The 144,179-nt window shown below is 27.4% G+C and overlaps 5 protein-coding genes across 7 annotated transcripts in view; 1 reads left to right on the top strand and 4 right to left on the bottom strand.

The window, feature by feature from the left end:
• LOC107447982 (uncharacterized) overlaps positions 1-54,484 on the bottom strand; it is a 64,406-nt gene extending 9,922 nt beyond the window's left edge. Inside the window, exons 1-8 of the mRNA XM_016063041.3 lie at positions 54,299-54,484; positions 12,242-12,283; positions 11,072-11,117; positions 8,465-8,558; positions 7,677-7,846; positions 5,258-5,406; positions 2,772-3,243; positions 1,079-1,361 (exon numbers count right to left, since the gene is read on the bottom strand). Coding sequence (XP_015918527.1) covers positions 1,079-1,361; positions 2,772-3,243; positions 5,258-5,406; positions 7,677-7,846; positions 8,465-8,558; positions 11,072-11,110 — 1,207 coding nt within the window. The 5' untranslated portion in view covers positions 11,111-11,117; positions 12,242-12,283; positions 54,299-54,484. The remainder of the gene's footprint in view (positions 1-1,078; positions 1,362-2,771; positions 3,244-5,257; positions 5,407-7,676; positions 7,847-8,464; positions 8,559-11,071; positions 11,118-12,241; positions 12,284-54,298) is intronic.
• A 22,223-nt stretch (positions 54,485-76,707) lies between these two features.
• On the bottom strand, positions 76,708-77,612 carry LOC107447957 (exosome component 1 Csl4). Its single transcript, XM_016063008.4, has one exon. The coding sequence runs from the start codon at positions 77,433-77,435 to the stop codon at positions 76,809-76,811; it is 627 nt and encodes a 208-aa protein (XP_015918494.1). The 5' UTR covers positions 77,436-77,612; the 3' UTR covers positions 76,708-76,808.
• A 120-nt stretch (positions 77,613-77,732) lies between these two features.
• LOC107447954 (DNA polymerase theta) lies at positions 77,733-120,504 on the top strand. Of its 2 annotated transcripts, XM_043041353.2 has the most exons (26): positions 77,733-77,814; positions 78,317-78,526; positions 78,797-78,848; positions 81,066-81,123; positions 81,895-82,172; positions 83,675-83,831; positions 86,905-87,001; positions 87,085-87,446; positions 88,594-88,749; positions 88,924-89,136; positions 91,579-91,718; positions 91,797-91,986; positions 94,196-94,347; positions 96,665-96,989; positions 99,024-99,267; positions 100,485-102,826; positions 103,944-104,063; positions 105,191-105,463; positions 107,475-107,624; positions 109,000-109,181; positions 110,431-110,640; positions 111,577-111,844; positions 113,837-114,021; positions 116,040-116,151; positions 116,229-116,492; positions 118,754-120,504. In XM_043041353.2, exons 1-26 carry the CDS (start codon positions 77,807-77,809, stop codon positions 118,969-118,971), a joined length of 6,966 nt encoding a protein of 2,321 aa, XP_042897287.1. In that variant the 5' UTR covers positions 77,733-77,806; the 3' UTR covers positions 118,972-120,504. The 2 variants fall into 2 exon arrangements, with proteins under 2 accessions (XP_042897287.1, XP_015918492.1); XM_016063006.4 differs by lacking the exons at positions 77,733-77,814; positions 78,317-78,526; positions 78,797-78,848; ... (1 more) ...; positions 81,895-82,172; positions 83,675-83,831 and having other exon boundaries at positions 86,905-86,994.
• On the bottom strand, positions 119,685-133,916 carry LOC107447958 (phytanoyl-CoA dioxygenase domain-containing protein 1). The gene is made up of 12 exons (XM_071182237.1): positions 131,687-133,916; positions 130,641-130,729; positions 127,838-127,981; positions 127,682-127,757; positions 127,519-127,569; positions 126,375-126,430; positions 125,653-125,715; positions 123,796-123,817; positions 122,908-123,033; positions 121,931-122,047; positions 120,216-120,339; positions 119,685-119,958 (listed from the first exon to the last, which is right to left on the bottom strand). The coding sequence occupies exons 2-12, from the start codon at positions 130,677-130,679 to the stop codon at positions 119,910-119,912; spliced, it is 867 nt and encodes a 288-aa protein (XP_071038338.1). The 5' UTR covers positions 130,680-130,729; positions 131,687-133,916; the 3' UTR covers positions 119,685-119,909.
• An 8,663-nt stretch (positions 133,917-142,579) lies between these two features.
• Positions 142,580-144,179, bottom strand: part of LOC107447955 (cyclin-dependent kinase 10) — a 19,718-nt gene continuing 18,118 nt past the window's right edge. For both annotated transcript variants that reach the window (XM_043041387.2, XM_016063007.3), the window contains exon 14: positions 142,580-142,783. In XM_043041387.2, the coding sequence (XP_042897321.1) occupies positions 142,731-142,783 (53 nt within the window). In that variant the 3' untranslated portion in view covers positions 142,580-142,730. The remainder of the gene's footprint in view (positions 142,784-144,179) is intronic.

Here is a 144,179-nt window from a genome sequence, read left to right as displayed (position 1 = left end):
TTTGGGGTTAAGGAGTCCGAGGGGGGAAAAAGGCTATCATCTTGAACTTTTCTTCTTTATATGCATTTTTCTTCTTCGAATAACCTTTTTCTTAACTTATTAGATATTCATGCGATGAATGCCTATCTCAATGTTTCAAAAATTTAACATCAAATATTCTAACTATTGAGTTACGAAATCGTATGTCTCGTAACTTTTCTTCGTCAGATTCGAATTCCACGCAAATATGGTAAGGGCGGGGTAATATTGTGCTATAGCCCCTCCCCTGTTTTGTTCAAATAATAATTTATAGATGTATTCGAACCATATTTCTCAGATTGAGTCTATCCCCATAATAATGAGGAGAAAGGTTAAAAGGTTTAACCCTATAATGTCAATTTCACAATTTGCGTTATAACTCTAGAACTTTTAAACCTATAATAAAACGTATTATTACATTCATTCAAAGCTACACTCATTCAAGTATGTAATTTTACATGACAAAATAGAAAATGTTAGCGAAAACGGTTGAATAGTTCCTGAAAAATCAGATTTTAAAGAAGTTTCATATTTAAAATTCGATTTCTCGTGAACTATTAAACCGATTTCGCTCACATTTTCTATTTTTCCTCTTAAAAAATTACAATCTTTAAAATTATGTAAAAAATTTTATATCTTACAGTTCACATTTTTTTCGACTATTATTCCAGAAAATAATATAAATTTACTGAAATAATTTTATTTGGCATAGAATTATCTTTGGATAAACGAATTTTATAATTGTGTACAAAAACTTTTCGATTCGCTTAAAAAGTTCCCAAGATTTGGCGAAATACGCAAAAAGTAACTTTAACATTAAGGGATCCAAACTTTTGATCACTCACCTGACTGCACATATTTCCCCGATTCCGGGGAAGTCCTAAAAGTACATTTTTAAGTTTTTTTTTAGTCATTTTTTTTCGTATCTTGCATCAGACTTAATTTACAGAACCGTTTAAATAACATCGTTTAAAGTTCGGCATAATAAGGCCGATCTCGACATTTATGACCACACATTTAATTTAATTCGATCTATGTGTTGACAATTTTTGTCACATACCCGTCGTTTCACTTTCAGTTCTCTCTAAAGATGTTTTGATTTCAGGGATGTCAGATAATCGGCGTTTGACAATGAAGAAGGAATCATCGTCGAAGTGATTTTCTGGTTCCAGCATCGTTGTGATGGTCTGATCTTCCATCTCTGGCTTTTTGACTGAGGTACTTTGTGTGGAAGCATCAGACTTTGACTGGTACTGGTGAATAGTCGCCTCGGTTTTCCACCGCTTTGTTCCATTCCTTCTCAGAATAGCTTTAGGGATGGACAAAATTGATCTTGGAAAACCCTGCAATGAATGGAAGATCTTAGTTTAGGAAGATGTTGCATAGTAAGTGGCATTCTGAAAATATATTTTCTTAAAAATCGTTGTTAAGAGGTCGCAATACAGCGGGAGAAACCTTTCATCGCAAATTCTCTCTCACCTCCATACCTAATTTAAAGTATAGAAAAAGTGAGTTTAGAGGTAAGCCTAGAGTAAGCCATGAAGCTTCAAACATTGAAAATAAATTTCCGAAATATCAAAATGCAAGCAAATTATTAGAAGAGAATTTCGCCATTGCGTGATTCTGAATTATCCTCTCATAATTTGTTTTCATTTATTTGATATTTTCAAAATTTCTTTTCAGTATTTGAAATTTCATGAGTTGCGCTAGGTTTGAACTGAAATCACTTTTTCTATACTTTACATTAGTTATGGGGGTAAAAGAGAATTTGAGATGAAAAGTTTCTTCCCTAGTATGGCGTCCTCCTGAGGTAAAAACTGAGGTAAAACAGAGTAATAGTAGAGGAAGAAAAATTATTTAAAATTTTCCTTTTTTGTACATAATTATTACGCACACTTTTTTTAATATCATACAGGGGTTAGACAAAATTATGGAAACGCTTCTATACTAACACATTATTTCATGTTTATGAAGAAATACTTAGAGAAATATTTTAAAACTTTAGAAGTGTTCGAAAGTCATTCGATTTCTCATACATATTGATAAAGTTTAAAATGTTTAGAGGTTTGAGGGACTCAAACCTCTAAAGCAAGTAGTACTATGTTACGGCTTCAGTTTTTTTGGATTATTTATTTAAGAATTAAATAAATAATTGCCAAATAAATACTATGTTTCCGAACCCTTTTCCAGGAGTTAGTAAATAAAGGGACAGTGTACCTCCAAAACAAAATGAAGCACACCGTTAAAATTCATCAATCATGATGTTTCAGATGTAAATTGAGAATTTTAACTTCGTGGTTATATTTTTTGTTAACTTTAAACACTTTCTAACAGTTTCATAACTGCGCTGTAAAGAACGGATACTCAAATTTCGCGAAACTTTCTTCGTTTCTGACGAAATTGTTTGCACCCCGAGTGAACATGTCATCAAAGTGACGAAATAACTATAGTCACTTTTTCGAGAAAACGAATTTCATCAAAAGTAAAGAAATATTTCGTCATTATAGTTTCGACATGCAGTCTTCTTTCTAGTTAGCAATTTCTCACTATGTAGTACGATGCGGTTCCGAGTTGAGGAAATATTATCGTCATATATTTTGAGAGTTTAAGTTTCATCACAAGTCATGGGATTTCTAGACGGAATGACTCTAAAAAATTGGCGAAACACAGCTCGAGGATTGTTAAATCGTCAAAAGTGAGAGTTTTATTTCCGAGAGTGTGTGACAGGATATTAGAACAAAAATTGCATTTACCTTTCGAGTCAAGAGGTATTTTGAAGCATCGGTCTGATCTTCGCTAGAGGACGAAGATACTGATGTCTCAGAGATTTCTCCACTGGAGGTCTCAGCTGTCGATGTACTGGCGGGATAATCTTCATACTGATGCTCAGGAGAGGACAAAGCTGAAGTTCTACCAACGGGAGCCGAGTAGGGCACTGCTCTAGGGATTCGAACCGTGTGTCCAAGAACGGATGATAAGAGGGATGAGGGTGGGTAAAGGTTAGAACTGCTCAGCCTGGTGATTTGTGAGGGTGGTGCGGATGATACTGCGGTGGTGCTTTTGCGGATGATGCGGATGTTCCTCCGTTTCAGGCAGAAGTATGCGATGCCGATGCCCAAGATCAGGAGGGAGAGAAAAAGGAGGAGGCATATGATGATGAGGATTTCGACCTCGGAAAGTCTAGCCGTGCCTACTCGAGTCGGAGTAGTTGTTGGGAGAATGCTTCTGTTGATGAAAAAATATTGATTTTTTGATTCGAGTTAAATTTTATCGATTCTTTAAATTACAATTAATTAGTATGTGGCAAATACTTTCAATAAATGGATAAATAATTTTGTATCACTTCTCGTAAGAAGTTAGTTGTGGTTGACACGCTTCGAGCTCGATTAAGAATTTATGAGAGATATGTAAATGGTCAAAATGCAGCAAAAATCAAAAAGGTCAAAATGCAGTTTCTCCTGATTTGTCACGTTCGATCATTTACAAGTACATCCTCATGAAGAGTACGAAATATATCAATTTATTAGTAACATATTGATTTCATCTTAACAGAAGAATTTAAAATACAATGCATAAGGTTTAGAAAACAATAGATTATTTCAACAAATTAAGTTACTTACGGTCATTATATAACTTTTTCTGATGTCATGCACGCAAAAAGAATTTAAATTGTTTTGAAGTTTGTTATAATAACAGTCTACATGTTTTATAAAGACAGACGACCTTTTGAAAAAGAAAACTTGTCAGACGTAAATTGAGAATTGAGGCGAAAAAAAGTGATTTGAAATAAAAACGTTAAGTTGCATAAACGTAAAGTATTTATAACAGTAATATGTTATAGATAGTGGAAGCGTTTGGTAAATTTAAATTTAAGTCAAATGTTTATGACACCTTTTAAACGTTTAATAATGTATTATAATTCGGATGCTTGTAAAATTACTTAAAACTGATGTTAGAAATTAAACAATAAGAATATAAAAATACAAACGCCATTTTTTTGCCAACTTATAACCCAGGGGTTTCCAACTGGCGGCCCGGGGGACGCATCCGGCCCGCGAAGGCTTTTTTTTGTGGCCCGTGAACAAAATTATATTAGTTGTCATTTTTTGGCGGTTAATTTTCGTAAAAATATATGGTAAAAACTCCACTTTTCTGGTTAATAAAAACCTAATTTCTTCGTTTCTGTGAAATTTATCATATCAACGGTGCAAAAAAATTTATTTCTCTGGTTTTGCATCAAAGAAAATATTTATTCAAATACAAAAATAATCGTGTATGTTGCTCTTTTTTATTTTATTTTTTTGTATTTTGTGAATATAATTTAGTATGTGCGTATCAGAAATTTTCTCGAAGAAATTTTCCGATTTAACTTTTTGACGAAAATATTTACACACACATTTTTAAATTTTTAATTTAAAATGTAAGCATCTATTCTCTGGTAGTTGCAGCAGACAAACCTCAATTTTCTCATTGAATATTTTGTGTGCTACTATGCAAATTTTATTACCAACCTTTCTAAAGTTTTATATCTTAACAATTAGATATCTGTTGCACATTAATTGTTTAATACATAGGTGCACATTAAAGTTATTGTAGCATAGCCGAAATTTTATTTATTAATATTTTTAAAAATATTATTAATAACAATTAAATATTTTTTAAAAATCTACTTCTTATTTTAATTTGAAATTCAATACTTTCGTTTTGTACAACTTGGTAAAAATCTGATCTATTTAATGTTCCTTCAAACATAAAAGAGTCCTTCATGAAATTAAGATAAAGTTGCGGCCCACCATTTGATTTGTGTTTTTAATTGCGGCCCCAGGCCTCATGTAAGTTGGAAACCCCTGTTATAACCTAAAAAAGTAATTTATGAAAACATCATTAACCTCTGTGTCTTCAGATATTAACTCTTACTTATAAATAATGATTCCGGAAAGAAACAAACAGTAGGCTCAGATTATAAATATGGTTTAAAAGTTTGGCAAAGAACCATTCTGGAAAGGGATTTTTAATTTTTTTTAACAATTCCTTTGACTAATTTTTGCATTTCATACGAAATACCATAAATTAGATGATCGATTATTTACATCTACATGGATCTGGTATAAATCTGTACTATTATAAGAGTTTTTCTGCACCAATGTCATTTCTTTTGTCATCATCAAAACAGTTAAATAAAAACTTGGTCTGGATATAGATCTTTGTTCATTTGTACTGAAAATACTATTTTACTTACGTGGGTGGGTCGATGACTTGTATACCACCGGGGGATGGAGTGAGCGGTGGCGGGTATCTACACACAACTGTCTTCGTCTCATCCTCCTCTAATTCTAAAGCAGGGTGGAATCGAATGGTGATATTATTTACAAACATTCTAGGAGATTCCTGAAGGAGAAAAAAAAACATGATACATCTGATAATAATAATTTGCTTAACTCTTTCTGATAGAACTAAAAAGTTTAGCAGCACCATTATAACAAGGATTAAAGAAGCCTTGTTACTCATAAAAGCTGTTATAACTCTTTTGTGAGATCATGGAACAAGAATCCCTTTCAAGGTTGATAAGATTTTGGATACAATGATAAAATATGTGCTGTATAAAACATTGCTTTCGAATTTCCAAAGCTAGAGTTTATTGAAATTTCCTTTTAGCAATATTAATGAGAAATAAACTATTTTGAGAAATTAAATTAATAAAATTATTATTAAATAGGAATCTATGTCTTAACGAGATATTTAATTAAAAAGTATTGAATTAAAAATAACTGGTTTATCCTCTCTATCTTCAACAATCCGAAAAATGATAAGTCTTACGAGGACAGTGCTTAACAGTTAAGAAAAAGACAGTACTGTAATAGGTGAAAAGTAAAAATGAAAAAAAATTGCTAATCAAACTTAGGAAACAAGATTACGACTTTGAAATATGTTTAAAAAATGGTTCTTTATGTTGAATTTATTCAAAACTGTTCAGATGTTTAAGTGTGAAGGTTTATTTGTATAATATTTCAATTTGTTCAATATATTCAATTCATTATTTTTAATACAAATATTGTTTGAATTCACACACATAACTATATAATTTATTAATATAATCTTGAAAATATAAATCTTAATGAATTATGAGATTCTAGGTGATACTAAGTAATTTTATAAAGTTAAATAAGAATAAAGTGTAGATACATATTTATTTTTTACATGTAATAAGTGCATAGTGATTACATTTGGAGTTTTAAGTATCAGATTTATGATTTTTGGAAAATTTAATACACCTGCCCTAAACCCTAAACCAATTTAGGAGCTCCAAAATCTTAACCTAGACCACTTTCATACAGTAAACATAGTAAAGTTAATATAAATATTTATTAAAAAATATTCATTTAATTAAGAATTATTTAAACAAGAATAAACTATTTGACACTGAAAATTGCTTAATTTTATGAATTGTGGTTAAAATAAGATTACAAATTGTTTATTTCAGACTTTTTAATTTATAATATATTATTTATTTTTAAGAAGAGAGAAAAAAATAATTAATAATATATAATAAACTAGAGAAATAAAACGGGTTAACTAAATAACGGATTTTATTTTTTTAGTTGCATGAACAAAAAAAAATTAGATAACGCACAGAAAAAAAGGAGGCGAAATTACTCCAGTGTATGGTAATGCTATTTCTGGAAGAAAAAAAACATAATTCTGGTTAATATAACCAAAATATACGGTATTTAAACCATTAATTTAGTAATTTTTCCGTTCATATGGTAACGGTTTGTCGGAAATTTATAATTCTCACACTTACAGCTCTTAATACCACACACTTATACAGAGCTGAAAAGTAAATTTAAACGAAAAAAGTGTTTTCATGACATGCTCTAAGGTATCATGATAAAATTACCAAATTTCACCACAATTACCAAATTTTATTACAAATTATAAAATTATATTTTTGTTAATTTTACCAAAAATCATTACAAAGCGTTAAGATAAAAATTACCGAGCTTTTTGGTGTTCCCATAGTGTTCATATATTGTAGTACTTTAGAAAATTTTACCATATTCTAAAGTAGTTTTGACCCTACACTTCCTTCGTGCGCTGTATTGGCATAAAATATGGAGTTTCAGATAAGAGACTTATTTCGGCAATTCATTTTGTTTTATAAGTATATCTATATTGTATTCGTCGAAAAGTTGCTTCTGTATTTTTGCATGTTAATTCATTAACAATGTCGACCAGTACAACAAAGACTGAAAAATCATCAAATGAACAAACATATTTGGGTACATACTGATTTTGTAGCATTTTTGCAATGCTTTCAACTTAATTTATTAAAAAAATTTTATTGTATTTTTTAACTATCAATTTGCAATATTTCGGCAGTAAAGAGTGTTTTCCTGCCTAGTTGGATTGCTTTGCAGACTCTATTTATTACACACCGAACAGTTATTGTGGAACAAAAGAATAAAGCATGTAAAACAATTATTATGAAACAGGGAGAAGGGGTAACTATATTAAAATTTTAAGTTAAGGACATTTTCCCCTTAAATTTGTGATTATGACATTTGGTATTTCTTTTAATGAACCATAATTTAAATGAAGTAATTTTAAATTTAAAAAGAAGAATTTATATTTCTTATTGGTAAACTATGTGTTCTTACCTGCCACGTGCCACAACCCTTCAGAGGAATTCTCAATTCATAATAATTTCCTCCAGTACCATGAATCCTGCATGGTGAATTTCGAGATCTGTGAGCATACATGAGTCCCCTAAAAGGTTGCGTGAAATTGACTTTCACAACCATGTCACCACTTTCGCATGAAAGAAAAGCTGAAGAAAATAGAAGGATATAAGTAACATTATTAACCAATCGGTGAAAATATGTTCTTAATATAAAAATGTTAACTTTTATGGTTCCTGCATCAGCAGCATATGAACTTTGCAAACTAACACTTTGTCTTTGTAATGAAACATACATGTAAAGGTACGATAAAGTAAAAGCATGAAATGCGTTTTCATTAAATAATTTTAGCTTCATTAATGAACAGCCATTACAGTTATAGATTAAAGCCAAATGACGCTCAGCTCTATATATTTGTAATTTTGCAAGTAAGTCCATAAAACACAAGTGAACTCCAAAGTAAACTACCAGAAAAAGTAAACACATAAAATCCGTTTTCATAAGATAGTTTTATCATCGTCAATGAACATCCAAGTCAATTATAGATTACAGCCAAATGTAATTTGTAATTCTGCACATAACTCCATAAGACAAGTGAACTCTAAAGTAAAGTATAAGAAATAGTTAAAGCAAAAAATCCGTTTTCATAAGGTAGTTTTAGCATCGGCAATTGAACAGCCTATCTATAAATAGATTCGGAGCCAATAACTTTCAATTCTACATCTTTGTAATTCTATAAAAAGAGTAATTTTATGTTTGATGCGCACCTCTTGATCTAGCTGTAACGATGACACTTTGTGAGTCTTCATTCTCTCCTTGCTTGAGGACACTTCCCTCTCGAGTCTGAGCTGAAACCATGTGCTACGATAAAACAATATTGGTCATATTAATAAATATACTTATTTCAATTTATTAACACTAAATTGCCCAAGGAAGTCATTTTAACTGCTCTTTAATTTCAATTAGAAAAACAATGATGTATATAATGACACAATTTCTTAGAATTTTGTGACTTTTTGTACAACATATAATTTCTTTATTGTTAATATTTATTAATAACTTGTTATGTAACAGTAAATAATGTTAAAAATTAATTTTAAACAAATTTCTTTACACATTAGTTATTTTTTCACATTCCAGTTATTTTGACTGCTTTTGGGCAATATAGGTATATACTAAGTTTCAGTCTTTCTAGTGTTAAAAAATATACTCGGTATAACACAATAATCACAAGTCTTGCAGACACATTTAAAACGAAATAACCAGTTATTTGATTAAAATCGTTCAAACCCTTTGACGCAGATTGACACCGATGTCCCTTTTATGTATATTTTTTCTGAATTATTTTTTTCTATCCGAATTACAAGTAAAAAAAAATTAGCATTGTTTAATTATTAAAATGAAGTCTAATACAAATAAACAAAAACCTGTTAGATTACCGGAATTATATTTGTACTGAAATATAAAATCCAAAAAAAGTAGTTTGAATTTTTTTCCCCCTTTCTCATTAAAAAAAATTTATCACCAATTCATTTTGTAAATTAAGGTAACTTCAATGAGAAATAACTGTTTCTTTTAGATCTAAATAACATCAAATTTTAAAAATGATTGTTTAGAAGTGAGTTGTTTTTGGAAGATTTTACCTTTCATGCTTAAAAAGATACCGGTGTTTCATACTGTATTTTATAACCATAAATTATTAAAATGCTAAATATAATATTTTTCATTTATTTTGACCTAAGTTAATACAAAATAATAAAAAGTATGTTTAATAAAAATTCTGCGTCAGAAGACAAAAAAAAAAAATGCAGTCGGACTTCTATTTAACGAACTTCCATTTTGCGAATTTCTCTATTTTGCGATTTTTTTTCGAGAAACCAAGAACATTTTGGAAATTTCTTCGTAAAGTAACTTCCAAATAGCGAAGGGAATTTTCTATTTAACGAATTTTTCTTTGAGATCCATTTTCACTATTTCCCAAAATATTTCATAACATTTCTAACTTGTTAATGCATTTTATGGGGGAAATGACCTTGAATTAATTTTTTCAGTCACTTACCTTTTAGAGAAAGCAATAAAATCCCTTTCCCTTTTTGTTTGCATTTCAAACGTAAAAAACTAGAGGAACTTTCAAAACTAGAGGATTTTATCAGTAGCTATTAAAATTAAAAACGCATGCGATAATTTAAGTTTAAAATTACTTTTATAATAAATGCAGTTGTAATTTTATACATAAATTTAGCTTTTTTTTAGGTGAAAATATATGTAGCATGATAGTGTAACACTGGATGATGCTTTCCTATATTCTTATTTTCCATGCAGTTTTCTTTTATGGTTAAGAATTTATAAAATAAATAGCAGTTTACAAGGTAAAGGTGTATCAATTGCTATTTTAATGATGTCTAGTGTTTATGAAATTAAAACTTGCTTTGTGTTATTTAAGTGTTTCAAAAGGTGATTTTCTATTTAACAAATTTTCCACATAAGGAACCTATAAGCGGGATTTAACGACTTCGTTAAATAGAGGTCCGACTGTAATTCGAAAATACAACTGTTATGTAAGAAATTTTTGGCATAATATAATAATCAAATTTCTTGTAACTAAACTTTAAACATATGTTTGATTAAAATATTTGATTAAAATCGATTAAATAAATTTGATTAAATAAAAAAAATATTTGATTTTAATCGTTCTTAAAGAAGAAATTTCGGAAATAAGACCTAATATTTAACAAGTAATAATGATCAATATATAAAATCTAATAAATTTTAATTTCAGTCTAGCTATAGAGACGTCCGATATCAAAGATGCATAAGTACGTTACACTAATAATTTAATTCCATGCAAATTAGTTTAGTAATTTATAAATTATGAATATTTATATCAATTTACTACTAAGGTTAAAAAAAACAATTCTAAGCATAATATAATAATCACAAATCTCGTAACGAAACTTTAAACATGTGTACCATATATTTGATTAAAATCGTTCTGAAATAAAAAATTTTAAAATAAGAATTAATATGTTATAATAATCAATACGTTAAAATCTAATAAGTTTTAATACCAATTTGGCTATAGATGCCAATATGGTCCGATATCAAAGATGCAGAAGTACATTGCTCTAATAATTTAATAAGATACGAATTAGTTTATAAAATTATGAATAATTTTATCAATTTACAGCTAAAGGAGCCATTTTTAACATACTGTCATAATACTGTGGATGCATTTCAATTACTTCAGTACATCCATTTTTTGTCAAAACGAATCAAGCACATAAAATGTTTCGTAATTTTTTAAAAATTATTAATAACGTAGTCGGATAGATCAACTACATATATTGAAAAATCATGATTAGAAATATACTCACCACTAAAGCAGTTACTAGTGCCATGAGTTTCAGAAGCATGGTACACCTAAAAATAAGAATTTCAGTAATAAATCTACACAGAATATAAAGTCAACGACTGTAATATAAATAATTTTTATTGTGGATCGTTACTGAATCCTTTGTGGTTTTAGAACAATGGTTTCAGAAATATTCTTAAAAGAGAAACTAAATTCATTTTTATTAGTGGCATACTGGGAAAGCATTATGAAATTTTTGAAATATAAATTTACATAATTAAATAGTACGTGTATTTCAGAACACTGTCGTAAAAGTACAGGTTAAAATTACAAATAAGAAAGATGGCTTGGATAAATTTAAGTGGTATTTTCTAAAAGCATTCTCCATGCTTACAGGTACGGTAATTTTGCATCTTAAATAGTAATCCAGTTTCCACTGGGAGTAAGATTTTTTTTACTGTGTTAATGTTTTTTTTTTCTTTCTTTTTTTTAGTTAAAGTCATTTCATAAAAAAAACTATGAGCTCGCTGAAGCAATTCGAACATGGGTGTTTTATTAACGTAATGTTTCTCATTTTACCAGACTCGATTGCTTAATATCAAATATTTTCAATGTTAGTTGAGTTTATATTAAAAGTGAAATCTTTTAGTGTATTCATTGGTTTTTATTAATTTAATGATAAATTCAGTTTTTTCGTAATTGTCTGAAAGGACATTTAATAATAAAAAAAAGCTATGAATGCAGTGAAACGAATGCTATATGTTTAGTTTCAAAAGGCAGTGTTTTTTATTTTGAGCAATTACCTAACGATTAATTCACGAACGATTACCTAACGATTAACTCATGCATGATTACCTAATATTTACCAGTATATTTAATATTAATTCATTTTACCTTGGAAGTAAGATTTTTTTTATTGTATTCATGTCTTTTTTAAAAATTAATTTAAAAGTAAATTCTAAGGTCCTAAAAAGTCATTTAATCATAGAAACTATGAACGTAATAGAATGATTTCTATTTTTGAAGCAGGACACTATCGCATATGCGGTTAACGTTTTATTCAAATTAGTTAAAAAGTGAAAAAGTAACCGTGCTTGTAATAGCTATGAATTTAGAAAAGAATTTAGTGGCTATTCGTATGTAAGTCCCTACTCAAGTAACTTTGTATAAAAGCCAAAATATTATTCATTACCTTCATGTATTCCGCATGATTCCTCTCTTGGTTTCATTTAATCTGAAATATAAGACAAATAAATTATTAAATTCACAAGAAGATATTACATTATAATTCAATAAACTTTTATAATAAAACAGGAAATTAATTTACCGAACTAGGTGGTATAGAGATAAAATTGAATTGCTGAAAATTTTTTATAGTTCACAAAAATGCTTATGCATGCTCACTTACAAGGGAAACTAGGGAAATGTGACTCGCCAATTTTAAAATAAACTAGTGGGATGTATGCCTTATGAGGAATAATTTTAGGGGGTAACATTCGTTTCGGCCCATAGAAGGTCCTGTGAGAGATAAAAAATAATTCACTATATAGAAAAATCGGTATTTTATTACTTCAATGCAGACTATTAGTTATTGTAATTATCTCATACTCCAATTAATTTTGTGGTACTTACTTTTACGTACTATATAATGCATAGTTATACTCAAAATTGATTTTGAAAATTTTGTATATCTGCAGTTTTTCAGAAAAACCTGTTAGGTTAATTTAAAAAAAAAAAATTTGACATCAAATTTTTTTTAACTTTTTTTTTCAAAAATTTTCCAAATTTATTGGAGTATGTAATTGCAAATCAATCAATTAATTAATAATTAATTAATTAATTTGTTAATTAATTAGCCAATTAATTACAAATTATCTGGAGTATGAGACAATTACAATAACTAATAGTCTGCATTGAAGATATAAAATATCGATTTCTCTATATATTGAATTATTTTTTATCTCTCACAGGACCTTCTATGGGCCGAAACGAATGTTGCCCCCTAAAATTATTCCTCATAAGGCATACATCCCACTAGTTTATTTTAAAATTGGCGAGTCACACTTCCCTAGTTTCCCTTGTTAGTTTTTCGTATTTTTCACTTATTATAGTATTATAAGTCATGAAGTCTAATACTTATCATGATGGAATTTTTTCTAAGAATCGCTTTTAACACTGTATATTTTTAGAATCATTTCCGAGAATGCATCAGAATAGCAGGCTTGTACACTGAGAAAAAAAAGTATGGTCAAAACTACCAGAATATGGTAAAATTTACCTTGTATCTGGCTTTTTGGAAATACCAAAAAACTCGGTGATTTTTACCGAAGAGCTTTGGTAATAATCTTGATTAAATTAGCAACACAAAATGGTTTTATAATATGTTATAAAATTTGATAAATGTGGTAATCTTATCATGATATCTTAAAGCATGATATACAAACAATTTATTCAATTAAATTTAATTTTCAATTTAATATTTTTACTAAATGTGCGGCGATAACTATAATTTTTAAAACTAGAATTTCCGGTAAACCGTTACCATCTGATAGGAAAAATTACGAAATGAATGGTTCAAATATCATGTATTTTGGTTCTCTTAATCAGAATTAATGGAGTTTGTGTTTTCCGGAAATCCAATACTGTAATTTTACCAGAATTTTTTCCTCCGTGCAGGTTTAACTTTTCCTACCTCTTAGATACTATCGCTATTGTATGAATTCTAAATATTATAACGAATCGAAAATAATAGTATTTGTATTTAGATTTCATGCTACACATAAATTGACATAGGTTATTTAAATTCTACCAATAAATGGTTTGCCAGAGTTTAAAATAGTACACCTTTGTTTTCGTTTTTAAATATTCATGGAGAGCTTTAAAGTCATAGTGACTTCATTTTATAGAAAAATAGATTTAGAAATTTATGTTACTGTTAATTATTAAAAAAACCTGTTTACCATATTTTTTTAATTGTATAGAAATAAGAATATAACAGGGGAAGCTAAGAATAGATAGCCATTACAAGCAAAATACTAATAATGAAAAAGTAATAAAAAAAACAAAATAAATAAATAATAAAATATTACTTATACTTAGGCTGTATTGAAAATAGCTGATTTAGGGTCGATAATCAATTAATAATAGAACTGTATATAACCTAGCCAATTTGCAGTTATATGAAGTCATTTTTAAAAAAATATTTATTCTAGATTATCTGCACATTCTAATTACGCGATTTTTTTCGAATTCAAGGGGTCCATGGTACAATAATATTAGTTAGAGTATACATTTTAAAGAAGAGCAATTATTTTTAAATCTGCTTTAGAAATTGTTTTAAAACAGTTGGAGTCATGTTCCAAAGAATCTAAATAACATTTTATATTCTTCTTAGTTTAAACAATGAATTTCCTCTTTGAATGTAACTGGGAGGAAAGTATGACTCAACGATAATATCAGTTTTAACTTTTTTCTCAAAGCATGATTCAGATGGCAAAACTAAAACCGTTAAACAAAACAAGCATTTCTTTATAAATAGTAAAATAAGGCATTTTTAAAATAATAAAATAAATCATTTCGAATATTTATATCCCCCACATTCAGCGACTAAAATTTATGTCGTAGTGCATCACACTTTTACTTTGAGAAAATAATTTTTGTTTTTGTAATAGTAGCTGTCCTGCGTATGATTAAGGACCTGGAATTTTTATCGGATTCATAAATTCAGACGAATTTTTCAAAAGATTCACGTTTATTTGTGGTGGTATACTATAACGTAGGAAATTTTGCGGTTGTAAAACATTGTCAAAGGAGTCTATACGCTGAGAGACGTAAATCAGACATGAAGATTTTCACAATAGCGTGAATAATTCAGGCAAGAATGGTAAACCTATTGTGAAGTAGCAATATTGACCTTGGCGAGGCAGGAAATTGCGGAGATGTTACGAAAAATATATTATAAACAGTAAAATATACCTTTCGGAAATATTTCCCTCCTAAGTAGAAAGACAGATTTATTGATTTGAATTGGAAAGAAAAAAAATTTTTTTTGGAGAAAGAGCGGCAGATTTTCAAACGAATAGGTGCTTTAAAATGTAAAAACAACCTTATAAATTTTATTTTTGACGTACTTTAGAACCAATTTTTTGTATTAGTGTTATGAAATTAAAAGGAGTATTAAATACGATGAATACAAGTTTAAATCAGGGTCATCACTATTTCTATAAAACAATTTATAGCCTAAAAAATATTTTAGTCTCACAGTACTTTGATTTAAAATTGAATATTAGATAACGATTATGAAAATTAATATCTCTAAGAACATTAATGTAGATGAATATTATGAACATCTTTATTTCTAGAATCGTTTTGATATAATCGTTTGCTATTTGTATCTTGTATTAGTCTTACTGATTTAAAAGGGATATCCAAAATACAATTTACACAAAATTGGTCACTACTTCTGTGAAATACTAAATTTATGAGATTAACTGTTAATCGTAACCCAGGAAGTGTTTTAATCACTTCTGCCAAATGTTAGAAAACGATTATGGAAAAGGTTTATTTCTCAAATCGTTTGCAAAAAATATTGTATTTCCTTTTATCCAATTAAATATAATTTAAATAAAAATGCATTTATGAAGGCACGTGTTGGTTAATAAACTATTTTATATAGCAGTAGTTTATAAGTTGTGCAAAAAATTTAAAATATTTTTAACAATGATTTCTTTACTCATTACTAATATCTCTTCTTTTTCATTATCTGTGTTTTGTGACTTGGCTTTGAAAGTACCTGTTACATTCTCTAGGAAACTGCTAGCTTAAATTTTAATGATAAGACAAAGTAATCATGAGTAAGGAGTAAAAATTTATCCCAATTTTACCGAACTGAAATCAGTTATATTTTTATATTTATAAATTAGATTTAGAAATATATTATTATATTTTTAAAAAATGAAACAAACATAATATAAGGAAAAGTTAATACTCCATTTCGTAAGAGCTTAAGACAAAAATATTTTGAAATGTTTTGAAAAGTTGAGTTCAGAAAGTAGTTACTCGTTTCAGATTTTTCTTCTTTTTAAATTACTGATTTCCACAAACAATATTTAGATTTTAATTTTCAAACTATTTATCATTTACTTTGTACTAAAAACTTAGTTTGCCACCTTAATCAACTCACTAAGGGCAAATGAACCTAGAACTTTTTTAGTGAGCAATAAAGAAAAATTGTTAATAAATTAAGTTATTATGAGGCTTTTCTTTACGAATACAAAAAACAAATTTTTGAATAATAAATAATTTTAAATTAATAAAAAGTGTCGTAACAGATGTTTATTTTATACCAAATAAAAAAAAATAACTAAAAATATCAGAATTTATTAAAAATAATGATTAACATTAAAGGAGAGGACTAGCTTACATTCAAAAATCTATATAAATCATTCATGGAGCATTTACGGTGAAATCTTCATCAATGAAATTGTCACTTAAAAATTGAAGAGAAAATAAAAAATATTGCATTATAAATTGAAATACTCTGTACTAAACTATAGAAAAATATATTAATGAATTGTTATTATTTTTTGTGAATATGTATTAACAATAAATTTGTATAAAAAATTTATTTTTAATGATATTTAATTATTATCATTAATTTTTAATTATAATTTATTATTATCATTAAAAATAGTCTTAAGTGAGTCAAAATATTTAAATTAAAATGGGTTTTCTCAAACCACACGGAACTATTCTGAAAACATGAATTCATTTTAAATAGAGTTCTCTTTAAAAGGCAATTATTTAACAGCATTTAAGAATTAATAAATTAATATAGAAGTATTAATACTGAATAATCGTTCCTTCATAACGAATTGTGTGACATTATCCCACAAACTTTAAATATATAGTATGACTTTACTTGTATCAAAAAATTTTAAAAAATATTTCAATATAAGATGTACTTACCAGAAAATAGAAGGTATACGAGTAAGAACTTCTACTGGAATATTTATATTAAAAAACTATCGAAAAACTTTAAATTAAAAGGTTGCTTTTCGATTGGGTTGCACTTACTTTTATTCTGTTAAAAAATGAAACACATTAACTTATCTTAATTCTAAATAAAACAACTTTTGACTTTTTATCAAAGTATCGAAGATATTACATATACTTAATCTACACACATATCTACAAGACTCGATTCTATTTTCTACGCCACCTGAATATAGCGCATGGATAAGTTTCATGGGATTGTTCTTACCGGAATAAACGGAATATTTGATGAACATTGTAGTCCAAAAATGAACTCGACTCTGCTGTAGTTAATTGCGTTGTTGAAATACTTAAATTAAAACAAAGTTATTTTAACGACAAGAAACTATTCTGAAAACAGGCATTTCTTTTCAATAGAGAGTTGAAAGTACGAATTAGTGCAGCAACACAGTTCTTGTCTCAAATAATTAAACAACCTTGGGTTTGATAACAACTATCGTTTGCTATTATCATTTAAAATAAAATGATTTTCGCTCAAAATAATATCATTCGCTATTTAAGTCTCAATTCGAAAGATAATACAAAAAACTTAAAGTCTTTAATACTTTCTTTCCTTATAAGAACGTAATGGAGATTTCCTTTGTAAAGTACAAAGAGCTTCAGCCTAAGTAAATATTTAACAAAACACCCCAACTGACGCAACTAACGTAACGTACCGTTGCATTTCTAAACCAAAAGCGGGTCATAGTGTCAAATATGTCATTGTTTCTGGCCTTCTGCCGTCATTACTAATGAAATGATCACCCGCACGTGATGAAAGAAAACATTGTTATACGGCAAACAGAGTTAAATGTTGGAGCTGAAAGAATACCTGGAAAAAAAAATCCTCGTCATTCTCCCTTTACCGGTAAAATAATGCTGAAGATTTCGTGCAGCGTCACTTCGCCAGAGTTTATCTTCAGAAGAAGAAAAAAATTCCCCAGCAATCAAACATGGGAACCTAGTTCTTGATTGAAGATTTTGTCATCAATGATTTTGTTTTGTTTTATTTGCATAGTCATTTCGATTAATCACGGCATGAAAGTGCTGTTTCATTTGATTGGCGTAAATAATGTTTCTATACATTTTATGCTTACTTGCGATTGTTAAATCAACTATTAAACCTAGTTTAAATGGTTATAGCACAGCAGAGCCCTAAAAATTGGGCTAGGAGCTTGCCATGGTTGGATGATGATGATTATAGTACAAACAGGAAAAATGTAAACGAGGCCTTAGCTTTTGATATGATTGTAGAGTGATTGTAGATATTTCCCGCCTTTAAAATATCAACGAAACACAAATATACCTGCTTTGAAAAATTTAAAGTGTAAATTTATCGTTTCCTGGGGATTTCAGTAATAGTTCATTACACAGCCCTCCAAATAAAAAAGAGATTAGAAACCCATAGCCAACCAATCCTTTGCATTGCAATCTTAAAAAAAGGGATAAACATTTAATGCCGTACGTCATCGCTACTGAGTAAAACTTAAAGTATTTTGGCTAATCTTTGATGCGAATAAATAAAAATAAATTTTTAAGTATTTTAAAAATAAATTAACAATATACGCATATTGTTTTAAATAGATTTTAGTTCAAATGTGGAATTCATGGTAAAATAAACCCTAATTTTGTTTTAAGAAAAATATTTTACTTCTAGATGTTTTAATTCGCTAGTAGCGACCTTAAATTTATAAAAATTCCGATACATTAATTACACTTTATATTTATGCTTTTTTGCTATACTTATTACTCTATATTTATAAGTATTCCCTATACTTATAAGTATTCTTTACACATATGAGTATTATCTATACTTATAAGTATTCTCAACACTTATAAGTATATTCTGTACTTATAAGTATTCTCTACACTTATAAGTTTACTCTGCATTTTTTTCCTTTAAAGGAGTGTATAGCACAGTAAGAGAAATTTACTCATCTTATGAACTAATTAGAAACATTATAAATTAAAGTTACTTTTAATATACTTTTTATAATTATCATTTAAAGTCTCTTTAAAGGAAAACAATAACATAAAATCCGTTTTTAATATTTTTACATAACTTAAAGACGTGCAAATTCGTGGGCAGTATTTTTCAAAAAGAATTTCGTCAGAGCTCATATAAATGAGAAAAGAACATTTTTAATTGAAACATATATATTAGAATTAATCGTTGAAAACATAGAACTAAATACATTTTTTCTAATATTTCCATTTTCATTCAAGAAATATTGCTTTAGTTGAAAGAATAACAATGTTGGTGTAATTAGAGATAATGATATATCGGTACAACAAAACAAATAAATAAATTAAGCGAAAATGCTAAAAATAGAACCATAGAACATAATTTAAACTCATAAATCATCCTTGAAATAATAAAAAAGATCATCACTGGTAAATTGTCTGTAAATTTACTTACCCATTTATACTGCCAAACGTGTATGTACCAGTAACGTTAACCTATATGGAAAATTAGCTATAAAGTAATCAATTTACAAACTGAAACAACGTTACTTTGCAATATCTTCCATAATTCGATCACTTTTTGGTTTGAAGTTGGATTTTTTTTTTATTTCTAACTATTATGGCAACACAACTTTTCTGTTTACTGAATTTTTCATTGCGGTTTCTTGCATTTATTTGTTGTTGTCAGATGGTTTTGAATTTGATGGTAAATATTTTATACGAAATATAAACAGTCTGATGCTAAGCCTGACTTTCCCCCATGGAAGAAAAGAACTGAAAATACTATTTATAATAAAACTTTTCAACTTTTATTTATTTATTTTTCGTTTCGTTCTAAAAGTGTTTCACTTTTATTTATCACCAATGACGAATAAATCGTCCAAAATCGGATCATCAGCAAACTAGGTTGTGAAATGATTAAGCTCATCTGATTATGTCTTCAATTTCGTCTAAAATGACAGAACAAAAGATTGTAACACCAATTCAATTCTAAGGGCATCGGGTCAAGATAATTGTTAAACAATAGCGTCTATTCTTGGTCTTGTTATGACTTCTTTTATTTGATATCACTTAATCTTTCAGATCAACTGCTTTTACGTGTTATGAGAAATAGACCATAGAAAAAAATATATGTTCTTGGATTTCTTATTTTACTTATAGTTATAATGGTCAAAACTAAATTGGATTCCCGAGTTAATCGTTATATATTACGCTGATAGAAAGTATTAGGCAATACTTACTGCTCTTAAAACAACTACAGTGTTCTGTCCACCCACGGTTTCTTTTTAAGCTGGTTGAACAGTAATATCGTTTAAATTTGCTGAAACTTTGATATGGGGCTAATTTGAACCTTGTTTGCGTATTTCTCAAACTTTATAACAAGATACTATGGCTCAACTGAGATGAAAACGTGGCTCAATTTAACACCTTTTTTTAAAAAAAGTTGCGGCAAATTTGCTATGTTTTGTAGTTAACTATACCGATATTATGGTTCAGCATGAAACTGATTTTTCTGAGATGGTGAAAGACTTATGACCAAGAGTATCCGTCAATGCAATTTATGTCACTGACTGCCTCTCCTAATGCCACTTTTTAAAATTCATTTGTATTTCAGATTATGAATTTGATCTACACTAGATATTAATTCTGCAAAACCTACGAAATTTCCCTCATTTTAAATTAAAGTAATATTTACTAAGTTAAACGTTAAAATAGTATATAGGAGGAAATATGTCCTATGGATGGCAAAAAAAATATCGAATGAAGGTAGCAAATGTTATGATATTGATGAAGATAACCAATTTTTGGAACATGACTTATAAGTCAAACAATGAAAAATGCAAAATTCAGTTCCCTGTCAAATTCCAAAAAAAGTAATATAAACCGACTCAAATTTGTTTTAAATCATCGGAAATAAAAAAAATAATAAAAATTTCAGGAAATCATCAAAATAGTGTATATACAGGGTGTCCCAAAACGACCGCATAAACTCTGCACAACTAGATTCCTCGTTGGGAGTGCATAAAAACTGCCCAAATAAGCGTTCCTGTACGATCCATAGTTTACGAGAAAAATACGAGAAACGAAGTATGACGTCACTATCGGTGCAGGAAAAAAAAACACTTTATTGAATTTATCAACAACAGTATTTGCATATCTTTCCAGACGATAATGTTTAAAATGTGAAAATCTTACATTTGCTTTAAATTGTGCATAGTATACTGCTGTTGATATGTTCAATCTTGGCCAAAGAATACCTAAGATGTGTTCTTTGTTCGCCAAGTGTTCAATAAAGTGTTTTTTCTTGCACCGGCTGTGACGTCATACTTTGTTTTTCGTATTTTTTTCGAAAACTATGGATAGTAGAGGAACGCTTCTTTGGGTAGTTCTTATGTACTCCCAGCGAAGAATCTAGCCGTGCAGAGTTTATGCGGTCGTTCTGGGACACCCTGTATACAATCCGCATATTTATCAATAGGCCGAATAGGCTTCTTTATTCTTCGCCACTGAGTATCCTGTTACGAAATTTAGGTAGTGCAATAATATGCTTAAACTTATCATCATATTAAAGTTAGGGTTCAAGCAAAAATAAATGAGAACTTATTAATATTTAGTTACAATCTACAAGAACAGCAGATCTGCATTTTATTGTTAAATATTTTTTGATATTTGTCAAATCGAAAGAATTTCTTTAATCGAAAAGCGAATTCTTATAATTTGAAAAACTCGCCGTAATAGCAACATTTGCTAGTTTAGCATATTTCAAAGCTAAATATGCAATGACATATAAGGACAGAAATTAATTCACAAGCAACATGCTCTTAAAATGAAAAATATCAATTAAAATTTTTAAAAAAAGGTTGGAATTGATCCCATAAATGAATTGGCCACATAAAAAAATGAATTGATCCCATATTAGTTGTGAAATATATTTATTTAATGCTACATAATTCAAGCAGAACTTTTCTTCTAAGAGGTTTAAAAAATCAAAAAAAAAAAAAAATTAAACTATGGTTTCTATTGTTCCAAAATAATATTCTGAAAAAAAAACATTGTTTAATACTAATACTTTGACCTATTTAATTTCTTTGTAATTCAGAATACAATTAACTCTCACCGATAAATAATGAATATTCTTAAGGTTAATTACTTTTTCCGGCGTTCAATACGGAGCTTGTAGAGCTTATAATTTCTGCGTTAGAAATATTATTTGCAACTGACAAATGGATAAGTATCAAATTAACATTGATAATGAATAGATAAAGCGATAACAAAAATGATAAGAAATTTTGGAAACAGAAGAATGGTTTTTCATTGCATTTAACATTTATATTGATAACGAATAATTAACATTTAACCTTAATCAAACCTTTATATTCATAATGAAGATCCGATTTAATTCGAAGTATTTAAGAAAAAACACAGAATAGCAATTTTTTGCGTTTTAAAAGATATAAGCTTTTTGTTAATTAGCAAGCTTTTGTAATCTTTTATAAAATATTATTCTATTTGGCAACCGGCGTTGAACAGCTGACCCAATTTGGAGTTTACGACTACTATTATTCCACTCCGTGGTCTTGTAATTTTAAACCCAATCCAGAAAACAAGGGAACGCCTGGATCAAGTAGTGGAGGAAATTGGCCCTAGTGGAGGCCTTTTTTATGGAACTAACCCGCATCTGTGTTACACGGAGAAGAAAACCACGAAAACTACCCAGGATTAGCCTGACGGAAAGGGGACTCTAACTCATGATCCGTCTACCACTGAAGATATTTTTCGTCAGCACTGTGGTTTGTGTGAGCTGGATGCGAAATTCATATCGATCAGCCATTGCGGGGATTCGAACCCGGGTCACCTCATTGGGAGGAGAACGCTTTATCACCTGAGCCATCACGGCTCTTATAAAAGTATTAGTAAAGATTGCGTTAATCAGATAAGTCTGATCTATTAAATAAAATTTACAAAAAATATGCATAAAAAGGGTGGCAGTATTTTTTTGACTGACTTGGAAGACCGGAAATCTACGATACTTGAGTAAAACTTTATTCAAATATTCAAACTCACATTCAGTTATTAGAGTCAATAATTTAATTGATGTAAAGTACCAATTATAAAATTTATAAATAAAATTGTGGTAAATTTTGCAATGCAAAATGACGTAAAAATTATAGATCTTGCAATTCAAATTTTTTCTTCTGCCAATATTAAATAAAATAATAAATATATATTAGAAGTTGTAGTTTGCATGGAATTATTTTTGAATAACTGTGTTCAATTCGCTTAAAAAGTTATTGAGATATGGCGAAATACGCAAAAAATAAAATTATCATTAAGGGATTCAAACGTTGAACAGCTCTCCTGATCAAACTATGGGGACTCTATTTCTATAGATTGCGGCTATCACCTATATTTTGGGGTCAGAAATCCGAATCCGTTGGAGAAAAAAAAGCATGTTTATTAAAAGAAAGTACGTTTTTGTGTTAGATTTCGTAACTTAAAATATCGTCTGCACTAATTAATTAGCAAATTTAAGGTCACACTTTTAAATTATTAAGAATAAGTCTAAGAACATGAAGATTCAATTATTAGATCAAAAGTTATTCGGGGTTGTCTATTTTTTGTTTTGTTCACTGTACTTTAAAAAGAATATCGTATATTTTACCGTTGACTGCACTGACCAAAAAAGGTATGGTCAAAACTGCTGGTCAAATTAAACGTTTCTGGCTCTATGGGAACACCAAAAAACCAGGTAATTTTTACCAAAGCGCTTTGTCAAATTTTAATCTTGTTTACCTCTATTTTATTCAGCAAGCATAAACACTTGTTAACTTTGTTTCTCGTCGGTTATTAGTTTTTTTTCCTATTCAAACTGTAGGTTAACATCTACCAACATTTAAAAGTATAAAAAAAATATGCATTTGTAAGTGTACAAACACCTGAACAAGGCTGAACTAAATCAGTAGCTTAACCGTTACTTAAAAATGGAAGCGTAGAGGTAGTGGGTTTGAATCTCATAATAACAATGGGTGCATCTTTTTTATATTTATGTTCATCTTTGACTTGGTTAACTGTTCTTCACCTTGACAAGAACTTGTAATAAATCATATTTTGTAATGAGAACACACTCTTACATTTGTATGAGTAACAGTAAAAAATTTCTTTGGAATAGTAAGATTTTTTTTAAATTAATAAAACAGCTGCCATAGTATGATATATCTAAGTTTAAGTCAGTTTATTTAAATATTTGAAGCAATTTTTTGTCCCTTTAGCACTTGTTATAGTTGAGAAATTATATTAGAATAGAAAAAAAATTAACAGTTATTTAACTCCTGTCAGCCACTTAAATAAACTGCCATTTTAAATAAACAGTAGAAGTATAAACAGATTATTACCCTTCTTTTTGTTAAGAGGCAAAAACATCAAAATGTTAAAATTACCAAATAAATCGTAAAATGATTAAAAGTTCTGAAGATTATTTTGGTAATTTTAGAGTGGTACTTTAGAACATAGAATGAAAACGATTTATTTGGTTACATTTACTTTTGAAATTTGTATTTGTTGTTAAATGTATTGTAATAAGAACTATTTCCGGTAAACAGTAACAACAGTGAACGGTAAAATTATCCTATGAATAGTTTAAATACCGCATACTTTGGTTTAATTTTTAGTATTGGGTTCTTTTTCTCCAGAAATGTCTTTACAATCCAAGCGTGGTAATTTTGCCAGAATTTTTTTCTCTTTGTATGAAAATTAGCAGCAGGTTAAACCAAAAAAAATTTAATTGAATCATAATTCCGCAGAAGTTAAATCATAGTATTGTGTATTAAAGTTTAAAATCGTTCAATTTGCACAATATTATGCTTCTACTTCAACTGTGCTCTGCATGAACGTTACAGCTAATATGAACGATATTAGAGTTCAATGCGTTTCATGCTTACCGTTTATGTGTAAATCAGTTGCATAGTTAGTTATACAATCATTTTTATTTCCTTTTCCTATTTATTGAAAGGTCATATCCTTATCATCTTACCCTCTGATTTTTTACTACTTTTAAATGCAAATAATGAGCAGCATCTTGCTAACTGCAAAAAATTTAATTTATTTGATAAATATGGATTTATAAGTAATTAAGTTGAAAGAATATAATGCAAATCGCGTAATGTACTTTAAGAAAAGGTCTAAAATTAAAATATTAATCTGATGAATCTATGAACTTGCAAACACAATATTATATTTGAATAAAATTTCGCTCGAAAAAAATCTATAGGAATTAAGAAAAATATTCGTGGGAGTTAAATCATTTTTACAAATTGAGATTATAATGTTAACATTTTGATATGACAATGCAACAAAAATCAAATTATTTTTGAACAAAAAATATGAGTTTAAGGATACCGAATTCGATCTTACAGAAAAATGAGAAAAAATAGTGATAATGTGTTAAGATAATCTTTAATCTATAAACTGCTTGCAGATAATTGTCAGTTATTTTTATTTTGGCATATTTTCCTCTAACTTCATCAATGAATTTAAAGGAGTCTTTTCTTCTTTTTTTTTAATAATTTTTTCCCTTCATTTGAAATAATCGCAAAAAACATCAATAAATCCTCACTTCGAATATTTTTTGATAAGAATCGTCCTCAAGATGAGCATTATCGCATCAGCAACTCTTCTTCTATTTCTAAGGATAATCTTAAATATTGAAATGAAATCTGATTGGAATTGCCTAAACAATAAGCAAAAAAATTTCCCTTCATGAAAAAACGTCTATCGTAAGACGGAAAAACAACGTAAAAATTAAGCATGGAGGAAAAAATAGGGACCCAATTCCACTCCCATATAGACGCACCTTGCTTATTGTGGCTTCCTAGAATAAAACTACAAAGAAATTGTCGCCAAAATTCTTTTTTTACCGGTAGACCAGATGCTGAAGATAGCGACGACGAAATTCTTATTATAGTGGTGTTATTACTGACCCCAAAAGTTTCACTACAGGAATCAACGAACCTTGAGATCACGGACAGCTCGACGCAGAACACAAATGAAAAGGAAGAGAAAATAATAATGCGGCTTGTTATGAATTGTGTGTGCACTGTGAATATACCTGCTGCCAAGGCCACCGAGTGGACGATACAGAACAACTATCTCTTCTTAATTTGGCGCTTCTTTCTTTGCCCCGTTGACTTTGGATTATTCTCTATTTTTGGAATGGATGGGTCAGAGAGAAACTTGTGAGGTTAACTTAGTAACCGAAGTTGCATGAAAGTTAACTACGAGATGTAAAAAGATAACAGGCATAATTCTTCAACCGAATTCATCCTGTGTAGTAGAACCGGGTAGCGTTATTGTTAAAAGCATAGTTACTCAACGAGATGAAAAAATACTTACTCTCATTTTGTCTATAGCCCGACACGGTTTCATTGGAAATGGGAAAGTTATTAAAACCAGGTGTCGCGAAGTTTTATTTATTCTTAATTTTATTTATTTATTTATTTATTTTTACATTAAAAGTTGACCTTACACCAGAAAGACGTAGGAGAGAAATTAATGTCTAGATTTATTTATTTATTTTGCAAAATTTACGAACTTTAATAGATTACAATTATTTATTGTTTTTATTTGTCTTTGTGTAATAATTTTTAGTGTGTAAACAAAAATAAGAAAAGTCATAGTATCTACAAAGATATGACGATTTTTTAGAAATTTAATATTTGAAAAGGAATAATTTTACCCTCTTCGTCTTTTTGATGTTATTTCTGTTTCATCTCTTTGATGACTTGAACTAGATCACTAAATTGCTAATAAACATTCGAAATGGTTGAAATAAACTGTATTTTAGTTTCGTGTCCTGCACTTAATTTAAGTAGGGCGAAATTTCGTAGAAGCGAATCGTTTGCAAATCCACTAAAAAAAATTATTGTCTAAGACTTCCAGTTTGATGATGTGTTTTACAACAAAAAATAAATATATATATATATATTTATTGTTTTCTGTTAAAATATAATTCAAAATAAACTTTCATCGATTTAGTTGAAATTTTATTAAAAAAAATTATCATTACTATCATAAACTTAAAAAAAAAATTATTGTAAAATTCTTTGAATATTTTTAGCCATGGATTTGTTTGAATTGGATTGGCACGCAGAAAAAATATAAATTTAATTAACAATGATTTTTTTTAAAATACTTGTTAATAATTTCTCTAAAATCATTTAAATTGTATAGTTAAAAATCAACCTTATTAATTACGAGCTTTAAATCTTCCAGTATAATATTATTACCTTGACCCTCTAAAAAAATTGAGAGAATTAAAAAAAAAATAGCGAAAATATTGAAAATAATAAAGATTAATGAAAAGAGAAGAAGAAAAATATAATATTTTTAAAAAAAATATATTTAAAAAAATAATTTTTTAGAAAAAATTAAAGAGCCGAAAAATAAAATAATGAAAAGATACAATCTCTTCACCAGCCCACACGATTATAACCGCAAAAAGGAGTGCTTATTAATTTTGCTAATTTTCTTCGTTTTTCTCTTCTTTTTTTTTATCCTTTTTGGCACAGGAAAATATATCGATACAATAGTGTGAGGAGGACCGAAAAAATTGAAACGAAAATGGTACCCGGTGCTACTCATACTATTGTATTGATATGTTTTGCTATGTCTATATTAATACAATATTAGAAAGACCTATTTTTTCGGTTATAAACGCATGAGCTGATGACGAGATTATATCTTTTACTAATTTTCTTTTATTTTTCAATTTTTTTTTTTTTAATTTCAAAATTTTTTTAATCTTGTGAATATTTTTGAAAAAAAAATTTTAATAATTTTTTCTTCTCCTTTGTGTAATCTTTATATCATTTTCCTTCTTTTCTCTATATTTTTAACTTATATTTATACATATAATATATATATATATAAATTTTTAGCATATTAAGAATTGAGTATATTAAGTTCAAGCCGCATTACTGCTCATTTCGAGACAAAAAGTATATAAATCGTAATATCTCCTTTTAAATGAGTACAGTAGTAATCTGCTGAGAAAAGTTTTTTATTATAAGGTTTAAATTTAAAATAGTAAAATAACTATCGTAGTTAATGCAATTCTATTTGTCACCGTGCAATGAAAATCTATTTGCTTCTTTACTATTCAATACTTCGCACAATTCTTTTAAAATCTATCATCTAATAATGTTGCCAACATATATTTTGTCCTACTTATTTAACTGAAGAAACATCTTTTAACAAAAATATTATTAACAATATATGTATTTTATTGTGAAAAACTTATTTTCTAGGTACATGTAGAATCCTAATTAAAATTCAGTTGTTTCTCAAGTATATGTTAGTATTTTGCGGATTTTAAAAAACAACAACAACGCATTTACTTATCAAGTGTTGCCAAATTGGACAGAGAAATACTCACTATATTGGTGCTACGTAAGACAAAAATATACATCATTAAAAGTAGTACTAAGTTTTTTGTAGATTTTCGCAATTCATTTGAGAGATAAACAATTTTTTTAATTCTTTGAAACAGTGAACGACTCCCACGAAATGCTTTGTCATTATTTTTCAATTATTTTTTTTCAGTGAATGAACAACATTATTCGGATTATTTCATAATAATGCGTAGATGGATGAAAAAACAATCATTTCTCTATTCAAAAAAATCAAATAAAATATATCCAAAAGGATTTTTTTTTACCATTTTAATTGAGAAGTTACGTAACAATCTTGTTGAGAATGATAATCTACGAAAAACGAATGTGATTTGATTGCAGAAATGATCATTAAAATCAAACAAAATACTCTATTCTGGTGAAATTTTTAATAAATTATGCATTTACGAATGGTATTCAAGTAAATAATTTACAAGAGTTATATTATATTACATTACATTACATTACATTACATTATATTATATTATATTATATTATATTATATTATATACTACTTATTTATTTTTGCTATTTAGAACACTTAGGAAGTTTTAAGACTTTGAGTGAAGCTTCGATTTCACCTGATCTCGTTTAATATATTTATATCACAAGTCATTCGCAAAACTATTTATCCGAACTATATATACGCAATTTTCTTTTTACCTATTAAGCAAGTAATATCAAAAGTTTGTTGTCTAACCCAAAACATGCTCAAAATAAAATAAATACGCCGAAATTTTACAGCTTATAATTTAGTACTTAGTCTCAGAACTGCCTAGAAAAATTTCCCTCAAGAAACTTAAGGTTGCAAAGAAATAAAAATCTTCGAAATGAAATTTCGGTTTAAAAAGAAAAGTTCCGCTAACTGAGATACCGAAATCTGTCCATTACTTTACGGATTTGTTGTTTGAAAACTATTATAATTTTTTCATAGGAATAGTTTTCATATTAACTATAAATTTCATTGAATCAAGCGTTACATTTAAACTAATCTAACTGAAAATTTTATGATGAAATTTTAACCACTGGACATTCAGAATACTTTACGTTAAATTATTTTTTACATGGAGATTTATATACTAGTACAAATTTGCGGTTAATTACCCACAACACTGGCATAAAGGTATAAAATGACATCAGCAGTAGACACATGGTTAACAGTTCCATTTACAGGTGGAAGTTTTCTTTTTTATTACTTTAAATGAAACCTACAGGGATCATTATTCAACTAAAATTGATATCAATTGTTTTTAAACCTAACTTTGTAGGTTAAAGTTTCCTTGTTCCCCATCACCCAGTTATAAATTTATATTTGTCTGCTTTTTATAGTTTTTCTCCTAAGTTTACTTTGTTAATTATAATGGAAGTTTTATTTTTAAAATTAATTGTATCATAATTTATCAAAATGGCTATAAAAACTAATTAGAGGTTCAATGATAAATGAAGTGATAACACCTCCTTTTAAATTTATCATTTCTTTTAAAAAGGGTAATACTTTGACAAACAATTAAAAATAGATTATTACCTCATCAACGAAACGAAACAAAAACCAGTTTGTTTCGGTGTCTTACCCGTACACCGTTATGCAGGTTACCGTTATCGTATTATGTGGCAAATTATGGAAGGTTGCATGGTTTCTACATCTTATGAAACCTATAAAGATCACTAGCATTATGGCATAAAATAACATTATTAGTAGATGCATGGTAACAGTTCCATTTCTATCAAGCAAATCGTGAAATGTTCGCAAGTTTTTACTTTAAATAAAACCTATAAGGATCACTATTTAACTAATAAAGATTAAAAAAATATATTTCAATTGCTTTTAGACCTAGCTTTGTGGATTAAAACTTCTTTGTTCTCCATCACCTAATTATAAACTTTAAGTGTCAGTCATTTATAATTACAAACGATCTCTTAACGTTTGCTTTGTTAATAATAATGTAAGTTTTATTTTTAAAACTAATTGCTTTACAATTAATCAAAATAGCTATAAAGACTAATTAGAGTTTCGATATCAAATGGAGTGTTTACATCTCACCTTCTTTTAAAAGAGTAAATACTTTGACAAACAATTAAAAATAGATTATTACCTCATCAACGAAACGAAACAAAAACCAGTTTGTTTCTGTGGCTTACCTGAGAAATCTTTACCGTTATCGTATTATGTGGTGCAAATCACGCAACTCATTAACGAAAGAAGAATCACCGCACGAAGTTGATTTATGTCTAAAACTGATTAATTGTTTTCTTCAATGAAGCGGTTTTTAACACCTCTAATTCTCTTTAAAGATTCTCTTCTCTCTCTGATTCTCTTTCTCTTCTCTTCTTTAAAGAAGAGCTGCAAGGTTACGAGTGATTGGCTTTTGGAAAAGGTTTTCTTTTAATTTTCTTACCTCGAGTTAATTAATGGGTTTGATATCAACATTCGTTTTATAAATAATAAATAAATTAACTGAGTATTTTTGAAAATAAAATCTAAAACAGTAAATTAGTTCTGTTTGTAAAATGTTATTCTTCAATTAAGAGAATGAGAGAGAATTTTTACCTCGATTGAATTTTAGTGTTTAATTTATATATTTACTTTATAAAGGATTAATAAACTATCACAATGATTTTTAAAAAAATATTATTGTTGGAAGTAGCAAGTTTTACTGCTATCAAGTGTTTTTTTAATATCTAATGTTTTATCAAATTGTTTTTCTTTCTTTCAAAAAAAATATATATATATATTTAAAATTTGAAGTGCTGAGATTTCTTGCATCGAATTAGCTCGTGTGTTACTAGCTAAACATTAACATTAAATTCATTAATAAATAGCAGCAAATAAATTAAACTGATTTAATATTAAACCTACAAACAGTGAATAAATTACTAACTTAGAAAAATATGTTATACTTAAAAAATAACAAGTATTTTTAATTTTTCAAATGTGAAATTATTTTTTAATGATGTGATTTTGAACAGGAAGGTTATATGATTAGCAAACTTGCTTGTGTTGTAAACAAATGCGTTTTTTTAACGTTTACGTTACAATTAAGTGAATAGCCCATTTTATTCGAACAAATTAGCAATTTACTCATTGAGTCTCACAATAGACCTATTATTTTGAGTATTAGCCATAATTGAACTTTTTTTTGTTAAATATGTGTAGTAATTTAAAAAACACATGTCATGACCGAAATTTAGGAAATAATAGGTCAAACAATAAGCCAGGAGTTAGAATTTTTCAAAATTAATTAAAATGACCACTTTATAACAACATTATAAACTAGTTCATGGTACCGTAGAATACGTTTAGGAAGAAAAATAATGATTAATTTATTTGCACATTAAGGCTGATTTATTTTATAACTGCACGAAAGAGCTATTTAAGAACAGTGTGCACTTAAAGTATTCTTTTTAGTGGGAATAATTTCTTTGTTCTTCTTTCCATTGTTTAAGGAACTTTTTTAGTGCTAAAGAATAAATAATGTTTAATTTAGGAACCTCGTTAATATGTTACTGTGTTTCCGCACGTAATAATTAAATACCAGTTTATTCATTTCAGGAATTTATGGAGAGAAAAAATATTATGAGCAACTAAAATAAGAGTTCCTTTAAATTGAAAAATGTTTATGATATTTTTTAAAAAATCTTTATATAAAGTTTTTAAGCTTAAGCAGTAATTACTAAATTTTTTTCTGATTCAATTCATTCTGTATTTGTCAGATTAGCTATTAACTGTGGATAACCGACTTGTGTCAATTTTGGGAATTTAGGTTGTTATCGTAACATTTAAATTTGAGCATTTTCAAAACTTGCAAACGTCAAAATTTATCATTCATTTATACTTTATTAAAAAGTAGCTGTAATATCCGTACTTGTTATAGGGTTGAGAAAAAGTAAATAATTAATCATTTAGCATCAATCAACACTGAACTATAATACAGAAAACTGAAAAGTAAATTGTTACGATGGATTTAATTGTATCGTATCTTAATTTATATTTTAATTTAACTTATTTAATCTAATATTTATTTTAATTACACTGCTTGTTTAATTGCCTGTTTCTTTACTTTAAAGTAGAAAGTTTAGATAAAATGTATTTCCGGTCCTGCCCTGTTTTTGGTGTGTTTAGCCATTTTAACATCGTGTCAAAACAGTGAGAAAAGTCCCAACTAAGGGATTGAGAATAACCAGGGATTTGTTTAGAAGAAATTTGGGTCACCCTTCACAAAATATTTTAACTTAAAAACGGACCCTTCACAAAATAATTCATCTTTTAATCGGACCCTTCACAAATTTGTTTATCTTCATTATTGTTTTGTTAATCGAATAAACCCTTCCCAGAAAGGGGGGGGGGAGAAAGGCAAATGTAAACGAACTAAGTTTTGTCTTCGGCAGACGCTTCTTCCTTTATTCGTCCGAAATGAATATTCTGCTACAGCAGTATAGGCTAAATACCAAATATTTGAGTGTTGCATCTCTAATTTAGTAGCAGCAATTGTTGTTCATTTTTTAAAATTTAATTTTTTTTAATTGTAATTTTACATTGTTGAGCATAATCTTGTATGTCTTTACAATTGAAAAACTCATTAAAAAAGTTTTTTGCAATAGCAGGACCCTATTTGCACAAATTCACAAAAGCCGGACCCTGGCAGAAAGAATGTGACATAACGTTTATTTTATATTCTCAAATTACGAGTAATTTTTTTACAATTTTACAAAAACGGACCTTTCACAAAATGTCTGGACCGACCCCTGATAACATTCGACCAGCGGATGGATGATTGAGATCACCTTTATAATTCAGGATTGTTAAACGATATTTTAGTTTTGATTGGATCTTTAATCTTAATCTGATTGATGTTTAGATTTTAATTTTTAAGGAGATGGGTTTTCGAAGGACCGTAAAAAAAGGGTGTGGAGGAGAAGTTGGAGAGATGAAAGATAGTTAAATTGGTGAAACGTGAAAGTACAAAAGGTGCTAGATGCGGTGGGGAGTGTGTTTAACAAAAATTCAAAAAGAGATTTGTGGGTAAATGGAGTTAGAGAAGTTTAATAAACATGAAAGTAAATAAAGAGAATTCGATAAGGATGACCTTCAAATATAAAGTAATTAAACATTTTCCTGTTCAATTTCGTTACATGTTTTCTTTTTAAAAATTACAATTCCACTGATTGTCGATGTAACTTGACGTTAAGACCTTGACTTTCCTATTGATTCTTTTAAGATTCAAAATAAAGGATTGTTAGTTTATAAATTTGATAAGTCTAATCCTGTGCACGGTCTTTTCTTTTAACAACTATTCACGGCTTTTGCGCAACAATATACCGATATAGTTAAAAATAATAAAATAGTTCTATTTTTCATTTTTTTATTGCCTTTAATAGTGACTTCACGTAATAAGATTAAACAAACAAGTTTTTAGAAATACAACTTTACAAAATAAAGTTAAAATATAGACTCAAAATCATTCAGCACCGAAAATGATGCTATTGATGGCAGCCAACTGTTTATAGCCTTTAATGGTAACTTTACATTCTATGATTAAGCAAAACGCGTTTTTCGTTGTTCAATTCATCAGCGAATCACTCGGTACCGAAAATGATGTTATTGATGAATTGTTTAAATTTACCGCTATCAAGCAATTTTTTCCGAAGAATTTTTAATCAGTACAAAACTTAATTTTCTTATTTTCAATTACCTTTGATTTTACAATTTTTGGGTGCATAAAAACACGTTCAATAGCGTTTAAAAACAATACGCTACTTTCACATGTCATCCAATTTCCTTTATAATTATTTAACTGAATGAATAGAAAATGATTAATTAATAAAGAAAGCCCAACTAACTTCCAATGAAGTCATTTCTGTCTAAACAGGGTTGTACGTTAACAAACATAACTGATAATATCTTTCAAATAACAGAAAATACAGAATTATTTGAAATTAATGCTGAACAGCACGTAATGGTAAATTCGCGAGAAAGATTCGTATTTTAAACATTCTTTCCAAACGTAACAAACAATTATTAGTATTGGGGCTAAAATATACCAGTATACCCGTTTTCCTAATATCTAATCATTGTGCGAAACTGTTCGGAGAAAAGGGATACTATCAAAGACACACATTCACAAATTCCTTTTGTTTCTTTTTTGTTTTTTTAGCTTTATTTGTGTGATATACTCAACAGAAATATAAAAAGAAAAATGCTTGGTAGTCCATGTGTTGAATGATTAGTAGAAATCAATAATGATTTAAATTAAGTTAGCTAAGGTTAGGAAAATATATTATCGAATAAATTTATAAAAATGTACTTGGCATTCATTTTCTTTTGAAAACGTTTAAGACAGAGACTGGTCAATTGTACGGGTTTCATACTAACTCCATATGTTGTTGTTATTAATCCTCGAAATGGCATAAAAAAATCTCGTCTAATGTAAAAGCTAGATATATATTAAAATATGTATAGACGGTGTAGGAAGAGTTCTTCATTTGGTCCTAAAATCATCTGATAAGGTTTTTATAACTCTTTGTGTGAAAAGTGATAATACATATATTTTAAACAATGTTTAAACTAAATGTACATTTCCTTTCCTTAGCTTTAAAAAAATCACAGCTTCTACATTACTAATATACTTTAAAATTAGTCATGTATTCTTATAGTTCTGTATTATTCGTACGTTTTGTAGATAAATGCCCATAGATTAAATAAATTTGAACGGAAATCTTTACCATATGCATGGTTCAAACATCGTAAATTTTTGTTTTATTAACCAAAATTATGTTGTTGTTATTTTTTTTTAACAGAAATGTTTTTATCATAGAGTTCGAACGTGCTTCTAAACTAAATATCATCCTTCAACAATCAACTTGTTCTGTCAACAAGTGCGGTAAAAAAAAACATGATTTTCAACCTAGACAGACAATTGGTCTGTAAAAATTAATTTAATAGCCACTAGGTAAAAATTAAATATTAATCGTAAATAGAACTAGTGAAATTAATAGTAAATGGAACACTTTTGTAGAAAATGAACATTTAAAGAATTTTATTTTACATATATGCATGAATAAAGCTGGAACACACTTTTAAATTAAATAATCATCATAAGCAACAATCAACATGAAAATTGCTGTTAAAAACCACGATTTTCAGCAGATGATACATTAATTGATTCTCTTCACATGTGATAAAGTGATCACGATATTTGCCAGCCATTACTCAAATTACTCTATGATAAAAGCCCCCTTAATGAATATTTAAGGAGTAAAAGAGTGGCAACAACAAAATGAAGTCAAAACGTGACATAACCCGTCACTTTCGATACATGAACAAATGCATACTCAAAAAAATATCCACTGATGCAGTTATTGTATTGTAATACCTTCTCTACTGATTTACATTGCCGGCAGAAAAATCTACGATTGAAGTTAAGACAGTTATTCTTTTATTTTGAAAAAGCGTGTACCTGAGGCTAGACCAAAAGACGGACTACAAATGACCTTGTGGCCAAGGTCTGGAACTACACGCGTTTCATTCTGTTCTATGGAATAATTGGAGGTTATAAGTGATACCTAAGTTTCGCTAGAACTAATTTCTTGTATGGTAATACCTCAAGTATAAAGATAGAAATTCTCATATAATCATACTCCATTGGACAACACAAACAAATGCGTAATTTATTTATTTTTGGAAACTTCTTCATATTTTTACGTTATCAATCACATCAGTTATGAAAACACAAATCTGAAATAGAGAGATCTTATTTATGTGTATGCTTTGATGACATTTATTGTACAGTCTCTAGAGAAAATATTAGACGCACTATAAGATTCTACGTATAATCTTACAATACAGGTGATACTATACAGCTTTATAGTTCTTACGCTGCCGAAACCGGTTTGCACTTGTTTACGTTCGTGTATCAGTGGGTTAACATTGTAATGCAATAGGTTAAAAATAAATACAAATAGGAAGTATATAAAAAAATCTCTTCAATTAAAACCCATTACATGTATGTTTAAATATGTATGTTATGTTATGCATTGCCTATAAATTCGTGCAAAAAATGTAATTATTAAAAAAATACAGTGCGTCTAATAATTTGGGCTAACTTATTATAATATACTAATATAAGTACCTGATATAATAAATATTGTATATTTTTATAATATATCGTCCAATTTTCCCAATCGTCCAATTTATATTATATATTGTCTAACTTAGCATGTGTGTATCAGAAATTTTCTCGGAGAAATTATCCGATTTAACTTTTTAAAACCACTCATTTTGGACGAAAATATTTACATACACATTTGTAAATTTTAAATTTAAAATGTAAATATCTATTCTCTGGTGGTTGCAGCAGATAAACCTCAATTTTGTCACTGAAAATTTTGTGTGCTACTATGTAAGTTTTTATACCAACCTTTTTAAAGTTTTATTTCTTAACAGTTAGATATCTGTTGCACATTAATTGTTTAATACATAGGTGCACATTAAAGTTATTGTAGTCCGAATTTTTTAACATGCAATTAAATATTTTTAAAAATCTACTTCTTTTTTTAATTTGTAATTCAATACTTTTGTTTTGTGCAACTTGGTAAAAATATGACAGTAATATTTAATTTTCCTTCAAACACAAAAGAGTCCTACATAAAATTTTGATAAAGTTGCGGCCCGCCATTTGATTTGTGTTTTTAATTGTGGCCCCCGGCCTCATGTAAGTTGGAAACTTCTGGTCTAATTTAACCAATTGATACACGAAAGTAAACAAGCGCAAACCGATTTCAGTCGATGTTAAAACAATAAAGCAGTATAGTATCACCTGATAATTAAGATTTTACGTAGAATCTTATAGTGCGTCTATTAATTTGTGTCTATTATTATTTTAAAATAAGCCTATTCTGAAAAAAATTATGAGATTTCTAGAATTAAGTCCGGGGTAAAAAATTTCTAACAGTAAAATTCTGAATCCTTATGATGTTTTTATTATCATTATGGTTTAATCAATGAGAAAATTTAAATAAGGAAAAATTAATCATTTGTTTTAATTAGAACAAGAAATACAACTTAGTTTATTTTTTTCCTCCGTAATTAACATCAAGAACTCCTGAGAATTTTTTCCTTGATCATTTGTTTATCTCAAAAACCAGTGAATGTAACTGCATGAAATTTAAAATGTATTTTTTTAAGTACATTGCACTTTAGTTAGCTTTCAGAAAAATGAGAAAAAAAGCATGTTTCACGTTTTGATACATAAATTTAAAATAATAATAATAATTAAGAAAGACATACAGCTGAAATTCTTTAAATAATTTTTAAAACAAATTACAAATCTCTCTGAGAACGTATTCACGTACGAATATTTTATTGAGAAAAAAAAATTTAAATTGTTCATTTTGTACAAAATATTTTTCGATTTATCAAAAATAAAGAAAAATCCGTTTTAAATATTTTTATAATATTATTCTAAGCATTTTATAAATAATTTGTGAGCATTTTATGTTTATTAAATGATACGACTTTGAAAAAATATCAAAACGATGCATTTATTTCAAAAGAAGTAAAATAAATAAAATAAAATGTCTCGCAGACTTTTTCTATTGAATTGAGCGCAACACTCTTCCAAAAGTATACAGTAAATTTTATTTATAAATTTAATACAATTTATAATTTGAAGTTAAATTTTGTTTTCAAAAATTAATAAGCGCTTTCAACAGAGAAACGTAAATTCTGATTATAATAATCTCCATAATAATAATAAAAAAATATAGACTTTATATTTTCACGCATCATTATCTAATGCTAGGCCAGGGAGTATTTATTTACAAGAGAATCAAAATTAGTGGCAAGCATTATAACTTCTTCCTTGGAAAGATATAACTCAAACACTAAAATAAATAAATACAAACGTAAAAACATTATTATTTATCTGAAAATGCTCATTAAAAAATTTCTTAACGTAAATTATAAAACGTTGACATGAAAACTGCATTAATAGGCGAGATGATTTGTTCATTAAAATCCAATAAATTTATTAAATTCAAAATATAATTAATATACTGAATAATAAGTAATTCAAAACATTTTATTTTTTTAAAACCAGTTCTACTGATGTAGAAAATTTAGAAAAACAATGTGTAGCTTGAAACAAAGGAACAAATTCCGCAAAATCTACATATTGAATATCACATTTTACCTCATCAACCATAGTTTGCTCACCACATTTTTTTTTCATAAAGGCATTTTTTGACTACTGAACAGAAAATAAAATCAACCATAAAATGATTGAAGCATTCATAATTTTTCAGATTCTGACTCATGAAAAAGAATTGATTAGAAATAATTTTAAAACTTAAATATGAAATGCAAATAAGTATTAAAGATCATTAATATATAGATGTGTTAAATATGAATATAAACCTCTTCGCTAGAAAATGTTTTTCTCAAATTTGAGCAAAAATGTGTCAAAATGGCTCCGAAACAAATAATAATCGAATTTCAAAACCCCGAGTATTAAAAATTGAAAAAATGCATACTCATTTTTGAGCTAAATCTATGGGGATGTGGAGTCAGTGGTGATGTGGAGATATAAATGCTTTAAAGATGTTCGTTGGCTGCTGGCAGGATTCGAGCCAAGGACCTCTGGGTTCGTAGTAGAATGCTCTAACCAAGATAGTTGTACGGCACAATCCAGGCCAGGGCGAGTTAGGAATCTTTATGCTAATTTTTATACTAATGGCATACTAATTTTCAATTTCGATAGTACAGAGGGGTGCAATTTGAAAATTTAGTACTAATAGCTTAATAAGGAGATAAGCAATTTTAATTTCATTTTTTGATAATTTTTCCAAACATAAAAACTTTTAAGCGAATAAAATATATAAAGCTTTTTGACCCTCCCTGGAATGAGTTTGCCCAACTATTGGCGGGTAGGGCATCCTACTACCAAACCGGAAACCGTTGGTTCGAAACCTGCCAGCAGCCAACGAACATCTCTCTCATACATTTCTCCCTCCTCATCGATTTTAAGACTATGTAAAAATATGCTGCTTCAATCTTGAACTCATGGGATCTTCAAATTCGACTATCATATTGTTTCGAAGTTATTTTGATACATTTTTGTTTGTAAAAACCATATTTTACAACGTGTACAACTATTCTAAAGTGTGTTATTATTTCTTTCGTGTCATTAATATTGTTATTACATATTTAAAAAAAAAGGTTAGCTGCCGATTGTAGTTTAATGAATTTAAAATAAAGTAAAAGAAAAATTCTGATTGGTTTTTCAGCATTTTTTATTGCAATTTCGAGCAACTATTAAATTTTTTATAAATTCCTTTATTTATTTATATTTAATGTAATAATGAAACAATAAAGTTTGCAATAAAGGTTTTAATGAGGCCGAAAATAGGGAGCAAATAATTAAAAAGTTACTTGCAAGATGTTTACAAAAAATAAATCAGTATTTATTTTCAAAAATAATTTTTCAAATTTAGAAGAAAGATGAATTATATAAGTATTTTAATTTTCCTTTTATGCTTGTGAAAGTAAGATAAAAATTAGTAAAATATTTTCACAATCTTTTTTAATCAGTTGGCTTATTTAAGCTGTTTTGTCTCCAAATTATTATTGCATAAAATATTTATAATAAATTAAATTAGATTTCAAATATTTTTATAACTTACGATTTCTGAGAATAACTTGTTATGCAGAAATATTATTATTTCATTCAACTACAAAACTATTCACGAACGCAACGACCTATAGGGGGCATTGTTATTTGAGGCGAATGACTGCTAGCAGAACAACACGATCATCAGTAGCACTGGAGATTTCTTTAGTGTAGCCTGGTAACGTTCTTTCTTTTTGTGGCTTATTAAATTAAAAAAAGGAAAAATGTTTGACATTTTTTCTTATGCAAGTGAAAACAATATGGAATATCTTTAAATGTAAAATTACAATCTGATCCTAGAAAATTAAAAATATTTTTGAGACACAGCTAACACTTTTTAGACTTAGACTAAGGGTATTTACTATGATTGTCTCTTTTATATCCTAATCTTTGAAAACAATAACCAACAGGAATTGTTCTTTGGAGCATTTAGTTGGGAGCGTGCGCATAAAAATAAGCAAATCTATCTTTGATTGGTGGCATTAGATTTCTTTTCAATTTGACGTCCTTTAATTTTCGTGGAGTTACGTAACCTGCAAGAAGCGCAATTTTAACTCGGACAAGAATAATTTATTTTAAACTATATTTTCATAAGCTTATAGCCTTTTATTAGAAAATAATTATATAAGAAGGACCGTAGTACTCAAGGAAAATTTATTTTGTACAATGTACGCAATTGTGAAAGTTCTGTAAGATAATGCTGTAGTTGTTACCGTAAAAATCTAAATTTAACAAAATCTCAAATGTTCCTGGCAAATGTTAACATTCATATCTCAACCATTTACATTTGTTGGTGCAAGGGAAAATTAATGATCTTTAACAAAAATATTTTATTTAACATTCACCGTTAATGCATGCTGAATGTCTGTATTTGCGAATAAATGTTTTATTCAACATCCACCATTAAAGCGTGAAGAATATCAACAATCGCTGGTGCTGGTGCAAATGAGAACTGATGGCGTTTAACAAAAATATTTTTGTTAACATTCACCATTGTGAAGGCTGATAGTTGCTGATGTAATTGCAACAAAATGAAGTTTAACAAATATTTTCAAACATTTACCAAAGCGACACTGCGAATGTTGACATTCATTCCAGTTTTTTACAGTAATATAAGCTCATACATAGTGTATTTGACTGAATCATAGATGCAGACAGTTATAAAAATTGAATGTTTCACATTACATAAGATAAAAATTTGCATTTTAATTAGGGATTAAAAACTAATGAAAGTAATACCGTGCTTTCCTTTAGTTTCATTATTATCTGTTTTTATTTCAGACTTTCCGATAGTCATAAAACAATCCTTAAAGCTAAATCAGCTTCATCTATAAAAAGCATAATCCTCCCACAAACACGAATTTCGAGGCACAGAAAGAAAAAAAATAGCGATCAAATTCGAACAAGCGAAGGGCAGATCTCGAAGCCGATCCACAAAATATTAAACGGTTTGGGAACTGGGTCGTTCCATTTTCATTCTAGATCCTTAAATAGTTGCTAGCGTGCAGGTAATTGCAATCGAATCCAAAAAGTTTTACAGGATTGCTAACGCACCATAGGTTAACATCCCAGATACGCAAGATTTATATTCCTTTTTCCCATTGTTAGATTTGTTTTGTATCAGCGCGTGATCGGATAACGCTTTCGGTGTAACGATTCTCCAATACAAAGTAATCCGAGAATCATTTGATACGCATCTGGGAGAAGATTATCCCAATATACTTAATTTCACACTTTAACGTTCAATTAATTGAATACATGTTTTTCCCCCTGAAATTGAAACCGTGAGATATGACTGAAGATGAATGAGATTAATGTATATAAAATGAAGAGTTCTCTTTTTCTTTTTTTTTAACCTTTCTTTAAGAAAGATATTAACGGTCGCCATTTAACTCGAAGCTCAGAGGATTTTTCTTAATTTATTCACAGTTGTCCCTCTACACAGATTAAAAACATTGGCACACATTGCTCTATAATATCGTGAAAATAGCCGATTGGTATCACTCTTAATTTTAGTGATTTTAATTTCAAGTTGAATTGAAACATGATTTGAATTAACACCTAGAAAGACTTGCAGAGAATTTAAACCCTATTACGATTCAGAGTAACTACATTTAATATGATGCAACCTTGAATCAGCATTTTAATAGCAAATTCAGCTGATCCGTACTATTAATTGGAGTGTATACCTGCAATGTACTAACATCAAGTTATAACATTGTTTAAATATATAATGCTAGCATTAAAAAAATTATACTGATTCTGGAAAGAATAATTTTGAGCTACACTTCTAGAACAAATAGTAATGTCACCACTTAAAATGCATTTGTTTATTTAAAAAAGATCTATGGTGCAAACGGTATTTTTACCATACACAATTCAAACCATACTCACTTTTTACACGATAATGTATTTAAACTGGTCGGTCAAGGGGTTAAATGCTCCAACAGGAAATTTTCATTCATGTCTTCACATGTCGTACAATATGAAATGCTACATCTGTGCAGAAATTATAACATTATTTGCGTATAATATCCTTCCTTATTAAAGAAATTTTTTCATGTAGAGGTACATAACCTGCAACCTGTTGGAGCTTTTGAACACAATGAAAAAAAATTTTTGAAAAATAAAAATCAAAAAAATTCAAACTAGCGAAAATTTTGAATCGCACATTTGAGTCATCTAATTTTGATGCTCTCAATTTGCCAAGATTCGATTATAAACCTATGATATTTCTTGATCGCTTTTTCCGCGGAAATTGCTTTGGAATTCCGCGTGATTTTTAAAGATCCCAATATTTTTAGTATGATATTACGATACGCGGATTTCGAATTTGAGTAATCACTTTTTGACTCGCTTTATTTTTGTCAATTTCATCATAAGTCCAATCATTTTTTGGCAGTTATTACTAATAATTTCCATGTAGCTTTTAAAAAATTGATACATTTAATTTGATATTATGACTCATGAGCTATAAATAGTGCATTCAATTTAACACCTTTTGACGGGATTTATTTGCCCCGATTTTGTCGTAAATCTAAATGATTTTTTTTCCTCTTCTTTTTTTAAAGGCAGTCATTGCTACTCTTTTCCATCTGATTTTGAAATTTCAGTATTTTTATCAAGAGTTTATTATTACAATACGAGAGTTTCAATATATATATAAGAGAGCTCAATTTTTGGTAAAAAGCGGGAAAATTTTTTAAAAAGTATCTGTTTTTTTTCATAATTAAAATATATTACCAATTTTACTGATTAAAAATTTAGTCCTTATAACACTAATGTTTTTAATAAAAAATTATTATATTTGCCGTCAATGTGTCTAAATATGCATGCAGCCCTTCGTTATTCAACCTGCAGTGCAAGTGACCTGCACTCAAAAAGGTTGTGCAACACTATAGTTACATATTATTGTATAGTAAGCGATCGGTCTAACTTATCTTCTATTATATGTATTTTCCCTATTTTATAATACGTTAACATGCATTTCATTTTATAAATTGTAGGTTTTTAACGTTTTGTAAATTGTTCAAATTTTATGAGCGAATTTCGTTGTATTTCTCTTAGAATAGAACAATACAAGTTTTCCTATTACACAACCGCAAAGAATTAAGAACAGGTATAACATAAAAAGACTCGACTATACTTAGTCTTAAACTAATTGAGTTAATAAAAATTTAAAATTTTCCTTATTTCATATTTAATTTTATATTTAAAATTTATCAGCTGTTTTCAGAACTTAAAAGCTTTTTCATTGATGTGTTATTCAAAGGATTGGGGCCCAAATTACCAATATTTTTTTTTAAATAAAAAATGCCTTAAACACGCCAGAGTCTTTTAATACTTGAAAACAAATTTTATTTTATTTCTTTTAGAACATAGGAATATACTATTATCTATACATTACAAAAGGGGACATAGAGAACATAAAATAATGGAATTCGCCTCCTTTAATAGCCATATGGAATACCGAAATATTTCCTGATTTCAGTTTTCATTACATGGGTTTTTTTTCCTCATTGTTGTGTGTTTATTCGAAGCATCAGATTTCTAGTTACCATTATTTTATATCGTTTTTTCTGTTAATTTTTTTGGACAGTTTCTTTGAAACACTGGCTGTTTTGATAGCATATTAAGAACAAAACATTTCTTAAAACGACTGACGTGAAATAACGGAATAAATGGCAAAATAATAACTCGGTGCAAACAAAAGCAAAATAAAAAAAAAGATATTATTACCAGGAACTGCCGAGATAATTTTATTATGATGTATATAACACACAGCTTTTCAGATACGCTAGACTTGTCATTAGACGTAGAAATAGACTAGATGTAAAAGAGAAGAAATTAATAAAGACATATGCATGTTGGCCCGATCAATTCATTTATGTTCTACCGAGCAACAACAACCATAATTGGACACGTTCTAATAGACACGCGAAGTTGCTCATTTATGAATACAAATGGCTGAAATCTTAAATTATATGGCTACTCTCATATAAAGGAAGCCAACTAAAAAAGAATCCATCATAGTGATATAAAAATAGACAATAAATTGAAAACATTCAGAGGGGAAAAAACACTGTTAACAAGTTTTTAAGATAGGCCAATAAGGCATATAACTGTAAAAATTAGACAGTTTTTTTAAGCTCTAATTTTCCACGGGAACAACCACTGCATATCCTTGAAGCTTTGTCCCATTCCATGTTTTACTAGTTAGTTTTCAAAAACGGGAAAGTAATATCCGGCACAGGTTGATCACATCCGCTTCCTCTCTTTGTTCGCAATAAAATGTCGCCGTACCACAGTCCCTTATAACTTAATTCCTCGTCAAGGTAACTAATTTCAATTGCATTCTTTTCATTAATATGTCGTTCACAGTCTCGTTTTTATGCGAATAGAGCATAGATGTAATGCAGACAAACAATACTTTTCTTATTGTATAAGCAAGCATTGACTTTGACTGTGTCTACTTCTATGATATAGTTTTGATTACCGTTTAGTTTACGACAAATTGTGTTTGGACGGTATTATTGCTTTTTCGGTATGTTTAGCCTTGGGGTCTTTTATAGCTTAGTTACGATATATACATACAATGTAATTTTTAAAAAAAATGTATGGATACGTTTCATATGCTAATGCACCTTATCTGCAGTTTAATTGCTCGGATCCGAAAATTTCTCACTCATTTATGAAATTAATTTACTGATGTGTACGAAAATCTATTTTAATATCTATATATTTATTACTTTTGTTTATATTATTTTTAAGACATAAACGCCCTTTTAGCATCTTAACTATAAATTACAAAACTCAAAATTTAAAGGTACGTTTAAATAGTTATCGAGAATAAAAAGGAAAAAAGTGGTGGGTTTTGTATTCAATTAGTGTTGTCCGAATTTTGGACTTAACTATTTAAATTATGTAGAAAAAATTGTTTAGACTTTACAATATAAAAACTATTTTAATAATATCTCTCCAGGAAAAAAAACTCGTTGCTGCTGTATTTGGGTATTCATCTTAACGTTACATTTTATTTTACTCCTTTAAAACTATAAAACTTAGAAACTTGAAATTGGAGTGTAGAAATATTAACTGAAAGTACAGTGAAATAAAAAAAAGTTAACATTTGATCGTTAGTTCAAGAATTATTGATTGTTGAACTTGACGTAAAAAATACCATATATGTCGCTCTACAGGCTTCAGAATTTTAACTACAGAATTGAAATTTGGTATGCTGAACGGACCATATTTGTTTGTAACCCTAATCCTAATACATAGTCTTTTTCGAACTTCTAATTTATTCGAGAGTTGCTGCAATTTTAAGTGCTTTTTTTGAGAACTTTTCTTACTTTTTTTGGCTTTCTGCACAAAATCTATAAGACTTAGAACCTTGAAATTACAAAGGTGTGTAGAAAATTGTGTAAGGAACTCGAAGGAATAAAAAATTTTACAATCTGATATTGGTTCGAAAGTTATCAACTGTTAAACTTTTATAAAAACATACCATGTTTGGTTGATCTGTAGCACTCTGAAATGTATTTACGAAGTGTAAAAATTTAACGTAAAGACATTTTTAATTTACGAATTAAATACTGCTTTTTTTTTCTTTTTTTTTTTTTTTTGAAATTCTAATTTGTTCAGAAGTTATTGCAATTTTAAATATTTTTTGCAATTTGTTTTTTTTTTTAAATCATTTATAAATCAATTTATTAATTAATCAATTATTATTTTGGTTTCAGAAGTACGCAGAAGAAAAAGAATTATTCGTCAAAAAATTTTTTTTAATTTAAATTAGTGTTTGACCCTTCTAAGATATAAGAAAGAAAATAAAAATACACCGTGATATTCAAAATTTCACTCATTTTTATACTACACATTTAAAAAAAAAAAAAAGAATTTTAATGAAAATAACTCGCAACATTATGCTTGACAATTCATTTTGTTTCTTTAACAAACATTTATTAAACTATTTTTGAAGTCAGATTAAAGTAGAGTTTAGTACTTTTAAAGTAATTTCATTTCAAGAGCTAATGTTCCCTTATTTACAGGATTAAAATATTAAAAATTCTACGTTTTTTATTTGGATAAATGTTTATTTTAATAGCTTTCGTTAAATTTAAAAAAATGAATGGCGTATTCCGTTTGAAATTATATTTCCTCGAGTTTCATTAAAGAAATATATTTACTTATGTGTTATTTTGTTTTTTATTGTCATTTATATTCCTTTTGGAATATTTTTCTGTAAATGTCTATTTCGCAAAAAAGTCATTATTAGCAATAATCCAATGGACCATTTGTTCATTTCTTTCAACATTGTTTTGGTATTCTAACGAAAATCAGCTGTTTTGCAGTAAATTTGTAGAAATGAAAATGAGGCAAGGAATGGGAAATTGATTATCCTATTCAATACAAATGTTACAAATAGAAATATTTGTATTGAGATACATATTCTTTCAAGCAATACTTAGAGCTGTAACTTTCTACGCTTTTTGGGAAAATTTCTTTTAGTGGTAACTAAGTATATGTTTTAACGTATGATTCTTTGTTTTGTTAGTTGATTTAAAGTTATTTTCCACACCAATGCTTACAAACGATTCATAAGTTTATATGAAACTCCACTTTGTTCCAGCTCTCTCGTTCATGAGGGTTTTATTAGGAAAAATTACTTAAATTTACGTTTTAAGTTACGGTTTACGTTACGTTACTTACGTTTTGAAAGCTTTCGTTTTTAAATATATATTACTCAATAGATTATTTTGAAAAAAGCGTACGCTGTTAGAATTTTTAGTCTAAAATTACGGTAAAATAACTGGCAGCAGTCTAGTCCATGCAATTAACAGTAAAGTTTACGTTAAAGAACATTTTTACTATTACGATTTTCGAACTATGAGTGACTATGAGTACAAAACTGCACAGTTTTATAACTCTTTACTACTAGCAAAACCATTAAAAAGAAATTCAACTGGTCATTGGAGATGGGCTTTTCGTTAAGTAATAGCAAAGAAGTTAGGTTGTGGTTGAGTTGTGTTTTATCAAATGAACTGAGGAATGTGGTTTAATTAGTTTGTCTGGTTGTTCCACCTATCGTAAGAGATGGGAAATACTGAACTTTTTTGTGTTAGCCAGCTTTATGGTGCCCTCATCTATGTGTGAATGAGAATATTGTATTCTAATAGTCCAGGGTCAAGCGAATGTAGCGAATGTAGGACACTGGGAACTCTTCATGTGTTGAAGGAAATGGAAAAAATACTGTGGTTTCAAAGCTGAGACTCTAAGCCCCATTCTGTTGATCACGTGATTGACAGATTAGCCCTCTCGGTTATCGAATGTAACCACATGCAAGGAAAAAAGTTGCTTTATTAGGTGGGCCTAGTTGGTGCGATAAAATTAAGGTTGTCTATGAATACAAAACTATTAAGTATTAGGTGAAAGCAGTTAATAAACGGTTTTTCTCACAGTTAACAGTTTGAATATCATCTTACATGTGATTATTCGACTGTTTTGTTTAAATATGGCAAAATAAGAATCAAATAAATTGTTATTCAACCATTTTTTTCAGAGGAATTTCTAACAGTGAAGTAGTTGGTAACCCCGAATACATTTACAATCTGTGGTACCTTCAGTATGAATTTCGCCTTGGAAAAAAGCAAAGATAATTAAATGGCAACGGGTTCAGTGAGTAGGCCAACATGATTAGAAAATAGTCGGAAGTAATTCCGGGCAATATAGGGGTTTTGAAATCACGATAATATTTCCTGATACATCACGATGTTTTCCCAATTTAACTATTTTACATTGATCAATATTTTCATAATTCAAATGAAATTCATTAGCCTTCACGGTGATATCGAATGTCGCTTTTAATGATTCGCGTTGCCGATAAAACTCTTGACAATATCGTATTTGGTATTGATCATTGCCGATAATCATTGCCATATTGTCATTCCCAATAATTGCGGTATGTTTAGTATGTGTTGTAAGAGATGGCATTTATGATTCATCGTTGGAATTCTTTTTAAAATATCCTATAATTTAAGCAGCCAGCTCTGGTCAGAAATTAAAAAATAAAATAAGGTAAACATGAGGTAACAATGAGAAGTATAAATTATTTTTCAATTTATGACAAGTGGTGCAAATTTGAGATTCGAATTTAAGTTTCTTTCATCGTTTTTTAAAGTTTTTTCCTATTTTGAGAAGAATGATTTCACGCATACACGTAATATTTAAAGAATAAATAAGTGTATTGATCAATGTTTGTGTGAATTTACTGAGAATGAAAAGCTTTCCATTTCGTTTGGAAATTGTAAACTCTGTATAAATAACAACAAAAACAAAAATCACCTCTATCGGACTTCCTAGTTAGTCGACACCCACTTTATACGCATCAGTTCACAAATTCACTCTCTGTTTAAGTCCTCGGTAAAGAGGTTATTGAAAAACTACAATTCAACAGAAATTTTACACTACACTTTTAATTTCCATGTGCACAAAAAAAATTTAATAAGATTTTTGACAGTGTAATATCATTTTTATGAAAAATTTGAACACAATTATTTTAAAAATGGAATTTAAATAAAAACTATGTTATTCAATTAGATTAAAAAGAACAAAATAATTTAATTTTTGTCAAATCTAAACGAAACAAAGTAAGGTGCATCATTTTCGAAAGATTTCAGGTGGTGATCAAAGTTCATTACGAAAGCATTTCTCGGTATAACAAAAATTAAATTATTTTCTTTGTTAATCTGTTGGGAAAATGCAATTTTTAATATTTTTATTTTATTTTATTCATTTATTTATTTTTTAGATTCGAATCTGTTATATATATTTTTTTTTCTGACAGAGAGTAATTGAGAATTCGAATGACGCTAAATTTTGCTTGCACCATTTAGGAAAAATGATTACCTTAAATTGGCATTCAGCATATAGTTTCATTTAAAATTTGAGTTGTATCAATTAAATAAATATATTCTTTATCAATTATGTATCAATTAATTTAATATATATTTGAAATTTCCACCTTTTACCGTCAAGTTAAAGAGTTCGAGCTCGATGACTAGTCGTTCTCTGGACACTAGAAGCAGAATTTACAGTCATTTTAGCACCGCAGAAAATGTATTGTCAATTGAAATTGATGATGCATTCTCAACGACTCACTAGAGTGCTAAAATTTCAACTGGAGCTTATTGTTGAATGACAATACTAGCTTCAATCATTCTCTGATTACGATATGCAGTGATATCTAATGGAAATCGAAATTCGATTCAGTTTTGGATTAGCTAGAATACGCAAATGCAGCAGAAGCTCTTAAAGTTAAAATAGTTTCCTGAACTGACAAGTAAAATTTATTGCTAATAGAGTTTGTGGTCAGTTCTAATTTTGACCACTTTTCGACTAGTAATAGTGCTGAAATTCCAACTAGAGCTTGAGGCCAGATAAAAATAGAAGTTACAATTGATTCCTACATGCAAAAATCATCACCTATTTGTCGTCATCCGAAACTTAAATTGTTTTTAATCGCACAAAAAATCTAACAGGCTCTAAACTAAAAAAAGGAAAGTAATAAAATAAAGTAAATATTTTAAAAATATATTTCTAACCTTAAAGCTTGATACGGTTTGAAGGATAATTCATAAATGTTTTTGATATAAAATTATTCACGAAAAAAATTTTTAAGAAATAGCAAGATTTTCTTACGATGCCAAAAGGAATACTAATTACAATTATCGTAGATGGTAACTTTTGATATATTTCTCAAATTTTCAGAATTAGATTATGAAAATGTAGCATTTATACTTCAATTTGTAATTAGTTTAAAATAAAAGAGTGCACTTTGAAATTAGTTTCGTATATTTTTAACACGAAAGAGAGTACTTAGCATTAAACATTTTTGCAAATTTAAATATATAATTAAAAAGTGTGGTAAAAAAGTATAGTTAAAACTATCAGAATAAGGTGAAATTTACCGAATTTATAACTTTACGGAAAAACCAAGAAGCTCGGCAACTTTCGCCGAAGGACTTTGGGGGATGATTTTGGTAAAATTGACAATAATATATTGTTTTATAATATGTGATAAAATTTGGAAAATGTGGTAAACTTGGTAATTTTACTATGATTCCTTTGAGCATGGTAAACAAAACTATTTATTCTGTTAAATTTACGTTTTATTTTTCTGCTAAACGAGTACCATATGAATGGAAAAAATTACCAAATAAATCGTTTAAATACCGTATATTTTAATTTTATTAACCAGAATAAACGTTTTTGTTACAAAAAATACCACTGCCATATACTGTTATTTTTCTCGACGTGTAATTTGTACACTTGAGTCCCTTAAAGCTGCAATTTGTGACTTGAAAAATATATTTGTTAAAATGTTTTTCATAAAGTTATTTTGCTTAAATCTTTCCATCTAAAGTGTAGGAGATTTAAGTTATGTAATTAAGTAAGTTATTAAAGAGTTAATAACTCTTTCAAAAACTGAATACAATAGCTTAAATAACTGATAAATGAATCGCAATTATAAATATCTTGGTTTGAGGATCTCTTTATGGTATTCGTTATGATTTGAAACGTTTAACTTGGATTTATACTTGAATCTTCTTTGCGTCATCATATATATAAAAATAAAAATTTCGCGAGGCATTATACGTACAATAAAGGATAAAAACGGAACCACCGCGAATAACTTTTGATCTCATGATCGGATTTCACGCTGGTGCAATCTAAAGTGTTCGAACGAGTATATTATAAAGTTCGAGTATGCTCAGTAAGTGGTACTCGGTTATTTAAAATTATAAAATAACTAACAAAAATGTATTATATTGAAATAAATAAGCACATTTCTTCATAGATTCTGGGGCATACAAGCAAAATGAAATAGAATAGTCGAAGAATATAGAATATAGAAGAATAAGAAATATAGTCTAAAAGTTTTATCATTTTATTTTTGAAACCAATTATAAATGAATATAAAAAAACTATATATATAGCTAGCTTAACATGCATATATATATATANATATATATATATGAATAACGCAATAAACGCAAGTTAATAAAATGATAGTTCTGACAGAAAAGAATAACATTTTCTACAATGACGGATTAATAATTAATTTATAAAAATTTCGAAATTTAATAAAAATTTAAAAAAGACACGAAAGATTATTTATAAAAATTCAATTGTTAAATTTAATAATCAAAAGTACAAGGATGAGCAACGTTGTGATCTTCCTAAAAAAAATTATGTTTTGTTAATGACTTTATAGATTATAAAAAAAAATACGTGTATTCAGTTTTGCAATATTCTGTCTGCTTTGCAATGTTCTTCACAATTCTACATGTTTGACTAGAAGAATTTTACAACGCTTGTTACGGACAATAAAATTATAATTCAAAATTTCGTGATTTCTTTTCCTTAAAATTATGTACTTTTTTCAAAAAAAATTTTTTGCATAGCATAAAAATTAGCAAATATTTAGATAACACAGTAGTTTTTCCCTTTATCTTTTAATTATTTAAAAAAGTCAGTTATATCTTAAAATTAATTTTTTCTATTACGTACTTTTAAAAAAAAAGTGCGTCGTAATTAATTAATAAATTAAATAAAAGCATGATAAAATTTGTTAATGAAAAAAAAGTTAATTATTCAGATTAAAGGTTTAAAAAACAGTACATTTGCAATTTTTTAATAATAAAAATAATTATAATAATATGAATTTACTTATTATATTAATATTCTACATGTTTTGTAGTGAATTTAAAATAATTAATTAAATTCGAATAAATTAAACGGGCGTATGAAAGATAATTCAAGATTTCGCTCTGGAGACGTGAAAGCACCAAATTCCTTAATCCCTCTTACCTATTATTTAACAAAAATTATCATCATTTTTGTCATTGGTGTAATTTATGTTACAAGTGGCATGTTTCCATTAAATACTACTTCAAAAATAGTAGCATGTTAACAGAATTCCCCCAAAAAAACAAGAGTTTATCAGTTAAATATGACAAAAACTGTCAAAAAACAATCCATAATATCTCATGTGCAGCGGAAACTACATTTAAATGAAAATCGGATGGAGTTATGGAATCCGCGAGTATAAAACAATTTTTGAATTAAAAACTAAAGGTTGTTGTACTCTTTATTCTAGACACATAAAATTATTTTTGGAACTATTTCTAAGTAAGTGAGTAAATCATTTCAAGAATTTGAAATGATAAAAATATTTTTTTCACTTCTTTGAAAAATTTTTTAAACTTATATGGTACACAATCTTCCATTGTACGTAAGAAAAGAGCGCATTTATCATGCATTTTAAAACATTAAATACATTTGCATTAAGTAATACTTCTAACATTCGTTACATAATATCTAAAAAGTAACTCTCCATAAATTATATATAGAGAGAATCATTCAATCACTTTTGTTAATTAAAATAAATACATGTAAAAAAAATTTTTGCAAATTTTTCGAACAAAATATGAAAAATCTATAGACTAAAGTAGAAGAGAATGCTAGGAGACATTTCGACACGCACACAAATTTTTTGGTTAAAACATTAAATTCAGTTGAAAGGAAAAAAATTCATTTGTTCTCTAGAATCATTAAATGTAGGTGATTTTCAAATTTTAATTTTTTTTAAAAAAATGACGATTCGTTGACTGACTTTTTGACTTTTTTTTTAATACTGAAGCTTACCAAATTCATTTTGTTATCATATTTCACCACTAAAATTTTTATTTTTCTAATTAAGGTACAAAAAAAGTTTTTTTTAAACGAAAAAACTTTAAGAACTAAAAGTGAAGGAATTAATGCTTAAAATCTTTTCAAATCTTTTAAAAAATGTTACGCGTTTCAAAACTGTTATACCTTAAAGCTTGCGAAATGTATTTCAAATATAGGCAGTTTGGTTTTTTAAAAAAATCGCTGATATCACAAACCTGTTTTAAATGTTTGCTACATGTTTCATTATCTATCAAATTTTTTACAGAAAATTTTCTTACATTATATTAAAATAATTCAGGACTTTTTTGTACATTTTCTTTTTATTCCAAAACATTAATTTTCCAAAATTATTTCTATAACTGTATAACTAGATCCAGAATTTAATGTAGTCCCAAGTAAGAATAACATTTATTTCGAGCAATAACAAAAAAATGATAGTTCATTAATTTTACAAAATTAATTTGATAACGTACATTCAAAATTGAAAAAAAAAGCATTAAATAAAATCCGTTATAAATATTTATTAATAGTTTTAATTATGTTCCAACTATTAATGGTATGAATTTAATTATATGAGTTCCCTAGAGATAACAGAAGAATTAATAAAAAAACATATTCTTTAATCATACAAACTATAGTTAAATTAAATTTGATGGACAATGGCTAAATGATGTTAAAATTATTATACCAGTGGACATTTAACCATAAAAAGGCAAACATTGTTATAGGAATTTTATAATTTTTTTTTATCGCATGCTAATTATTATAGTCACTTTGGATAATTCTGATGAAAATCTAGAGTTCGAAGATTTACTCTGATTTCATAGGTTTAACGATATTGTTCTACATACAACATCGTTTTAATATAATTGATTAATTTATAATAATATTACAAAACTTTCTTACCATTTTTTGCTGAAAATTTACTAGAGACAAATCCATTGAGGCGAAAATCCCATGCTTCGTTTCAAGAAAAGTATTATGAGAGTGTTATTCCATCTTTCAATACGCCACTGAACAAGAAACACTGAAAAATCACGAGTTTACTTTGGACTTAAAAACATTCACTGAATTCGATGGACCATCAGCTGCTCTTTTCACTCCGTTGACTCCGTTGGTTTAGTTGGCGTTTTTTTTCTCTGCCAAGAGATGCGAAATCATCGCCAATGGGTGATTTTTTTTTCTTTTCCGAAAGATGCTAAAAGGAACATGCAACTTGGAGGAAAAGAGCTTTCTTCATCTTAGCTTTCTTCAAACAAAAAGTTAGCATTAAAATGAATTGTTATAAGTTGAAATTCAGCAATTTATTTTTACTGTTCTAAAGAAATATTGGTAGAGTATGATTATTTAAAATTTTAATTGTTGTCGTAAAAATGAAGTTTATTTTAATTTTAAAACAGAAGCGATAAATTTATATGAATGAATGAATAACAAAACCGAATATATACCAAATGAATATATATATACAAAAACTAAATATATAAAGAGAAGGTCTTTAATTCTTTTTTTACTACAAACATTTAAAATTAAAATTTTAAAGATGATCCAAAAAACTTCTCCTTTTACTAAAACGTAGTTTGTTCAAATCATTGTTTTCATTTTTTCCTCTCAATTATTATTTTTGAATAATATATGTTCACAATTCTATTTTCGAATAAATAATGTGCATCAGTATCTAGATAACAAATTATATAGCAATAATTTGTAGTTTTTCACAAATATTGAAACAATTTTATATATAAAAAAAATATTTACTTTTTCATAACATATTTTCACTTCAAAGAAAATCTGAATGCATAGTTTTCTTAAATATATTTTAAAAATAGGGCACGCTAAATAGCAGCTCGAATGGGGTTAAAGCTCACTTTTTGTAGTAAAATAGAATTGCAAATAAAATTTGGAACTATTAAAACAAAATCTATTGGAATGTGTAGTTGTTTTTAAGAATTTGTTATTGAGAATATATTTGTATTTAAAATTAAAGGAACTTGGGAAAAAATGTAGATGATCTGCATGTAAAATTTTTTTATAATATATCTAATTTATGAGATTCGTTTTATTTTTAGTACAAATTTTGACAATTGTTTTCGTACAATCTGTGTCCGCAGAGCCGTGGTGTCTTAGAGTCATGGTGGCTTTGTTGTGTCGTGGTAGCTCAGGGGATAGAACGTTCACTTCAAAATGAGGTGGTCCAGGTTCAAATCTCAGTGGTGGCAAGTTGATACGAATTATGCTCCTGACTCACAATGTTCTGATGTAAGATAAGCTCAGTGGTAGACGGATCATGGGTTAGAACCTCCTTTCCATTGGGCTAACAGTGGGAGGTTTTCGTGGTATTCCACTCCGTAAAATGCAAAAGCGGGTTAGTTCTTTTAAAAGTCCTCCATGAAGGCTAGTTTGTCCCAATACTTAATCCAGTAGTTCTCTTGTCTTCCGGGTTAGGTTAAAAATCAAAAAACCACGGAATTGAACATTGATAATCGTAAACTCAGAATTGGGACGGCTGTCCAATTCCGGTGACAAAATAAAATAAAATATGATCTAAGTGAAAAATTTACCCATTTCAAATATCTAGAATAAAACTCAACTCGTTAACATTTTCAAATATTTTTGCTGAATTTTTATTCATTGAAATGTCTTCTATTGAACCAATCTAGTAAGCATTCGAATTTTGAAAAAAAAAAATATTTTTTTAATGTTTAGTAAAATGGTTAATGATGATAATTATATTATTACAAACCAATAAAATATGTTAATAAAAAATTAAAAATTAAAATCAATATGCAACATCTCTCGAAGGATAAATTTAAATTCATCTATTTTTCTTTTCAACCAAATTACTCCAGACATAGAATAGGTAGAGCTAGAAAATGTTTTCAAAATAAAATTACTTTTCCTTTGTTCCTTTTTAATGTATGATATAATTTGATCAAAAAGAATAAACACACCAAACGATAAATAAAATTATGATCAGTTAAAGTTCTCGTTTTGAATGTCCTTGGCTGGTCATAGAGGATATTTTGAACGGAAACTAATAATAATGAATTACGTGTCAAACGACCTCAAAATACACTAACCCTTTCTGATTTTGAAAAACAATTCTTGAAGCAAATACATTCATGCAACATGTGGTTACCTGTCTACATTTCAGGATGCTCGCCCGTTACCTGGTTGCTATCGCAACAATTGCATCACTGGACGCTCTTTTACACCTGCTCATCCTTGCAGCCCTATTTCCGTTCCTTGCGTATACCAAAAGCAAGGTTACCAGGTTGACGCAATATCATTCTTTGAAATGAAGTATTTTATGCCAAATTAGAATTACTTGTGGACATGTTACTTCAATGGAACAATATCAAAAAGGATATTTTATGGCATTGATAAATCATACATAAAAAACTGAAATCCATGTTCATTTATTTTTTTATTTTTTTAAAGAAGGAATTGCAATTTGTGGAAAATCTTCTAAAAAATAATTCTTCGAGCTTTTGGAAAATGTTCGATTCAGGGAAAATAAACTGCAATTAGGTAAAGAAACCGTTTCTCCTGAATATCAATAATTTCGAAACACTCAGTTTTTACAGTATTAATAACGAAACCAAATAATTGGGATTAATCAATCCGTATAAATTAATTCATAAACACGAGATTCGTATTGGTAATAAGATTTGTTTGATACTTTGAGTTTTAAATCGTTTTCTAAACTTCTGCATTCTAATTTTGGATAAATAACAACAGCTCTGGAACAGAAATTAGTAATCTTTTTTGTAGATCGCTAGTTATAAAGGAATTACTATTAAAAAAAAATATTGTTTCGAAATTCTGTATCCACTATCCGCTTAAAAAGAAATTTTAAATCAAACAATCCAAACTTCTTCTTAAAAAAATTCTCAAAAAATTGTATTTTAGCGGCAATTTATAGAAGGAGAATTAAAATAACGTATATAAATTCAACGAATATTGGACTAAATAGGTTCTCTCCTGGTCCCATAGCTGGACTGCCGAGCCAGACCTTTTCTCTTTAAATTTAATAAATGTAAATATCATACTAACTAAGAATCTTTGCGCAAAGACTTTCCTCATATGCATATTATATTCATTGTAAAATTATTTTATTGTCCTACCATAATACCGGGTATTTGAGGAGGTTAAATAAAATAAACTCTTCCTGCAACCTTAAGTGTGAAGTAATAAATGAGAACTATATTTCCTTTTACGTTGAAGCATTAGTATCGTTTTAATTTGAACACTCAGAAATAAAGCTCGCATTTTTGACAATTCATCAACCGTTTTTCGTTATTTTTATAGTCGATCGTTTCGGCACGAAATTACATTTTTGACGAAATGCAAAATCTTAAATATCTGACGAAATTACTTTTTTTCTCGTGTGTCATTTCATTGCCTTCTGAAAGTTCTCCAGCACTTTTAATCAGAATACAAAACGAATCTCTCGATTTTTATCTGAATATGAAACGACTCTTTCCATTTTACCAGATGATAGAGGGGTCAGTGCTCTCACGTAGAAGTTTCCCGGATCCGATTCCTGGCAATGACTAATCACTCATTTACTTACACTTCTTTTATTTTATGCAATATTTTCTAATCAATTGGATCAAACTATACGTAGATTAAGTCTAATGCTTTTGACGAAATTCGTATTCTCAAAAAACAAGTAAAACTAGTTATTTCCTCAATTTGAACATCAAATGCGAAATCCTAAATGTTTAACTAAATTACTTTTTTCCTTAATTGTACTTTTTATTTTATTTTATGTTATATTTCCTAATCAATTGGGTTAAACTATGAGTAGATTAAGTCTAATGCTTACGATAAATTAAAGATAGTAATTTCCTCGATTTGGAAATTTTTTTTTCTCTTTTTGTCCGAGCATTTCTTAGGAAGGTATTTCGTCAAAAACTAAGAAATTTTTGTGAATTTTGAGTATCTAATTCTTTAGGGTAAAAGGACTATTCACTTGAAATTTCAGTAAAAGTAGTGACTACCAATTTTGATCAAATATATTCCCTTTGTTTTCAAGTAATGGATCGCAAAACTTCTATACTTTGATAGCTTAGTAATTTAAACAAACGTGTTTAATAAATTGAGCTTTCCTGCGGTGGTCCTTTAAGAACTAAAGTACAGCTGAAAGTTATTAACTATTTTCACTATCTCCTCATAATAAGCCCTGATGCGTAGAAGTTCCAAAACAACGTTAACCCAAAGTTTATAATTATGATAAGCAAAAAAAAAAAAAAAAGGAATATCAAAAATCTTTATCTACTTCTTTAAGGTCGAAATTTGTTTAAACTTTAAAAAAATTAAAACCGTCTGTCATGTTTAAATGAAAACTCACCATTAAAGGATAATTCAGGGTAGTAATAAAGACTACTACATTGAAATGCATTTTTTTACGGTTTAAAAAGTAAAAAAATGGTGCCATTTTCGTAGCCAGAAAAATTTAAACTAGAATACAGAAAATGCCAAATTTGGATCTGTTTACTTTTAAATATTCGTTCTAAGCAAAATAATAAAATTTTTGTAATCCTCATTATTGTTTTGCCCATTAAGGGATAAACACAGCAACACTACTTCTTCTAAAAATAAAACTATAAAAATTTAAAAACGTGCCTCATATTTGTTCTTTGACTCTGATAGTCTTCATTTGCATATTAGGTAAACCATGCTTTAATAGCTTAAAATGTTCTCTTAAATTATTTTTTAGTTTCATGACTACTCAAGACTAAAAATTCTTTTAAAGTAGGATTATTCAAAGCATTTTTCCTTTAATTTTTATTTTTTATATTTTAAGTGTGTTTGTAATTGATATAAATTGCATGTTATATTTCGTACACAATGAACATAAAACCTATATTATTATTTAAAAAATGAGCAATATTTTTCATCGTGCCTCAGGATAACCCAAATACATATTTTGATAGTTTAATTACTAGCCCTAATTGACCCTATGAATAAACAGAAAATATGCACAGAAATATTTTTAATTTATTTAATTATATTTCATTTGTTTAGTTATACTTAATTTATTTAATTATATTTGATTTATTTAATTATATTTAATCTACTTAAATATATTTAATTTATTTGACTTATCTGAAAAATACCAACTAAACAACTTAAAGGATAATATTTTTAATAGGATACAAATCTGTAGATGTACACAATTATACTTAAAGAACTAAAATAATTGTTTAAATTATTTGAAAATATTTTTATTTGATAAGAAAAACAATTGAAAATTCTCTTCAGGTTTATTCAAAGACTTTTATTCACTAGAATTCACTAGACTGTTTATTCATTAGAATTTGTGACTTTTTTTCACATTTAATTTTTAAAGAAATTTAATGTTCAATAAATAATTAATTTAAAAAAACTCAAACATCTGTTTTTGTTTAATTTCAAGAAACACTAAGTAACTGTTCAATATATTTCATATTCATATTTCATATTCATATTTCATATTCATATTTCATATTCATATTTCATATTTCATATTTCAAAGAAATTGCTAATCAAATTATAATATCAGCTTAAGATTTTCAGGAAATGTATGCATTTTCTTACTTTTTTTCCAAATTTTAAAGTCATATTTTTTATTGTTACATTACATGGTTTTTTCATGCAGTATATGACGAAATCACATAATTTTTTGTGCAATCTCTACAGATTAGCATTTAAGTATACACAACTTAACTAATTTATTCCTATCATATTCATACGAATTTTTAAGAGCTACATAAAATCTTGGCAACTATGTCAATGTCTTGCGAAATATTTTAGGAAACTTTTTAGAAGAACTCATAATAAATATGAAAGCAAAAAACTTATTGATCTGACAAACCTTAGGAATCACAAATATTTTAAACTAGAAAATTTGTTTTTTTAAATTTTTCTATTGTTTCTACGTTATAAAATCCGAAGAAAAATGATAATTTCTTTATAAATAATTTTATTATTGAATAAGAAATACATTTTAAAGTTCTTCTTATATCCATTGTTGTATAAACACTTAAATGGAATCAGTTGATTGTGTCGAAACTATATCTCTTCAGAGACAACAAATAGAAGGCTAAAATGCTCATAAGAGACAATGTGACATCAACATATCTATCAATATTAGTTTCATTTTTTAGAATTTATATTTTGGCTTTGTTAAAGGCTCATCAATCATATTCGTTCACAGAGAATTGGTTATAGTCTCGTAAAAAAAAATTCCCTTTTACAAGTATTTTAAAATGTGAGAATTAAAAAATATTTTAGCTTGTAAGGAACAGAACGTTTTTTTTAAAATATTTTTTGTTTAATTTTAATAACATTTTGGGTAATATTAAAGAATTTTTTTTAATAAAATCACAACGATAATCCATGGAAATGTCACTTAGGGTTTTCAAAGAGCTTTTTCCTATAGTATTAAAGTTTGATTGAGAAGGCTCTTGGTAAACAAAAATGACAACGCCATTTTAAGTTCATATCTTTATTAATTATTTCTTCTCTCATATATTTAGAAAGTTCTAAACTAGTACTGTTACAAAAATACTTTGTTTATTGGTGAATGCCCTTGATAATTCAAAATGATAAATTAAAACAGTTGATTTTAAGCATTTAATAATATTTCCAATTGAGAAACATTTTGTCACAATATTTTCAGCAAGTAAAATATTCAGCAAGTTTAAAATATGAAAAAACTATCAAGTTTTTAATGCAGGATAATATTATATTTAAGAGTCACTATTTTCTATTAATCTAGTGAAATATTAGGTTAACTTGTACAATAAGTGATTTAGCGCAATTACGCTGCCACATCACCCAAGTCAAAATTCTTGATGGACCCATCAAAAAATTTTGATGGTTCATGTTGATTTCAGTGTGACTCATGATGGTCCAACATTATTTGATGGTTACCATCATCCAATATTTTCCATTACGTGTTCATGGTTTTTGATAAGCCAGCAAACTTTCATCATTTCATGATGGAAAATGATACTTTAATACTATGATGGTTAACCATCAAGAGAAATTTGACTGTCATGAACCAACAAGTCATGATGATCCGTGAAGGTTCATGATGATTCCAATTTTACATTTCCATGATGGTTTAATAGGAATTCTTGTTGATTCTCAGCAAAATACCATCAAAACAAGCTACTATTCTTATGTTAGACCATCATAAATCCGTCCGAATTCCTACATTAAGATGATGGTTACTTATGTTGGTTACTATCTAGATTATGTTGGTCCATCAATGGAAAACCATAAAAATTTTTAACTTGGACATCTAACTGAACCTTTATTTCAGTGCATTACATAATTAACTTCTTTTTCTTCCTTTTTCAAGTCAAAACAAAGCAGTAACTGTACAACAGTAACAGTAAACTGCAACTGTACCTATTATATATCAACAAGGAGGAAGAATAATTCTAAAGTGGTAGGATGCGTCGGTTTTGTCATAACTCCATATAAATTTCCCTTGAGTATCAGGTATATAGAAGTTGAATAACGAAGAAAAGAAAAATCTCTAGCTTCAGTGATCACACTTTTCAGATAAGCGTGAACTTGAAAGTAAAGAAATCTCACCTTGATCGTTGGTTTCAAATATCCGATACCATTAATTATTTTCATCACGCAGAAAATAACGAACTAAATTAGTTCGGCCATGCATCGATCATTTAAGTTCAGCCGTTATCTATCTTAATTAAGAATTTTAATGTCAAAAGTGATGTACAAACACTACTTGTTCTTAAAATCTTTTCTTTAGAATAATTACTTAAAGTAACGAAGAGGGAAATGAAGTTTGTATTTCAAAAAAATATATAGAATGTAGATTTGAATAAGAAATTTTCTAGAATAATTAATTTTTTTCCTTCCAGTGCAAAGCCTTGAATTATTTGTTTAATAGGAGAGACATTAATAAAACACGAAATTATTTTGTATTAAAATACATTATTCTTTTAATGTAATGTTTTAATTTTAACTCAAATCAAATCTAAAAGTTTTAGTTTTGGAAAATGACCAAGAAAATAACATATCAATTTAAAGACATTTTGTATACAAGTCTTATTTTATCACGATTTTTTTTTCACTTTTTAATTACAAAAATTTCAAATATATCATAATTATTCAAAATTAAAATGCTTTTCTTAAATAGGGAAATTTTATATTTTGAGTTTCCTCGTACATCCTAATGAATGTTTCTTAGCTCTGGCAAAACAATGAGTAAATGTTTTCGTTTGTGCAAAACAATTGTCTTTGTAAAACTGTAATTCATTTTACATTCAATTTTCATTCGGAGGAGTTTTTAACAAATCATATTTTTTGTGCCAAATGCGCATTGTTAAGGGAGAGATGGTATACCTGTAACTTTTGAATGGTATACGAGTAACGTTATTGATTGCTATGAATTATTTTATTTACTTCAATTCAGACACGATAAAGCTAGTTTGCGACTTCAAATTTAAACGACTATTTCTTCTAGTATTTTCAATAGTAAAATCAACAGCAAATATAAAGAGTCACAACGTATTGATGAAATAAATCTTTTTATATTTAGTTTTAATCTTAAAATTAGTCTAATCTTAAATCTTTAAAATTTATATAATTTAATTGTTTTGAATATGTTGGCATACTTTATAAAAGGACTTGAAGAAATTGTTCAGCAGTACTAACGACTTACCTATACTCGTATTTTCAATAGTACTAACAGCAAATATCACAACGTATTGATAATATAAATCTTATTATATTTAGTTTTAATTCTAATGAAAATTCATACGATTTATTTGTTTTGAATATGTTGGTATACTCTACAATAGTATTTGGTGGAAATCGTTCAGCAGGGCTGAATTTTATTACAAATAATCGTAAAATTAATTCTAGATCAAATTGGGAGCCAATGATATAGATCAGATTTATAGTTAAGGAATATTGATCTAATTAATTTATAGAGAATAATATTTAAATTGAAATAGGAATGTAAATTGAATTAAATTAAAAGAAGAAAAAAAGACTTCCAACCTGCATATTTATTTTATTCTATTTCAATTTAAGTATCATTCTCTATATTTAATAAATATACTTGAAGAAAAATTTTGGGCATATGCTGCTTTAGTTTTTTCCCACAAATGACTTAGGTTTTGTTTTAGCTGCATCTTGAAACTGATTTTTTCGATTTTTATTTAAGAATAATAATTTACAGTAGAATATAGGAGAAACTTCGAATTTATAGTAGAATCTTCTAATTTATTGCAGAGTAACATCTAAAATTGACCTGATAATTAGCAAAAAATAATATCTTATAACTTTAGCAATTTAAATGAAATAAATTTGTGTTTTTTATATTTTAAGCCTGGTGAAAAATCGGGAAGACTTGCAAGTATTGTGAATAAGTCACAATTGCTTAATTTCTGAGGGTTGCAGTTTAACAATTTTGATAAATGTTAAGTGTTTCTTGTTAATTTTTAATGTTTTCCATTTTTTAAAACCGTTTTTTGATCATTATTATGTTTCTTGGCTATAGACTGGATCGTTCAGATTTTTTTCGAGGCGTTAATATACTTTATTTAGCATTGTGCAAGCTATTTTAAAATGTGTTGCACCCTGGTAGTTATCACTTGTGAGCTCTAGAAGTCTTCTAACACTTTCTGTGTAAGTTTTTCAATTAATGTTGAAAAAATAATATTTGGAAAAACTTTTTTTTTTATCCCGCATGAAAATGTTTATAAACCAGTATTAAAATTATCAAAAATACTTGAAAAGTTAGGTAAAGTTAAGGAACTAGGCCATAAAATTTAGAATTTTTATTTTATTTAATTTTCTCAAAATGTAATGTTAAATAAAAATAAATGTCATCGTGATGCACTTAAGGCACATCTTCACGAATATTTTATAAAATTATGTATGCATCTTAATTTTTCAAAACTTTTCTCATCTCTCCTTTTATGCAAGGACGGAAGAGCCATTTTTTTTCTTGCTATTTTGTTTGATACATAAAACTAATATTTTATTATTTACCATCAAATAATTATTTTTTAGGAATGCCAAAATATCTCAAGATATTACTTAGAGATTTGTACTATTGCAAAAGTCGGTTTCTAAAGAACTATTCGATCGATTTCGCTCACAATTTTGAATTTTGCCATAGAAAATTAGCACTTTTTAAAATGAGGCAATAAATTGTATACCTTACAATTCAAATTTTTTGGACTATTATGAAATAAAATTTAAAAAAAAGTAAATAATTACTAAAAGTTATATTTTGCATGGAATTATCTTTGAATAAACGAATTTCAAAACTGAAAGCAATTTTTTTTAATTTTCTTAAAAAGTTCTCGAAAACACGCAAAACTAAAAATACGTAAAATACGCAAAATAGCAAAATTAACATTAATGGAGTCAAACTCTGGACTGCTCTCCTGTCCGAACTATTGCGACCATACTTACCAGATAGTGGCTTACCCTCTATATTTTGGGGGTTAGAAATCCGAATTCGTCAAAAAAAGGGTATATTTATTAAGAGAAAGTACGTTTTTGTGTCTGATTTCGGATTTAAAATATCGTCTGCACTAATTAGCTATCATGTTTAATTAATATATTTAGCAATTATTAATTAGCACAGTTCATTAGTCAGCCTATCAACCCATTTAGATTGAGTCCTAGAACGTGTAGATGTGATGATTAGATCAAAAGCTATTCAGGTTTCGTATTTTGCACACTGTGCAAGTACAAATAAAATTGTAAGAAAGTATAATGCTAGAGTAAAAACGACCTTCCCAAGTATATCATTCCTAAAAAAAATAGGCGTAGCTTTTGTCTTAAGCTGCATAAAATAAAAATTAAGCTCTTTTTTTTTTAATTTCCATTGATTTATTTGAGTAAACATTCCTTTAACTTGATGAGGCGACACCGACTTGAAAATTCGATTTTAAAATTGGTTTAAGGAATTTATCATAATATTAAAAACACTTTTAAACGCAAAAAGTCAGATAATTCAACCTTGACTTTGGCCTTGAATTCGTAACAGAAAGTGAAACCGATCTCACAGTGAAGAGAAACACAATACTGAAATGTTCAATATAGAGAAAAAAGAAAAGTGGTAGTTATTTTTACGGACCTCATAAATTGATCTGCCATCTAGCGAGCAGGATACGAACAAACGTGATGTTTTTGTTTTCCTATTTGAGTGATGTATCGTGTTTTACAGCATTTGTAAGGACAAAGCCGAAATTGTTTCTTTTTTAGGAATGCAGTAAATATGTGCACGCAAGGATAACCTAAAAAAATCTCTTTTATGTTTGTTTTCATGTTACATGGAATTTATAAAATACGATAAGATTTTGAGAAAACAAACCATTTATTTTTATTTGTTTCTGTTCATAAGTAATAATGGCTTTAAAAGCTAAACTGTCCTAAGTTTAAAAGGAATTAATTGAAATAATCTTTACTTAAAGATATTTATTATCGATCGTTTATAGATTGAGGAAATCACAATAAATTTTTATATTGTTTTTAGGTTTAACTAATTAGTCTTTAGGGGTCTTTTTGGACTCCTACCACTGGTCAGCAAAAATAAATCGCAAACATCTTTTCCACGGTAACGCTAGAGAGTCGCAATAGCTCCTCGTTATTCGTCTTAACTTTAGAAACTTAATTTTATGATTAACTTAATTTTATGATTAAATTCAAATTAAATATGCAACTTTGCGCAACACAAAATTTACGTTCTCATTCCTTTTATAAAATTTTGCATAGTATATTTCTCTATGTGACCAAAACTCTTGATCTCTAAAACTTTTCACAAAAAAAAAAAATTCCAACTCTTCCTTTCCTTGAATTCAATTCCAAATTCGAAATTTTTTCAAATATAATTTTTCAATACTTTTTTTGAACTTAAAAAAAAAATAAAAATAAAGAAATTTTTATGCCTAACGTAAGCATTGTTCATACATTTTCTCTCCATTTGTTATCAAAAATAAGCAAATCACTAACTCTCTCCTCCCCGTTACGTGTTTACGCAACATTTAACCCTTTTGAAGGCCGTGGTAAGTATACTTACCACCACGTTTTACCACTTTTAATATAGGTTTCCATTTTTCAATAACTTCAGCTTTCTTGAAGTGAGTTTGAATAAAATTGGTAACCATTTGTCACTCTTAAAAAACGTATAAAAGTTATAAAATACATAATTCCTTTTGAAGTTTCTAGCACTTAAGGAATTTATTTTATAAATAAAGAAAAATAAAAGTCAGTAAGTTCCTAATAGGTCATGTTAAATATATTTACCACCAAGAAAATGGCATTTTTATAAACTAAATGAGTTTTTTTTTTATATCAATTACTGTTCTTAAAGCAATTTCAATTCCAAAAATACTTTAATTTACCTTTACTAGAAATAAAGGGCCCATTAAAGGGTTAAACGACTCCTTATTAAAAACTTTGGGGAAGAAAAACTACCATTTATATAAAGAAATTTTAAAGCCAGTCATTTTTATTTCTTTATTTAGTGTACAGAATCAAACTTTAGTGAAAGGTTTGGAATCACTTAAGGAATAAAACTTGTATTTCTGACAAACACATGCGGACTCAGATTCGAATCCCAGATATAGCTGTCTGGTTTACTGTTTCTGACAGATTTGAATATAAAATACTTCCTGTAACACCGGGCATAAAATTTATGTTGTAGCAGTGATCAAGTGTAACAAAGTTTTATATCCGTAATTTCAATTACAATCTCAATCAGCTACTCTGTAATTTTATTCTGGAGATAATATTTAAAAAAAAGAAATGCTAGATTGTTCTGTTATTTTTCTACACGTTTTAAATCGCTTACATTTACACACTAAAAATCATGATTACTCAAACATTTTTAATAAAAATTTACCCACAAAAACTTGAGATAACAAAGCAAAAAAATTTATCCTTATACTGAGTAAAATAGCTATCTATTTGTAACGATAACAAACGAAATAATTAATAATATGTTAAGTGCATAGAACAAAAAAATTTTTTTTTTAATGATCGGGTTTTAGCCTACTAACTTATAATCGTCTTAAATTACGAAATCAGATACAGCATATCTTCTCAGAATTAACATACTCTTTTCTATTGGTTTCGGACTTATGATCATCAAAATAAGGGTTCTGGATATTCACAATCTTGTAAATAGACTCCCAATAACTTAATCAGGGAAGCCGACAAAAGTTTGATTATGATTTGAACCCCATAATTTTACTTTCTTTTGAATTCGGCCACGTCTCTATTACTATTTAAATTAATTAAAAAAAAGATTTGCACATAAATTAAGAAATATGTTAATTAATAAGATAATACGGAGTAAAAAGTTACGATTCAGTATATAAATAATTGAAAAATTCTTGAATTGTATGATACTAAACAAATTTTATAACTTTGTATTCTAAAATCCAAAATTAGATACAAATCGATCAAACGATTTCTCAGTAACAAAACAGTGAATAGGTCGTATTATTTTGTTTTCATCACTCGAAATTATTCGACCAATTCTCATTTATAAATATTATAATTCGTAAATAATTTAAAAAGTTGTATTTTTCGATAATTATTAAATAAAATAATTTTTTGAAAAAAAATTATTACTATTTTATTTACTTATTTTTTTTATTTTTTTTGCGTAAAATTACATGTGAATAAACTAACGTTATAATGTCGCTAGATTTTCTTTTTTAAATTTATTTAAATAGTCGAAGAGATATGACGAAATAAGAAAATTAGGTTCGAATCTCGGTCATAGCTGGTCGATACGTATTCCGCACCCGGCTAGCACCGACCACAGTGTTGACGTCAAATAACCTCAGTAGTAGACGGAGCATGACTTAGAGCCCCCTTGCCGCCAGGCTAACCGTGGGAGGTTTTCCTCTCCATATAACGCAAATGCGGATTAGTTCCATCAAAAAGTCAAAGGCAAATTTATCCCAATACTTGATCCAGGAGGTCCCTTGTCTTCTGGATTAGGTTCAAAATTACAAAGCTATGGAGTTGAACATTGGTAGTCGTAAACTCAAAAAATTGGGTCGGCTGTTCAACGCCGGTTATAATATAAAATAAAATAAGAAAATTAAAATTAAGGAGTTCATGATTTCGACCGCTTTCAAGAATAAACTATTGAACTGATGATTGATTTTTCAAATCGCAGCTACCCTCCTATACTTCTCGAAACAAAAATACATATCTAATTTAAGGGTGTCAGCACGAGGGTTCGTAGAAGACACATCATAATATCATACAACGAATATCATGATATTTTCAGTCATTGAGATAAAGTTTTCTATTAAAAAACAAATCTAGATAAATAGTTTAAAAGGTTATATGTATATAACACTATTTTATTTAAATATTACATAATGGATTGTACCTCTTACCTATAATTTAATTAAGCTACCTTCCAATCTAAACACCAAAAAAATAATAGATAAATAAATAAAAAAATTGATAGAAAATAAGCTTGAAATGAAAAACATTACATCTCAAATTACTCAATTATTTACTAATCTTCTTTTGAAATTGACTTTCTTTTTCAATTATTTACTAATCTTCTTTTGAAATTTGATTTCTTCTTCAATTATTTACTAATCTTCTTTTGAAATTGACTTTCTTTTTCAATTATTTACTAATCTTCTTTTGTAGTAAAAAGAATATTTTCAAGCATTAGATTAATTCAATCCGAACTGAACTATGAAAAAGTAGAAAAACTGTCTTTTATGCTTGAATATTATAATGAAATGAAATGAGAATTTGTCTCATTTTGAATTTTTGGTTAAAAAAAAAGTCATAACACTTGAGATTAAACCTATTTTTTTTTGTGACTACAAAAAAAACATATTCAATAAAATATTTGAGAATCGAAATTCTGTTAAATGCAAAATTTATATATCGAATGTACTGGGCACAAAATAAAAAACAAGACAACCCAGAATAACTTTTGATCTAAGGATCAGATTTTGCACATTCTTAGACACAATGTTAATGGTTCGAGGGGGTTAATGTTAATGGTTATCAAATATGGTAATTAATTAGTGCAGACGATATTTTAAGTTGCGACATAAAACACAAAAATGTACTTTCTCTGAATAAACATACCTTTTTTTCCCCACAGATTTGGATTTCTGACCCCCAAAATATAGGGGGAAGCAGCACTCTGGAAAAGATTATCCCCATAGTTTAGTCAGAAGAGCGATTCAAAATTTGGACCCCTTAATATTAATTTTACTTTTTGCGTATTTCGCTATATCTTGATAACATTTTATGCAAATTTTAAAAAAAATTGCACACAGTTATAAAATTCGTTTATCCAAAGATAATTCCTTTCAAAAAATAAATTTTAGTAAATATTTATTATTTTTCATTATCCTATTAAATAATAGTCGAAAAATTTTGAATTGTAAGGTATACAATTTTTTACATCATTTCAAAGTATGTCATTTTTGGCAAAATGCAAGTTTGAGCGAAATCGGTTGAATATAGTTACTGAAAAATCGAATTCTAATTGTCTGACTTTTTTAAAATTCAATTTCTCTGGGACTATTCAACCAATTTTGAAACAAATTTTGTATTTTGCCGTATAAAATTATTTTCCTTTAAACGATGCAAAAAATTATGCATTTAGCAATTCAAAATTTGTTCGACCGTTGTTAAAGAAAATAATAAAAAACATATTAAATATTTACTAAGAGTTATTTTTTGCAAGGAATTATCTTTGGATAAACGAATTTTATAACTGTGTGCAAAATTTAAAGATATGTTTATTCAGAGAAAGTATGTTTTTGTGTCTGATTTTGTAACTTAAACTATCGTCTGCACTAATAAATTAGCATATTTGAGGTCACCCCCTTGAGCCGTTAAGATCGAGTCCGAGAACATGAAGATCCGATCATTAGATCAAAAGTTATTCAGGGCGGTCCTTTTCTTTTGGTACACTGTACATAAAAATGGAGTTCGTATAGTCTAGCGTTTATATTGTGCCTGAAAATATTTATCAATTGATGCTAACTTTTTTTATCCATTATGTTGAATGATATCAAAATATCCAACATTCTTAATCTTTCCGAAAACATACAAAATTTATGATCCCTGTAAATGGTGCAAAATATTCAACTTTACATTTAATATCTTCAATCAGCGCTTCAAGCTTAAAAACTTGGTTTGTAGCAACAAAAAAAATTTTTTTTTTAAACATTATTATTTTACTCTTTTTATTGATTGTAATAATGGATGAGGTTGCCTTTTTTGCAAACTAAATTTATAGGAACTTTTAATCAGTTAACCCTTTCAAATTTAAGGTCTCATTAGATGTTTTAAGAAAACTGTTGAGCTAAATAGATCCCATTTTAAAATCAGATTTGCACATTATAAGTCTTTTGAATTTCCCTCCTTCTATTTCTTTGTAAAGATTTATGTTTCGTTTCATGAGGAAAATAACCGAAATAAAGCTAAGAAAAAGTGAATGTCACAATATAAGAATTATTTATACCCTTTTACATTGTTCTGAATCATAATTTGTACGAGGGTGGTTCAGATATTAATAAGACAACTTTAATAACTAAATATTACAAATATTACTTACAAAAAATATAAATTTTTTTATTTTTTTTACATAATTTTGTATGAACTTCTACCCACTTTTTCCAACGTTTTGGAAGGTTTTTAATTTGGTGCCATAGAAAGAAGTAGGCTGCGTAGTGAACCAATTGTGCTTCTTCATGGGATGAAAATCTCTCGCCACCCAAGGCTTTTTTAATGGGTCCAAACAAATGGTAATCTGAAAGTGCCATGTCCGAGCTACACGGAGGATGTTCAACTGTTTCCCATTGTAATGCCTGTAACTTTTGTTGTGTTACTGCAACTTTATTATATGTCACATTGTTCTATTGCAAAAGAACGTCTCTTTTTTATGCCTCTTGAACCGATAGGCTGCTTTGACTTTCTCTAAAGGTTCACAAAATTAATCTGCATTAATTATTCGTAGTTCAATGAAAGAAATCAACATACACAACACTTTGTGAGTCCCAAAAAACACTTGTAAGGGAATTTTGATTTAGTTGTTACTCTCTCATAAAATGGTTCCTTAATTAGGTTTCTACTGATTAGATTTTGACAAAATTTACTTAGAATTTTTCAATAAAAAGTTTGAATTAAATTAGTGTTTTTTTTGTCACAATAAAAATAATTTACAAATTTAAAAAAAATTACAGCTCTTAGTTTTGTTACAGATTCCTTACAGGTTACTTACTTGCTCTTAGTTTTGTTACGGGTCAAAAATTGTGGCCTATAGGTTATGGAAAAAATATATAGTGTCAATTGAAAAAATTAGTGGCAGTGCAGTGTTAGGCAATGAAACTTGTTGTCCTTGCAAAAGTGATTCAAATCAGAGAGAAGTAGGATTTCCACTCCATAAGAGATTTAAAAAAAATAAGTAAAATTTTTAATTCTTATACTCAAACTTTTTACCAGTTCTTTAAAGACAATTTTGCATGCAGAAATTGAAATCCTTCATAAGCTTCCAAATAGCTTTAACAAGAAGAGTAGTTTTGTAAAGGGACAGTCAGACATAAAATCAACATAGAGGAACTATTTGTTTCATTAACAAAAACTTTTAAAAACACACTAGACAAATTTCTAGTACTTTTTTTTTAATATTAATTTTAACGTTTGTAAAATAGAAAGCCGTAGCAAAATATAAGATAAGAAAATATTACAATTTAATTTTATAAAATGAATTTCATCTGATACCAATATAAATACATACTAATTCGGAGACTTTGATTGAAAAGGAAAATAAATACTAATAGTAGTATAAATTTGTTGATTGATTTATAGTAAAAATGTCAGTTGTAGATATTTTGAAAATTTAGTTGCTCTCACAAGGAACCGGTAACTGAAAGATATTACTAGTCATTACATTTTCACTCTTCCGCTTATATGTGTATCAATCACAAGATTTTTTAAAAACAAAGTTAATAAAGTAAATTAAACAAAAATTTACAGCATAGAGAGTGTGTAATGTCACAATTATGATGAAATATGCTACATTGTGACAAAACCAAAACATGAAACATAAACAGCATAATATCCCTTACTGATGGTCAGGGGATAATATTTTGGCGGTCTGAATAAAATTTTAGAAGTTTCGGATCAATGTACCACTGCTAATTTCAAGCCTTGAATGTTATTAAGAAAGAAGAATTACCTGATTAATATCTTTTCAGATTGTAGAGAAACACAGGAATACTATTTCACATCCTAATTGGAGCATTTAATTCAAGGATTTAATTTTGACTAGGCATCTCTCATTTGGGAGGACAGTTTCTCTTTTCTGTTAAAGTTCTTTCAAAAAAAGAAAAATATAAACAAAGATTCTTTAAAACTTTGGAAACATTGGTTTTCTTACGTAACATTGAGATTTTTTTCAACTAAAGTAGGATACGGTAAAACTGAATTATTATTATTTTATTTAATTTATGCTGTTTCTAAATTATAATAACAATTGCAATGATTTCATGAAATATGTATAATTGGAGGAAAAGGAATGTGAGTGACCTATGCTAGTTATATTTTTCATGAGAAAATGAAAATTCTTTTATTCAATTATAATTTGAACCTCCAAAGATAGATAGTATTACTTTAAATGTCAGTGATATGCTCTGATTTTAAACATGAAAACTCTGATCACATTATAATACTTGCAAAATGAATCAAAACAGAATAAAAAATCTATTAACACATTGCCAGACACTTTAAATTTGACAACCATGCTCAGAAACTAGGACAGGGCGATATAAGAAATTTTATATTGTGATGCATCATCAGTTTTGCATCGCGATATAGTATTTTTGAAATTCATTTGCTTATAAGGCGCAGAAAGTCGGATTTCTATCAAAACTTCATACTCAGATTGATTTAAATCAATTTATGAATTTGATGTATATGTTTTGCTTAAGAAAGATATTAATGTTATACTTTCTAAAAATGATCGCGCAAATAACGAAAGATTTCTTAGTTTAAAAATAAATAATAAAAAAATGAATAAAATTGAAATTTACCAATGTATTTACCTAACAATATAGAAAGAAAATTTAAAAAATAAGTTCGTTGAAAATTATTTGTATGCTTAAAACAAAGTGCTAAATAGATTAAACAAAAAAAAAATACTTTTAAAACAACACTATTTTTTATCATTATTATTTCACATAAATAATAAAGTTAAATTGAATAATTACCAAATTCTGAACGAAAAAACAAAGTAAGGTTTAATTTCTTAAAAATAAAAACAAAAGAATTATGATATTCAATAATATATTCAACTGACAATATTGACAGAAAATTAAAAAACATGATTACTCTTTAATAAAACGAAGTGCTAAATGATTTTAAAAAAAGAAGTCGCAATCGCAAACATTCTTAATTTTTTTGAATAAACAAAGTTAGAGGAAAAATAAGTTTTGTTATAGTTTCATTTATAAAAATGAAAACAACTAAAGATTTATAAATTTAAAATCAGTAATAAAAACCCATTAAATTATTATTTTATCCGAAAAGTTATTAAAAAATTAAAATAAAGTTAAAAATAGCCTTTTTAATTTAATTCTTTATGGGCACCTTAAATTAGATTTCCGTTTGTAATAAATTCAATAATGTAAAATAATACTTAAACATATAATATCAAAATTAATTTTCACATTTAAAAATAAAAAAGAAAGTTTTGTTTCAAAAAAGAATTTACCTAATTAATTAAGAAACACTTCTTTATATATTCTTTTCAATAATAGATTACGTTCAGAACAAGGTAACGAAGTCAGTTCCACTTAAAATAATCTACAAGAAACGATATCAAGTCGCGACAAAGAAAAGAAAAAAAAACTAAGGGGTGCGGAAACGAACATGCGAGATCACGATATATGTTCTCAAAATTGATTCTACCGCTCATCAATCAAGGCCGTTTCAATATAACGATACGAACATCGTCTTCCCCAGCGCGAGTTGGCATCCGAACGTAAGAGATCCTTGCGTGTCTTGTATCGCTATATCGTACGTCTTCTTTACTCGAAGGCTTAAATCAGATTTCTGATGCATCGCCTGGAACGAAAGTCGCTGTATCGGCCTCTTAACGCCTGCAATGATCGGTTTAACGCCTGCCGATACAGGCGTTAAACCGATGTATCGATTTATAGCCCAGTCCTATCAGAAACATATTTTTTTATCCTTGAATTTTTTAGTACAGCAATATGAAATTGAGCATCAACCTTATGTTTTGAAATTGAAAATTATCATGTTTTGTTAGTTTTTTCATGAAAACTCTCGATGGTTGGAAACGTCATTTGATCACCCCATTTTTTCCCCCTCTGCACAAACAAACCAATAGATATCTGAAACTCTACATTTTTTTTTTTTAATGTATTACTGAAAAACTAACAAATAAATGCACTGGAACATTTGATACTAAGGATGTTCTTTTCTTTATTAATTAAAATATGCAAGACCAAGATGTCTAAATCTTTTGTGACCTTCATTCCACAATCGATTATCTTCAAGAATTTTTCAGATAATTTTTTTAAGATATAATTTCTCCTACCAATCTGATGGTGAGAAATTGGAATTAGTTTTTAAAAGGAAGTGATAATCAATGGATACACTATAAGAAATTTTTTCCTTGAGATGGTAACACTATAATGATGGCTATAGCATAAAGTGACCACATTTTCATTGAGACAAAGCGGGACAAATGGGATGAAATGAGAATTACAATTTAGTTATATATATTTTATTGTATGCATTCATATACTTGTACAAAAATGTATTTATTATTAATTATTGGTAACTATTAAAATATTTGCAAAAAATAATAATTTGAACATCATGATTTTTAATCAAATTAAATTATTTAAAAAAAATTATGATTTTCTTTCACGGTCATATTTTTGATCTGAGTGAATACTTAGCAATAGATTCGGATCATTTATTAAAATGCCGTGAAATATTTCCCATGAATTGGTCAAAGGGCATTATTCAAAAATCTTTTGTGCCTCTTTGCCGCTAGATGTTTAGTAATATCGTTTTTTCCACCATGTGAGACCAAAAATTCAGCATTGCATTTATCACACCGTACCATACAGTCTATTTTGGTTTTCTTAATAAATGGAAATTCTCGGCTTAGCTCTTCATTAAACTTGCATTCTCTTTTTTTACTCATCTTTTATTCTGTGGGTCAATACTAGAAACAAATAAAAAATTTACTACAAAGGCTAAAAGAGAGTATTAAATTTTACCTTATTGACCGTTACGTTGTGGCGACTATTGCTCTACCACTATCTTCGTCAATCAAATAATGAGTCAAACCGAACGTCAAATTGAAAACAACAAACTGCCCTGTCTAACGGCAGTCCGCACTTATCTCAATTAAGCTGAGACGTAAGGACAGTGATCGAACACCATCGAGTAAATCTAACTCGGTACATTGCCTAATTTAGTTTACTCTGCATGCATTTTATGTTTTTTTAAATGTATTTTCAGGGGTCTGTCCAGGCCGAATTTACTACCGTTTAGCGGTACCTTCACAAATTCAATTATAGGTAAAACGGTAGTTTCACAAATTCAACTTTAGGAAAAACGGTAGTTTCACAAAATACTTTTTCTTAAAATTTTATTTTTGTATCCCTTAAGAAACGATAAATCTATATTTTAACCATGTTTTTCTATTGATTTTTTAATTTTTCACAAATTATGTCTAAATTTTCACAAAATAGGTACCTTTTACAAAAACCTAGACAAACCCCTGATTTTTTAATTCTTTATATTCACCATAATACTTTATAAATAGGTAATATATTTTTACAGTACATTTAAAATAAGAAATGCAGATATTTTCTAAAAAGTGGGACATTTTAAAAAATCGGTGGGTTGCGGGACAATCCACCAAAAAGCGGGACTGTCCCGCCAAAATCGGGACGTGTGGTCACTTTACTATAGCAGTGATTTGCTTACTTATTACCAAAAATTCTACAGCTATAGATTTTCAAGAATTTTTTAGATAATTTTTAAGATATAATTTCTCCTACGAATCTCATGTTGAGAAATAGGAATTAGGTTTTAAAAAGAAGTGATAATTAATTTAACGGATACACTAAGAGAGATTTTTTGATTGCGATGATACACTATAATGATGGCTATAGCAGTGATTTGCCAACTTATTACCAAAAATTCTACAGCTATAGCCGTCATTTGCAGCAAATCATGTTAAACTTTCAAGAATGAAAAACAATAAATACAATATAGTATTTTTTTTTCTTTTTGAATTTATTTGTAAACTCTAGTAACAAAGTATAAGAGAACTTGTCATTATATTAATGAGCAAAATACTTTTATACACATTCAAATATTACACATCCATTCCCTGCTGAAATTTAGCAAAGTTCTTTTGCGTGAAATTTTGAGGAACTATTTTAGCTACTTTTCTGGATTCTTTTGCAAAAGTTTTTGTACACATCATTTCAGTCCAAGAAGTTGGAATCATTTCTGCACCTGCTTCACTTAAAGCTAACGAGACACCTAACTCATCTTCAGCAGTTGTTAGATTGTAAGAATGCATAGCTCCTAAGGAACTCACTTTGGCTAGAATAATGTCTCCTGGTCTATAACATTTGTACATTTCAACTTTATCACGTTCCTTCATTCTAACCTCTTCTTTACGCAAGATACCACGAAACGGTTCAGGTAAAACAGTATCCTCAATACAATGAATAGAACATTTGGCATACCTTCTTCGAATGTTTGTCACTTTGGCGGTGATTATATCACCGACTCCTGGAACGATGCTTCTTTCAAAACCTTTATTTACCTCGACGATAATTTCTTTATCGTCATTTTTGAAATCAAGAAATCCAGTTAAACTAGAATAAATGCTATCACCTCGAAGGTAGGTACCACCTCCTACGGTGTAGTTTTCGGTAGAAGGACATAAATATTGACCTGGAACTACGAGTGAGCCAGAACTTAAAGTAGGCATGATTACAAGTTTAGAAGGAAAAAAAATGCTTTTCCAGATTTTGATGATTTCTGAATATAATCAATCAGAAGAAATATAATAGTTCATACAAATTATGATTAACTCATGGCATAATTCAGCATTCAAAATATACTTAAGTGTTGTGTTAGGAGTCGATAATAAACAAATTTCTTTTGCAAACTAAATATAGTTGCTTGAAGCTCTATGCGATATATGTATTTGCCATAAAATATTAACTTTATTGCGTCAATAAAACTGGCAACAAAATAAATTGATTTGTTTACGTTTTTGGCAGTCAGGCAGGGCACCGCGAAAATTTGATATCATTTAAACATAAGAATGGTAATTTCATATTATAATTCAAAGCTGGCATGGTTAAGTATAAAGCAAAGTTTGCTTTACATACCTCTCACACAAATTTCACCATAATTTTTAATGTTATGTTTTCAGATAAACAAATTCGCTCTTTCCATTTCCAAATAATTAGAAAAATAATAAAGCAAAGTCTCTACCTAAACTACTGAATCTATTAGGGATCAATAAATTCTGACAATAATTGCTATTTAAAAGTTTTTTTTGTACTCATTTTAATTATAAAATCAAAAATTTATGATTAAGTTGATGAAAAATTTATTGTATATAGTCAATAACTTTCTTTACTTTTTTATGACTATTTATTTATTTTTGCAATGAAATGGTTATTAAGATTTTTCAAAATCATTTTATTTGAAAATAGAGCATATATTATTTCACATACAAACTTTCCGTTGTGGTTTCTTAAATATTTTTTTTTTATGGGGAATTGTAAACAATGTTACTTGAATAACGTATATAAATATATTTATACTTTCGATTTTTTGACTTAATTTCTATTTATTTAGATCCATTATGAAGAAACTAACTCAAGAGTGGAAAATAAAAAAGCGAGTAATAAAGAATAAAAGTTTTAAAGAGCAGATTGACTTGTCATTAACAAACTCTGAGAGCATAATACTTGTTGCACAAAAGAGACCATCTCTAATGAAATCTGTATCGGATAAACCGATCATGTCTTCTTCCGACGAAGAAACCTTCATTCGTCGTTCTCAAAGGTAAAATTATCCAAATCAGAATTAAGACTAAACTGGATATTTAACCTTAAACATGTATTATTATTTTATCAATATTTAGTTTAGTTATTTTTTTTATCAGTATTTGCAAACAGTAAATGTGTAATATGAATTTTTAAAACCAAAAGCACAAGAGTATTTGTTATAAAAATTTGATTCTTTATTCAAATGATCAAAATTTATCATCTAATACTGTACTAACCAGTTTCTTCCAAATATACCTAATAAATATACTTTTGATTTTATTTTCAGACTTAAACAAAAATATGACAGCCGAAAACAGAAAATTTCAACGGTTGATCGAGTATGTTGTTGATTCCTTATTGTATTGATATTTTTTTAATAAAAAAAAAGTTTGATAAATAAGTAAATTCTTTCCTTCTGTATTGGCACTTATTTGCTTCGACTATCATTGTCAAAACACCAAAGAATTTTTGGTTTCTGTGCTTGCAAATTTTTTTAAAATAAATATGTTGTGGTTTGTCCTTGGGTAGCTACCTCTCCTGTGATTATTATTTTTAAGTTTCTTACATGCCTCTGCCCTGTTGTCACAAATATCTGGTGCAGGTATCAATATGAAACTTTTTTCATTTCATTTGCTGTAATATCTTTATTTCAGCTACATCTTAGAATATTTCTGTATAATTTCTTTCTTTCTATTTAAGTTACTTATTTTATTTATTTTTTTGTATGTTTTTGTTTTAAAAAATGCTTGAAGTTTCTCTTTCCTTTTACACTTTTTATAATAAAAACAAAATATAAGTAAATACTTCAACTAGTTTTTTGTTCACCAGTTTTCAAGTTATTCTTTTTTTGTGAAATTTCTTTAGTAATATTAAAGCCATCGGAGTTTCTCTTTAATATTTTCTCAAATATATTCTCAAACTGTTTAGATACTATAGCTATTAAATTAGTTATATTTGTTTTAGAACTACAATAAACCCCTATTTATACCTCCTGCAGGAGATCATTATGAATCAACATATGAGATGACATATGACTAGAAATTATGCAAATTAATAGAAATTCATCCTAAATATAATAAGACTGATAGTGTAGTAGGATATTTAATATTATTGATACAGAAAACAATATCAGTAAATGTAAATAAAATTGAAAATAAAAAGTTTGTTACAAATGTAAAAAAAATCATATCTTTATTTCTTGACAACATAAATGTTTACTATTCTTTCGTGAAGATGGATGGTAGACATTATAGTAAAATATATCTATATTTCTTGAGGTGGATTCTTTTTCAGAACCTTACTTAGAATTTTTTGAATCCAAGATAATGTACTTAAAAACTATTTAAAAAAAAACATTATTTAACTAATATATATATNATATATATATATATATATATATATACGTGTGTGTGTATTAGTGAACTTTTTTAACATTGCATAGATTAAGAATTAACTGGAGTGAAAAAGAATGTAAAAATAAAGAGCAAATAAGCGGTATTTTGTTGTATTAAAAAAGCTTGTTTCTTATTTATAAATTCTAATTAAAGTGATCAGAATTTTTTTTTACTATGAAACTCTTAATAACGATACAGTGTTTTCATCGCAGAAAAAAAATGGGTGAGAATTTCTCAACCTTTCTCAAACACAGGGTGAGATATCTAAAAATTAAAAAAAAAAAAAAAAAAACAAAGAGACTTGAAAAAAAAATCATTTCTTTAATTATAATACATTTTTAACATCTTCTAATTTTTAAGGATTGAATATTTTTGCTGCATCATCATATGCAAAATGTTCTACATCTACTTTTTCATCAGCTATTCTCATTAGGTTACTCAAATGAGCATCNCTACCCACATTTGTTTCATTTTCATTTGTCCGTTTCGGAGTAGAAGATATTGCCTTTACAAGGTATTTGTCCATCTTACATTAATGCGCAAAAGGTTTAAACTTCTTACACGGAGAAACTTTACCTACGGTAAACACAAAACTGCAGAGAAATGCGTTCTGAAAGAGGTTCCGAGGGATGGTGTTCTTAAAGGTTCTGAACAATACTGGTAAATAGCGAAGCTAGATAATGGGGCAGATGTTGAAAATAATAAAAGATCCAGGAAGAAAAGTGAAACGGATTTCATTCTAAATGGCGCAATGAGAAATTTTTTTCAAAATGCAAGAAATTAGCGAATTTTGAAATTGGTTTATAGAATGCGCGAATTTCTCGCGGTAATAATTTTTTAATATGAGAAAAGAAAAAAATATGCGAGATTCTCGCGCTGTAGTGAAAACACTGCGATAGTATGTGAAACTGAGAAGTATTAAATGTTAGCTCAGTCGAATGTCTCAAAGTCTTTATTCGTTAAAGAGCTTCTTTTTTTTTCTTTTACTAATTAGACAATAAAAGGGATGGACTTTTTAATGCAGTATTGTCATAAAATGAACTAACATTTTCGAATGAATTTAATAGAGTTGTGAAGATTTACTATGTGTGTATAAAATGATTTGTTGTAATATTTTCATGAGTTTTGCAATATATTTTAATATCAGAAAACTCTCACCAGGTCGAATCGTTTACAAAAGATTCTGTGCAAGAAGATGCAAATATGTCTACATTGGATGGTATGTTATAATTTTGAAGCTGCAACAATTTTTATAGAACAGTATTAAATTTTTAAAAATTTTTACTATTTAGATTGTTGTTATTGAATAATAAATTTTTGTAAAAATATTAATTTCTAAATTTTTATAATTTAGCAACAAACGTGTATTGTTTTACTGTTTCTTATGGTTATATTTCGTAAGAAACTGATTTTGGGAAAAATATTCGTGTGGTAATAATTGAGAAAATCAATTATATTAAGAGCAAAATTTTTTTTATATTAACCGTTAGTATAAATTGATTTTGAGATGCAAAACATATTGCTTCTTTTCCTGAACAAACACAAGTCAATTTTTGCTGTCAAATATTTTAAATGTGTCAAAAAATTTATTTTTGGAGAAAAAAATCCATGCATTCTTTTTTTTATTTCATTAGAGGTTTTTGATATTTAATTTTTTTAACAAACATTTGAATAAGATTTTTAAAATAAATAAAAAACATAATTCCCTCTATCTAAAAATCAAATTACCATGTGAAATCATTCACTAAAAAATAATAGTATTTTTAAATTAAGTTTAAATTGTACTACAGGTTTGCATAAATTATTCAAATAATGTCTAAAATAATTAAGTTTCTGTGTATTTAAACATTAATCTATTTTTTCCATTTCTTTTAAAAAATGTTATTAAAAATTGTGCCCTAATTGACCTTATAGAAAAAACAAAAAATTTATGCAATATATCTTATTTCATGTCACCAGGCATATAGTTACGAAATATTTTTCAATTTAGAAAATTACTGCAATCTGTCGAAATGGAGACTGCCAATTACTATTGTGGAGGCTTATAAACAGAAGAATATTGAAACAATGTTTCAATGGCAGTATGAGTGTTTATCTATGAAAGGAGTATTAAATGGCAAAAATCTAGTGTTTTCTGCTCCTACCAGTGCTGGGAAAACATTAGTTGCTGAAATTTTGATGCTTAAAAACGTTACAGAAACTAAAAAGAAAGCTATAATGATTCTGCCTTTTGTTTCTGTTGTAAGAGAAAAAGTTCATTATTTCCAGGTAAATTTATTATTATTTTTTTAATTATTCATTTGATTTTAACAATATGTTATAAGTTATAAAAATGTGTCTTCTTTTCTGTCTGCCTTCAAAACTATTCAAAATTTAAAGAATAATTTTTTTTTGAAAAATATATATTTTGCTACAGTCTGTTTAGTAAACCAGTTAATTTTTTGTCATAAAGTTTGAAAGTAGATCCAAAGTTCATCAAAAGATGGCACTTTGAATTGAAATTGGAAAGAAAAAAAACTATAAAATTACATGTTTAAGATAACTATCATATTTAGTAACAATGAAGTGCAGCCAAAAACAAAACTTACAGATGCTCATGTAAGTATTTCATTTGGAACTGTCTGAATAAACTATTAAAACTATGTTTTTTTAAATGTGTGGCAAAAACATAGTTTTAATGGCTTTTTCAATTGGTCTTGAATGGAAATGTGTGTCTTATTTTTTAAATTTAATGAGAAAAATTAACTTGTTTCCTAAAAAGAATGCTGTAACCATATGTTTCTATTACCTTCCATTTGTTTAATTGATTTTTCAGATTGTTCGCCATTTTCGAGACACTGGTGTGTGTATATATATATATATATATTGGTTAAGCTATACAACAAGTTTGCCGGGCTATTCTTCAGAGACTTGAAAAATTAACTCAGCAGTTGGAAAATCTTGGATATATATTTTTTTTAAAATTTAAAATTAAAGCTCTGAACTCTGAAAATCAGTAAGTTTAACGTGACCATTGTCAGCTTAGTGCTTCATTAATTACGATTCATTTATTTTTATAATGTAGTTTTTGCTATTCTGCTTTTTTATCCTTGTGCTAATGTAATTTTTTTTATTTTAGTCACATGAGATAAATAATAAGCAAATATTTATTTTTGCGTGGGACTGTAGTTTTGTCCTTGGCATGGCCTATATACACATATTACTGTGGACTGAAATCTTCTTAAAATACTCTTGAAAAGTCGAGAAATTTTATTAGTTTATTTAATTAGCAATCATGGTTCATGAAAAAAAATGAACCATGAACCTTACAAAGACACCTAAAAATATTGTGAAAGCCTTAATTATTGAAAATGTATTATATACATAGAAATAGTTAAGTACATTGGACACCTTATTTTTTCTCTTAATTGCTCAAATGATTTTCTATTTCATTGTAAATACATATTCATATACATTTAGATTATTTACTCCATTCAAATAATGCTTTATCTGCCTGATGTATTTTTGTAGAATTAAATTTTTTGTTTATTTTCTTTGAAGAAGTTTATGCCATATAGCCGTTTCAGCATTAAAATTTTAAGTTTTATATTTCCACCATGTAAAAGTACTTTTGTTTTTTTAAATATGTCATACTTGAAAACTGTTTCTTTAGTATAAAATTGTGTCTAAAGAAAATCTACGATTGATTTTAAGTGAATCATTCATGTACTGCTTTTTAGATATTTATTTTTCATTTATTTGATTATTATTTATTTAATTAATATCTTTAGGATATGTTTCAAAATGCTGGCATTGTTGTTGACGGTTATATGGGTGCTCACAATCCTCCCGGTGGTTTTAAATCAGTGGATATTGCAATTTGTACCATTGAAAAAGCTAACAATCTTGTTAACAGACTTATGGAAGAAAAGCGTTTGAATGAACTCGGTATTGTATTCTTCGATTATAATATTTTATGTATTGGCAGATTTATATGTTTGTATCTGTAATTATAATGTTAAATTGTCCAGAACAGTATTAAATATGTTTTAAGTATGAAATTTTTTTCAATATTGTTATTGTATATTGTTATTAATATGTTATTTGAAATGCATTATAAGCATGCAAATACGAATTATAAGCAAGAAGGCATTATAAGCTTGCATATTATTTGTACACTTGAAAGGTACTTGAAATTTTTGCAATTAAGTTTTTCAAACTCTCAAAATATTTTGAATTGATGAATGAATAGGGTTTCATCTTTTATTTATTGTTTTTATTTTTCCTGTTTTATTGTAACAGTAGAAAAAATCAAGCTATTTTACAAGATTAATTTAACACTTTCACAATGGGGATTGTGAATGTATGCTTATTGTTGAGGTGGTCAGTCTCTTTAACACCTACCTAAGGCCAAAGTTTTTTTTTTTTTTTTTTTAAGTCTAAATCTATGAAATTATCAAAATATGAAGAGATTCTTGATTAATGTGGGTAAACAACATATGCTGTATACGTATTTTTGATTTTCATACTGTATTTACTCAATTTTTTTCTTGTATAAATATATTTTTACGCCTAAGGCCAGAGTTTTACAGGCAACTTAATAGGTTTTGATCACCTAAATCGGTTGCTTAAAATTCTTTTTTTGTTTGAAAACAGGGATCGACATACAGCCCTTTATTATAATCCTTGCACTTGAAATAACTCATTTACAGTTTTGGAGGATTTTTGTGGGAATGTGAACAAACGAGGCATCATTATCTAACTTTTTTTTAAATCTACAAAATCTAACTATCAATTGAAAACTGGACTTCAAATGTTCTCATAAAGCTCATGATACGAAAAAATTTCTTTCCTCTTATATTTATAAAGTTAAAAACTGCAGTGTTTTGTTACCTGATGAAAAACTTCATTTGCTTCAAAAACATTCAAATTGGAAATAACAATCAAAGCATGTTTCAAGTGCTGAAAATAAAAAAGATGTTCATTTTCAAGACTTGATAGGTGGCATGAATGAAAAAAAAAGTGATTTGAAATGTGAAACATAAAGTTGCCAATGGGAAATGGAAAATAAAAGTGGGAAACAAAACTAGAAATCCAAACGTCATCAATGAAGAAAAAAGAGAAAAAACAAAACTAGAAAAAAACCATAGGGGCTAACCATAGGGGCACTGCAAATCGGGGTAAAATGCATTTATGTGCAATATGGAAAGGTAGTGAGAACATAACCTTGATAACAAGGGAATCAACATTTATATGAATAAAACAAGATTAGAGCATCAAGATAAATAATCCAATAGCTTTGACTTAAGTTACAGCATTGTAAAAGTTACTGCATATATTGTTTCGGCAATGAAGTATTGTTCAATGATTTTAAGCATTTGTGTTTCAAAATATCTATTAAAGATTTAAAATATAAAATTTAAAAATTATGATTTTTTTTTTTAATGACAGAATTTCTGTCCGCTATTCTTTACTTTACAACCAGGTGTCTGTTCATTGCAAATTTACTATCGTTTAGTGGCCCCTTCACAAAGTTCTAAAATTCTCCTCTCCGTCTCCTAAATTGTTTTTTTGTATCCTCATATAAAACGATGAATCCCGGGTCAATTATGCATTTCGATTTATAATGGAACCCTCCTGCAGATTGCTATTACGACGTAATAGAAAAATTCGCTTCCCAACCGGTTTGTAAGAAGAGCGCTTTTCCTCCTCATTCATGGCAGATAGCATGCCGAGATCCCGAAACGCCAGCTGCTCATTCCTTAATTGAGGTGGAAGAAAGGGCGGTATTACTATGCAAACCCTGTTCTCATTGCAATCTATGGAAAAGATGAGCTTTTCCACTAGCTATCTTCTGCAAATAGGTAACACATATTTTGTCAGATAGTGCGATGTGGTATGCCTAACTGGTCGCTTACGTCATATCAAAATGGGCTTTTTTTCGCAGTTTTTTAAAATGAAACGATGATGCTCTCCCTCTATAAACTTTACAGTTTAAATTCGGACATTATTCTAAGCATTCAAACATTATCTTAAATATTATTGTAAATTCATTCTAACAGACCTTTATTTTTTTTCTCTGTGAAACTTTTTCTGTATGACCTAGTTGAAATGCTCTCATAATGAAAATAACTTTTAGTGCTAGAACTGTTAAATGCATGTTTTTATTAAATTCAAGTTTAAACTTAACTATGGACAATGATTTTTGCATATTTTTAAATTTTAATAGTTTTAATCCCAAAATTTTACAATAGCAAAATCATTTTTGAATATATGGGGAAAAATATGTAGAAATTTACCAGTCATGAATGATTTTTACTTGTAGTGACAATTTTTGAAAATATTTTCTTACTTTGCTGTATTTTTGTCTTGATTTTTTTAATATAATTTTTAATTTTCCCAAATTATGTCTAAAGTTTCACAAAATAGGGCTAAAAAAAACCAGGAAGTCCTTTAACAGCAAAATTCCGTTTCTTTTATAGCATTTTAAATAATTAAATTTAATATTCTATTCTAGTTATTATACTTCATCTCATACAATGTTATGTTTCAAAATCAATTTGACTTTACAAACCAATAAAAGAAAAAGTTATAATGAAAACAAATTCCCATTTTTTGCAAAAATTTGTAATTTACATACATTTTTGCCATTAAAAATAAAATACGCTTGTTAGGAAAATAGCTTTAATGCAATTTAAATTTATATTATTAAAATATGAGTAAAAAAACTGATGAAATAGCTTTATTTTTCAGTGAAGGAAAAGAGAAACATTTTATTACTTTAACCAGTTTTTCTTTATTGTGTTAGGATGTTTATTTTTTTCTTTTTTACGAAAAAGAATTCAGAAACTTAAATTTTTTCAAACATTTCATGCTAATACTTTTTAACTGCACAATTTCTATCCTTTCTAAAATATATATGAAAAAGAACAACTGTGAAAATATATTTTTCTAATATTCTCACTCTGAAATATTTTTTTATTGTGCTTAGCTTAACATTCGTCATTTTATAATTTTTTAGGCATTCTAGTTGTGGATGAGTTACATATGCTAGGAGACTATGGTAGAGGCTACCTTTTAGAACTATTGCTCACCAAGCTTTTATACAATTGTAAGAAGTAAGGAGACATATTTAAAATATTTTTCCATATAATACTTATTAATCGTCTATTTTTAATTGCTACAATTTTAATTGTTTTAGGAATAACATAAGTATTCAAATCATTGGAATGAGTGCTACATTGCCTAATTTAGACGTTTTAGCATTTTGGCTCAATTCTGAGCTATATCGTACGGATTTTAGACCAGTCCCTTTGCAAGAGAGATTTAAAGTTGGCAATGTTATTTATGATGCTAAAACTAAAGAGGTGTGTCGAGAGTTGAATCCTGGGAGCTTACATTTTGCAGGTGATTCTGACCATTCTGTTTATTTTGCTCTTGAAACAATTGCTGCTGGCCATGGAGTATTAATATTTTGTCCTTCAAAGAATTGGTGTGAAAATCTTGCTACTAGTATTGCAAAAGCAATTTTTAACATTGGACGACCATCTGCTACATCTGATGGTAAGTTATAATGTTTATAAATATTAATTTTACAATAATTATGTTCCTGTGTACTATCAATGACAGTAGTACTAAAATTAAAAATAATTACAATAAATAACAGAATTACAAAATCCTGAATTAGTAGCCATGTAGATATATCAAGAGTGTAAATTAAGAAAATTTAAACACTGAATCATAGAATTAGTAATTATAAAATATAACTAGCCTACATACATTTTCACTGGTATGTTTACAAGTATTAGTATGATTTAAAAAAAAAGTTTAATAAATTTATTTTGAATGCAAAATTATAGTACAATGAATCTGTAATACATAGCTGCCAACTCTACTAGATTTTTCAGTAGACTACTGGATTTTGACAGTTTCTCCTGGTCTACTGGTTTAATTAAAATTCTCCTTTTTTTCGGGTCAAATTTTCTAAAATTGAGTGAGTTTCCTTAAAAAAAATATCTATTTAAATAGAATTTTTGTACTGATTATTGCTTGCTAAAGTATTTAAATAAGTATTACTAATACATAATGAAACGAACCTCATTTATGGAAATCAGTTCAAAACATTTTTTGTTCAAAAATGTTCAGTTTATTTTTATTCAGAACTCTCTCTTCGAATTAATTAAAAAAAATTTTTAACTCTCTTTGATAAATTAAATGCTTATTAATATTCGAAATTGTGAGTAAGCATAATGCATAACATTTCAAGTATGTTTAATGTCAATCGTAACTAGAAAATATTGCAATTTTTCTATTTTGATGACTGTAAAAATCCTTAAAATACCCTATGTGTAAAATATTCAGTTATATCAACAATTATCATGAAATTTATATTATTTCGTAAAATCTACTGGATTTTTTCCTATCCATGTTGGCAGCTATAGTAATATCTCAATTATCCTGAAATATGCTGATTGACATAGTATTCCTTTGCATTGTTTGCTAGTCTAGAGGACCATTGATGATAATTTTATGGTGGCCCTTCTCACATTTTGGTGGACTTTAACTAACCAACAATAGTTTATTTCAAGCCTTGTGATATTTGAATTGCACATTTTGAGCCAATTTATCATCCAGTTATTTAAATACATGAAACACTTTTTTTTTAAATATTTTTTTTTTTTTACCATTCTTAATTGTTCAATTTTTATAGATAATCCACAGAAGGAAAATATGGGCAAAAAATTAAGGGAGTATTTAAAAGGACCTCCATTGAATGATATTTTACAACAGCTTAAAAGTTCACCTGCTGGTCTGGATTCTGTACTTCGTTTAACAGTGCCATTTGGAGTGGCTTACCATCATGCAGGTAATCAGATTTTGTTTTTTCCGTACTTAAATATTTGTTTCTGCGCTATGATTGCATATTTTAAAAAGGTTTTCAAGAAAACATATATTAAGGGTAGTGGTTTTGGAGCAGTCTTTATGTATTTGTTTAGGAAAATTATTATAAAAAAGTTATTGATTTTTTTTTTTTTTTAAGGATTAACATTTGATGAACGAGATATTGTCGAAGGTGGTTTTAGGCAAGGTATTATAAAAGTTTTGGTTGCAACTTCAACTTTATCCTCAGGCGTCAATCTTCCGGCCAGGAGAGTTATAATTCGTTCACCTCTGTTCTGTGGCTCTCCAATTGATGTATTAAGCTACAAGCAAATGGTTGGAAGAGCTGGTAGGAAAGGAATTGATGAAGAAGGTATCTTAGCAATTTTTTTTCTTCTTGATAACCTTTTTTTTTTCTTCATTAATTGTTAACTCCTTATTGAAAAGTTGGTTCTTTTGTTGTCAAAGCTTGAAATTCATTTTTTCATGGTGTGTAAAATTTTTATTTACTTTTGAGGAATTCAGAATAAAAGCAGCAGTTAAAATCTAAGAGTTTATCATATCTCAATTCATTTGAAATTTTGGCATATGAAATGTATTAGCATAGGAAATATATGGCTGCAAGGCAAACTTTGGCACAAAAAAATATAAATAATTTACTAATTTTTGAACACAAAATACTTAGAAAATTTATAGCTCAGTTAACTAATAATTATTGGAGAATATTAAGTAGCGATGAACTGGAAACTCTGATCAAGCTTAAAAACATTGCAAAATTCATCAAAGCACAGAGGCTTTTGTAGCTTGGTCACATAGAGAGATCACATGACAGCCGGGTGGTAAAGGCCTTGCATTGCTGATATGTACTAGGCTAAGAGGCAGACCGCAACGATGAATGGATGATGTCTTAAAGGAATAAAGTAATTTATAAAGAGGAAGAAGATGCATCTTAAATGCATACATGCATTTGGCAGGAGTATCCTTTCATACATTCATCTTGAAATTCAAGATCAAATTAATTACATTTAAATAGCACTTAAACTCTTGTGTAAAGTTTATAAGAAGACAAACATTTATTTTGTGATGCTTGCATATTTACAAAAAAGGAAAGAGAAAAAAATTTCTTTTGATTAAAATAATTTCTAAGTTTAGTAAGAGAAAAAAGACTTAATCAAAAAACAGTCTTTCCTTATTTCATTCATGTCAAGTAGATTACAATCATGATCTCAAACAAAAATAGTTCACCCTAGTAATTGAAAAGGTTTATATGTGCAGTGTTTCAACAATAGTTGATTTCTTTACATGCAAATTTTTCCTTACATCTAAGACCTGAACAAAAGTTTTATTGGTACTTGTGGCATGTTATCAAAAACTACTAATGATTACAGTTAGTCTTTTCATTTTAAATATTTCTTCAACTTGAAAAATTTTATCATGTTAACCTATTTTTTTAGTAAATTAACTGATTTAAAACTCATAAAAGTTAATCAGCTATATATTCAAGGTGGCCACCCACCTGGAATTATCTGGGAATTTTTTTGTACTGGAAAAAACCTGGAAAAATCAGGGAAATTTGGATAGAAACCTGGAAGAATCAGGGAATTTTAGCGAAAAGCTGGAAATTTTTTGTGCAATATTTTTTTCACTTTCACTCATTTAAATTATTTACTAATTTTCTTAATTTAAATTATTTTATCCATTATACCCCCATTTTTTAGACTGAAATGTATTGTCAAACAGTTGAAATGTCATTAACTTAGCAATACTTTGCTTGCATCAAAATTTGTTTCATTATAACCCTGTTAAACTAGAGTACCACATAAATTTCTCCCTTGGTTGCAAAAGGATTGTAGAAACCTTTGACTTCTTTGGAGACTATGGGACTGCAGTTTAGGAAAGGCAAAGATTGTGGTGAAGGTGGAAGAAGGGTAATATTTGCTTCTGTTTTTAATTTCCATGTTCGACACCATTGAATTACCCAATTGTAAAGACAAAAACAATTGACTAATCTAAACTAAGAAACCATGTGGTTAGATTGAAATTCTTTAAATATTTCTAATACGAAAAAATATGTTTTTCTATAGAATATGTAACAAGAAATTTGACAATTTTGCCTTTATCTCTTAAAATAATAATGCTAATTCAAAACAAACAGCATTATTTAAACATTTGACTTTGGATAGTGGTTTAAAGAAAATTATATCAATGTATTTTATAAAGGGCACTGTTTGGATCAAATACAGTATAAAATGGCTCTATATTGAAATTTAAATAAATATAGAATTTTTTTGGTGTATAATCCCAGGGAATATTTTCTTTTACTTAATGAAAATATTTTAAACAGTACTTATCCTAGGTTTTTTAATAGTACTTATCCAAGGTTTTTTAACAGTACTTATCCAAGGTTTTTTAACAGTACTTATCCAAGGGTTTTTAACAGTACTTATCCAAGGGTCACTCTGTACTTGCTATTTGGTACATTTTGTGCAAAAACTACTTAACAATTTAAAAAAAATTTTATTCATTAAAAACAAAATATTCTGCAATAGTAAACATATTTTCTTCACATCCATTCAATATGATATATTGAGAATAGCATTTTAAATAAAATACTTCATAATATTGACACTTTTTTTGTACCCACCTACAATTAATGATTTAAAAAAATAGCACGCTGACCTGAAAATTTTAAGATTTTCACTGGAAATCCTGGAAAAATCAGGGAATTTTGAAATCTGATTTGAGTGGCCACCCTGAAACACCCTAATTCACAGTCAAGAAAAAAATCATTTTTTCCTGATTTCCTTATTTTTAGGGGAAAGCATTTTATTGTGCAAAGAAGCAGAAAAAAAAGTAGCACTTTCATTAGTCAGCTCAGAATTGAGGCCAGTCAGATCTTGTCTTATCTCTGCACAAAATTCTTTGCATTCAAGCTTAAAACGTGCATTAATTGAAGTAAGTTTTACCTTTTATTTTGTTGCCTTTTTCTCAAAGTGAACTGTTGCATATTACTTAACTTTTTTTTCTTATTAGGTAATTGCAAGTGGGGTAGCAAGCACTCGTGATGAAGTGCTACAGTATGCATCTTGTACATTGTTGTGTGCTGCAATTGCGAAAGAAAGTGAGGATAGCACTGATAACACATTGGAAAGTTCAATTGATAAATGTTTAAATTATCTTGTTGATAATGATATAATTTTTAAACATGAAGATTTAGGGAATGGTAATTAAAAGTTTTATTAGTATTGAAACCTCTAATTTGTACACCTTTGTTACATCATACTCCCTTGATTATTTTAATTAAAAATGTTTAAAAAAATTATTTTTTCAAAAAAAAAAGACTTGCTTGTAATTGTTTAATAAAATTTGTCTAGTTTTAAACTTGTGAAGGTATTATATTTTTGATATTCTTCAAATATTTTTGCTTGTAAAAAGGATATCATTTAAGGAAGCCTTTTATTAATCAACTTGTTCATTGACTAAAAGAATCTTTGTATTACTAATTAAAAATAGTTTAAAAGAATTATTGCCGTTGCCTGTCGAAAAACGTAATCGTAATAAAAATGTAATTTTGAAGTAGTCAATTTAAGAAATTGAAAAATTTTAATTTTTGATGCACCATATTTTTAATTTCATTAACAATGTTTGTGAAAATTGTAAGTCGACCGTCTAATAATTATATACAAGTTTCAAGCATAAAGATTTACCTACAGAATTCATTGTTTCAGACATTTTCGGTAATTGTATGAGAAAGAAACTCCATTAACAATTAATTATTATGAAATTTTTATGTTGATTCATTCAAGGATCATAAGCTTATTAATATTTTCAGCAAATGCAGTAGCATAAACTTGTTGAGTTTTGTTTCTTAGTTTACAATTATCGATTTGCCTCTGTCATCAGATTTTAAAAATGATTGTGAACAATAAAATAATGTCATAGAATTTTTAAATGATATCCACCAAATTACTTTTCTGCAAAAATATTAGGCAATATGTTCCCCATGCTTTTGTTTTAAGATTATTGAATTCCCACTTAAAATTATTAAGTAAGTCTTAAATTTGATGGCAAAATTTTTTTTTATTGGTATGAGAGAGCATTAACTAATTAACTAATAAATGGTTAATTTTTAATGCAATAGTAATATAAAAAATTTCTGCATGTTGATCTATTGTGAGTTGTTCAGTGTTCTATTAATAAAATTATACTGAAAACTGTTAAGACATTCTCTTCTAAACAAAGTTGTTCTGAAATTAATAGTATATTTTATTATAATAAAATTTGCCTTTATACTTATATTTTAATACTCAAGCAGAGCAAATTATACTTTTTTTAATTTGTCATTTGTCTTTTAAAAAGTAATCTATTCAATAAATGTCCTCATTTTTGTCTTGAATTTTTTGAAAAATTTAGTCCCGATTTTCTCTTTAGCCCACTACAAAGTCTGCATTATCCAAGCAATATCTGTGTAAAAGATTAATATTAAATATCTAGAATTTATATTTTCAGTATATCAAGTAACCTTGATAACTTTTAACATTACTGTCTTCATGCTTAAAATTTGTGAACTTGTTTACTCAATGAAGATAAATGTAGATTTACTCAATGAAGATAAATGTAGGTCCGAAATTTTAACCTTTATCTATTACCATTTCTAAGCCATGATTACTTAAAAATGTAAATAATTGCGAATTCTGAAACTGAAATTTCTAATTTATAACTTTGTTGAAAGCCTAAAAAGCAGCCAAGTTACTAAATGGTGTTTAAATGTTAAAGCAGTTTTGAACAGTTTTATGTACTGTGCTCACTCAATTAGTAATGCTCTTTTAATGCTTATTTTTCAAAAATGACGCCTTAGTTTTTTTCATTATGACATGGGTTAGCAATTCCCCTTAGTTTAATATTAATTAAAAACACTATGTTAGATTTTGAATTTAAAATAATGAGACAAAATTTTTTTCTTGAAATGATGCTAACTTTTAAATTTTTGTTTTTACTTTTTATGTAATCATTTTAAAAGAATGTTATGCAAACAGGGTCGGATTAACCTGTAGGCACACTAGGCACGTGCCTAAGGCCTGCGAAAAACTTGGGAGAAAAAATTTTTTTGACAAAAATAATTTAACTTTAAAAACAGCAAGTGTATTTTGCACAAAATTATGAAGATACAAATAAAAATATCAAATAAAAATATAATATTTTTCGGTAATAAATTATTTTGCAGATTCTTATGATCTGATATATTACTTTTTTTGCGATTTTTGGATTCAACGAAATCTTGTATTATGCTGTCGATTTCCATTTTTGAAAAGAGGGAAGGAGGGGAGGGCCCAAAAAACGGCTATGCCCAGGGCTTACGAAAGGTATAATCCGGCTCTGTATGCGAAGGAATATTCTGTAACCGCAAAGTAGATTTATTATTTATTTTATAGGTTTAACAAAAATAACATACAAACCAAGTCAACTTGGAATGGCTATGCTTGCTTCTGGTTTTTCACCTGATGATGCTTTGAGAATTTTAAAAGAATTACAATTGGCTCGTCGAAATTTTGTTTTAGAAAATGATTTACATATTTTATATGAGGTAATTTGAAATTATTTTCTCATATTAAATATTTGAAATAGCTTTACAAACTTCACTGAAAATTTTTTTATTGACTTGTGTCTATAAAATTATCTTTTTGAAATATATTTTTGCTTATAGCATTGATTTGAAGAAAAAAATGTGAATAAATTTTTCTGAAATACTAATTTTCTGATGTTTTTAACAAAATTTGACAAGATTATTTCTCATTAGAGAGAACTATCTTCCGTAACTGTATAGGCTGATCTTTGCAATCTGGTTATTTTTAAGACCAACGCATACCAAGTATGGAGTTCTAAGTACTAATGTACTAGCGAAAAAATTTGGAAGCAGTTGTGAGTCACCTAAATTATCTAATCAACCTTTATTTTCTATTTCAAAACCCTGAAAGGGGCAGTTCAGGTGAAACTGGTGCATAAATATCAAACAAATAATTTTAATCTGTGCTCTCTATATTTTTTTCATTTCAGTTTTACAAATAATACATAGAAAATAGCCTTTGGGAAGAAAGGAACACACTTAAATCTTCGCCTTCGGTTAGTTGAGCTAAAATTTGACCAGAAATTGCCTCAGTTTGATAGCTTTTTTGTATAGTTAATTCATATATCCAATTCATACTTTGCTGAAAGCAAAGTAATGAAGAATAAAAAAGGCAGAAATCTGCAAAATGTAATATACTAAAATAAAACTTTTTACTATTATACGCAAAAAAGGGATAATGCAGTGAGACCTCTCGGGAGCGACCACTCTCTGTTCCACAGTAAAATGGTCATTAATGGAGGTTGGTTGTTCTTTGGGATTACCTCCTTTGTCTTCAAAATGTTATTGAAGGTACATGATTTTTTGCAGACGATTTTAATTTTAGTCACTGTCATTTTTCTTGTGCAGGAATACCACTTGTGTTGAAATTATGAACACCGGATTGATGAATAAAACTTTGCGTCAATAAAAATGACCCATAATTATGAGTAAAAATAAATTTACCAATTATGAGTGATAGAACTATTTTAAATAAATAAACAAATATGTTTTTTGTTTAAGTTTAGATATAATTTTATGTCAGAAAAATTAGCTTTAAAAAGTTTAGAAGAAGTAGTAGTTAGTTCAAGTGTTTGTTGAAGTAGTAGTAGTAGTAGTTGTTAGTAGAAGTTTGTTCGCTTGAAAGTTTTTTTTCTTCTTTCCAATTTAACTTTCAACTTTAAAAATAAATCATTGATATCATTCTTTTTAATGCTCTCTAACTACTTATTCTCTTATACTCAACATTTGTTGATCTTTTTCAGAGATCTTTTAAAAAAGCTTTATAAGTAAGAGCCACTCACAATATTTTAAATTTACTAATTTGTTTTGTTAATTTTTTATGTTTCTTTATTTGATGTTTCCCACATTTGGTACAAAGGTTTGCCAGATCGCTGGGAGAGGTTTTAATGGTCTCTCTGAAGGGTTTTCTTCAACACAAAGTCTATGGAAAAAATTTGCTGCTTAGTTTCGTAAATTGAAGTGGTTGCTGCACAGAGGTGGTCATTCCTGGAGCTTTCACTGTATAACAATAATGCAACGCTTGCTTTCTTCTGATTTTGTAAAAAAAAGATAGTGTTTCCAACCAACAGTACAGTTATATCATAGAAATTTTAAAGGGTGAATTAAGGGATCATCCACTAAATTACTTTTCTTATAAAAATGTTAAGCAGCATGCACGCTATGTTTTTGGTTCAAAATTATTGAAACTCTCCTTTAAAATTAATCAATTAAGGAAGATTTGAGCTTGATTACAAATTTAATTAAATATTGATATAAAACTCATACTGTTTTGTATGTATTGATTCAAACTATTGTGACTGTTTAGTGCTTTATAAGTAAAGTTACTCGAAACTAAAGTTACTCGAAACTATGAATATTTTCTATTCTGAATGAAATTAAATCTAGTATCTAGCAAAACTGTCCTATAAAATATACCTTTATAATATGCAAATGGTGCTATTTAAATTTGTTAGTTAGCCGTTTGCCCTTTTTTAAAAATAGTCTGTTGCATGTATACTAGTGTTCTCCCTAAGCATTTTTCTTAAGGGCGGCCCACCTTGCCTACTCTTTGATCCCAATAAATGTGCACTTTTTGTAAAAATGCCCTGCCTTTTTTATTCTTAGGAAGATCTCTGTGTATACTGTTTGAAAAAATTTCATGATTTTTTAATTTTTTTTGGCCTGTGTGAATTTAGATTACTGTTACATGTTTATGTTATAATATAATATTTACAAATATATATATGTATATATACTCTAAAAAATTGTTCTCTTTGTTTTTATTTTACAAATGAAGGTGACTCCTCCGTACCTCAGTGATCAGATGGGATCCTTCAATTGGATGCATTTCTTGTCTATTTGGGAGGAGCTTCCCGAGGAATACAAAAGAGTTGGTGAATTAGTTGGTGTTCAAGAATCCTTCATAGGGTTAGGCGTTCAAGGCAGGATTAACAGAAATTCTCCTAAAACTGCACAAAAAGTTGCTATTCATCAAAGGTTTTATGCAGCATTAGCACTAAATGATCTCATTCAAGAATTGCCTTTGTCTGTAGTTTCAGAAAAATATGATTGCTCTCGTGGTATCCTACAGTCTTTGCAGCAGTCCACTTCCACTTTTGCAGGTATGTGGATATTTATAATCAATGCTAGACTTGTATCATAATTATGTCCCGACATACAAATTCGGGTTTAATTTACAGAATTCATTTTTATCTTGTGGCAGCAATCATTTTTTTTTATACTGCTCATCAACTAAATATAGAGATTCATTTATTAATATTATGTTGCAATCAGTTAATTTAGCAATGGAGTATAAATAGTTAAAGGATATATTCTGACAGAAAATTATAAGGTGTCAAAAACTATACTTATTTATGTGCAATTTGTTGTGAATTTAGGATAATCTAATTTATAATTGTAATATGCAATTTAAAAATATCTAATTTTTTATTAGGAATTTACAATTATCTAATTTAAGATTATCTATTAAATTATCTAATAAAATTACTTCTTATATTAAAATTCATGTAATTATGAAACTGATAATTGACTCAACTTATGGCAGGAAGGTAAGAAATTGTTTCAATGTGTTTATGTCCCCCCCCATGCACCTGTTCAATTAAAAATTGCATAAATAATTACAATATATTAATTATAATATCATATCATTGTTAAGTTAATAGTATTTGAAATTGGTGTGACATAATATATGAATCTACAATGTGACATACTATATCATTTCTTAGTAAGTTGAATGGTAACCACCATTATCGACATAAAGTAGTAGGTATTGACTAAAATATGATATTTTTATGTTTAAAAAGCATTTTTTTCAACAACTGTATTCTTGCAGCTAATGCAAGATATAAAAAATTACTCTAATGCCAGACAAATGCCTATTTTATCACTTACTTTTGCTTCACATGTTGTAGAGTATATTTTATCCAAAAGGAACCTATTTCTTCCAGAATACTGGAAAAAACTGAACAAAATGAAAGAAACAGGATGAAATAGAAGAAATTAAAAGTGACCATTATAATTATTTAGCAACAGATATTACAAGAATACCTTAAACTTAAACAAATTAAATTTAATATACCAGAAGGTTAAAAATTTTTCTCATCAACTCATTAAAGAGATTTTTTCACTAAAAGATATTCTTAATATTTATTTAAGTTTTATAAAGAATTTTAAAATCTATAAATCATGTTATTTAGGAGTAAGTTTAAATATTTATATTTGATAGCATTTGATTTTACAAATTAATGTGCCATTTGTAATTCTGTATTTAATATGTGATTTGTATGTAAGTAGTGAATAATATGTTTACTATGTAATTTTTAAATTTGTAGAGTTAATAAAATTTTATTATGATGTTATAATAGTTATTTATAGAATTATAAAATAAGGTTTTACTGTACTCATTTACATAAATGACTTCTGTTGTTTTAATTTCTTGGGAAATTTCTTAAATAAATTTTTCTTTACAATTGATGTTTTTTAGATTTCACACATTTAAAAATAATATATTAAATAGCTTGGAAATTAGTACTATTATTTAAGCTGGGTTGCAGTCATAATCTATTTTTTTAAAAAATGTTTTAAGTTTAATATTTCTTTTTGAAAAAGGTTTTTTTCCATTTCTTTAACTTGGATTAAAATAAATCTATTTCTCAAGAGTGGCTTTTTTCCATGGTTTTCTTTAATCGCCAAAAAAACTTCCCTTTCCTGGTTTGTACAAAGGAAAATAACAAAAATGAAAAAATATACAATATGTAAATATTATAAAAAAGTTTTATTTTCATTTAAATATCTCTTTAGAAGCATTATAAATTAACTATTGTTTGTGTGCTTTTTGATACTAACCAATAATTTCTTCTAAAAAAAATTGTGATTTAAATTACTGATTTTAATTATTATTCGTTTTAAATTGCTAAGACCCTAAATTGTTATTATGGAAACTTTATGGTTTACTTATTCTCGAAATGGTCTTAATTCCTTTTTATCTTTCACTTAGCAAAGTTAAAACTATAAGCATGTATTCAGTTATTAGAATTTTGTAATGACACCTAATAAAAACATGTATTGAAACTTCTAAATTTTTAATTCTACTTACATATATTTTTAATTCTACTTACATAAATTTCCTATTTTAGGAATGCTTACAATATTTTGCAGTCGATTGAAGTGGCACAATTTGGAGCTACTTTTTTCGCACTTCCAACGTCGAGTGCATTTTGGTATACAACAAGAGTTATGTGATTTAGTGAGACTGTCAACTTTGAATGCCCAGAGAGCCAGAGCATTGTATAATGCTGGATATGAAACAGTAGCATCATTAGCTAGTGCCTCTCAAGAAGACATAACTCTACTTTTGTGTAACATGGGTTCCTTTGAAAGGTTAATATTAATTTAAATTTGTAACAAATTATTCTAAAATATTTATTATTTTACTGTGCATTTTTTGATATTTTATAATGCTAATTATTTAATGTAGTAAATTACATTTTGTTTATTTAATTTGTTTTGAAGATAACTTGCAAGTGCTCAAAATAAGATAAGTGTGATTTTTTAAAATGTTTCCTCTGATGGCTAACTAATAAAAACTAACAAAATATTTTTAATGCAAAAAAGTATGACATTTTTAAATATTTCTTCCGATACCTATCCAATAATTTTAAAATGATTAAAACAGTTTTTTAAAAAAAGTGTTTTATTGCTATATAAATCATTTTCGAATATTATTTTCAATTCAAGTATTTTTATTATGGAAGCAATGAGTCAAAAATTATTTAGTTTATTGCATTTTTAACTTCTACTCTTCTGCTCAGAATACAATAAATAAAGTGATTTTTGTTAGTTCTAAAAAATCAAAAAGAAAGTTAATTAATTGTGAAGTTTTAATACTAATAAAGTTTTGTCACTTATATATTACAACAATATGGAACTATAGTTCGTTCACCAGGAATTGGCACTTGGCTCCACCCCCTTTGGATGCAGAGTTTATTTCAGCGCATGAGTAAAAGGAGAAACATCTCCGCTCTTGAAATTGAGACAGCCCTTAATGCGCACCAAAGGCAAGCAGAGAATTCTTTTTCAGTCACTTACTTCAAATTTTCATCTGCTATTATACCTTTTGTAACTCTAGCCAATTAAATATATTTTAAATTTAAAAAATGCTGTTTTTCTAACAAAATATCTCAAAAAGGACAAATTATTCACTCGAAAGAATGAAATATCATAAATTTTTTGAAATAAAATGCAAATAAAGATTGCGAAATAAATATTTTTGTCATACGATTGCCAAATAGCAACCTTGTTCAGAATTATTCACATCCTTCTCCCAAAAATTGCGAGATAGTATCGTCGGATACCACGTGATGAAGGCGAAGCCAAGTGCCAACTCCTGGTGAATGAGCTATAGTTGTTTTTCCACAAAATTTCCTTTAGAATTTTATTTTTAACAAAACTTTTTTAATTTAATTAACTTTTGATTTTGAAATTATTCATTTGATTTTTAAATCATTCATGGACTTATTTAATTTTTATATTATTAGTAATTGGTGTTTATATTTAATTTACTTAGAAATAATTAATAATTATCATAACTTTTTTAGTGCTAAACAATTAGATGGAGATCTTGCTCAAGAAGCTTTAGAACGTTATGAAACTAAACGAATTAGAATTACTGGAAAAGAAGGAGTTTGTGAAAAAGAAGCTGCTCATTTAATCATTCAAGAAGCTCGACACTTTATTAAGCAGGAGTTAGGAATTGATAAAATATCTTGGGGTAACTTGAATAATCATCTAATCAAGCAAAGTGAAAGTTCTATAAGTAACTCATCTAGTGATGAAATCATTGTCTCAGAAAACACTCATTACAAAGAAATAACCTCTGCAAATCCTATCAATGATAATAAAATTACTGAAGCTGTAGATTTATTAAAGACATCAGAAATATTAGATAATTCTAAATCTTCAATTAAATGTAATAGCTTAAATGATGAGAGTGTTTGTGTAAATGATTCTCGACTTCAGATTGTATCACCAGTTCCAGAAAAACTTTCTTCTGTTAAAAATGAAACTATACCTCTTCGGGAAAGTGATGATTCTAGAAAAAGTTTATCATTTCTCCTGCATGAATTGAATGAAACATATGTGAGTCAAAATGAATTGAATTTAAAGACTAATATCACAACTGAAGGAACATTTAAACCAAATCTGGATAGGAATATTACTGACTTTAAAACCCATTGTAAAAATCAAACAGAAATTGAAAATGTGTTCGATTCATTAAATCTCGAAACAGAAGATGCAGTTAAAAATATTTCTTTTAGTGAGTTTCTTCTGTCTCAAACATGTGAAATTGGTGATATTTACTTTGCCCAAACTTCTATTTGTGATGATAAAACAAAAGCTATTGAAAAAAATTTATCTGGTGTTGCTGATTTTGAAGATGATTTTATAGATAGTTCTGTAAAAGTTAATAATATTACTTTAGAAAAAACATCTCTAAAGAATTCTAGAAAACTGTCTTTTGTGAAAAATAAACAAAACATTGGAGATAGCTTTATTAATGATTTAGGAATGGATTGTATGGCTGAAAGCTTTTCCTTTAATTTTCAAAACTCTTTCAAGCAGCCTTTAAACTATTCACTTAGTATAGAAGAAGAAAATCATGAGAATAACAAAAATATTTGTGATTTAAAAAATAAAACTATTACGTCAAAAATAATGACAAATGTACAAACTCATAGTACTCCAAAACAGGATGCAGAACGTGATAGTAATACTCTAAGCGTGTCGAGAATATCTGATGTATGCCATAATCGAAATCAACACTTAGAGAATGTATCAAATAGAACAAAAGTCAACCAATGCAAAATAAATAATTCTTGCAATTCTCAACTCCATTCTGATAAAGAATTGACTGTGAATGAAACTAGTGGAGATATTTTTGAATCGGATGATAGCTTTGTTGCTAAATGCTTCAATGTAGAAAATAAAACCGTAACAATTGATATTGTTCCTAATGATAAAAAGTCAACTTCTGAAACTAGTACTGATTTATTTGATGAGGATTGCTTAGAAAATGTGTGCAAATCATTTTCATTTGATGAAAATGAATCTAAGAAAACATCCGATGTCTACACAGGATGTATTAATATTTCTCAAAAATGTGCACCTGAACATCCTTCTTTACCTCTTTCTGCTCTTTCAAAAAGATTAAGTGCTAGTACTAGAACACCATCTTCTGATCCCTTAAAAAAGCCAAAAATTAGTGCATCTAGTTCTCCTGTTCCACTTCATCCTAAACACAGTGCTATTGAAGAAAATAAAAAGGACATTAGTAATGTTGCTATAAATAAGCTTGAACATTCCAAAACAGTCGATCAGTTATGTTGTAACAAAAAGGAAGATAATTCTTTGAAACTAGAAAATCATTCTAAATTTTGGACATCTTGGGGATCTTCTGAATCATTTTCTGAAATAAAACATGAAACTATTCCAGTTTTGATAGAAAATGATTCCAATAAAGATGATGATCCAGTAAATAAGAATGTAGACCAAATTTCTTCATTTATTCTGGATTCGGTTGATAATGACCTATTTGATAGCTCTGCTTTAAATTGTGTGTCTCACACTCCAGACGATAAAAAACGTGAAAATACATTTTTCTACAAAAGTACTGCTTCTACAGCTCAAATAAATTGTTGCACTGAGGAGTTTAGCAAAAACAAGAAAGTTAATAGTTCATCACTTGCAACAAACATTGGCAATATTTCGAAATTATTCAACAAAATAAACGACCTACCATCTTTTGAAACCGTAGATATTTCGGATTCAGAAATAATCCCGTTTTTGAAAAAATTAGCTGAAGTTCCGAACTTTGCTCTTTCAGTTGCATGTGAAAAACTAGAAGAGAAACGAAACGTTATAGGACCTCCTAATCTGTCAGGTATTGCAATTTTTATTTCTGATTCATCAAATTTTTTTTTACAAATTATTTAGTTATTTTTAACTGAAGTAATGAAATTAAATATAATTTTTAGTCATTCATTAACTCATTGTGCCACAATGGTTAAGGTACTGAGTTGGCATTGCGATGGACTAGGGTTCGAGGTCTAATAGATAAGTCGACTCAGATTAATGGGTACCTGCAGGTCTGGAAAGTAAAATAGGCCACATTACCACCATCATGCATTTAGTTTCAAAATTGAGGCCTTAACCCAAGCTTTGTTTTCTATTCATTATTCAAAACAACTCTCACAAACCTATTTTACACATTAAAATGAAATGTTTCAGAAAATTCATTAGTGAGAACTGGGTAATATTTGCATACCGATTCGGACTAGGTGCGTCATTTTCTTACTTCATTATTCAACATTTTATCGTTGCTGTGATGTTATTTGGGTAGAATTTTATAAATTTTTCTTTACCTGATAATGTTAATTTTTATACTTGTTTGCAAGTGTTGGCTGGGCATTACTGCAGGTTAAAGTTTTATATTACTGGCGTGATATTCTTCCATCTTTCTAAAGTTTAGAGGAAAATAATAAAGGAAAATGATATGTAAAATTAATTATTTTTCTTTATATTTTCTCATTATTTTGTTTTATTTTATTTCTATTTTTTTATTTCTATTTTTTTTCTCTTTAATTATGAATTGTTTATAAAGCTTAATGGCTTGTTGGACTGTCAATGTACAGTGTGCCGAAAGAAAAGGACCACCCTGAATAATTTTTGATCTAATGATCAGATCTTCATGTTCTAGAACTCGATCTTAATGGCTCGAGGGAGTGACCTCAAACATGCTAATTAATAAGGGCAAACAATATTTTAAGTTAAGAAATCACACACAAAAACTTACTTTCTAGAATAAACATACATTTTTTTCTATGGATTTGGATTTTTAACCACCAAAATATTTAGTTTTAAATTTGTTTATACTTTTTTGTACGTTGTAATTAATGAAGCTTTATAATTATTAATGAAATTATTATTTATTTAACTTTAAATTGCCTTGTTTTATTATAATTCTGCAGAACTATTAATTTTAACTAATTTTCTGTTAGGTGACAGAAATACACATACTGAAAAGAATTGCTGTATCATAAATCCAGATATAATTGTTAGAGGGATTTCTATATGTTGTGGTGGTCCATCTTTTTACATTAGAATTTCAAATGACCTTGGTAAGTCTAACATAGAAACTATTGAAAATATGGTGCATGTTATAAACGTGTGTGGTGTACCTTTAAAAAGTATCTTTTTTCACATGTTATTTTGAACTGTACAGTTTTTATTGTGATATATATATATATATATATACAGGGTGATTCTAAATAGATTGGCAAAATTTNTATATTTTTCAAAAGCTTTGGATAATCTTTTTATGTTATTCCTTTTCTGTAAATCCTTTTTTTAATTTATTATTCAAAACGAAACGCTTTCTCACACTTTTTCACATCCTGTCCTTTAATCTATTTTTGGTTCAAGTATGCATTAATTAAAATTAAGACATTTTCTCCTTTGCTCTTTGTGGGAATCGTGCCACCTATTTAAGAAACCAATTACAATTACTGTCATTTTCCTTATTCCCTAAAACGAGACATTTTATGGATTTTCTTTGCAAGATTTTCCTATTATAGAGCCGCACGATGATTTTGACAAACTCTCTCTCGGCCATCATCACATAATGATTAAATAAAATTAATTTGCTCTTTTTAAAATCTTTTGCCGTCTGTTTTTTCTGCTCACGTGATTGCCACCATTATATATGCTCATGAAATAAGTTTAAAGTATAGAGAAAACAAGGAAAATAACAAAGATTAATGATAAGAAAGAAGAAAAAAATTTTAAATAATTTTAGAAAATATATAGTAAGAAGGTGGCAAATATATAAATATATAACCAAAAGTAGTACTCGTTTTTGCGGATATAATCGTCTGAGCTGATAAAGAAATTATATCTTTTAATTTTTTGTTTTCTGCATTTTTGATGTATATTTTTTTATTAAATATTTTTTTTAAATATTTTATTTTTAAAAAAAATTCTTTCTTCTACTTTTATTAATCTTTATTATTTGCCATGTTTTCTCTATATTTTTAACTTATATATATATATATATGTATAGAGTGAGAGAGAGAGAACATAATTAAGGCATGTGTGTATGTATATATATCATGCCTAAATTATATGGTGCAATCCAACTTCTATGTTTGTATGTCAAAAAATTAACTCGTGATATTCAAAAAATTGGTGTGGACAAATCATAATTGAAATGTGTAAATAAAAGATTTATTTTCCGTTTTTCTTGTAGAAAGTTCCTCTTTCATGGAGGTAAAGGATAAAATTAAAGTTCTACAACAGTTTTTTCACAGTCAACTGAAAAATGGAACTTTGATTATTTATAACTTAATTAATTATTACAAAATATTATGGCAAGGGTGCAATATTTGCTTAAATCTTAGCAAGGATATTTCGTATCTTGATCCATCTATAGCTGCATGGTTGCTTGATCCATCACTAGGTTTTGTGTCTTTGGAAGATTTAACTCATAGATATCTGCCCAATTCAACTTATTATATGCAAAGTAAGTAAAACATTAAGTTAAAATTAAAATTATTATGTGCATATTAGTGTTAGATAAATGTATTTTAAAATGTTATTCTATCTTTGTCTGCAACATTTTTTTAAACTTTAATAAAGAGTTACATAGTTCCAAAATTTTTCGCACATAATGATAAGTACGATATAGTACAATTTTCAAGAGACTGTTAGAACAAAAAATACCTACACACATGAAATTTACAAGATAATTAAATTTTATATAAGACTACAAAACAAAAATTTCATTATAGTGTTTATTTGTATGTAATAATAACATCGAAACATTTATATTTAAATTGTGTAGTAATAGATATGGTGTGTTAAAATGCCCTCAGACAGTTTACTTTTAAGTTTTACCATGAGGTGCTACAGTAATCTTTCCTTTTCTTTCTTTCTTTATTTTTTTGCATCACACTTAGTTTGTGAAACTGTTTGATCAAGTGTGTCATGTTATTTTGCCTCTGATTTTTGATTTTATCACTTTAAATTACTTTCAATTCTTGTAATAAATTTTTTTATTAAATCTTATTGTGTGCCCTGATTTTACAATTTAAAATTGTAAAATTTGCCAGTGTAATTTTTTTCAGCAAGCTTCAGCCTTGGAATTATCCAATCATTTAAAGATCGTTACACTAAACAACTGGTTAGGCAATCATTTCTTTTTCTTGATTCTGGTGGCCAGCAAGATGCTTCGAAATGAAAAATAAGTGTTCTGGAAGCTCTGAATTTGATTTCAGCAGCATTGGACAGTGTCGACTAAAATGAATTACAAATGTGTTTCAAAAAGCTTTCTGGAGTTTATTGCTTCTTACTGCAGCACACATTCCATTACTTGTTCATCTTTTCAATATCTTATTTAATACTTGCCCCAAATGATAGCAATGAAAACAATGAAGATTAGCAAAAAATATCGTAGGATATACCTTCCACTGTTCAAGAGTTTAAAAGAACAAAATCTCTGAAGCATTTGCAAATGCAAACCATAAAGCAAATTTGCAAACTTTAGCAAGGAATATTGATGAAGTTTAATTCTAAAGCAAAAAACATGTAAAGTTACTTATTTTTTCTAGTAGTTCATCTCAATAATGTAATTCTTTGAAAAATATACATATATGTTTTTTTATCCTGCTTTGTGCGTTTTTTAACCCTAGTACAACAAAAAACTTAAAATCGGGGCTCCACTGTATTTTTATACAATCATTTTTTTCCCTAAGTAAAGAATAACAATTAGGTAAAAAATATAACCATATTAAATTATATATATTTATATTACAACTAAAGCTCAAAAGCTGTTAATGCACACATTATCTAACTAATCATCAAGCTAACTAAGATAACTTTAACAGATATCAAGAGTAGAATTAATAGTCTTTTAATTTTACCTGGATAATGTACATATTACTGGCTTTTGTATCATTAAAGCTCAAAATTTTTTTCGCTCATATTATTAACTAATTTGTTGAGTTTTTGATAAAACTAACTCTATCATTTAGATATTTATGAAAACATAAACATTAATTTCCTTAGTTTCATATTTTAAGCCATTTAATTATTTGTATTATAGTTTTTAACTGATTGATGATTTATTCTATTAACTAATTTGTTTATTGCCTGGTTTTATCCACTTCATTTAAATATCAAAGAATAAATTATGTTAATTTAAGAGTACAAATACGTTGCTGATATTGTTCTTATTTTGCCTTTAACATGTGCCTAGTAGGTAAAATGCAGTGTAATGAGTACCTACTGTGTAATGTGCAGATTTCGTAGATAAGTTCATTAATGAGTCAAATTTTTGGATCTATTGTTTATCCTAGATAACATGCACATTATCTTGATAACTTTAGAATAATTGATTTCTGTCCTTTGGTAGTAAAATATATCTAGGTATATAATCTTTGGACGTATGTAAAGTTTCTTAAGTTTGATTTGCTATTTTCAGCAATGTCTTATATTAAATGATTTATTTTGTGCCTATTTTAATTTATTTTCAGATCAGGACAATAAAATTAATTTGGGATCAAATTATTGGAGTTCTGTATCTGGAAAACAAAGATCTTCTACTGAAGCCAATATTTTATATCATTTGATGGTCAAGATTATGAAAGACCTTCAAAATCAAAAGTTGTACAACTGTTTTAAAAGTAATTACAATAAGTATTTTGTTTCTGAAATATTTTATTTGAATATTGATTTTAATGTTTGTGTTTTTATTTCTGTGTAACATTTTTTTTTATTTATTATGGTTTGTAATGAGTATGAGTTCATGTTATATTGATACATATTATATAGTTCTCGTTAAAAGTTATTGATGAAAATTTTGAAGTTTTTCATTTATTCTTATTTTTTAAAAGTTTAATTTTTATGAAATAATTCATAGAATAATAATAGAATATTTCATAGAATAATAATTAAATTAAAACTTTTGCACGTGCAGATAATGTATCAAACTTTTGTTTGTCTTAAAATTTTAGAGAACATAAATATGTTTCTTAACTTAATCATTTTCACATTTCTAAGCAATGAAAAATTATGTGAAGCTAGTTAAACATTTCTTGCTTACACTTTAAATTTCGAGCAAAATAAGATGCATTTTTTATATTTACATTAAAAAAAATTTATTTCCTATTTTCTGTACTGTTAATTATAGAGAACTTGAAAAAATTCTTTTTTTCCCCCTTCTTCCCTTGCTTTCTATGTGCTACTTTCTCTATACGTAAAAAGTACACACATGTGATCAAGTTGTGTAATAAAAAAAAAATCTAAAATATTTAGTTTCTTACTTGAATTAGTTTTTAAATGTCTTATATAATTTAAAAATAAAAACTGTTACTGTTAACAAAAATAGATTAAAAAAGGAGATAATTGTATTTTCTCAAAACATAAGTAACAAATAAAAGCATCAACTTTCTCAATTGGTAAGAAAAAGAATCTTTCATAAAAGCTGACTTCTTCAAGAATCTCCAAATTGGAAGGATCTTTAAAGGATCCCTTTTTTTTAAAATTGTTTTCTTATATTGTTGCAGCAAAACACATGCATGAGGAATTTTTTTATTTTGTAAAATTGTTGGTATATGTCAGAAATTTCAGAATTTTTACATATTTGGTTGAGTATCTAAATATTTTATACCATTAGGAATTTAATGACGTAATTGTTTTTTATTTTCATATTTCCATGGAATTAAAAATTGCAGAATATTTTAGAAACTATTTTATTATCTAAAAATTACTTAAAATTATGACCTTATTAATATTAAGGCTGTTTTAAAGAAATCTGCTAATTAATGTTTTTGGTGATTCTTATTAGAAAAAAGTTTAAATGTAATAGAAGTATAAACTTCATTGAAAGATATACAAAATCTTGTTGGTAATTTTAAATAAAAGAATATATACTATTCTTTATGGAATATGTGGAATATATACTCCTTTAAGTATCTACAACCTACATCAACCATCTAAAACCAAAAAAAAAGGTTTATAAAAGTGCTTTTTTAGTATACATTTAATTTCTTCTTGCAGACATAGAAATGCCATCTGCGTTATCTTTGGCTAAAATGGAGCAAAATGGATTAGGGTTTGATTATGACCTTGCAGCTGCATATTTGCAAGACTTACAGAAAAAACAAAAAGATGTTTTGGACAAATCCTATCAGATAGCTGGGAGACGATTTAATATATCATCTTCAAGGGATATATCTAGGGTTTGTTTCGTTATTTCTTTTTCTAGTTTTTGCTAATGTGAGAATAATTTTACTTGCTAGAAGATATATATATATATANTGTTTTCTTTTATTATTTAGAATTTTTTTTTTTTTTTTTTGCAATTTATATATATATATAAATTTATAGTTGTGTATTGTAATGTATATTGTCGCAGTGCAGTTCTGTGCCTTTTGAGTAGAAGTTTGTGTTGTGATCAAATTGTATTTTGCTCATTGTCATTAAAAAATTTGAATGTGATTTTTAATTAATCTCCTGATGACATCTATTGTAAGAGATTGAGTGTACTAGAGTTAGTCATCCAATTAGTTGAATTTATATGAGTTTAGCTCTGATGCAGTTAAATATGTTGTGCTACCATGCTCTATGCATGCCTGAAAATTAGCAAGTTTCTTGTTGACAGTTTCAACAGTAGGGATTAGAGTAAGTAACAATGGATAATGAAGATAAAGCTGCCATTCTTATGGACTGTACAACAGCATGTAGCTCCCAGGGTTGTAAAAAGAAACCTGGGTTTTTCTTATGGGTTTAATTAGGTTTTTTTTTCCAAAATAAATTGTAAGCCTTGCTGCTTTAATAAATACCATTAATTTGATTAAGGATAAACCACTAATAATGACACTCCAATTATCTTTTGTAGGATTTACCTATTCTGTTTTAGAATTATGAAAAACTACTTGAATATTTAAGTGAAAAAATAAATTTTTTATTTTAATTCAAATAAAATACAGCAATTTTTAAAGTAAATTTTTAACACATAAAATTTACTTCTGCAATGTTGCATTTCATTACTTTTCCAACTGTGTTATTATATCCTATCTTATATGTAGGGAAAGAGAACTTCTAGAATAAGCTCTAGTATTCCAACAACAAGGAATCCATCAGAACAAGCATTTCACCAATTAAAAGCTGCTGTATTTTAATCTATGTAATTTATATTTTATTCTATTATAAACTTAATATCTAGAGCGAATTGGGTAATAATAAAATGCAATCATGAAAAAACCCACACAGGTTTTTACAGATTGGGTAAAATTATAACATCTCTATTGCGCCTCTTGGCAGAAGATGATCACCTGCCACGACAGATTGGGCTGCTGTAAGCAGCATCACATCACTATTATACAATAAAATTACAGTTGAGGAATAGCATAATTCCAATGTATATTGTGGTTGAGTACCTTTTCTAAATTGTACATGTATATATGTTTATTTTTTTATTTTTTGTAGATTTTATTTAAGGAACTAAAACTAAACATTGATCTAGCACCTGACAGCCCTAAAATTCAAAGACATTTAGGTATTGGTTCCACTGCTCGTAGTAGGAAGCTTCCACCTGAGCTCAAAACCAACAAAGAATGTTTGGAAAAAATAATGCATTTACATCCTCTTCCAAAAGCAATTCTTGATTGGAGAAGACTCTCTTTTGCCACAACAAAAGTAATATTGGTTTTTATCCATGTCTGTGTATACTTATATATTTATTAGATCATATATTAATCATGCCTGTTTATAAAATTACTTTTATCATTATTTGTTATAAATTACAGATTATTGTTGTTTATTTTCTTTAAGATTAGAAATTAAAATTTTTCAATTCTTTATTATTTATTTTTTCTTTAAGTGTAATGTTTTATGTGTATGTATCCACATTTTTTGATCAACTTCAATTTAAATATAATATTTTAATGATAATAACTTCAGTTGAAAGGTCTTTTATAATTATTTGTTTCTTGAGAAATAAATATTACTGTTGGTTTTGTGTCATTTGAACATTTTCTTAGTTAATACCTAAATATAAATTTTTATTTATTAAAATGGCTTTATTTAATGATTTTATCCCAGACCAAAAAAATAAACTTAGTTTTTTTAAAATGACAAATTGTTATATTTTGAAAATTAAAAGCTATAATAAATCTTTATTTCATCCTGCCAAAATTTGTATTTCCAATGAAAATTTTGTCGAAAAACAGCTATTTGTCCAGGCTTAAAACTTTTTTGCAACTATGTGTATGTTTTATAAATTATTCTGCTTTCTTTAACTGATTAATGTATCTTTTAAAATTTGAAAGTAAAATATGTGAAAAGGGTCAAGTATGAGCCTTAGAAATTTTTTAATTAAATGTATTTATTTGTCTTATGGTCAAATGAAATTACAAATTTGAGTGCTATACCATATTTTAGTGATGTTTGTGTAACCAATAATTTATTTTACTATCCTGTCTATCTATGTACTGTGGTACATAATTTCTATGTTACCTATTGTTTATTTTAAAACAAATAAATTAAATGTGTCTTTAAATACATATTTAATTTATTCTATGTTGTCTTAATTTTTTTACATGTTTAGAATAAATTTTTTAATTTTATTTTTAGGTGTTAATGCCTTTGTTGAGAAAAAATAAATTTGATTCATGTTTTCAAATGAATCGATTATACAGCAACTGTTACATTTACACATTAACTGGAAGAGTGCACATGCATAACCCCAATTTGCAGTTCATTCCAAAAGATTTCAACATTGAAAATAATGTCAATGTAGTTTCTGATAATAAAGAAAATACCGATGACGATATCCATTGCAGCGAAGAAGATATTTCTCAGTTTGGTGTGAGCTTAAGAAACCTCTTTATTCCTACAAAAGGTCAAATCATTAGTTTACCTATGCTTATATTAATTTATGGATATTATCTAAAACAAAACTTAAAATCCAGTTCATTTGAATTTATCTTTAAGTTCATAAAAATAATTAATGATTAAAGTGGAAATATTTCGTCAGTGTTAGAAAAATGTTGTTTGAAATTCGATTACACATCATGAAATTGTGTAAAACGAACTGTCACGATAGTTGATGAAAATTTTTTAACTAGCAACTTTTATAAAAGAAATTAATAAAGGAATTATTAAGAAAATTAATTAAGGAAAAGTTCAAAAAACACACTTTAGAAAAGAAACTTCTTTTTCATAATTGAAAGGGAATGGTGGTTGATAACTTGGCATGTTTCAAGCACCCTAAGTGCATCACTACTTGTCAGGGCAACACACAGAGGATGAAGTCTTTGTAACAAAACAAAACAAAAAGCAGTTATAAAACATAGACAAGAAAAATTAATTTTTCTTGCATTTACTTGTTTCTAAGTTTACATAGTTCACATTCATACAATATTCTTATTGTTCTGAAATTTCAAAACATCTTGCATTTTTACTCAAACTATCATTATATTTACTTTATTAATAGATTATACTAGACTTGTGCATCTGATAAACTTAAGAAAAATTTTAAAATCGATAATTACTATCCAGTTTAACTTTTGATTTTATGACAAGACTTTCACATTGCTAAATTACCACGCTCATAATTCAAGGGTCTACTTTAAATGTGTTCACTATTATGTTAAAAAATATAAAATGCTTTCTTTTTTTACATATTTATATGTATATTTTTATTGTACTAAATTTTTGCTATCTATATAGCTTTTGTCTTGCTGTTTTATTTATGTGGCGTAGTCAAAGTTCAAGCTAAAAGCAAATGAAAAAATAAAATAAATAAAAAGACATGCTTTAGCATTTCAAGAATACTCTTAATTTTTTTTTATGTAAAGTTAATTTTATTCTTGGTGATACTGTCTAATTTTACACTATTCAATAATACTGCTGTTTCTCAATAGTTGAAAGTATAAAAATTACAAAGTGCATGTATAATAACTTGTTCTTAAATATAAACATAGCTATGATGCATTAAACTAAATTTCAAATCATCTTATTCAAAGTTTATATTTCTAGTAAAAGTTGTTCTTTTAAAAAAGAAATAATTTTTCTCTGTTTTCAAAAAACTTTCATTTGCCTTTATTATTATAAAAAGGGAAAAATATTTCATCATATTTAATTTAACATTGTTTTTTCTTTGTTTCTCTGTTGCTAAGTTTCTCACTGTTTTGTATTTAATTCACTCTTCAGGGTATTTAATTTTTTTGTTACTGTAGGCATATTTTTAACAGTAGCTCTTAGAGCAAAATATTGCTTATATATAAATGCTTTTCCACTCTGCTCAGAATTGAATATGACTCAATAAACTTCTTTCTGTGCTGCTTTTATTTGCTGTAAAAATTTTTGAGCTTATTTAATTTTGTAGTTTTCCATAAATAAGTAACACAAAATTAATCTATAATCCCCTATACAGAGCTTTAATCTTTGCAAAACTTTTTTTCTTTTAGTCAATTATCTCCACAAATTATAGTTATTCTAACTATAACTAATTTTTTCCTTTATAGTAACTTTTTACCATATCATATCTACCTATAACTTCCATAAATAACTATGATAAATTTTTCATAAATAAATATAATCCTTTTTTGTACCAGGAATATATAAACAGACTAATTCATAACGAACATATTATTAGAATATCCCGTTTGATGTGAATATATTTAGATCTTAAAAAAAGGAATGTATAAAAATATGATCAGGAGTTTATTTACAGAATATTTATTTGCATTGTAGAATAGTTAAAAACTGGGTATTTGAAATGATAATAATGTATATTATGAGTTAATTTATCTCTCTATACAATTTTTTTTTTTTTTTTGCAATTCCTTACTAAGTTGCAAATTTGTTAAAATTTTTCTATTTTATGTAGGAAGTGTTTTGTTAGCTGCAGATTATTCTCAGTTGGAACTCCGAATATTAGCTCATTTGTCGGGTGATAAGCAGCTATTAACTTCCCTCAATTCAGGAGATGATGTTTTTAAAAAAATAGCATCTGTTTGGAAAGATGTACCGTTGAAATCTGTTACAAAAGAAATAAGGGAGCAGGCAAAAAAAGTATTGCATAATTTTATTATATATTTTAAAGTTACCACATTCTTCTGTTTATAGATTTTATAGTAGATGTGTTTTAATTTTGAAAATAATATAAACTAAGGACTGAAATCATATAGAGTTTTGTTAATGGACTGCGTCATTTCATAGCTCTCAGTAATTTATTTAGATATATAATTTTTGTAAGTTTTTCCTTTGTATGATCATTTTATGTATATATTTATTAGCTCTTACAAACTTTTGAATATAAGAAACACTTTTGAACATTTGAAAAGCTTAATGGAAGAAGGTTGATTCAATGTGACATTTTTGATAAAATTGAGATTTCTCGGAAAAAGATCATAAATTTTTATTTAACTTTGCAATATAAATTTTTTTTTTTTCGCCCAAGTCTTTAAATTTTGCAGACCTTAGTGTATGAGGGACTCAGTGGATGAAGTTAAAATTGCATTTTGCAACAAACAGTTGTCAAGCAACATTTAAAATCCTTTCTCTTAATAATAAATTAAAATGCCAAAAATGCAAACATTATGACACTCTCAGTTAAGGGCTTATAAATTTCATCTTTTGAAATGTTGTAGACAAGAAATATAGCATGGCATAAACTTTATTTTTGTCAATAAATAAAGTTAAAAGCTAATTGTCTCTAAAATGTAACTCCATTCAGTTCTTTATTTAAATGGTTTTTATCTACATAAGCTGTATTTCACCAATGTTCATGTTTGTATCAAGTTTTCATCAATATATATATATATTAGATTTTTTTTTCATTTTGACACATTTTCTTTAACATTTTATAAATTCAGTTGTGGCAAAAGTTATCTAAAATTAATGAGAAGTAGGTTCAAAGAATATACATTCAGGAAGAAGGCTAGCTTTCATACACTACCTAAAATCGATCTTCTAAGGGCTAGTACAGTCCCTGAGTATATTTGGGGACACATCAGCAAAGTTTTGTCTTTAAATGAATATGCTCTCCCAAATACTGCTAGGGTTGGAAAAGAGAAAAAGTATTTTCTCTTTTTATTTATTGTTGGTCTGTCACTGCATTTTAGTACTATTTATTAACAATACTGTATTAAGATATTTCTTTGAGAATTTTTTTCATATTATCCATTATATCTGTCTGTTAATTTTGGAGTAAAAAAGAGATAATAAAATGGCGGTTAGCTGGAGGCTGCTTACCTAACCAACTGTTTCAGGTGACGTATCTTGTGCCTGTCGCTTTGCTTCTTATTCATATGCACTAAATTTTAGCACATATGATGCTCTGCTAAATCTGAGTATGTTTCTCTTCCTGTAAGTTGTTTTTTTTTTGGTATAGCATCTCATACTCAGTAGTTCCCTATGTTAGTTAAGCATTCGGAGAGCTGGTCTTCTTAGCTTTTCTATATTCTCTGATAGGTCTGTCAAAAGATTTCTTAGTCATAGATATTAAAAACTATCTAGGGTCTTATAGGAATTCTCCCTAAATAGTTTGCTTGTTCCGAAACTTTAAATATATTCAGCGATGTATATGATTTGTATTATATTTACAACAAAATAACCTGTTATAAAGATTCTGTTTTATATAATAGGAAAATATTCTTTCATTTTAATTTCTTAATCACATTGTTTTGTTCTCTTGAAATCTGTCTAAATTTTTGTATAAGTTAGTGGACAAAAGGGGTTTATTATGTAATGTATGAAAGTTTAGTTTTTGTAATAAAAAAATTTTTAGCTCTTTTTGTACATAAAAGAGTCCATATATTAAAATACAGATAGACAAACTATCTCAGCATGATTAAAAGGTATATTATACATTTATAAATAAGGTATACGTTTATGAATTTAGTGTTTTAAAAATATGAAGAAATTCAACGACAATCATCTTCAAAAAATTTTCTCTTGCTTCATAACTCATTCATACTTCTTATTTATCTTCTTTTTTTAATTTGCAAACATTTTCTTAGTCGATGTCAAACGGCTTGTTGACTGAAATCAGTTATCATTTACCAGTTGTTACAATGTTTTTTTTCCAGATATGCTATGGTATAATATATGGAATAAGTGCCAAAACTTTAGCTCAGCATTTGAAATGCACTGAAGAAGAATCCATTGTTTTTATGAAAACTTTCAAAATCTCTTACCCAAGTAAAAATTCTGTAAAAATTTATTATTATATTAAGTAAAATTTTTGTCTAGATGGTAATTATTTTTTCCCTTTCTAGGCCTTGACAGTTATTTTCAGTCTGTCATTAATAACTGTTCAACAAATGGATATATCACAACAATTACCCAACGTCGTCGGTATTTGCCATCAATAAGAAATTCAAGTAAATCACAGAGAGCACAAGCTGAGCGACAAGCAATTAATACTACTATTCAAGGATCAGCTGCTGATTTAATTAAAGCTGCAATGGTTAAAATTGAATATGAATTGAATAAAGCTTTTCCAGAAGTTTCATATCCTCTATCTTCTATAAAAAGTAACAGTAAGTTAATATAAATTTTATACACCTTATATTTCTTTTAGGGGAAAGCTTTTGTTTACCAAACAACATTTGAAAAAATAATAAAATTGTTTTTTTTTTTCTTTTTTTTTTAGTTTAGAGTGTGGAAAATGCAAACTGATTATTAAAAATAATATTTGACAAAAATATATTACTGTGGAAGGATTTCAGAATATTTATTCATTCTTTATTCATTTAATTATCAACTAATTTTCAATTTTTTCTTTATATGTTTCAAATTTTTCAAAATATGTTTGCTATTCCTGAAAAAGTTATAAATGTTTGTGGTAATTGATGGCACTATTTCAAGAATTTATATAAAAGTAAAACCTAACATTTATTAAACAAAAAACTGGGTGAAAAACGAACAATGCCCCAACAACTTCATTTGTTGCCACTCCCACTGCACACCTTGGAAAAAAATAATATTGTACAAAAAGAAATGTGACAGTTCAATTTCTTGATTAAGCAAATAATAATATTAAACAATTAAATTAAAATTCTAACACTAAAATATGTTATGCATAAGCTATTTTATTGTGAATGTGTTAAATAGCTTAATTCTTTAGATCCCTTAGTTCCTTTCAAGAATGAATCAAAAAGTGCATCATAAACTGTTTTAATTATTTTTTAACAAACAATTTACAAAATTATTTTTAAATATTAATTTCTTTTATATTTTATCAATGATAGCACTGATAAAGCAGCCTTTATAAGTAAACCTTTAAAGTAGTTTTCACTTTAGTATACAACTGTATGAATACTTTTTTTTTTTTTTTAATCTCTCATAAATTAAAATTTGTTAGTTTCTGAGTATTTCCCTAAATTTTATGGATTTTTCAATCTACGGTAGAACCTCAATTTAACATCGCTAATCGGACTGGAAGAAAAGTTCATAAGTAACAGGACATCACTATATGAAGGGTATAAAAATTCCTGTGAAAATTAAATTTTTAATGTGTATAAATTTAATAATATTTTGTTAAATAAGTAATGTAGTTTATTTAATAAAGAAGAAACACTTAAATTATTTTACAAAAAAAAAAATCTAACAATTTCAGGGCATCCTTTTCTCTCTCTCTTGTTCTTTATGTCCTTGAGAGTAAAGGTTCAGTTTCTGCAGCACAATTGCTGCTTCATTAAATGATGGTCGAGGTTCCGAAGTTGAACATTCCCAGTTTTCTTCATCACTACTAGGTTCCAAATTTCAGCATAAGGATTTGCGCCTGATCCACAAGTCATCATATCGTTATTACATTAAGAATACTCCATAAAGTCTGTGTCAGAATTCAATTTTGAAATGCTGTCAGTATTTTTCTCGATCAGAAATAATGTAAAACTACTTTTTCTGAAACCATTAATGATACAGTATTTAGATTTTGTCCTGGCGATTGTTTATTTTTTGTTAGATGGTAAAAGTCATGCACGACTCCAACTCATTGGTATTTCTGGGAAATAGTATTAGAGGGTGCTCTAAATACCAGTTTTTTTTTTTTTTTTTACTTTATTGATATTGGAAATGCTGAGAAGACAGAAATCGTTATTTACAGGTGTCATTAAATCCGAGTTATACTGTAGTTAAATGCATAGTTGCAAATGGAACACACATTTTGTGCAGAAATTCTTTCGTAATTTTTAAATTGTTTTCTTGACAAATACTATTAATAAATATTAATGAATAATTTTGATTTGTGTTACAATGTATTGATGTCATTTGAATGAACATTTTCTTTCAACTATGCTGATTTGACCAATAAAATTCGATCATAAATAATTTTAAAAAATTAAGATTTCAAGTGCACTGTTAAAACCCTATACAAATAAAAGTCTTCCACAGAATTCTGATACAAAAATTAGATATAGGTTAAATCTTCTGAAATTTTAAAATTAAATTGATTTTTTTATAAAAATAATAATTTTCAATTTTTAAGAAATTAGGTTAGCAGTTAATTTTATGACATTGTAAGTTTAACTTTTACATTGTAAATTTAAGTTTTACTCGACTTTGTGATTGATTTTTTGAATGACCTTGTAAATAGTGAATACAAAACTGCATTTGACTTGTTCTGCTTATAGGTTAGAGACATGTTTTTTTCTTGCTGAAAATGGTGATTATGAAAGATTCAATTCTATAACTTGATTTTTAAATCCACTCTTGATTTTGTTATATCTAAGTAAATATTTGTTATTCCTAATTTTCACGTTTTACTGTTTTATTTATAAGTCTATCTTATAAATTTCAGATTCTCCCAAACGTAAAAGAAGCCCAAATACCTTTCGAGGAGGGTTCTTAGTTTTACAAATGCATGATGAACTCATATATGAAGTCAATGAAAAGGATTTAAAAACAGTCATTAAAATTGTGAAAAGAGGTATGGAAGAAACTACAAAACTATCTGTTAAGTTGCCTGTACAAATTCGCACTGGGCCAACTTGGGGTTCAATGAAAGATTACTCTTGACAAATCCTTTAAAAAAAATTTAAGTAATCAATTACTTTTACTCACACATATAGAATAGTTTTTTTTCATTATTTTATACTATAGGGCAAAATTAAAAAATCTTGCTATTGACCGGTGGTCAGTTGTACATTTTTAATAGTGCTAAAACATGTTACTTTTTTAAAAATTGAAAAGTGTTGATATTATTAAGGCAATTCTTTTAAAGCATTCCTCAAAATATAGTAAACAAATTACAAGGTTGATTTCTGAAATGTAGAAGTATTTTAAAAACAAATGTGAAATAAAGTAATTCTAAGAATATTACAAAATATCCATTATACAAATTTTGTATTCATTAATTAAATGCATATGGTATGACTGGCAGATAATTTTTCAATCACAATTTGTTATGTTCAGTTGCCCTGTGGGTGGTGACGACCTTTAATTTTGCCCTATATTGTATAAATCTTGTGATATTAAATCATCAATCATTTTACTCAAAACTTATTTATTTTGTTGATTGATAGACTTATTGAAGTAAATTTTTGCATTTGTGCTAATTGACTAACTTATGATGAACTATTACTTGTTTTTTCCTTATTATTATCTGTGATATTGGAATGTAAGAAATATATATTGTACATATTTTGAAATGAATGCATAATTATGTGTATAAAAGTTATTTTTTACAAAATGTGTTTAAAATCTATATTCATAACATAAACATATGATTATTAGATTTCAATATGAAACTTTATTGATTTATTACATCTGACATGATATTTAATATCAAAATATATAAGCTAATAATAGCTTTATAATAGCATACTTCTTATTAAACAAAGAATTAAAATTGTTTAAAAATATCTTTTTATAAAGATTGGTTTAAAGCATTGAAAATCATTTTGACTCAGCATCATAAGATGATAAAATTGAAAACCATCAGTCCTTCTACTTTGTTAATTGGCATATATTGATGGGAAAGGCAATTTTGTAGTTGGTTGTACCCTAAAAGGAATGAAAGCATATTTATTAAATGTTATATTACTGACCAAACTATGATGTCGGAGGTAATAATCAAAAAATCTGTTTCAGAGAAAAGAAAAGGGAAACTTTTTTTAATGATACTTGTTCAGAAAAATGTCAAAAAATATAAACTCATTGATGAAATTTCTTTTAAGCATATTACATACTAAGCATTATGTGGTGTGTTTTTAAAATCAAGATAATTCATAATAAGAAAAAATATATTTATTAGTACTAACCAGTTTTTTTCACTCCATTCAGCACCATTTTCTATTGCATGAAAGGTGTATACAACTCTAGGTTTATCAGTCTTATTTCTGCCACTCTTATGTAAAACTTGTCCATGAATGAGAACACAATCACCTAAATAATAATGTTCATAATTTTAAGAATTTTTTTTTCTTACAAAATGTTATAAAATATTCTTATCTAAAATAGAGTTGTTGTTTTGTACAACTAAAAGTTTTTATCATACATTGAAAAATGCTTTTAAAACATTTGTTTCCTAATAAAACAATGTAAATTTTACTGGTCTGTGTATTTATCTACTACTTATTTATTTGTTACTATATCTATTATATTGAAAACGCATTAGTTGCAGTGTGAATATTTGTTCCTTCCTACATTGCGATTAATCTACTTAGTTTTTAAATCTTCTATCATTTTTGATCCTTTTGAAAGAAAAAGACTTTATTATAGTTCTAATGATAAAAATCAAAGAATATTTTAATTAAATATTAAATCAATTAATCAAAGAATGGCTAACATTTTACTAAAAAAAACTTTTTAGTAGGTTTTATTTATCCCACTTAAATGCATGTCTGATAGTTGAATAAAGGAATAAAATTTAATGGAACCATTTTATATGAAGCTAATGTTATATTTCCTCATTTAAACTGTTATTTGTAGTTTCCAGTCCTTGCTTAATTGCATAAAGAAGTGTTACTAAATTGAAAAAAAATTATTTATTGTTAGAAAATGTTTCATCAGCTAGAATGGAATTTCCCTTGTATAGTTAAGATGATAAGAACACAATAGGTGGTCACTTCAGTAGAGACTTCCTTTTCATTTGTTGCTCTAAACAGGTGTTAGAGATATAGTTTTAGAATTTATTAAATCTTGCTGGCAGTTATACATTGGTGTAAACAAAGTGGGTTTTACCATTCTTTGAGTTTCAAAGGGATTTATTTCATGGTCAAGACTTGTGGTTCTCTCCCGGTGTGCTATTAAATTTTATAAGTTTAAAAAACCTGCTAACACACTAGTGTACAGTGTGTCTTTCTCTAAAATAGAATAATCATTGCTTACTCCAGTGAATAACTCAGAGTTGGTTGCACAATGAGTGCAAAAAGGAAAGGTATGAGTTTATGAAGAAAAAGTCTTGGTAACAATACTTTTCAAAAAATCTCCAACTGAAATAAGTAATGAATTTGGAATTAAGCTTAAAGGATAAAAAAAAATTTAATTTTGAAAGGAATATGCAAGTCATAAAAGCCTAAGTTGAAAGAGAGAAAAATCGAACTTTGATGAATTAAACGGGTATCAAAACAGTCTTTAACTACAGATTTTTGGGGAAGGAATAAAATTATACATATTATAGTACCTATATTATACTTTTCATTAGCATTGATTTTTTTCATATATAACTTTAAATGACATTTATATTTTACTTCTAATGATACTAACTCTGACAGCTTTAATTTTAAATGCTTATTGAGCATAAAATTGAGTTTATTTAATCAAAACATATGCTTTAGATACTATTAAAAAGGAAAAATACATAAAAACTTAGCATTTAAGATTGAATAATCAAAAATTAATCAAATAACTTGCTTTATTGAATAGAGTTGGCTGGACCCAGGATTATTCCTTTAAGTGTGGTTGACTGTATTCATTTTGGGATTTCAATTTTAAAAAAACCTAAAAATAAATACTGATTCACAACTAAAATTACCTTTTTTGGCAGGAATCGGCACATAACCTTCATTATAGAGATCATCTGGTATCTTTCCTTCCATGACTAAGAAAGGATCGTTACCTGGTTTTCTGACATATCTTACATGAATTCCACCTGAAATTAGGAAAAAAATTATTGCATTTAAATTTACTATTTCTTGTTAAAATGTTTGAAAAAGTTTTTTTAGTAAAACTATTAAGAGTAGCAATTTTTTCCTTATTTTTAACTATGAAGTAAGTATTCTAGCAGCTTCAAATCCCATTTTAAGATCCTACACATAAGGTAAGGGCATGTAAATTTTGAAAGTTAAAATTTTTGTTAGAAAATTGATATCTATTATGCTGATAACTTTTTCAAAAATATAATTCAGATGGACACAGAATATATAAAAAAGTTTTAAAGAAATGGAAAGCAGGATTTTATCGAACTCTGTTTTTTGCACAAACAATATAGCTACTACAATTTACAAAAATTTTTAATTCATGTAATTGTAGCACTAAATGAATATCTTCTGAATAATTTATGCAAAATTATTTTGCTACCACTTTTTAAACTTTTGTATGATTGCAAAAATTATGAGTAGATATTTTATGTTTCGAAAAATGTATTTTTGCATAACCCACATACAATGTTATACTACACTTTCTATAAACAAGAATATTTCACAAAACCTAACAAAAATTTATTTATTTCTAAATCTAGTCAGGTATAATAAAAAGCAGCACAACTACCATGTATTAAATTGTAGGCAACTACTAGCATAGCAATATATTTAGTTACCTCTTGTTAGGTTTTATTTTTCTCAACTGAACTAATAAACTACCAGCATTTAAACTATTCATTCCTTTACTAATACCCTGAAAATTACATTTGAATTCAATGGACTATTTAAAATTTTATCTATGGCAATATGTGTTTTATATATTAAATTTTGCAATCTCAAAATTTGAAGTTGTTATTAAAATGATTCCTACTTTTGTGGGATCCTGGCAGATACCATAAGCAGCCATTTTCCAGTGTAGCATCTTCCATTGGTAACCAAATTCCAATGCAGCTTTCTGGCTCAGTGTACAGAAAAGTTGAATCCTGATGAGGACGGACTAAAAATAAATTTTTTAAAGTTATAATTTCTTAGGAATAAGATTTTAAGTAATTCCATAAACATGAGTGATTTAATATCACTAATTATGTTAGGCTTATATTAATACTTTTTCTTTCAAATTACTCATACTATTATGTGGTACAAAATTTTTCTGCGACTAATTTAATGTAATAGTCTAACACTCAATAAACAATGCATATTCTTGCTTAAATTTCAATGTGTAAGGCAAGCTTTCTTTGCTTTGATACTTAGAAACATTTCTGTAGCATCTAAATGCCAAGATTTAATTTAAAAAACAGAAAAAAGTATATCAAACTATCATTATCATATTCAACAAATATTGGCATGTAATAACAAATATTGGTTGTTATATTTATATAACTAAACTCAGCGGCGCGACAGCCCAAGAGGGCCAAGGCCTACTGTGCCCATCTCAGTTTTCATGACCTTGGGCTCTGGGGTGCAGGAGCAGATGTTCCGGTCAGGTGGCCAACCGAACGCGGAACCCCCAGTGTTCAGTTCCCAAGCATGCTTGGTACTCATTTATCGACCCACTGAAGGGATGAAAGGCTGAGTCAACCCTGCCCGGCCGGAGGATCGAACCAGGGGCCTGTGGCACGACAGCGCGAAGCGCTACCACTCAGCCACCGGGCGTCCGTTATATTTATATATAAAAACATAATATATTCCTTTTGTATTTTGTTCAAAAATCAAAAATATTGTCTATAAATTATTATTTATAATCAAAGGTTGTACTTACAAATTTCTCCAATTTCAGGATGCTGAAAGAAAAAAAAAATTTTTTAATACATTAGTTTGTTTTTTTTTCAAAAAGAAAGAGCAATTCTTTCATTAAAAAAATAGTTTTATTTCAAATATTCAGGAAATCAGTGGTCGGAAAAACTTTATTTTTGTAATTGACTACAACTACTTGATTATAAATGTGTTTAACTGCAACAACAAAAACTTTTTTTTTTAATGTAGTGTCTACAAACTACATTCAAAATGTAGTAACTACTACAAGAAGACTAACTTTGCTGAAGAGCCTAATTTACACCAGTTTTTTTTTAATAAAAAAAATAACTGATTTAAACATTACAAATTATGAAGAATATATATTCATTTTAACATGGGTGAATTGGTTATTCAAAACATTTTTTAAGGAATTTTTTCTATTCACCTTCAGCTTTTTTGGCAGTGAATATTTAAGAAATGCTAGGAAATTATCAAATATTTTCAATCTTGTTACGTGTTTAATGCTCATTTATTTCCTCTGAAAAATGAAGTACTTCAAAAATATGTCCCCTTCCATTGAAATAGCATCAACGTTGCATGAAAGTATTGTGCATTTGCATCTAAAGATGTAGCCTAAGATATAAATTGGGTATTATTCATAATGGCTAGTTTAAATGTTAGTAATACGTAAGTCTTATTTAACACTTGGCCACAATGACATTCTCATCACGCCCATTGACAGACCCTTGAAGCAGGGGTCTGTTTAGAAGAAATTTGGGTCCGTTAACGGACCCTTCACAAAATATCTTTTCATAAAAACGTACCCTTCACAAAATATTTTAACTTAAAAACGGACCCTTCACAAAATAATTTATCTTTTAATCGGACCTCTCACAAATTTGTTGATATTCATTATTGTTCTGTTAATCGAATAAACCCTTTTAAGGAAGGGGGAAAGAAAGAATGTAAACGAACTAAATTTTGTCTTCGTCAGACACTTCTTCCCTTATTCGTCCGAAATAAATAATCTGGGCTCATCGGTATAGGCTAAATACCATATATTTGTATGTTGCATCTCTAATTTAGTAGCAGCAATTGCTGTTTATTACTGAAATTTTAATTTTTTTTTAATTATAATTTTACAGTGTTGAGCATAATCTTGTATGTCTTTACAATTTAAAAACTCCTTGAAAAAGCTTTTTGCAATAGCAGAACCTTATTTGCACAAATTCACAAAAGCGGACCCTGGTTGAAAGAATGTGACTTAACGTTTATTTTATATTCACAAATTACGAGTAATTTTTTCACAATTTTAGGTCCTTTCACAAAATGTCTGGGCAGACCCCTGCTTGAAGACTTGTACGAATCAGATTAAAAAAATTAGTTGTGTTCAAACCTTGTTTCTTTATTAAACTAACGTTAAAAGTAGCGGCCAGGAATTGCTACAAACAACTATTTTTTTGTATATCACTACTCAATACACTACTTTTTTGCTGCTTGTCACTTTGGAAGGAACAAGCAAGAGTAGTTGCGCTACTTGTAGCTTGTTACTTCCGACCACTGCATGAGAGGCTATATATCAAACACTAACAGTTAAACGAAAAAGGGAAGGTAAAAAAAAAACATTTGAATTGAGTATAAAAATGTATCAGAAAAATTCTCTCAACACTATTTTCATTATAATTGAAAAAAAATTGTAGATTAATTTGTAAAGCATATATAATAATAGAGAAATGTTTATGTTTAATATTTAAAGTGTTATAATTTTACATATTTAAATTAAATAAATGCATGTTTTTACTTTATATGTTTAGGTAAAATACATATTTTGACTTTATTGATAGAAGTGAAACATTGTTTGAAAATTGAAAATATTACTTACCTTAAATATTAACATGCTTTGACAAATAGCTGGATCCTTGTATTCCAAGGCTCGAAGTAGATCCTGAAATAAACCACATTATTCATCACCAAATATATTTAACATATTACTTAATTTTTAAATAAAGATACATGTTAGGAAAAACAGAAAGAGTAGAAATTGTGAAATTTCTATTGAGTTTACATTTAGCTTGTCAAAAAGAACAATAAGAGTGACTCCATATAAGATTTAAACTTTTCCCAAATTTAAGCACATCTTTTGTTCTTAACAAAGTAAACTTACATTTATTTTATCAAATATGATGCTTAAATGGTCTCCTACAAATTTTAATAATGCTTTAAAATATCATGTTTTTCATTAATTTTGCGTCGATAAAAATAAGTCTATTTTTCTCTTTATTGGTGATAAATGTAGTTAAGATTATGATATTTGTGCAAGGGCAGTACACAGTGGTGTCCTCATCACACCGCTGGTCACTAAATTGTACAGTCTCTATACACTCTAGCCCACAAACACTCTATACACTCTAGCCCAGAAACCCTGTTGCAATGGCACTTTACTTAATAACATTTGCACATATGTAAACTTGCTTGTGCTTTTATTTTTACTATGAGTATTAATCTATTTCTATAGCAATCTATTTGTAAAAAATGATTTTCAGAAGTACTATAAAATTGATACTATTAAAAAAAAAAAAAAAAAAAGAGTCTAATATTTCATACTTTTATTTTTTGATTGAAGGAAATTCTTTTGAAATTGGGATTCCACCAGTGCAAAGCTAAAAATAAAAAGAGGCAAATCTAATTATTCTAGAAAAAATTTGAATTGGATTCAACACAGAACTATGAAAAAATAATTAAATTAAAATTAAACTTGCATTAAGATAAGATTAATTTCATGAAAAGAAAATATGTTACCTAACATCACTGTGCTTCTTATCTCAGATTCTTAAGATAGTATTCATTTTTCTTAAAATATATTAAGAACATATTTTTTAATTTTTCTATTCAACTTTTATCGGTACAAATCGTAAAAGCAAAGTAATAAATCTAAAAAGTATTGAAAAATAAATTTATATTGTAATTTAATATATCATTTAGATAGTAAGAAATTTTTAAAATCTCCAGTTAATAAATTTATAAAAAAATATTTCATAACTGCTGATAAAGTTTCGAAAATAATAGTGTAACAAAAAGTTACAATAAATGGTACTGTAATTTCAACATTGATCAAATTTATTACATTTTATGAATAGGAAAAAAGTTTTTTTCTTACCTGTAAAATTAAAATTGTAGGAAATGTAACTGGTCAGTATAGTTTATTGAGATCTTTATAATTATTATTTATCAATGTTAGGAGTAGTGATTTTAATACCCTCAGATGGGCTATTGAGAACAATTATCAAAAACTTGACAACTATTATCAAAAATAAATTTTGCATTTTTTCAAAACTTTTTTTACGAAAAAATTCTTGTTGAATGTCATAACATACTTCAAACGAATTCAAATTCTTAGTTAATTTTTTTATCTTTATCACATTTCCTTTATTTTCTTATTCACAACTTAAAACATTATAACTGCTGACATAATTCTTATTCACATTATAACTGCTTTTTTTTCAAATTCATATGTACAACATTACTCTCGATCAAAATTTACATTATATTACAAAAATTAGAAAAGAATTTATAAGAAAAAGAACTGTGAATGAAATTTTTTTTTAATATTTATAATACAAAAATTATTGAAAAAAAATTTTGATTTTTCTAAAATTTTATTAGCACAACATGTTCAGTTTTCTGCTTATTTCATGGATATTTTTATTCGACATATTAAGAAATATTTTAAATCCACATTCAAACTTACCATATGCTATTTTATTCAAAGCTTTCTGTTTGTCTTTGACTGTTAAGTTTCCTATGAAAAATAAATACAATTGAGATTCAATTTTTTACTCATTCTATATTCATCAAACTGCTATATTCATCAATCATACTATATTCATCAAACTACTGATAAATTCTCTTACCATCTTCATCAAATGCATCATTTTCAAAGAAATATGCTACTTTGTCTCCCGAGTTGATATAGTACTCTAAATCTTCCTAAAATAACAAAATTAACACTAAAAATAATATTTTTATCTGGTATATATTAATTTTTATTATCGTAAATAATAACTTACTTTTGATTTTGGATTGTTATAAGAAGAATAAACATGCAGATCGTCAGTCATGTGCTTCAGAGCATCGCTCAAACCTTTTTGCATATCATCTAATTCGGATTGATCCAGGAAGTTTTCGATCTTGCAACATCCATTTTTTCGGTACTAAATATTCACATAAAATAGTTTTACTAGTGGATATTGAAAAGCGTAATTTATGATAAGTATTAAAAAGAAAACTAAAAAGTACAATCTAAATAATATATGCCCCTAAAAGTACTATATTTAGTACTATATTTTTTATATATTTTTTTATCAGTTTAATGACATTTAATAGAACTAGTTATGAATATCATAAATGCTACTATTGAATATTAATAGAATCGAAAGTAGTTAGATGTAGAGTTGGACAAAACAAATTATCAAAGTTATTCAAATCAATAGAATCAGCTCACTTCGGTATTTAGAATCATTTGTAGATTCAAATCTTATCAATTTCATTATCAAACCACTTATTGATTCGAATCGGGAATCTATAAGATTCAAATCGAAAAACAAGTGAAGAGTGGTTTGATAATGATTGCGATAAAATCAACCGATTCGAATCAATTGATTTGAATCATATGCAAGTTTGGGATTCGAATCATGGAATCAGTACCCAAACTCAAGCTAAGAGTAGTTATAAATTATAAAAGCAAAAGCAAGCGAATAGCCAAAATTTCTAGGAGATAAAATTGCATATTCTTACACTATCGTCTTTGAAAAATAAAGCTAAAATCAGATCCGTTTTACAAATTTTTATGCCCAATCATGAGAAGTATACTTTCTCCAGAAATATGATAGCAAACTTTTTTTTTAATTTTAAAAAGCTCAGTATGATTCTGACAAACTAATCTATAAAATAGATATTAAGTTGTATAATAAATTAATTGTACCATTAGAGTTAGTGGATTAGCATCATAATGTAGGCAAATTAATTATTTATAAATCTAACGTTATTTAGATAAATTATAATATTTAATGCTAGAATGTAAATCTGCATAACCTCAAATTTGGTAGTATTATTATTATCACTCTTTAATTTTATTGCATGTAAAAACTTTAATTTCAAGTTTTAGTACCTTTAATTATAATAAAATTGACTATAGTTTATATAAGATTATCTCAAACAGAGGTTGCTAAAATCCGGGCTTTTAAGGGAAAAAACCAGCTATGTGGGTCTTTCATGAAAAAGCCAAATTTTACTTGTGGTTAAGTGGTGTAAGTCTTATGGGTTTAGTTTTTTTTTTCTTCATGAAAAGGCATAATTTCTCCTGGAGATAAGTGGGTTTTTTCAAACATATTCTACATGCATACTTATATATATATACTGAATATTATATATAGTATATGCTGAAAAAATATAACTTGATTATTACCAAATAAATTAATTAATAAAAAAAATGGTTGTGAGAATCACTATTTCAGTCGTTTTTCTGCCATCTGTAATGAATTGCATAATGATAAAGTTACTGAAATGATTCTTTGTAAAATGTAAAGCATAATACGTGATTAGTTTTAAATTATTAATAAACATATATTTTGTTTTAAAGTTAATGAATAGAATTTCTAGAAGCATTGTCTGCATTCCTGAATTGAAATACACACATATGCATATTTTGTGGCGCATAGCTTGTTCATTTCTATTTTTCAGTGTATTAATTCTTTAGATGTACAAAAAATTAACATTTATATTAATATTATTTTTGGAATTAGTGTAAAAAGAAAGTAAATTTTAAACAAATGTTTTCTCAGCATTCCATGAAGAACAGCTTTTTTTCTACTTTATTGAACTAGATTTTATCAAGTAAAGTCTAACTTTTCAGCAACATTTTTTAAAAAAATTTATATTTTCGGTCAAAATAAGCTTTATATTTTTTTAATAAAAAGAGAAGCACATTTTCCACAAGAATTCTAAATGTACAATTTTAAAAAAAAACGATTCAGAAAATTTTTAAAAAAAGAGGTTTTAAAAACTTTATTTTTTCCTATAAGAAGATCAGAATAAATTTAAGCAAGCCTTTTATTTCAACTACTGCTTAAAAATTTAGTATAATGTTCTAAGCTTGAAACAGTTTTCTTAGTAAAACAATTTTTTTTCTATTTTACCCTAATTGATGAAAAATTAAAAAATTTTGACAAATGATGAAAAAATTATAGTTTCTTAGCTAAAGTCAGTTCAACATGAGCTAAAGTCAGTTCATATTAAAAGTTTATAACTCTAATAGTTTCTAAATATGCACTGTATAAATTTTATACTAGCGATTTTCATTTAAAAAAAAATTTGTATAATGGTGTAAGCTTAAAACAGTTTTCTTAGTAAAACAAATTTTTTTCATATTTCACTCTGATTTTTGAAAAGTTTAATAAATTGAAGTGATTTAAATTTTTTAGCCCCAGGAGTTAATTTAGTTTTACAAAAAGTTTAGAAGTAAGCAAAATTAAAAAGTCAGTTCAAAATAAAAGTTTTAAGATTCTAATAGTTTCTAAATATGCACTTTAAAAAATTTTCTAGTTACAATTTTCATAGAAAAAATCATAGTATAATGGTGATACAGTTTTCTTAGTAATACGAATTATTTTATATTTTACTCTACTTGGGGAAAATTTTAAAAAATCCAGAGAAATTATTTTTTTTTTGTGGGTGAGTTAATTTAATTTCGCAGAAAGTTTAAAAATAATCGAAGTTAAGAAGTTCGTTCAAAATAAAAGTTTAAAATTCTAACAGTTTCTAAATTATTAAAAATTTTATATTTCCCAGTTACAATTTTCAGAAAAAACTTACCTCTTCAACGACTTTTTGATAATTCACGGAGGAAGGCATATTTTTCGGTTTTTCCTTTTGGACTTCTGCAAGCTTCTTGGTTGGTAGGCCTGTAAATTAATGGAAAATCCATATTAGAAACTTTTATAGTGGGCTCCTTATCCCACAATTCCCAAATCCTATCTTATCATCTGGTCAGCTGCCTAGCTAGAGTAGCAGCTGACATTTGAAAATAATCGAATAGAATTTTCTTTCTCGCTTTTCTCTACAGTACTTTACTGTAAGAATTTCAGTTGGGAAATCGTTTATCTGATTTTATCGTAATACTTAATGCGTTTTATTGTTAAAATATCGAAAGAGGGTGGTGTGTCCAAACTTTTAATTTGAAAATCTTCCTTCGTTCGGTTCAGAAGTAAATTCAGCAAATTTATTTTAATTTTATAGTTAATATATAAAATATGAGATTACTATGGTAGATATTTTGAACGAAATTAAAATAAGATACTTAATTTAATTCCAGAATCAACTTTCAGAAATAATATAAACTATTTTCACAGTTTAATCATTGTTAAAATCTCTCTAAATAAGTGTTGTGAATTTATTTTAAATCATGCATTTTAAATATAATGTTTTTTTTTATTCAAGCTCAAATATTCTGCAAAAATATGTAATAATATATTTGTAGGTACTGTTAAATAAAGGTTGAATGCATGTGTGTATTATCATATTGATAGTAATTAATGCACAAAAAGTTTTTAAGTAATTTTTAGTAAATATTAAGATGTTAGAAGTCACTAAAATTTACTAAATGTTTTTTAAAAATGTCCACAAAATCAGAAAGAATCATTTTATTGATAGTAGGAAAACAACGTAAAAAATTTTCAAAATTTTATTTAGATTGTGCTTTATTTTTTTCACATTGATTATGGAATCAATGTATAAACATAAATCTATTTAAATTAAAACTATCTAAGTGATTAAAATAAAACTTAGAGTTTTTAAGCTTTTATGATTTTCTTCGGAAATCCATGTTTAAAATTTTTTTATGCATTTAATAAACATATCACCTGTATTTTAGCCTTGTATTCCGTACTTTTTGAAGAAATTCTTAGTAGACTAATTTTTTCTCTCATTTTTTTAAATCTTAAATTATTTATTTGATATTATAATAAAGCAACAAATAACTTGCACAAATAACACTGCAATTAAATCTTCTGCAGCTTTTCTTTACGTCCATCATTAAAGTATCTAAAGAACATATTTGTAGTCAGATAAACAACACAAGTTCGTTCTACGCCTGATAACCGTTATCAGAAGATTGTAAGTGCAGAAAATGTTCTCTTTTGATCCGTCTGAAAAGAAAAAAACAATGCATTTAATTTTTAAGTACTATTCAATTTTGACTGTGAAGACGAATTTTTCACTAATTTTATCCTTCTTGATGTAAAGATTTATTTTCCCCAAACAGAAAATTAGAAGCTACACTGTAAAAAATTCCGAATCAAACTATAGTAAAAAGCACCGGTACTTTTTACCGTAAAATCCATTTTACCAGAACATGTTTCATAACAAAAAATCTGATATGCCGTAATTTGTATAGTAATAATTACCGTAAAATTACTGCATCACTGTAATTAAATAAATATTACTATAAACATTACGGTTAAGAAAGACTTTCATTTGTACTACTAATTCTAACATTTCTAATAAAGAAAGTTAATAAGTTTAAAGGCAGTGTTTAAGGATTAAAGGACAGCACACCAAATGAAATGATCACCCATGTTAAAATCTACCTATACAATTGCTTGAAATCATAACATTATTGGTAATCAAAACAGCAGTTTTCAGACGAACGATTTTTAATTTAGAGGGGTTTTTTTTCGAACTAAATGAATTTTTATTATTTATAATCTTTCATTATTTATATTATTTCTGTCTTTATTAATAAGGTTAGCCACTACGCTTCCACCATTTTTTCAAATTTTAACATTCGGCATGTCATTAAATATTTTCATAATGTTTTAAATCATTCAAAAGAACAGACTGTTTTGTTCTACCAGAATCAATTTTTTTTTTCATTTCGAGTTTTTCACATCATCCAAATAAAATGTCATACTGAGAAAAATGAAAATTTTCGGCACCTTCTATTTGCTTTTAATTTAAGTTCTACAGTGTCAAAAGCTGCTCGTGACATTTATGCTATACACGTAGAGGGTGCTATATATGAATAAACTGCTCGTGATATGCTCGTCAATTTTAACAATTGAAATTTTGAGCTCAAAGACGCTCTTTTCTTAAAACGCTGTCCAGTTAATTTACGTGGAGAGCGTTTATATCAGCTTTAGCACGAAAATTCGCATTAAACGAAGAGGAAATTGGCAGTCAAAATTGAATAGTCTACATTTCAAGCCTTTAAAATATTTTAAAAACAGTGGAATCTTTGTTTAGAACCTAATAGAATATACGGATCGCTAAGAATTTTAATAGTAACTTCAAAAACATTCAAATCATAACATTTCCTCTTACTTCAAAATAAAATATTGTAATTTTTTTTTTCAATGTCTATGTAGAATAAGATGATTCAGTGTAATACCGTCAAGAGTGAATTCCTAAATGAAAGAATATGTAGATATTCAAACCAAAAATTTAGATAGAGAATCGTTTGGAAAAAAGATGTTATTTTTAAAACTATTATCTTCGCATTAAGTGGGGTTACGAATTACGTAAACGAAAAATAAAGTTAATTACTGAATGAACAAAAAATTTTCTTTGATTAGAAAAACTTAAACTAATAAAGGAGATAAAAAAAACTATGAATTTAAGTGAAAAAGGAATAAAAAATTGTGCAGAAAAAATTAGACGAGACGTAATAAGAACATCAAAGAGGAAAAAAGCTACCATTTACATTCAAACTATATTCTCTAACTAATCACCTACCCAGAGTAATTATATTAATCAGATTACCTTAATAGTGCAATGTTTCATAAAAAATACAGGAAGCCAAATATTATGTAACTTTCTTGAAGTTAGTAAAGAATTTGTTACAATGAATTATTTTTCTTTACGCAACTAATTACACCGAGAATCACTTATATGCTCGGCATAACCTTTTCACGGCATACTAACTCTAAATGCAGTGAAACATTTTTACAGATAAACGTAACTAATTGACGTTCACTGACATTTATATAATTGTTTTCACTGCATATTAATTTTGTAAGCTAGTTTACATTATTTTCCACGGCATATTAACAACACACCATATAAAACAGCTTTACAATCTAGCAAAATAAACTAAAGCACAATGATAAACGTTGTAAAAAAGCCATGTATATTCCCCCCCCCCCACTGTTTTCGGGACTTCGTGGACAATTTCAGCAGTTTTTATAGATAGACGTAACATATTGATGGGCACTAAGGTTATAGGTTTCATAGAATATAGATTCTGCATGCAGCTATATATTTTTCTTTTCACGGCATATTTACTCATCAAACAATAAAACAATTTTATAAACGAAAAATATAAACTCAAAAACAAAAAAATTAAGTGTTGTATTATTCCTTTTCATTATATTATCACTTTTCTATCAGTAACAGTTTTCCAGATAAACGTAACAAGATGAAGGTCACTGACAATTGTATAATTGCTCACACAGCATCTTAATTTTGCATGCAGTTTATGTTATTTTTTGTAAGGCACATTAACTATGCATGCAGTGACAAATAAATGTTGAGAAGACTGAAATAAAACATCTTTGGATGGAATAAACGTTTGTAATTTAAATATTTCCTTTCAAAGTCTTCAATTTTCATTTAATTTTGCTAAGCGTATACAGGCTGCGTAGCCAAATCTTTCAACAAAAATAAGCACCTTTTAAGTACTTTTTAAGCACTCAAAAAAAATGTAAGCACTATATACATTAACAAAATGCAAAATAATTTTCAAAGACTTTAGATGATCATAAGAAAATAACTAGTTCCTGACAAAGAACATTTTTCTTGATTATATTAGCCGTTATAAAATGATCGAGAGATTTTTCTGTTCGATATCGAAGGGTGGAAAATGAAGTCTGAAATTGAGAATATCTTACAAAATGCAGCAGAATTGCACATGAGAAAGCAATAATCTAACCGAACCCCGCTCAGTAGCCGCTCATACGGACTCGCAAGTATTTTCATGAAACAAGTAAAATGATTGGCGCTTTCATACGCTATGGACCGACTGTATGCCGAAATAAATTGTAAAAACGTTGAATGGAACAAAGTGAAAAGCACGCTTTTGCATAATACGTGGCGAAAATCGACATGGTAACGAAAAAAAAAATCTCATTTTTGAAAAGGGAAAATTAAGCACTTTTTAAAAACACCCAATGAAAAAAGCACCTTTAAGGACTTTTAAATAACGAAAATCGAAAATAAGCACCTTTAAGTACTTTTTAAAAACGCTACACACCATGGTATAACAGCAAGTATTTCATATATAGTTTTCATTACCTGCAGATTTTTCTTTTTTTTTGGGGGGGGGTAATATTTTTGATTAATAAAATGATACCTTTTAATTTGATTAATAGTGGTATCGCTTTAAAAATAATCAATCGCTATTAATCAATTTTATTTCTGATTTGTATCTGTATTTTTAATTCTCATAAAACTTTTTCCCACGCGTTTTGATCGCCTTTATTCAAGCAAACAGTTATAAAATAAATAATTTGAGTAAACTTTTAAGAACTTTTTAAGAAATACATGGAAAAATAAATCGAGGGAAATTATTTGCTAAAATAATCTTTATCGCGTTTTAAGATAAACACTGAAACCGGTTCTTTCTAGTTTTGAAAGATAAAAAATAATTTTCGTTGCTTAGCGACAATTTATCGTGATGTGCCGACAGAATTTATCTGAACATTTGTATACAATTATATTTTCAGGGTCTTTCTTATCTTTTTTTTTTAAAAAAAATATTAATTTGATTATTAAGAAGAAAAAAACAATTTTTGCAAATCATTAGAGCGTAGCTCACCGAAACTATTTTTTAACAGATAAAATTTGTAATTGTTTTTAAAAATTATAAATTTTGTTTTTAAAACAATACCATATGTAAATATATATAAGTATTACGTTTAAACGAAACTTTCTGTCATTTTTTTTTAAATGACAGAAAACAATAGATGACAACAAAATAATAGATTTACCTTTTTGTCTGTCACACTCTAATGGGGCTTCACAAATGTGATTTATAGAAGTGTCTCCTTTCTCCACTGGATTGAGACTTTCAATTTAATTTTTTGATCCAATAAACTATACATTATATATAAGAACAAGTTAAAGTTTGGAATTAAATTCACTTCGAAATTATTAAAAAATATTTCAATTTAATGCATCAAAAAAATTTATAAATAAATTCTAGAGTGATTTGTTAATATATAATTATAGATTATACAGCGAAAATAAAACGACATTTGTTTTAAAAATATCGGCTTGAAAATAATGTGTAAATCAATACCAATATGAGACTTAATTGTAATGAAAATGCCAGCAAATTTTAATTACATTATCCTTCAATTTTATATTTAAAAAAAATAGATAGCAATTTTACAGGTTAAATATTTAATAAATTCATTCTATACAGGCGAATGATGATAATATACAAGTTGCAATAAAATGTCTAAAAAATAATATAAAAGAACAAAAATCATGCTAGTGAATTTTAAAAGTTCTTTCGTTCATGAGTTTTTCTCAAACCCCACAAGCACAGCAGCATGCGACAATTTTTTATCAAGTTTTATACTTCCAAACACAGCTCAGCAATCCATCTCCATAGTAAAATGCTGGAGGTAGGATTTACAAGAAGAAGAAAAATCGTCTTAGTATCACGTGACAACGTTCTTCGCTACCAAGCCGCAATCAACATTAGACAAGGCATTAGAGTTATTACTTCTTATAAGTCACAAGTAAATAATAATATAATCGCATAAATCTTAGCTACATTTTTAATTCCAGTATGAAATAATAAAATAAGAGAATGAGGAAAATTAGATAATTTTTTAGTCTCTATTCAATTAAAATGTTAAACTTAGATGTTCTTTGCTTTCTCAATGAAATTATCTCGTTGTCGCCAAAAAGATACTTTTATAAAACTATAGTTCCGGTACTACTTTAAAACAATTTTTCTCAAAGAGTTTTAAACATTTTATTTCGACTTTAGTAAATAAAAAAATATGTAGGGGAGAGGGGGGCACATGTGAACAAATTTTTTTATTTCTTCACTTTTCGAAAAATATCATCAATTTTTCATAGTAAAAAAGTCCATATGTTTAAATAGTCTTTTCTTTGTCTCGTGGAATTTTTTGAGATTTTTCAATAAAATATTTCTTTACTTTATAATATTTTAGAAAAATGACTTCAATTGTTCACATGTGCCCCTATTGGGGGCACATGTGAACAGGCCTGGGGCACATATGAACAAGATTAAAAACACAAAGCAATCATCATATTTCAAAGAAAAAAATTCTTTAATATAACAGATATAGATACGTATTATACTGAGGGGGTTGTAGCTTACTATGTGAATTTAAATTGTACAACAGTACTGTCAATAAGAAAATAATTTTTCAGCTGTACAATAATTTTTCCGTAATTGGGTTTTTCGCAACTTCATGTTCCACGGGTGTTGTAATGGGCCTTTTTCTTTCTTCTCTAATACTCTTTCATGCTTTTTTTTTTTCATTTTTTCTATCTTTTCATTTTTAGCTTTAGCAATTCTATTTTCTCAGGTGTATCAGTTAATATGCGTGATGCGCGATCAACCATTTAATAAAAAAAATACTTTTTTTTGCAGGAAAAATTTATAAATTAATTATGGAAAATTAAATAATGATAATTTTAAATGCATGCATATTTTTTAAACTTATAATATCATGAGGATAATAATCTTAATACTATATAGGGGCACTTGTTAACTGTTCATATCTGCCCCAGATGTTTTGTTCACAAGTGCCCCCATCATCCTTCTTAAACCTAACTTGAAAAAAAAAAGAACTTTTAATTGAGTAAAAAAAAAGAATAATTGTCATAAACTTACCTGAATGTTCATATAATGATCTGCAATAGTTAATTTTAGTTTATTAGTTGATTTATATTATGCTTTCACTTGAAGAAGCGAGCGATTATAATATATGCAACACCAGCTGATACAAAGAAATTGTCAGAATAGATCAACAAAATGTCTCATTGTTCTGAAAGTTTTTCAGAGAGGTAGGACTAGTACTGCCATCAATTGAAAATTTTTCGAGATTTTTTATTTCAAATCATATTGGTAAAACATACCATGTTCACATGTGCCCCCCTCTCCCCTACTATTAACGCTTTCAATCTAAAAATTTTTAATTTCATTTTAAGTAATTATACGTCATCGGAGAAAAAATTTATGCAAAGTAAGTTTATTTAATAAATCTAAATATATAAATAAATATCGAGCGTTAGTGAAATGAATGTTCTGAATTGACTTATAACCAATCCATGCAGCGTAAAAATGCCCCTCTTACAATGCAATAATTGACAAATGTTTATAACTCTGCAGGATACGAAAATAATTTCCATACAGTGGTACTAATTGTAAGAAAAGTTGAGAAGGAGAAAAATCTTATAATTGCACATCTATATTTATATATTAGCATAACTTTTCATAATAAAGCATACAAATTAACAATAAACTGCTTGCATAAAAAGCTGATATTTTTTTTTATAATTTATACATTATTATAGTCAATCGCAAACATAACCCTATTGTATCCTGGATAATCTGAGTTGTTTCGAAACATTTATTAACAAACATTTTATGAATTATAATTTTTAAATCTTTTACAAGTTGCAATTTATCATGAGTACTTAGACTTAAGAAAGTGAGAAAAATAAATCTGGTACGTTAGATGCTGAAATAACATCGCACCAAATTTTTTAAGCAAAGCATTTAACTACAAATTGAGCAAACAAACAAAACAAAAATTAAGTAAGAACATTGTTTGCTTATCATACCAAGTGTCATCAAGCTGAGATAAATTATTCATATCATTTAAAAATTGAATAAGTCTTGAATCATTCGATTCGCTTAAAAAGAGACTGTGTTGATAAGATTAGAAACTTAATGCACGTGCATGACCAACTCACTACTGCCTTTTACACTAGATTAGAATAAGTTCAATGATCACATTGCTTTCATTTCAGACGTTTCAAACTAACGTGCAACTTATATTCGTGTTAAGAATAAAAAGAAATCGTACCAAACATTTTATTTAAAATTTATTCACTAACTTATTTTGAAATAACTGTTACTTGTTTTTAAATGTTTTCAATCCGACAATTTAATAATCTACGAAAATTCTTACATTGCTATGAAATAGCTATTTTTCTTTTATAAATATCTAATATTAAAATTCTAAATACTATAGGAAAAAAAACTAACAATATCCAATAATTAACCACAACGTCCTTTTTGTTAACGTATATATAATATCCCCTTAATAAAATATATATATTACTTTAAGGTGACTAAACGGTCTCAAATTTCGAGGATAGTCCTCGAATTTCCTTGATTGTCTACAAAAATTCTGTAATTCTTTGTAAGCAGGAAATGTTCCCAAATTTTAATAAGTGTTCTCAAATGCTTTGTTAAATTATTTGCAGATTCTTTTAATTAGTGCTAACTATTAATACAAAGTTCTGAAATTAAGAACATAAGTTAAAAAAGCTACTAAAAATATTGAATAGAAATAGAGACTAAACCTAACTTGAAAGAAATTTTTCTTAGAAATTAAGAGAGCGAAAAATTTGAATACAACTAAAAAACTTATTTTACCCCCAAAAAATTATGATTTATTTATTATGATTAATAGTGAGAGAAAAATTCAGAATTAAAAACAATAAAACTGTTTGCATTGTAATAAATCCAGAATCGTAAATATTTTCTGACATATTCAGAAAATTTTTGAGCAATGACGTAAAAATATAACTATTTATTTTTACATTGAAATTTTACAGAAACTTTTCGGCCGATGTATTAAAATTTTAGATTTTGCTGATAATAAATAAGTAGCATTATAGATTATCTTTAGATGAATGAATTGCATAACTAAATTATGCTTAAAATATTATCATCATGCACTGATTTCCAAAGTGAAAAATCCAAAAATTAAAAATAACAGAGGGGCGAAACTTTTGAGAAATCTGGTCAATGTACGGTCCATCATCCAAATCCATCAAAAAAAAATTATTTCAATTGAGGCAAGTAAATTAATTAGTAATTAACATTAGCTAATTATTTCACTAATATTAAGCATTAACTAGCTCCTATCATTAGATAAAAACTTATTAAATGCGTAAAAATATTAAAAACATTTTAAGTGTGGATGCATAGTTAGATTGATTTTGAAAAGAAATATTTCGAAAAGATTTTCAGATTAAAATTTAAAAATTCATACTTCTGTTAACAAATTAAAATTTCAGTGTAAAGACATGAAATTTTATATTGAAATTGATGTCGTTTTGAATGTTAACATCTCCATTTACAGAATAATATATATTCGAATTGTGATAAAAACCAGATATAAAGCTTAGTATATACTAAAATGTAACTGTCAAATTTTTCACCCGTTGAGAAATGATTTGGTGCTTTTACTGTATTTATTTTCGGAATGATCAAGTTTATGAGCTTTGGTTAGCTAAAATATAGTAATTCTACCAAGAAAATATGAGATTTCAAATTTTCCAAATCGATTATTTTTTTAACTTGAAAATATTGTTTACCTTGTTGTTCTTAATGGGAGTTGATAGGGCATGCACCAATAATGCTAAAGCTGAACTTTTTAGATGAGCTTTTTCTCAGTATCTAAACAAGATAGTGTTTCAGTTTTATTTTCCACAGAATATTTACATGTACATGTTAACACTGTAATAACTGCTAATGCATGTCGTTGGCAGCATTTTTTTTTAAATTATGAACTGAGAACTTTTAATTTTTTAAAAAGTTCATTTTTTATTAAAAATATTTCATAACTCAAAAAGTATTCCTGTTAAAGCTAAAACATTATCGCAGCATACAACTGATATAATCTTAAATATCCCTGAAGAATTTCATAGCCATATCAAAAGTAGTTTCTTAGAAAAGGTACTACGAAAAAGGTCAATTTTAGCATTATTAATATATGCCCTACCAATTCCACTTAGAAAAAAACAACACATAATTCGAATGAAAATTAAGAAAAACAATAAGTTTTATTTGCTGTGCATAAGCTGCAAGTAAACAGAACTCATAGAATAAGTTCAAAATGTAGAGAAAACATGGGAAAAATTACAGAACAATGGAAAAAAAAGGGGGGAGGGAAGATAATAATAATAAAAAATTTATATTATTATTTTTCCTTTCAATATATATATAATTTTATATTGACTCTTATAATTTTATTAATGTAACTTTAAATGAAATTTTTTCTGTGTAGTAAACTAGGACAGAGTTAACGAAATTAAAATTTTATTTAAAATCTGAATAAAAAAATTTTCATTAGCGTTTCATTGATAAAAATTGTCTAAAAAATTTATTTTATTTAAAAATTTTCAAAAAAAAACATAAGCATTTAACATAAGCATAGCACAGTAAAACTTATATGCTTTTCCAAATATTTGATAAGCAATTCATATCAATGAAAATAAACACTAGAGTATAAACTATTCATTAGAAAGAGAATTGATAACATTCAAAACGCAGATGATGTGTATCATCCCAAACACGTGATTGTAGAATGTTCACTACACAGAAAGTTTTTAGTCTTGTTTCAACAGATATCAAATAAACGTTCTGAATTCAATATTCAATCCTTACTACATATCAGATTATAAAAAATAAAAAACAGTGCTTTATTTCGTTATTTTTTTTTTTTTTTTTAATCTTTTAGTTTTCTTACAAGAAGAAATCTGTCATAAGTTTCAACATTATTAGAAATAATTTTTAAAAAAATTACACTTTTGCGAATACAATTTTATTTAGTTAAACATACAAAAAATAATTCTTAGTATTTTTTTAAAGAATATTTCACTCTATAAGTAACTTTTTATGAACGACAGACAGCATAGTAGAATCTTGAGTATCCAACACTCTCGAAACCAGGTGTATTAGAAAACCGATATCATTGGAAAATCAGGGTATTTCTTCAATTATTCTTTAAATTTTCTTTTGTGCTCAGATTACTTTTTACTAGTTAAGTCATTAACGTGAATGGTATGTGGATTAGTGCTACACCACCAAATTTTAACCCAGCATTTCGAAAGTTATTTGAAACCATGTGTTTATTGTTTATAATCGTGCTTTTAAAACGTGTTTGAGGAGAGAGGGAATAAGGTGCAATATTATTTAAATTAATGAATTCTAAGACAAAAAAGTACTAAATAAAATAATTTAAAAAAATAACAATTTTTCTCCAGGTCTGCACGAAAAATTATTAAATAAAATATTGCTGTTAACTTATAAAAATCGAGTTTGTATAGTCTCGGCTAATTTCACAGGTATTACGTCCACTTTATATTAAGTTTTTCTTCAAATAGGTTGCCAGAATTTCTTATAAAAATTTTTAAGAAAGGATTTTTCATCTGCTAACTTTTAAAATTTTATAAAAAAAATTCTTGCAACACATAACTAGCATTCCTTAAAAAAATTGGAAGCTTCAAAACAAGATTAAGAATATTACATATATTTTGCCACAAATAATAATTTTTTTTAATGAATTTTAACTTAAGTAATCTGCAGTTCATTACATCATTACGGAAAATTCATTTTCACCACTTTTTTGCATTTACAATTTACTATCAATAAATGGAACTTATGATTTTTTTAAAACTATACAATGATTAATGAACAGAAGAATAAGAAAAAAAAGACATGGAATTTTGTGTTGAAAAGGAAAACTACACAAAAATATGAAACATATTAAATGATTTATTAAACACATTTGTGATATGAGCTTTATACAAAATTAAAAAATATTTATATACAAATGGTGCCATAATTCATGTTGGCGGTTAAATTTTATATAAAATTACATTTCGATTTCTTTTTAACATTGAAGCTTAAATTGTTTCTGATATTTGAAGAGTAGGAACAAGAGCAGCTTCAGAACATGCTATTAAACAAGAAAAAAATATAAAAACTAATTACATGTGAAAACAAATAAATTTTAAATAATGAAACAATAAGAAGTTGACTAATGTGAAAAGGCTAAAACCCATACGTATTATCCAGGACTAAATTTTAAACATAAGAAAAACACTATTGAAAAATGTGTTGAGTTATTATTATTATAAGATAATAAATAACAATTGATATGCTAAAATTCAACATTTGAAATAATAATTTATTACTCAACTTAAACTGTTTAAATATGGTTTTAGACATTTATACAAAGTTTTCAAACACATAATTCAAATGTTTATAGACATATTTTAAAAGTTATATAACACTCTAATGGGCACTGAGATGTCTGCAACCAAATCATATTAAGTGGACATGAGAGCTAATCATTATCCTTTATAAGACGTTTCATGTAAAGAATGTACAAGATTTTTTCTAGATAAATAAAAAACTATTTTGTTCCAGGAAGAGAGAATTTATTGAAATTTAACTTTGCTATACTCTCTACAACCAAGATGCATATTTTCTTTTTTAAATCTACAGGACATATTCAATTATTTAATAGTTATGAACATTTGTTAGCTTGTTTTTAAAAGTATTAATAAACATTTTTCCAACTATTACTGATATATTATTTCAAGTGTAAAACCAAATACATATTTCTATCACTAAAAATATTTTTATCACAATAATTATTAATCCTATCAAGAGCACAGTGTAGCAACCAAAATGAATTCCTAGATATTTTTTAGACGATACATAAAAGGTATAAAATTTTCTGCTCAAAGAAAAGTTCATTAAAAAATAGATGACATTTTAAACTTGCAAGGTCAACTTCCGTCACTGCTTACACGCATTGGTGCTATGTTTAGTACAGTCGAACTCGTTTATAACGAGCGCAAAGGGACCATAACATTGTACTCGTTAAATCCGAGTGCTCGTAATAAACGGGTCCTTAAGGCAGGCGTGCAACCAGAAGAGGGAGGGGGCTTGGGAGGTCAAATGATTGAGTTTACTTAAAAACTTATTTTAAAAATACAATCATAAAGAAAATAACTTTTATTATTGATATATTTTAATACTTGTTTTAGAAACCTTTGAAAAATTAAATTACCATTAATATTCCAGAAAATTTAATGGTCATTACATATACTGCTTTTAATTTAAGAAAATATAATATGGTAGTTTTCTGTGCAGAATAATTTAAAATGTATAGAATTTTTCATTAAAGTACTATACTTTAAAATTTTTAGACTTAGGGAATTATTCAATAATTAGTTTTGGATTTCAGATATTGACACTAAAAAAGAAAAATGTAACAAAAATATATAATTATACAATAAGATGTTTTATTAAATATTAGATATTCATTATATTCAGTAATTTAT

Source organism: Parasteatoda tepidariorum, chromosome 1, assembly GCF_043381705.1.
Source record: "Parasteatoda tepidariorum isolate YZ-2023 chromosome 1, CAS_Ptep_4.0, whole genome shotgun sequence".
Taxonomy (NCBI): Eukaryota; Metazoa; Arthropoda; class Arachnida; order Araneae; family Theridiidae; genus Parasteatoda; species Parasteatoda tepidariorum.
This window is presented reverse-complemented; position numbering and strand designations above follow the sequence as displayed.

Excerpts from the sequence above, each read along its gene's own strand:
- LOC107447957 (XM_016063008.4), bottom strand. The coding sequence starts at position 77,435 with ATGCCTACTTTAAGTTCTGGCTCACTCGTAGTTCCAGGTCAATATTTA.
- LOC107447954 (XM_043041353.2), top strand. Across the intron at positions 104,064-105,190 it reads TAGAATTTCAAATGACCTTG|AAAGTTCCTCTTTCATGGAG; the intron begins GTAAGTCTAACA and ends TTTTTCTTGTAG. Across the intron at positions 111,845-113,836 it reads CCTCTTTATTCCTACAAAAG|GAAGTGTTTTGTTAGCTGCA; the intron begins GTCAAATCATTA and ends TATTTTATGTAG.
- LOC107447958 (XM_071182237.1), bottom strand. The coding sequence starts at position 130,679 with ATGCCTTCCTCCGTGAATTATCAAAAAGTCGTTGAAGAG. Across the intron at positions 120,340-121,930 it reads GCCGATTCCTGCCAAAAAAG|GTGATTGTGTTCTCATTCAT; the intron begins GTAATTTTAGTT and ends ATTATTATTTAG. Across the intron at positions 119,959-120,215 it reads GAATGGAGTGAAAAAAACTG|GGTACAACCAACTACAAAAT; the intron begins GTTAGTACTAAT and ends CATTCCTTTTAG.